Genomic DNA, 144179 nt, shown 5'->3' with positions numbered 1-144179 from the left:
GTCTTAAACTCACCATGTAGCCAAGGCTAGTCTTAAACTCAGTATGTAGCCAAGAATGACCTTGAACGTCTGGGTTTTCTTCCTTCATGTCTTGAATTCTGGGATTTAAATAATGTATTACCATTGGGTTTTCTTCCTCCATGTCTTGAATTCTGGGATTCCAATTATGTATTACCATGGCCAGTTTGATTTAGTGCTGGAAACTAAATCATGTCTTCTTGAATGCTAGGTAAGCATGCTGCTAACTGAGCTGTACTCCTAGTACCAAAATGATGAAGAACATGGATTTTTAAAAAGTGCATTTCAAACCAAAAGCCAACTCTGTATGTGTGTGTGTGTGTGTGTGTGTGTGTGTGTGTGTGTGTGTGTGCGTGTGTGCGCAGTGATGTGGTTGTGTGGGTGTGTCTAAGCATGCAGGCAGAAAAGGCTATCATCTGCTCTCTCTCCCCGTTAATCTCTTGACACAGATTTTCATGTGTCAGCTAAGTCCAAGCAAGCACCAGCAATCCTCTCATCCTCCCCGAGTGCCCTGCTCTCTACTCGCCTTTAACCCTGGAGTTATAGATGTGTGTGGTCATGACTAACTTTCACTGTGTAGACCAGGCTGGTCTTGAACTCACAGCCTGCCTCTGTCCCCGAAGTGCTGACGTCAAAGGTGTGTACCAACTGGCTTTTTTTTGGGGAGGTTGTTTGTTTTTTTTTGGGGGGGGTGCTGAGGATCAAACCTCAGGTTCCCAGACTTGCACAGCCAGAGCCTTTTCCTAGTGAGCCATCTCCTGAGCCCTGGACGGTACATTTATTGGTGAAATAAATGAGTTCTTATCAGTGCCAGCACAAGACACGGATGCTCTCTGTGCCCATCTCTAGGGAGTATGCTGTCATTTTTGTTTCTAGGGAAGATATGGAAAGGGACAACTTTTATTCATCAAAGCCCTGTGAACACAGTATGGGCAGGGTGAATAAAACACCCAGTAAGTCAGGGAGAATTTTTTATAGATCAAGCCAAAGGGGAACCTAACTACACATAACAGATGTTCACGCTCCTCTCTCGGTGGGTTGCTTCTGGGATCCAGCCTGAGAAAACAAACGGCTGAAAACAAAGATGTCTGTGTAAAGCTAAGAAAGTCTGCACCTGCCCTCCACCAGTGACAAGCAGCCTTTCCGAGAAAGAAAAAATAGCTTTGTTTCTCTTCTTTCTCCCATTTCTTTTTTCTCTTTCTCTTTAATTAATCTTTAAATTGTATTATAATTACACTGTGGTGTGTGTGTGTGTGTGTGTGTGTGTGTGTGTGTGTGTGTGCGCGTGTGACTAAACACATGTGGAGATCTCATCTGTGTAACTTGGCTCGGTGATGTGACAAAGGCACCCCTCCCCCATCCCCAGCATCCTTCATGGGACACATCATGTCTTTCTATACTTCCTGGAAATATCTTTCCCCTGGCAGCTCAGTGCAGTGTGGAGAGTGAGCTGGAGGAGACGAATACCTGACAAGAGGCAACCCAAGGAAGCAGGGCTTGTTTTGACTCACAGTCTTGAGGATACAGTCCACCATGGCAGAGAAGGCATGGTGGCAGGCCACTCTCTAAGACCAGGGATATGCATTTGGGGATTCTTGACTAAAGAAGAACGTGTATCTCGCGGCAGCATGGCTCTGTCTATCTATCTATATCTACTATCTACTATCCATAATCTATCTGTCTGTCTGTCTATCTATCTATATCTACTATCTACTATCTACTATCCATAATCTATCTGTCTGTCTGTCTGTCTATCTATTTATCATCATGTTTGTCTGCCTGCCTGTCTATCTAATAAAGCTTTTCTTTTTAACAAACCTCAAAGCTATCTATCTAGAAGTCCAGTCCATGATTGACAAGATCAAGGTCTTCATGTGGTAGAAGTGAAGTTTCTGCCATTTTGCTTTGGGCAGGACAAGCAAGGGCAAGTACTCCCAACAGCCATTAGCTCAGCTGTGACAGCGTGCCTCCCTTGTCTGCAGCGCATGGCACGCTAGCACCTCCTGTGCTAGAGCAACTGTCTTAAGATGAGAATGTCTCTGAGGTGGGGATGCCAGGCATACGTCACGGGCATCTGCACTGACACAGCAAGACCAATAGTTGAAGTGAGCAAGTGTGTTTGGATAACATAATAGAGAAGAAGGGTTCTGAGGACAGAAGCTGAACATGCTAATAATCTGAAAGGCTACGCAAGAGGTGGCCATTCTGAACCTCGGGTTATAGCATGGAATGCCTTGCTTGGGGTTTTCTGGTTCTGCAGTCTGCAGACTCTCATGAATGTCCCGCCTCAATTTCTGACTAGCTCAGCTATACCCTGGCCCCCATGCCTGGCTTAAATGTCGGACTTCTGTTTTGTTCCAATGCTGGGAATTAAACCCTGAGTCTTGTGCTCATTAGGCGAGTGCTCTACCACTGAGTCACAGCCCCACACTCTGTTACACTTTGAAGAGAATTTACACTATTGCTTTAATTCATTTATTATGTGTATGTGTCTTTGTGTGTGCAAATACGCTTATGGCTGCCCAAGGAAGTCAGAAGAGGATGCCAGATCCCCCAGAACTGAAGTTACAGACTGTAGTGAGCCCCCTGATGTGGTTTCTGGAAACCAAACTCAGGTCATCTGTGAGACCAGTAAGGGCTTTCCAACCACAGAGCCGTCGCTCCAACTCCTGACTAGTGCTCTGAAATTCTAGGGTCCTCACCTTGGACATGGGGGTAACTTTAAATTTCATCTCGTTAAGCAGAACACCCACTGTTTAGATCTCGTAGCTGAGTGTCATCCAACCTTTTGCACCAGATCTGGATGGCAACCGGGATGCTGTGTCTTCTTCCCTCTATCTTCAGGAGATAGAAAGAATGTGTTACTTTGAACATTGATCCTAAAAGCTGGGCTTGGTGGCTCCTGCTTGTAATCTCAGGCACCAGGGAGTCTGAGCTCAGAAGATTACTGATAGATAAAGGTCTATGTGGACTTCGCAGTAAACTCAGCCTGGGTTACAGAATGAGACCCTATCTCAAAAAACAAACAAACAAAACCGAAATTAAGCTGAAATGTGCCCTTTTGTTTAAGTCAATGCAGTCTGGGTTTAATCCATCCTCCACAAAACACCTTCAGGAACCTGAGACCTTCTGTTTCCAAAGCCAAACCTGCTCGAGTTTTAGGGGCTCTGTCTCCTGCTTTATCTCCACAAACAGGTTTTCTTTGTAAGAATTTGCTGCCATGAGTCTGGGTAGAAAAAGTAGCAGTTCCTTGTGCCTTTTGTTAATACAGGCTGGGATCATAGTGCCTACTGGAGGGCTCTTTGTGGGGGAAGGGTAGGGACCTCAAAGTGGGTTTGGTGGCCCAACTGCTGGCTGCCTTCAACTGGACACTTTTGCCTTAGGAATTGCTTTTGTTTCCAGGCACTTGCTAGGCTTCTAGAGAAACTCAAAGTCCCCAGGGGTCACAGTCCAACAACCTAAGCTGATCCGGGTTTCCAGGTTACCGGCAACCCCATGCCTTGGGTTACAGGTTGTAGTTGTTCATAAAGGAGTGACTGGGTATTTTTTTTTTTAACATCAGTGAGGATGCCAACAGCAGCAGATAAAGACCTTTTGCTGTCTAGATGAAAGAGCAGCACCAGAATTATGAGCATGTTCGGATTCTCACACAAAGTTTTCGTTCAGTTTCACAATATCGTTACCGTTCCAGGCCTGAAAAATTAATACTACAGATTCTTAGGAAAAACACACACACACACACACACACACACACACACACACAGTAGTAGAGTGTTTGAGAGAGAAAGTATGCTGAAGACTGAACCTAGGGCCTCATTGGAAGCCCTTCAAGGCCTGCTAGAGGCCAGGTCTGTCCCTGACCACCAGGCTCCGCCCACAGAACGCTGTCAGCCCTTCCAGATGAATGTGGCTAAGCTCCACCCTACTGAAGGATTTGAAATCCCACTAATCCGCACACTAAATCTCTACCCCTGAAAGCTACCTGCCCATCCCCAGCCATCCCCGCCCTTACCAAAGAAAACGTTTATAAACCTTCCGGTCTCTGCTGCTTCTCTGCTGAGCAGTTGCAGCCACTCTTCTGGGTTTGCCGGTCTCGATAATTCTCTTCCATGAAGTCTGTTGTGCGATGTGACTTTGTGGTCTTCCTTGGCTTCTGACTGCCAGGATACCTTTCCGTTGGGGAAGCCTTTCCCCCTGAGAGCTGTAACACACACTCTTCAATATCAAGTTCAACGAATGCTCTACTGAGCGACACCCAAGGCTCTGTGGGATATTCTGTGAAGCTTTTTAAAGCCTCGTTTTTTGAAGACTTGTCACTGATATAAGACTGTATATGTCACTACCGGCCTAGGTCCACTCCTGGGGGCCAGCATTAGTGGTGCATGCCGCTTCAGCCCACTGCTTGGGAGGTGGTAAGGAAGGGTCAGGAGTTCCAGGCTAGTTAGTATAGTTCTCCCCCCACCCCGTGTGTGTGTGTGTGTGTGTGTGTGTGTGTGTGTGTGTGTGTTTCACTTTTTTAGTCTCCGAGAGTTTGAAAAAGGAAAGAAAAATTAAAACAGTAGTTTTTTTAAAATAGCATAGACTTTTTAAAGCACCCGATTGCTGCCCTTTTGCCTCGGTTTAACTGAGTGAAAAGCTCAGAACCTCTGAGGTTGGCGTTACACAGGAAAGCATCAAGTTCAAATTTACAGAGCTTAGAAATGCCAATTCTTAAAGATACTTGGCCCAGAGCAAGGAATCTCTAATTCTTAAGAACATGAGATTTCAGGTTTGTGGGAGGCTTGTAGTTTTTTGCTGGTTTTGTCTGTTTTGTTCTATTTTCTTTTTTCTCTTTGTTCTTGGTTCTGGGGATTGAACCTAGGGTCCCGAGCAAGCCTAAGACTCTTAAGTTTCTGCCTTTCCTTTTGTTTTTGGTTTTTTTCTTTTTTCTTTTTTTTTAAGTTTCATATTTGGGTAATTTAAAAAAGCCTCATAAAAATTCATCTGCAGCTAACTTATCAGCCCCAAACCAATGACTTCATACTTGATGATGCAAGTGACAGGGTTTTAAATGCCATCTGGACTTACGTTATTGTAACCTAACCCAAGCACATAGTGCCGAAGGAGGGCTGGAGCAATAAACTACTTCACTTTTCCTGTGGGAATTACAGGGGTGACCACCAAGACAGGCTGATATTTTCACTCTCCAAAAGTAAAGAAATAAAACGAGTTGTTGGATTTTTTTTTTTTTTTTTTTTTAAAGCAAATGCTGAAGAAGAGCCAAACACCACTGCTGGTAATCGCCCCGCCCCCCCGCCCCCCACGCTACCCCGCGTGCCTCTGCGCATGTGCATCACTCCATTTAGGACTGGCCCTTTCTCTCCTTACCTGAGACTCAGCCCTGGGTGGAATTTTTACAGGCGAAGTTGGCAGAGATAAGCAGTGCTGTGTGCTATGTGAGCTCAGAAGTAACATCAGTTCCCCTCCATCTGTTCAAGCCCTTCTTCTGCTTACTCCGGGGGCTTAAAGCACTTATGAACGTAAGGGAAGGTGCTGTTCCGCTTCTCCACTCAGTGGTGGATCACAGTCCAAGAACAGTGGTTCTCAGGTGCGAGCGATCAGGCCAAGGAAAGCTGAACACCCGGGCTGATGATGGTGATGGTGGACACGGCTCTGTTGAGAAAAGCGGTTGCATTCCTCATCGACAAGTAGTGTCTGGTATGTGGATCATTCTGGAAGCCTGATTGGAGCAGGACTGATTATCGCCAGACTAGGACGCTTACTTAGCAAGGCATCCAGCAGACCCAGAGCCACCTTCCACACTGGATGGCCTCTGGTTGTCGCGGACACTGGTCCAGTCCAACGCTGAGGCTCTTCCTCAGCTCATCCAAGGGGCTCTTTCCTTTCTTTTTATTGGGGGAATATACAATGTTGTTTCGTTTTTAAGTGCATTCGTGTGTGCTTGCGCGACTTGATGTGCAAACAGTGTCCTGAAGAATCAGGAAGACAATCCCAGACCCCCGCTGCTGGAGTCATTACTTTTGTAAACTGTCTGCTAAGAGAAGCAAATGCAAGGGCCTCTGAGAGAGCAGTAAGTGCTCCATCCCTCCAGACCCTCTAGTGCTTTCTTAATTTGGTCTGGAGGCGGGGGTACAGTACTATAAATGTTTATCTGAATTCTCCTCTTTACCTACACCACCGGCTTTGAAACTCTGCTGTGCAGATAATGGAATGTTTGGCCTAGAGCCAAGCATGACTCAGATTTGTCTCTGGGCGAAGCTTTTGAGGTACAAGGAAGAAACTCAGTGAAATGTGGTGTGTTTGAAAGGCATGACGATCACACATTTATTCTTTGGCGTTTTCTACAACTACATGTCCTTAGAGAGAATGGAACTGATAGCTTATACTTAGTAACTAAAAACAAAAACAACCCCAAAATCTAAAAATACCTTTAGGAGTAGTCCCTCTAGATTCTATAGGAAAAAATGAAGAAAAACTTGAAAATATTAGAGGTACCATTCTTTTCCTGAATTGGGAGCTGGGAAGGTGAATGTAATGGCCGAGTGTTAACATTTGTGGGTGTTTTCTTTAATCCCAAAGTTCATCACTGGGCTGTCTGAGCAGCAATCATTGGCTGGATTATTTTTTAAAAGATGTATTTATTTATTATGTACATGGTGCTCTGCCTGCATATATGCCTGCATGCCAGAAGAGGGCGCCACAACTTATTAGCGATGGCTGTGAACCACCCTGTGGTTGCTGGGAATTGAACTCAGGGCCTCTGGAAGAGCAGCCAGTGATCTCTCTCAGCCTCTGAGTCATCTCTCCAGCCCCCACTGAATGGATTTTATAAGCAGTTTGCCACTGATATCCTTATTCTTTGACAATTCCGCACATATCTATCATGTATTAAGATTTTCTATTTTTAATTTATTTTTGGCTGTGTGTCACAGCACACTTGTGGAGTAAGATGACAATTTGAGGAGAAAGTCATTTTTCTCCCACTCCTATTCAGGTCCTGGAATCAAACTCAGCTTGTGCAGTTTGGCTGACCCTGTGTAGTGTAGTTTGATCTTATATATACCAATTAATCTCTCTTATCCCCTCCCACTTCTCAATGAGTTCACCTACTTTTTTGTGGGTGTGTTTATGTGTCTCACTGAGTTTTATCAGGGTAGTTTTCTGGAGCATGGGAAACTTACCAATGGTTACACTACTGAAAAAAAGTTACTCTCCCACACCCCACCTCACCCCAGCCATCAACCGTACATTTTTCAAACAAAAAATTATATGTACACAGTTTTTTCTTTTTCCTTTTTGGGTTTTTGCTTTTTGAGACAAGGCCTATCTATGCAGTCCTGCTGTTCTGGAATTTTCTCTGTAGATAGACCAGGCTAGCCTCAAACTCACAGCGATGCTCCTTCTTCTGTCTCCCCACGGCTGGGATAAAGGTATATGCCATCATGCTAGTTTGTACAGCTTTAAAATCTCAGACGATCTTACAGGGTGGTGGTGCATTCCTTTAATACCAGCACTCAGGAGGCAAAGTCAGATGGGTTTCTGAGTTTGAGGCCAGCCTTTTCTACAGAGTGAGTTCCAGGACAGCCAGGGCTACACAGAGAATCCCCGTCTCAAAACAAACAACAACAAAGCCAAGAAAACAAACAAACAAAAAAACCATATCATCTTGTAAGTTATAATTAGAACAATCAAAGTAAAACTACCCCTCTTGAAATCTGCATGCTGACGCATAACCCATGGCCTTCAGCTTTCGTCTCCTAGATCAAGGCTTCATCTGTTCTTGCTCATTCTTTTGATATGTTCAAGCCTTTCAACAATATGTTTATGGCAGTATTATTTGAACTTCCCCTTTTAAGTGCCACCTATTGATTTCACATTGAGAAATTAACACGAATCCTCTCCTATGGTTCTCATATAGTCATACACACACACACACACACACACACACACACACACACACACATCTTTGCTTACATGCACAATTCCCTTATTCTCTAAACAAAGTCACACTGTAATCTTGCTCTAATAGACCCTGGAGTAGCATCTCCAAGAAAAGGGCAACAAACTGTTACTTTTCAAGTAGGAGAGTAAGAAACAAAGAGTCAGTCCACTTTCCTAAACCAGCAGGGGTGATAGGCAGAGGCAGGGCCATCGTTACTTTTCTTTTTATGTTATTAGTTTTATAAGCTGATCTTTCATTCTTTCCATAGTAAAAGTTAAATACACTGTTGCTCAGAATGTGTAATACCCGCCTTTTCCAACATGAGCATTATAGATAAATATTCGGTCATTCGCTACTTTTGTTACCTGCACAGCTTTTTCCATGCTGAATCAGTATACCTTGGAATATTCCCACTTTCTGATGAGATGCCCTATATAGGTGCTTGTGGGGCAGTGGACCGTGCCACCATCCAGAGAAATTGATAAGGTTGTAGCAAGTTTAGAATCCTGATAATGAGTTCCAACTGGCTCCCGACCAGGATCCTGTTCTAGAGCGCGTGACTGTCAAGTACCGAGAAAGTATCATCATTAAAGGTGTTCATCAGCATGCCTGGCCTGGCCTATTTTGTTATTTTAACTTAATTTGGTTTTTATTTATTTGTACGTGCATGTCAGTGTAAATGCATGCTGAATGTGTGTGGATGCCTACAGAGGCCAGAAGAGTTAGTTGGATCTCCTAGGCTGGAGTTATGTGTGGTTGTGTGGGTTCTGGGAACTGACTTCCAGTCCTCAGAAAGATCAGCAAGTGCTCTTAACCACTGAGCCATCTCTTTAGCCTATGATTTATTCTATGATTTTAGCATTGTTCTAATTGGAAACTATTTCCATGTTTTCAAATTCCCTGTATAGACATCACTTCCTGGTTCCACATGATAATTAGGAGTGGATCTGGGCTCTCTCTGCCCCTGGTAAAAATCCTACTGTGTATTCTTAGAAAACTTGTGTATAAACTTATTTCTTCTTGAGACAGGGTCTCCTTGTGTAGCTCATACTAGCCTCAGACTCAAATAACCGTGCCGAGGCTTCCAAACAGCTGGAACTATAAACATACACCAGCATACGCAGCTGTAAAAAGGGTTTGTTGATTTTATACTTTCAAGTGAAATTTAATCTATACATTTGATAAATATTGCTAAATAATGTTTACATTTCTACTTTGGTCTAAATCATAGCGTGGTCAGGAAGAGATGAGAATGACAGTTTCAACCATCAGACTGAACACGGGGACCCCAATGAAGGAGCTAGAGAAAGGACAGGGCATGCAACCCCATGGGAAGAACAAAATTATCAGCTATCCAAACCCACCACAGCTCCCAGGGACCAAAACACCAACCAATGAGTTCGCATGGAAAGACACATGGCCCTAGGTACATATGCAGCAGAGGACAGCATTCTCTCACATCATTTGGAGGAAAGGCCTCTGGTCCGGCAAAGGCTCATTTTCCCCCAATGTAGGGGAATGCCAAGGTGCTGAGGTGGGAGAGGGTTGTTGGGAGAGGGAGCACCTTCATGGAGCCAATGGTGGGGGAGGGGAGATGGGATTGTGGGAAAGGGATAACATCTGAAATGTAAATGCAGAGAATTTGCAATAAAAAAAGAAAAATAAAGAGAACATCAGTTTCAATATAGTGTAACTAAATTGGAATCTTCTGCCTTGTTTCTATGTTTGAAAGTTATGTAACTTTAAATTATTTTTATTTCTAGGAAAACAATGTCAGGTTATAGAGACATAAGCATTCGGCATAAAACACTGAGACTACAAAATGGTGTCTCATGGATTTGTTGTTCTTGTTGTCAAATACAGATAATGTTGATCATCCTTACACATATATTAATTATTAATGCATCTTTTATGAGAACTATTTTTCAAGACCTTTGACTATTTTACGTTTTGGTGCTTTTTTCTTTTCTCTCTCTGTCTCTCTGTCTCTCTGTCTCTCTCTCTCTCTCTCTCTCTGTTTCTCTGTCTCTCTGTCTCTCTCTGTCTCTCTGTCTCTCTGTCTCTCTCTCTCTCTGTTTCTCTGTTGTTTGTGTTTTGCTTTATTTTGGTTTTTTGAGACAAGGTCTCTCTGTGTAGACCTTAGTAGCATACACACAATTCTGGGTCTGTGTTCGGGAACCTGGCAATTGCTTACATCATCACCTGCCACTGACAGGTGTGACAGGTGTGACAGGTGTGTTCAGCTGGATAAAACACTGCCCACCCCACCCCAGTCTCTCTTCCCACGTTCCCTACTGGTCTCTCTCCCCCTTCCTGCCCTCTGTGAGCCCCATCCTCTTCTCTGCCCTCATGGCTCTTTAACTGTTTGTCTACATGTCTACTAGTTTGTCTCTACCCTTCTTCAGGTCCTTACTTTCCTCCCTTCCCCCAAATGAACCCCATTATGGCATTAGACTTCCAGGTACTTCCTTATTATGTTATATTTCATAATAGCCCTGGCTATCCTGGAACTCTGTAGAGCCTTAGACTCAAATATTTGCCTGCCTTTGCCTCCCAAATCCTGAGATTAAAGGTATGTGCCACCACTGCCTGGCTGTTTTTTCTTATTGATCATTTATATATTATAGTTATAGTTCCCCTATCAGATATATAATTTGAAAAAATATATAAGTTTTGTAAAAAAAATAATTTGGGGAGACTAGGGTATACCTTGGTATGTAGAATCATGCCTGGCATTCGTGAAGCTTTGTGTTTGACCATCAACACTAAGTAAAACAGATATCGTGACACACATCTATAATCATAGCATGTGGAGGTGGAGGCAGGAGAATCAGAAGTTCAAGGTCATCCTTAGTTACAAAATAAATTTTTACAAAATTTTACAGAGCCAGGACAGAAAGAAAGAAGCCATTTTGGAGGCAAGTATTAGAATTGAATGCAGAGTCCTTATATATGGTAAGTATATACCATAACTCTGAGCTATACCCCAATTTTCAGGAAATCATTTTTAATCATAACATTTATAAAAATGTAGGCTTCTACAAATATTAGTTACCAAAACCAGCAAACAAAACAAAACAAAACAAAACAAAACAAATTACGTTGTGGAAAAAAAAAATGAAGAGCGGCTCCCGGGCCTGCAGCTTCCAGCCTCCCCACCATGGATCACCGCAAAGTGAACGATCTTCGGGCCTTCGTGAAGATGTGTAGGCAGGACCCGAGCGTCCTGCACAACGAGGAAATGCGCTTCCTGAGGGAGTGGGTGGAGAGCATGGGAGGTAAAGTACCACCTGCTACTCATGAAGCTAAGTCAGAAGAAAATACCAAGGAAGAAAAGAGATACGACAACAGAGGAAAACAGAAACAGAGGAGCCATCGAGTGAGGACAGCGATCTAGAAATTGATAATGAAGGTGTAATTAAACCAGACACTGATGCTCCTCAGGAAATGGGAGATGAAAATGCAGAGGTAACTGAAGAGATGATGGATGAAGCAAATGAAAAGAAAGGGGCCGCCATTGACGCTCTAAATGGTGGTGAACTCCAGAAAGCCATTGACTTGTTCACAGATGCCATCAAGCTGAATCCTCGCTTGGCTATTCTGTATGCTAAGAGAGCCAGTGTCTTCGTCAAATTACAGAAGCCAAATGCTGCCATCAGAGACTGTGACAGAGCTATTGAGATAAACCCTGATTCAGCTCAGCCGTACAAATGGCGAGGGAAAGCGCACAGACTCCTGGGTCACTGGGAAGAAGCAGCTCATGATCTTGCCCTTGCCTGTTCACTGGATTATGACGAGGATGCTAGTGCAATGCTGAAAGAAGTTCAACCTCGGGCTCAAAAAAATTGCTGAACATCGGAGAAAGTATGAGCGAAAACGTGAAGAACGAGAGATAAAAGAACGAATAGAAAGGGCAAACAAAGCTCGAGAAGAACATGAAAGAGCCCAAAGGGAAGAAGAAGCTAGAAGACAATCCGGATCTCAGTATGGCTCTTTCCCAGGTGGTTTTCCTGAGGGAATGCCTGGTAATTTTCCTGGAGGAATGCCTGGAATGGGAGGGGCCATGCCAGGAATGGCAGGAATGGCAGGAATGTCTGGACTCAATGAAATCCTCAGTGATCCAGAGGTTCTTGCAGCCAAGCAGGATCCAGAAGTCATGGTGGCTTTCCAGGATGTGGCTCAGAACCCATCAAATATGTCAAAATATCAGAGCAACCCGAATGTTATGAATCTCATCAGTAAATTGTCAGCCAAGTTTGGAGGTCAATCATAATGTCAAAGCCCTTGCTGAATGAAGAACAGCTTAGCTCACTTACTGGATGTTGCAATAATACAAACCAGTGTACCTCTGACCTCACCAGAGCTGGGGCGCTTCGAAGATAATCCCTACCCTCTGTATCTAATGTGGCTGAGGCATTTTACAGTGGTTTGCCATTAGAGTGTTCATTCAGATAATGTTTTCCTACTAGGAATTACAAACTTAAAACATTTTTCAACCTTAAAAATATTTTTTAAAAATTTAGGGGATGTCATTTCCTACATTTTTCTTTACTAATCTTTTTGGGTTTTTTTTTTTTTTTTCCTTTTGAATTACTGGGTAAGGAAGGTGAATGTGAATGATTTATGGCTCTCATGAATGAAATAAAAATTTGTTAGCAGGAAGCAAATAAAATACATTTAAGTTGATGGAGTTGGACATACGGTTACTGAAGCATCTTGATTTGTCTTTTTTAATGTTTTGTTTCAGAATGATCTATTTCACTAAATCTCTTGGGACCACCAGTATTTGGATCTGGCCTTGGTGGGACTGGAGTATTGGGCAGAGCAGCAGCAGTCTGTTTTTTGACCTGTGTAGTCTGCATTTTAGTCTTAAACTGCTTTGGTGTCCCTTTTGCTAAGTGTTACAGGGGAGTTAGATTACATATCTCTGCTGTTGTCCGTTGTTCAAATAAATGTTCCATAGCATTCTCACCTAGAGAAAAAAAAAAATGAAATTATAAAGACAGGAAATAAAAAGCAAGTAACTGAACAAAGGCCAGATGTGACTATCATATAAGAAAAATAAAAACAAGCTACAATCCAATCTGGAAACAAAACATATCTTTTTTGTTTTCTGGATCACAAAGTGTGAGGCCAGAGCTGAGGAACAGGGAGGAGCAGGCCCAGGACAATAGGGTCAAGGCCTGTCCAAACCCAGGATCCCATCTTGACATTGTCAGGAGTAGGATCACCCATGTGTCCCAGGCCTGCATGTCTTGTCACACATGTATCTGTCCTTAACCAGAGGACACAAAGCCAGGTTAAACTTTGTAGATTTATGTTAAGTTGATACATGATTGGACAATGGAGAGGTAATCAGAGAAAAGATAGGAAAACAGAAGAGGAAAAGAGAGGAACTAAAAAAAAAAGCCCAGGACCTGATGGATTTAGTGCAGAATTCTATCAGACCTTCATAGAAGACCTAATATTAATACTCTCCAAAATATTCCACAAAATAAAAACAGAAGGAACACTATATAACTCACTCTTTGAAGCCACAATTACACTCATTTCTAAACTACATAAAGACCCTACAAAAAAAAAAAAAAAAAAAAGAACTTCAGAAAAATTTTACTCATAAACATTGATGAAAAAAAACTCAATAAAATTCTTGCAAACCGAATCCAAGACAACATCAAAACAATCATTCACCATGTCAAGTAGGCTTCATCCCAGAAATGCAAGGATGTTCAATATATGGAAATACATCAACATAATCCACTATATAAACAAATTCAAAGAAAAATACCTACATGATCATCTCTTTAGATGCTGAGAAAGCATTTGACAAAATTCAACACCCCTTTATGTTAAAAGTCTTGGAAAGATCAGGAATTCAAAGCCCGTACCTAATCATAGTAAAATAAATATACAGCAAACAGTAGCCAACATCAAACTAAATGGTGAGAAACTTGAAGCAATCCCACTAAAATTAGGGACTAGAAAAGGCTGCTCACTCTCTCCCTACATATTTAATATAGCACTGGAAGTACTAGCTAGAGCAATCAGATAGCAAAAAGAGGTCAAAGGGATACACATTGGAAAGGAAGAAGTCAAAATATCACTATTTGCGGATGATACGATAGTAGACCTCCAAAAAGTCCACCAGAGAACTCCTACAGCAAAGTGGCTGGATATAAAATTAACTTGAAAAAATCAGTAGATTTCCTCTACTCAAAAAATAAGCAGGCTGAGAAAGAAATTAGAGACTTGACACCCTTCACAATAGTTACAAAAATTAAAAATACATTGGTGTGACCCTAACCAAGGAAGTGAAAGATCTGTATGACAAGAACCTCAAGTCTCTAAAGAAAAAAATTGAAGAAGATCTCATAAGGTGACAAAAATCTCCCATGCTCATAGATTGGAAGGATCAACATAGTAAACATGGCCATCTTGCCCAAAGTAATCTACAGGTTCAATGCAATCCCAATATGCCCAAAAGAAGTTTCTATATCTAACAAGGACACATGCTCCACCACATTCATAGCAGCCTTATTTATAATAGCCATTAGCTGGAAAGAATAGATGGCCTTCAACAGAGGAAAGGATACAAAAATTGTGGTACATTTACACAATAAAGTACTACTCAGCTATCAGAAACAATGACCTCATGAAATTCCTAGGCAAATGGATGGAACTTGAAGCTATCATCCTGAGGAAGATAACCCAGTTACAGAAGAGCACTCATGGTATGTACTCACTGATAAGCAGATACTAACCCAAAAGACTCTGAATACCCATGAAACAATTCACAGAAATTATAAAGCTCAAACAGAAGAAGGACAGAAGCTGGATGCCTCAGTTCTTCTTAGAAGGGAGAACAAAACACTCATGGGAGGAAATAATGGGACAAATAGAGGAGCAGGGATTGGAGAAAAGATCATTCAGAGACTGCCTCACCTGGGAATCTGTCCCATATGCAGCCACTATACCCAAGCACTATTGCTGATGCCAAGTAGTGCTTACGGGCAAGAACATGATATGGATGCCTCCTCAGTGGCTCTGCCAGCACCATACAGATACAGAGGAGGATGCTTGCAGCCAACCACTGGACTGAGCACAGGAACCCCAATGGAGGAGTTAGGGGAAGGACTGAAGGAGCTGAAGGGATTTGCAACCCCGTAGGAAGAACAATATCAACCACCCAGACTCCCCAGAGCTCCCAGGGACTAAGCCACCAACCAAAGAGTACACATGGAGGGACCCATGTCTCCAGCTGCATATGTATCAGAGGATGGCTTTATCTGGCATCAGTGGGAGGGGAAGCCCTTGGTCCTGTGAAGGCTGGATGCCCCAGCATAGGGTAATGTTATTGTGGTGGGGTGGAAGTGGGTGGTTGTGTAGGGAAGCACTCTTGTGGAGGCAGGAGGGAGAGGGTGGAATGGGGATTTTTGGAGGGAAAACCAGGAAGTGGGATAGCGTATGAAATACAAATAATAAAAAAATTAAAGAAAGAATGTAACTCCTACTTAAGTTTTCATAATTATTTCATATTTGTTTATACTATATGTAATTTATTATTTAGAAAGTGGGATGGAGAGATGTCTCAGCAGTTAAGAGCAATGGTTGTTCTTCCAGAGTTCCTGAGTTCAATTCCCAGCAACCACATGGTCGCTCATAACCATCTCTAATGGGGATCTGATGCCTTCTTCTGATGTGTCTGAAGATAGTGACAGTGTGCTCACACAATGAAATAAATAAATCTAGGGAAAACAAAACAAAATAAAAAGCAAACAACAACAAAACAAACAACAAACAAACAAACAAAAAAAAACAAAGTAAGACAGCGAGCCCTTTTATTTAGACAAAAAGGGAGACATGTTGGGGGTTGTCTGGTGCTGCTTGTATTCACATGCTAAATTCTGTACCCTAAGAAAATTTTCCCTGTACACCAACCATTGTTGTGCAATTCAAAACTATTGGTTAAGTAATACTGGCGACAGCCATTTACTGGGGAGAATAGAGAGAGGTGGAGTTTGAGTTACTGAGCTTGGGGTCATAGGTAGGGACCCTAAGGGAGAAAGAGAGAAGAAAGAGAGAGAGTGAATGAACATGAAGGAGGTGAAGATGGAGAGAACAGAGGTCTCCTTTAGCTCCAAAGGACCAGCAGCATGTGCCTGATTAAAATACTCCCCCAGGACACCACACTGATGGAGCAGAAATAACCCAGGAAGATTCAAACAGCATGTATGTAGGGAGTCCAGTTGAGGAAGTAGCCAGTCTAGGGTTAGATAATTATATTAAGGGTAATTCCCCAGTAACCATACAGAGCCTAATAAATATATCATAGTCAGAGTCTCATTCATTTGAAGCTAGACAGGGATAAACATAATTCATATTAATTACTGCTGACCATAAAATGTTTCATGATATATTTCAGGAACTAATTACAAACTCACAGCATGTACTTTTCTTATAACTACAAAATTCCACTTTTTGTAATCACCTGCTCACTTGCTATATAAAAAGATTTTCCTGCTTTCAGTTTTGGCTGATTCTCTCCTACTTGTAGAAGACTGGAAATTTGGTCCTAACACAAAATAAATTTCACCTTGCAACATTCTGGTGGTTATTTCTGGGATTGACTCCATAACATTGTAAGCCAAACAAACCCTTTCCACCCTAGGTTGCCTTAAGTCATGTTCTTTATCACAACAATAGAAACTCAACTAGGTCAGGCACTAATAATACTAAATGGTATGGTTTACCAAATGACATAAAACCTATAGATATGTATATGCATATTCTATATAGCAAAACATTCCAAGATCAGAAATGACAGCAGGTTCAAAGAGGAGTAGAAACCCTTTTATTAGGAGGTTTTATTTCACATGTCGGGATCTAAGTCAGATTAAGTAGAAATAAAAGGTAAGACAGTTAGGGGTCACAGAGTAGGAAGGGGTGGAGCAAGTGTAGGTAACATAGATTAAGCTGGGTGACACTTCATGTCTCCTTGAAATAAGATTCCAACAGCTGAAAAGTAGACCATTTTAAATGTGGAACAAGGAAAATCGCTTCCATGTAACTGGCATAATGCCTTAGTTGTGTCCCTGTAAAGCACAGATAGAGGGTTCATTCTTCTCTGCTTGCCATAAAATACATTAATCATTTTGAGGGCTTTGCTCCCAAGTTCAGTTGCATTGTTTGGTGAATAACACAGGATTGGTTTTTGGTGTTTTGTTTCTAGCATACATCTCAGGAAGTAAATGTCACTTGGCTTTCTCTACTTGGAATTATTCTTTTCATCTTCTTGTAGTTATTCTTTGAAGATGGTCTTAATCTATATGTATGTGTGTGCATATATACATATACATTATATTAACATTATATATATACAAATACATATACATATAATGTACACACACATCTACTTTGCTTGTACTTGTTTATATTTTGGGGGGCAACTGCCATGTGGTTGCTGGAACTTGAACTCAGGACCTCTGGAAGAGCAATCAGTTCTCTTATCTGCTGAGCCATCTCTCCAGTCCAACCAGGCTTTTCTTAAAGTTAGTGATCTGCTAAGTTCTGGGATTCAAAGAAACATGCCACCATGTTTGGCACTATGTTTTACTAATTTTTAAGGCAGACTTTTGCTATAAACCACCCTGGTTTTAACTCATTAATATCCTGCCACAGACTCTTGAATGCTGGGATTACAGGTGTTGTCTTAGTTTGGGTTTTATTCCTGTGAAGAGACACCATGCCTGCAGCAACTCTTATAAAGGAAAACATTTAATTGAGGTTGCCTTGCAGTTTTAGAGGTTTAATCCATTATCATTATGGTGGGAAGCATGGCAGTGCACAGGCAGACATGGGGCCGGAGAGCCATGAGTTCTACAACTTGATCCTTAGACAGCAGAGACTATATGCTACACTGGGCATAGCTTGTGTATATGAGACTTCAAAGCCTCCACAGTGAGGCTACCCTCCTAATAGTAACACTCCTTATGAGCCAAATATTCAAGTGCTTGAGCCATACCTATTCAAACCATCACAGATGTGTGCTAGCTCATCTTTCTCAAAACCTTGATTTTATACGTTCTATAAAGTTTGTGCTTCTTGTTCCTCATGAGACAGTATAGAATTGTAATTCTTACAACAATAACCTTTGCTTTGAAATATCCATTTTATATCTTTCTGCTTTGCTTCCAAAGCTTCCTATGTCACCAGTACCTTCTATTTTCAGTGCCAAAACATGCTGTCATCTTCTCAACTATATTTTAAAAGGCAGTTAAACTCAACATATACAGAACAAGCAATAAAACCTGTTACTATTGGCATCCAGCCAAAAGGTATTATTAATATCCATTGGGTATTTCTGAATACAATAGAAGAAAATTGTGACTTAGAATCTTGGGCTGAGGATTAATCCTTGTTTGCATGTACTAGATAGAAGGACCAACTTCTGTATGTTGTCCTCTGACAACCATATACCCTCAGCAACACTTGCACGTCCCACACAATGAGCATGTCATGTTTCCATTGTGTAGTGGTTATCAGGCTCTCCTCACACACAATGGTTACTTCTGTGTGACATATACACATACTCATGCACACAAGACAAATAAATAAAACAATAAATAAGTAAAATCTACCGAGGGACCATTGACTTGCATTGAAATGCATTTATTCTGGTGAAGCCTGGAAAGTTTTACAAAGGAGACCATTCAGGTGGACTATCCACTATGCAGATGGTCTGGCATCCCTGCCTCAATCCACAAATGCTCCTGTCATAGCCACCCAGCACTGTGAGAGATAGGTAATATGAGCCCTACACATTTCTGCACACACATGTTAGAAAAAAGCATAAGCCCTTTGACCTTTGACCCTCTTCGTACGGTTATCAACTGGACTAGTCTAATCTCAGATCATAAAATTTGGTGCAGTGTTCACAAACCTTTTCACTCAAGTTTCCTGTGTATTCACTTGGGATTTATCAACAAATACCTGGGGCAGCTGTATTATATCGGAAAGACAACAGATTCTGTTCTTCTCATTCTTGTTCTACACAACTTGCCTCCTGTTAATCTTCTCTAAGAACAATCTACCTTAGCTGGGAGGTGCTGGCTCAGGCCTTTAATCCAAGCATTCAGGAGGCAAAAGCCAGCAGATCTCTGTGTGTTCAAGGTCATCCTGATGATCTACAGAGTTGGTTTCAGACATCCAAGATTACGTAGAAAAACGTTGTCTACAAAACAAAAGCAAAAATAAACAAAACACCAATCTACTTGAAGAAACTATATTAGTGTCACCTTATCTGAAGGATTTTGGAGCATTTGATAAGAAAGATAGGCCTGTTTTTGTTTCATGCTGTAACATTCATGATTAATAAATATCCTATTTTGGATGGAGTAATTGCAGGGAGCTATGTGCTCAGAGAACAAGTGGAGGAACACTTCAGAAGAAAGAAATGAGAAGGTTGCTAATGTGTTAAGAAAAGAACAGGAGGAAATACTGGTTAATTTGGAGCATGACTTGGGTATTTTATTCTTTTCATTCATCATTGTACAAAGTTATATGATCCATATCAGGCCTAGTAACTTTCAAAGCTCTACAGTTAACAAGTTGGTCAACTCTGGCTTATTCATCTAAGGCAGTGAATATGATCTTGTGACATAAAAGTAACTGTTTCTTATTGCCAGTATAACTGTCATCTAGGAGACTTACTGCTGAATAAGCTCACCCTTTCTAATTCTTTCTAAATTCTGGTTAGCTGGTTCAACTCAGATGTTCTGGCTCAAACTCCTCTCCAAGCTGACTGACTTAAACTGGCTTCTCTTAGCATCTCACTGAATTGCTCTACTTGGCCTCAAACTAACTCTGGCAATTTGTTCTTATCTTCTGGCTCCTTTTTATTCTCTGATTTCAACTGCCTCTGCTGACCTCCACTGAACTGTACAAACTCATGAATGAGCTCAACTTTATTGCACTGCTTCCTGAACTGACTGAATAGAACTTGGCCACAGTCCACTCTGAACTACACAAAACTAACTCAACTCCCAACTGATTCTCAACTGACTGACTCTCTCTGAGTACTGTTCTTAGGTAGTCTGTTTTGCCTGTGCTGTTATTGTGAACGTTGAGTGTATCCTATCTCTGATTCATTCTGTCAAACCTTTCTCTGATTCATTACTTTGTCTGCTACTCAATTAGATGTCATTTTCAAATATAGCTGCTTCCTTCTACAAACTAACCTTTAGGGATTAAGGGTATGTGGTAAGGACATGTCTGTATTCCAGCCAGATCATACCGTAATCAAACATATGTCTTCATTCCAGGTGGATCATATAGACCTAGAAATTCTTTGGATGTGATTCCTGTCAAAGTATCTAGGTTGCCAGGTTAAAATTCCTCTACATTGAGATAAAAATCTAGATAAATTACTGATATAATAAATTATGAAAAAAAAAACTCTAGTAATATGATCCTAGACTTACACCCTCACCTTCTTCTTTCCTTTCTCCTGTTTTTTTTTTTTTTTTTTTTTTGTTTGTTTGTTTTTGTTTTTGTTTTTAAATTTTAGCTGCTGGTGGTGGTATATACTTTTAATCCAAACACTTGAGAAGCAGAGGCAGGCAGATCTCTATGATTTCAAGGCCAGCCCAGTTTATATACTGAGTTTCAGAGCAGCCAAAGCTACACAGTAAAACCCTGTCTCAAAAGAATTTTTAATTTTAACTTATGTGCATGTATGTGTACCTGACTTTTTGGATGTGTAATATGTATATGCAGAAGCCTACGGAGGCCATCAGAAGGCATTAGACCTCATGGAACAGGAGTTACAAAATGCCTGATGTGGGTGATAGGTATTGAGCCCAGGTCCTGTGAAAGAGTAACAAGCACTACTGAGATCTCTCCAGCTCTTCCCTTTTCTTTCCCCTTCCTCCTTCTTATCCACCTCTTCATCCCCCCTTCTATTTATTTTGGTGACAATGATTAAATCCAGGAACCCCTGCATGTGAACACATGGGATAATTTAAAAAAATAGGTATATCTACTCTTTATTTATTTATTTATTTATTTATTTATTCTGGGTGTGTATGTTTTTTTTGTGTGTGTATCTGTGTCTGTGCATACATGGTGCACATGTATAGGTTAGAGGACAACTTTTGGAAGTCGGTTCTCTTCTACCATGTGGTTTTCAGAAATAGAACTCATGTCGGAAAGGTTAGCAGAAGAGCTTTAATCTGATGAACTATATCATTGGCCCCACATCAGTGATTTTTAAGAATATAAATTGCTCCAAGCTGGGCATGTTAGCAGGCCAACCACTTAGAAAGGAAGACAAGTACAAGCCTGTCTGTGCCTCCCCTCTCTCCCTCCCTCCCTTTCTCTCTCTCTCTCTCTCTCTCTCTCTCTCTCTCTCTCTCTCTCTCTCTCTAACAATAACAAGCTAGAGAAGCATGCCAGGAATGATAATCACATGCCTGAAATCCCATAAGTTCAAAGACAGGTAGCATTACAAGTTCTTGGCCAGCCTGCAATACTCTGACTCAAAGCTGAAGCAAACCAAACCCAACCCAACTCAAACAACAAAGTACCAAGGGCACTTGAGTCGTAACTCAATGGGACAGCACTTGCTTAAGCATCTCCAACGTTCTGGGTTCAGTCTTCCACAACACACACACACACACAAGTTTGTGAAGCAAAGTCTACTAGTACAGTCTATATAAACTTAGGAGACCTGAAGAGTTCCATGTGAATGTGATTTTTATGAAAAGTGATTTAGAACTGAGTGTCAGACACTGTTTTCTTTTGATCATAGGAGGAACAAATCAAGGCCATAAGAGGCCATTTCTTCATCCCCAACCTGACCAGATGCTTGGTTAATGATAGGCTTATTCACTGGGGGTAAGTTTATATGACAATAAATGAGACTCTGCCACCAAAAATAAAAAGAATATGCCGTGTCCTCATACTGAGTAGCATTGGGCTTTCTTTTTCATGGCTACAGTTAATGGTCTAGTCTGTCATCTATGAAATGCTATGTGTGGAAAATTACAAGGTAGAAGTATCAACTGATGTAATAGTAATGTAGTCATTAAAACATAAGAAAGGTGAAGCCTGGTGTTCCCACCAATTATGTAAATATAGAGATGTATTTTATCTTGGCAGATGTTGGGTTTTTTGTTTTGTTGTTGTTTTGTTAAGACTTAATGTATTTATATGTGTGGATGGGAGCAGAGTAGATAGGGAAAGGAAGGATCTTTTGAAAGAGACAGGACCAGAGTTCCGACCAGCCAGAGCAGGTAATCAAGGCAGAACACCACAATCCTCGGAGGAGAGTTTCAAGTATGTCTGCTTCTTATGGTTCCGCAGGAGCGTCCTGGCTCCTTACCCACCCCAAGAAAGCTAGTCTAGTTGGTTATTTCTCAACAAACTTTAAGGTACCTGCCCAGATCTTGTTGAGGGCTCAGGGACCAATCCTGATGACACCGTGGGGAGTGTCAGGGAGAGCTGCCAGTTGGGTGAAAGTTGACTTTCTACAGCCTGCTTGGGAGGTAGCTCCAGGCCAATGGCTGGCTGCCTGAAGGAACTGGGATACAAAATTCTATTTGCTTCTCTGTTTGGGACGGTGCTGAAAGACTATCCTAGCTTGAGATCCCACCATGGGCCTGAGGCCTCAGCTGCAATGCAGGCCATCTCATATCCACTTGTCTCCCAGCCAAGGATTCCTCTCTTGCTTCTGTGGGCATGTCTCCTGAAGCCACTTGGCAATAAACCTCCTCGATTAGTTTTGTCTCAGAGTTTGTCTTCTACAACTTTCACCTGCAATGTTTGGTACAAATAAATAAATAAAACAAAGGTTCCTCCCACCTTTCTTCTCTAGTGCCCCCATCCCCCAGTTTCTTCCTAATGTCAGTCATGTTTCTCAGCCTATGATACGCCCTTACCACACAGGTATAAACAGATACATATATTCCATTTCTTAATTTTTACCCAAATGATTGTCTAGTTTACAAATCATTTCTGCTTTTTTGCCCCTTTGAATCATATGTTTATTTCTTAACAATACATCTTGCAAAGCTATCTTATTATTTTTAATGGATGTTTATAGTGGTTAGATCATCTTTTATCTAACTATCACTCTATTATTATTGAATTTATATGTGTGTGTAATGTATATGTTTGTTTCCAGCTTTGATATTATATACTGAGCTGACATAAACATCCTGTGTGTATTTGTCTTCTCAGACATATGTGGTTATATCTCCAGAGTACAGATTTAGCACTTGAGTTACCTGTGTTTGTAAAATTATAATGGTAGAGCAACTAGGGTGGGGTGTGCCTAGAATGCTGACTAGCCCCAGGTTCAATCTTCAGGGCCCAAAATAATAATAAGGATGATGACAGATGCTGCCAAATTACTCTCCATAGAAGCTGAAAAATGAGAATACCTCAGCCAATATCCCGAGTGACTAATGTCTTTGATCTTTATCAATCCGATGAGGAAGAAGCTGCCTCATTATAGCTTTATCTTGCCATTGGGGAAACTGAGTGCCTTTATGTTTAAAAAGCATCATAATCATTTCATGTACGTGTATACATGTATGAACTGTCAATTTGTTCCATTGCCTTCAAATCCATTGCCTGTGTTTATAATTGAGAAGTTGCTATTGCTTATTTGTTTATAGCAACTATGTCATTAGCATTACATATTGTAAACTGCGATGCTTTTAAAAGTCTATGGAGGGTTTTGCTATGATTTATATTTTACATGTTATGCAATGTTCTACTGAGAGGCTTGCCCAGTGTTGCCCAGATCATCTTAAACTCATGATCCCTGTCCCACCTCTTGAGCCACTGAGGCTACAAAGCACGTGCCACTCCACCTGGCAATTTGTTGTTCTGTTTTCACTTTTGAGATGAGGACTCACTGTGTAGCTCATGGTGGGTCTCGAACTTCTGATTCGCCTAGTCAGCCGCCCAAGTAGTTGGAACTACAAAAAACGAGAACTCACATGAAGCTTGTCATGATAACATTTAAAGCGAGATTTTTAAATCCTCTGTGCTTTCTAGAATTTGATATATAACAGTATAGAAGCAAAAAACGTTGAGACAAAATTCAAGGACTATGCTAATTAAAACTTTGGGTAAGATTAGAACTGTCTTATCGGGCTGGAGAGATGGCTCAGTGGTTAAGAGCACTGACTGTTCTTCCAGAGGTCCTGAGTTCAAATCCCAGCAATCACATAGTTGCTCACAACCATCTGTAATGGGATCTGATGCCCTCTTCTGGTGTGTTTGAAAACAGCTACAGTGAGTGTACTATATATAATAATATATATGTATTTATACGTAATAAATAAATCTTAAGAAAAAAGAAAAACTGTCATATCATTGGGAACCTAACTTACTCCTGTCTCCTTCTGTCTTGTCTTCTATAAGCTCCTTCTCTCCTAGTTTGTCACATCTTTTCCCCTTTGCTAAAGAGCAACCTCTATTCTTGTAATCCTTGATATTTCCCCCCTCACAACCTATACTCAATGCATAATGGAGTTTTGTTTTGTTTCTGATGTTTGGGTTTGAACCCAGGACCTGTGCACACTCACCGTGTACTATGGACACTCAGCAAGGCCTGTTGCACAGCTCTACCCTTAAAATGTATGTGTAACACAAGTTGGGCAGAAGTGCTGCTCCAATTGTCACCAGACCTCCCCAGGGTAAACTGCCTTTCGATGACCATGGACAGATACGGGGCAGACAGTTAAAAAGAAATAATGTATGTATAACTGGATTTGTTCATGGCATCCTCTTGTGTGGTTTTTCCCAGGGAGACACAAAGAAGCAAGGGCCTAGTCACTGCACATAAGACCCCAACAGTCTTCCTCAGTTACCCAGCCTCTACCCTGACTTGCACTGTTTACTCCCAGTCAGAGAGGCCTCTTGATCAAGGTCATCTAGTCTTCTACTATATATGCTGGCTTACAGCAAAAGTTCAAGTCCTCATAGTGCCATATAGTTAATTCACTGTGCCCCTTCAGCCGAGTTCTTCACCACACACTTCCTTCCTCGCGCTGGTCCCTTGTTACTTGATGTCTGACTATAGCAAACTCCTCTTTCTGGGTCTTTGTGAGATGCTTCCTGGAATGCTCATTGGGAAAGACAAGAGCGTTTGCTCCCTCCTAGCTGGGTTTTGATCAAAGGTCACCCTCACAGTTAAATGTTCTTTATTCATTCTTCGGGTTACACCTCCAGCCCTAACTGGATCTGGCACTCTGGTGGAGCTTCCCTTTGTATGGTTATGGCAGTTGTTTGATCATTTTGTTTTTTGAGTCAAGGTCTCACGTAGCCCCTGGCCTCCAAATCCCAGGTATGACCTTGAACTCTGCTCCCTTCTCTCAGGTGCTGGGATTACAGGCTCGTGCTGATGTGCCTGTTTTACCCACTCTGTATTTCTTATATAAACCAAAGGAAAACCAAAAGCCTTGCTTTCTACACAAAAACAAGCCTGTGATTCAGAGAAGCAGATTATCTGTCCCAGTTCGTGGAAAGTTTTCTTTACTAACTGAATGCTTTCTAAGGTAATTTCTTTAGTTTGTTCATTGTTATTTTAGCAAGTGATTTCTGATAGCCGTAAACCCAACTTTATTGGGACATAGCCATGTCGGCTTATTTATAAAGGAAACAAACCTTCACTCAGCTGATCATTTAATGCTGAATTCATCCTCAGCCCAAGCTGTACATTGGTGACATGATCCTGGCTTAGCGCCTTAATGACTCTGGTGTTGCCAAACAGCCGTTTCCCATCGGACTTCTTGGCTCTCTTTAAGACTTCTCTGAAAGCATAAATCTTTCTCAATTACTTCTTTAATTGAACAGAATATTGAAACTTCCAGACAGCTTACCCCTGGCTGCAAAAGCCAAGACCATTGTGTCTTTGACCCAGCTCCTAATTCTAAAGCCCAATAAGAAAAGATAATGAGTGACCAGAGGTTTTTGTATTACAGAGCAAGTCTGTGTGGCAGTTAGCACGTTCGAGCTTTTTTATTCCTCTTCCTTCTGGCCATTACAAACTGCTTGCAGTTTCTTGGGACAGATTGATTTCAATACAATACAGAATCATGAAACACAGGCAGGCAAGAGATGGGGAGATGGCTTGGTGGATCAAAGCATTAGCTGTGCAAGCCTTGTGGCCTGGGTTTGATTCCTGAACCCATGTAAAAAGCCAAATGCAGGGTTGGAGAGGTGGCTCAGCTGTTAAGAGCACAGAGGTCCTGAGTTCAATTCCCAGCAACCACTTGGTGGCTCACAACCATCTGCAATGGGATCTGATGCTCTTTTCTGGTGTATCTGAAGACAGCGACAGTTTACTCATACAACTAATAAATCTTTACAAAAAAAAAGAAAGCCAGATGCAGAAATGTACATGTGAGAGGCAGAGACGAAAAAACTGGCTAGAAGCTCATGGGCTAGCTGGTCTGGAATACATAGCCCAGCCACAGAAACAAGACACTGCCACAACAGGGTTAAAAGCAAAACTGACTCCCAAAGCTGTCCTTGAACCCACACACACACACACACACACACACACACACACACACACACACATGCCAGAAATAGGTCCCTTGAAGTCATTTATCAACTGATAAAACTGAGGCTAACCAAGATAAAAATTTTTAAATATTTTACTTATTTCATGTATGTAGGTATTTTGTCTAAATGTATGTCTACACACCAGAAGAGGTCATGGGATCCTACAGTACTATGGTTACAGATGGCTGTGAGCCACCAAGGTGGCTGTTTGGAGCTGAACTCAGTAGTTCTGGGAAAAATCTAATGTTCTTAATTGAGCCATCTCTCCAACCAAAAATTAACTTATTGAAACCAGGACCTGGTGAGATTGTTTAGGGGTTAAGAGCTCTTTCAGACGACCTGAGTTTGATTCCCAGCAACCGCAGGGTGGCTCACACCATCTGTAGCTTCAGTTCTGGGGATTCAATGTCCTCTTCTGGCCTCTGAGAGCTCCGGACACATACACGGTGCACATACACACATGCTGACAAACACTCATGCCCATACATTAAAAAGATTTTTTTTTTTTAATTATTTAAACCAGACTCTATAGCCGGCTGATAGGGAAACTAAGACTAGAATCCAGTTCCTCTGACCCATTGACCTTTGACCCGTATTATGTTTACTATAGGGGAATAAAGAGACTGGAGATGTCTCTTTCAACTCAGGCGAAATAATTCCTAAGCCAACGGGTGACTTCTCAGAGGAAGTGTCGCAGAAATACTGTAGCGGAAGGGACCTAGGGAGCACAAGACTGATTCCCTACAACACTGGCAATCCCATTAGAGTTCAAAGGTCAGAGTGGGACCCGTTGCAGGAACGACTCCTGATCTAGTGGCTAAACACAACTGACAGTTATTACTCAGCAGCAAGGATGTTCTTGGTTTATGACAGCCTTCTGCTTAATGATTCAGGAACCCAGGAGCTCCCTATTTCCGACTTCCACAGCCTTACAGACAGGAAGAAGACAGGGAAACAACAGGCACAGAAGATTCCTCAGTCCTCTTGACTCGGGAAAATACAATTAATTTCACACATTTTCACACTCTTCATGTGGCCTCGTCTTGCTGCGAGAGACTGGAAGATGGCAGTCTGTGACTGACCACTGGTTTTGTACGCTTGGGAGCACAAGAGTTCGAGAGCCTTCCCAAAAGCAAGGGGGCTGGACCTACACCCTGGTATCCAATCCGCGGGAAGGAGTGAAGCAACTTTCCGGTTGTATCTGGTTCAGATGGTTCCCCTCAGTCTGAAGCAAGCTCCTTAGGAGGAACATCACATTCCCACATAGCCAACCTGGGAAGATGGTTTAGGGGGACAGTAATAGCATCTGGTCCCGCCAAACATTTGCGCCACTCAGCTCCAATCATTTCCCGCGGTAATGTCACTCCACCTGGCTTCTAATCTGCCAGGGTTCTGACTGGCGCAATCTCCGAGCACTCTTGAGTGGAGAGTTAGTGTTGTAAACATCAACAGCCTGAACCGTTTATTGCAGCTGGGCCTGAACCGAGGATAACCGCAATCATCTCAGGATGAATGCCTGCTTGTTGCTCCTTGAAAGGCTCTCAAGTACTCCAGTTTTTTTTTTTTTTTTTTTTTTTTTTTTTTTTTTTTTTTTTTTTTTGCCTCCACGAGTGGCTGGTTGATTTTCTCAAAGAACTGGAGAGCTCAACACTGCTTTTCCCTACTGGCATTTCCAAACACAGTAGCAGCAAGTAGCTGCCAAACTCATTCACAGATCACAGATCCATGTGCTATTCTGTTCATAAGGCACCAACTGTGTAAGAACTGGTGTGGCCAAAGCCAGAAGCTGAACCGTTTTAGGTGATGTTTCCTTTTAATTTTAAAAATCATTTAAAATATATTTCAAAATAAAAGTTTTTAATCATTATTTTACGTGTTTAGGTGTTCTGCCCGAATTTGTATCTGTATGCCACATATGTGCCTGGTGCCCACAAAGGCTAAAAGAGGCATTGGGTGCCTTGGGATCAGAGTTATACACAGGTAGTTGTGAGCTGCATGTATGTTCTTGGGAATAAACCCAGATCCTCTGGAAGAGCAGCCTGTGTTCTTAACCGCGGAGTCATCTCTCCAGGCTCCTGTTTTTCTGACTCTTGTTTGGGGCCTCATCTGGTGCTCATTAATGGCATTCTAAAAAATTATTACGTTTATTTGTTGGGGAGAGGAGCATGCCATCCGTGGGCATGGAGGTCAGAGGTCAGCTTTCCTATGTCAGTCTTTTCCTTCGCTAGATGGGTCTGGGAGAGGATGGAATTCTAGGACATTTTTTTTTCTTGAGTCAGGCTTTCACGCAGTATCCCTGGCTGTTCTGGAACCCACTATGTCGACTAGGCTGGCCTCAAACTCACAGATATCAGCCTGCCTCTGCCTCCCAAGTGCTAAAGGTGTGTACCATCATGCCCAGTTGAAAGGATTCGTCAGGGTTAACAGCAAGCGTTTTTATCTGCCATGACATCTTGCTGGCCTAGAAGCCCTTCTTGCTCACCACCATGGATCCTTAAACACAGTGATTCTTCCATTCATTCATGATCCCACAGACGGCTCTCTTTCCAGGAACATCACTGGTCAGGCCCATGATCCACGTCTACCCTTTCACCGGGACGTTTCCTCTCCACCCAAAGAGAATATCTAGGAGTCCCGCCTGAAGTTCCAGCCCCAACACTGTTGTGTTCCTTTTTCTTCCAGGGTGAGGGATCTAACTCACACTTCCTAAACAAGAACTCTACCACTGAGCTACACAGTCCCCTTAGCCTTACACTTTTCCCTTAGTGACTGGGGACACAAGGCACACTATTTCCAGAGAGGAGATGTCTCGCCATGTGCCAGAACACTTGGACACTTCCCCAGTGTAGCGGGCAGGTTCCTTCATGTTTTTTAGGGTTATCTTTGATCTGCAGAGTCTGTCTTGACAGCATTCCAGAGAACTGAGCATCTCCTTCTTACCAGGTTCATCTTGATATCAACAGGGTTGACCAATATAAATGTCTATAGAATGTCAACATGATCCTTTTGTGAATTTTGTTGTCTTCATTTTGAGACAGCGTCTTGTTACATGGCCAAGGCTACCCTCCAACTTACAACTCTCTTCCCTTGGCCATCTCAGTATTTGGATCACAGTATACCCCGTTCACCCTGCACTGTGCTTTGCTTCTTTGTTGGTTGGAGCATCTGGGAACTTAGAAAGGAGCCAAAGATATTGGATCACTACGTATCATTCTCTTAGGCACCCAGACCAAACTTTGCCCAGTATAATACTGAGCTGAACATGCCAAAGCACTCATGGCCACTGTCTTTCCATTTTGAACTCTTGGACCTTGCAGTGAGCATCTCTGTGAATGTGCATACCATATTTCCTTTAAAAAAAGGTTTATGTTATGTGTATGAGTGTTTTGCCTGCATGTATGTCTGGGTACCACATGTATGCCTGGTATCCCTGGAGGCCGAACCTAGGTTCTTTGCAAAAGCAAAATCTGTTAACTGCTGAGCCATCTCTCTAAAGTTTACTTTTGAAACTATGATCTCAAACTGAGCATGCTCCAAATATGTATCTTAAATTGAGGAGACTCAGAAACATGCCTGTTCCTAACATGCTTTCCTACATCAATAAGTATAGATTATTTGAATAAATCCCCATGCTTCTTCATCTCAGGGACAGCATTGCTTTGCAGAGCACCTCACCATGACATACATGCTACAATGTTTCAGCTTTGTGCCCATTGAGACAAGACAATGGAGAGTGAACCACTGCATTCAGTCACATGTGACTAAGAGTAGGGCAGTTAACACAGTTTCAAGCCCAAGTCATAAACAGATACAGTGAAAAATAAAAAAATTAAAAATAAATAAAATGCAAGGACTCGACTTTTCCTAGTTATGGTGGAGGGGAAAGATTACTGTAGGTAGAAGGGAGAGCATAGTCAGAGGCAGGGACATCCGGGAGAGTCTAGAGTGGACGTGACCCTGAGCCATGTGAGGAGGGTGGGGAAAGAAAAGATGGGAGAGAAGGGAACCAGATGCACCAGCCAAGAGGGCAAAGGTTAAAAAAGGATGGGTGATCAAAATGGCTTGATTGTATAGAAAGAGCCTCTGAGGAAAGAGCAACCCAGTCCCTGGGCGGGAGAGTTCAGGGTAGGGGACAGGGTATCCCAGCCTTACCCTCTAACAGGTAGGGACTGAGGGATGCTGGGTCTGCTTTGATATGTTAAATAGGCACCGCGTCCACTTGTACCAGGGTTTCAGACTTAATATCAACAGGTATACATCCCTGTGAACAGGAAATATCTGTTATCTAACTGTTTAAGGAGAATTGAAGAGAATAAAATAGCCAGGTGTGATGGTTTGTTTATGCTTGGCCCAGGAAGTGGCACTATTAGGAGGTGTGGCCTTGTTGGAGTAGGTGTGTCACTGTGGGTGTGGGTTTAAGACCCTCACCCTTGCTGCCTGGAAGTCAGAATTTTGCTAACAGCCTTCAGATGAAGATGTAGAACTCTCAGCTCCTCCTGCACCATGCCTGCCTGGACACTGTCATTTTCCTGCCTTGATGATAATGGACTGAACCTTTGAACCTGTAAGTCAGCCCCAATTAAATGCTGTCCTTGTAAAAGTTGCCTTGGTCATGGTGTCTGTTCACAGCAGTAAAGCCCTAAGACATCAGGTATAGTGGTACACTCCTTTAACCTCAGCATGAGAGGCAGAGGCAGGAGGATCTCTGTGAGTTTAAGACTAGCCTAGTCTACAGAGTGAGTTCTGGGACAGCCAGGGCAATAATACAGAGAAACCCTGTGTCAAACAACAATAACAACAGGCAAAAGTGAGAAAGAAGGAAAAGAAGGAAGGAAGGGAGGGAAGGAGGGAAAAGAACAGAATTACAGAATTATCAGGCTAAAGTCTACACTTCTTTCCTGGTAAAGACATTGCTCCTGTCGAAGGAGCCCGTTAGGACTACGAGTTGATTGGCTCTGGTTCTCTGTGCTCTGCCACACTTTCTTTCTCTCTAGAAACCAGGCTGCTTAATTAACTGGATATATGTGGAAATCACTGTCTCTGTATTTCTTAGGCATTGGGAATATCTTACTATCTACCATTCTACCCAGGATACTGCTGGTTATTGCTATTTAGTTGTTTTTAGTTTCAAGTTTATGTCTGGAAATAATCAGAGATTCACAGGAAGTAACATAGTACACTACAAGCAGCCCCATTGTCCCAGCATCTATATATTCCCCCGAGTTTTCAGTGCCAGAGCCAATTCACAATTCAATACAGCTTCTGCCAATCACGTGTCCTTTCAGGGGACCACAGAGGACTTCGTTATTTGCCTTGTTGGTATGATAAAATAACTAATTTAAGGAAAGAAAAAAAAAAGCTTAATGAGGGACAGGTTTATGTTGGCTTGCAGTTCCAAAGGATACAATCCGCCATGTCTGAATAAGACAGCAGGAGGCAGATGCTCATGTTAAATCTTCTGTTGGGAAGCAGAGAGGCATGTATCTAGTTCTCAGCGCACTTTCTCCTTTTTGTTACAGCCCAGGACACCCCCCCAACCCCAATTCATGGAACGGTGCTACTCACTCACAGTTAAAGTGGGTCTTCTCACCTCAAACAATCTAATCTAGATGGCCCTTCCTAGATATGCTCACAGGTTTGTCGCCTGGGTGATTATAAGTCGCCACGTTTGACAGCCAGTATTAGGCAGCACTGATGAGCAAGCATCTTAGCAATTACAGACTTAACAATCGTTCACCCGCCACTGATGATGGGATTCTTATCGCCATCTGGTGGATGAATGATGCAAGCACTTCCATGGCCAACCTCCTAAGTGTGTGTACGGTGGTGAGTGTTCGGTGTAGGCAGAACCTAAAGGTGAGAAAACCGAAGAGATGGCTCAGTAGTCCAAACGCTTCCCAGTAATCACATGGAAACTCACAAGCCTCCATAACTGAAATCCCAGGGGATGCTCTTCTCTGGCTTCCACAGTACCAAACATACATGTGGTGCTCAGACATACATATATAGATGCATGTAAAACACCCATACACATAAAATAAAATGATTATTAAAACTTACACAAGAAAGAACCTTTTTTTTTTTTACTTCTGTGATTCCAGAGGAGAAGCTCTTCACGGAGGTGAAAGGTGAAGAAATCTCGATGTTATCCCCTTTCCTGGCTTCCCCTCCGGAACCCCCCATCCCACCCCCTCTCCCTTGTCATCTTTCATCTGTTAATCTCTGCCATGGTCTCCTCCAGGAGCCAGGCATAGCCTTTTAGACATGTCTCCAGAAGCACTTTCAGGGAGGAGGCTGCTGCCAGGCAGAGACCTGAGTCCTGGTCGTCAGCAGCTCCTCAACTGGAGCGTATGTGGAGTCTGGTGAAGGGGATGTTGCAGGGCAGCCAACAGCATCCCTTCTGCCTCCCAGAGAAGACAAAACTTAATAATAAAAACTGACTGGTGAGAAGGTAGTCATGGCAGTGTCTCAGAGCTGTGCCGGGGCGGGGACACCTTAGCGTGGACAATGTCCATACAGAAAGACAACATGGGCGGAATGTGAAGGAGATGGACAGGGGCCAGGATAGCCTTGTGATGGAGCATGAAGTCGGAGCGGCTGGCTTCCCCTCGGGACACATTGATAAAGTGATTTAGCTCCTACATCAATGAATAATTTATACAGGGAACCACTTCTCTTTAATAATTGGACGAACGAGAGCCACGGTATTAATTTGATGGGCACTAAGACACAGAGAAATTTGAGTTCGTGACCTGGTTGGATTTGTTGTTCTTTCATTAAAATTACTCATCCACACGTCGGCTCATAGCTCATTCTAAATGTATCAGATCTATTGCCGCTCTCATGAATTTTTATGAGATTACAAAGCAAGTCTGCCTCTGACCTTGAGCGGCTATCTGTCCTCTCTTCATTAGGCTGTGCCAGAAAGGGCCATTCCCTAAGGAGAAGGTATTAGTCACACTGAAATGCTCCAACACAAAAGAGCCCCTGACTTGTCACTTCTGACACCAACGTGACCTTCCCCTCCGTGTCACCCCCTGCCTTTGCAGTAGGTGCTTTTTATTCCCACTCGGAGGATACAGTGACTCTAATAGTGTCTTCCTGGCTTATGGCAAACTCTCAGGAGCAGTTCAGCAATTCTAGTGTGGGTCTCGCCAGTCTCCCAGTGACTGAGTGCCCACCACCATGATGAGCTTCATTCCCCGCCACAAACCCTGTCCCCACCCCCCACCCCACCTCCACCCCCACCCTGGTCCTCATCAGAGATCCTCACCTGGTTTTTTTTTTATTGGTTTTGGTTTTGTTAGTTTGTTTTTATTTTGTCTCATGTCCTTTACTTTTCTCTGCAATTCTTCTTTTGGATTACTTCCAGATTACTTTGTGTCAAACTGGGCTCTGTTCATTAACCTTGTCATGTGACCCACAGCAGCCAGCCCTGACTGCTGGTTTGGGAATTTAAAATTCTTTCTAAGAAGACAGGAGTGTGGAGGTCCACACCTGCAGTCTTAGCATTCAGGAAGAGGTCAGAGGATCTTGAGTTCCTGCCTACAAGGGACACTTCGGAAAAACAACAACAAAAGCAGGTAAAGAAAGATTTTTCATGAGCTGATTTTTCCTATCTAGTAATAATGGGGTTTGTTTGTTTGTTTTTATTAAATTTACCTTGTTATTAGTGTATGTATGTGCATGCTCAAAAACACCAGCCAGCAGCATGTATGCAGAGGTCAGAAGGCACCTGTGTAGAGTTGATTCTCGCCGTCCACCTTTACATGGGTTCCCAGGATGGAGCTTGTGCGCTGACCGAGCCACCTGGCCACCTCGCCAACTGTAGTTTTGGGTCATTGAGACTGGGTCTCATCTAGTCCAGCTGACCTTGATATACACCCATGGATCCCATTGAACTTCTGGCTTTCCTGCTTCAGAACCCCTACATTCTGGAGTTACAGGCTGGCACCACCACACAGTGTTCTTGGTTGTTTTTGTTGTTGTTTTGTTTTTTGAGAGCAGTCTTCTATGTAGGTGGTGGGCGCAGGTCTTTCTTCCTGAGTCTGCTGAGTGCTGATATTACACACAAGTGCCACTAAGCACCGTGAACCTCTTTTCTTTCTTTTTTCTTCCTTCCTTCCTTCCTTCCTTCCTTCCTTTCTCTCTCTCTCCTTTCTTTCTTTCTTTTTTTCTTTCTTTCTTTCCTTCTTTCTTCTTTCTCTCTCTTTCTTTCCTTCTTTCTTTCTATTTTTCTTTCTTCTCCCCCTCCCACCTCTTTGGGTTTTTTTCTTGTTTTTTTCCTTTTTTTAAAAATTGGATATATTTTATTTACATTTCAAATGTTATCCCCTTTTCCAGTTTCCCCTTCATAAATCCCCTATCCAATCACCTCTCCCCCTGCTTCTATGAGGGTGCTCCCCCACCCCTCCCGCCTCCCCGCCCTGACATTCCCCTACACTGGAGCATCCAGCCTTGGCAGGATCAAGGGCTTCTCTTCCTATTGATGCCCAACAAGGTCATCCTCTGCTACTACATATGAAGCTGGAGCCATGGGTCCGTCCATGTGTACTCTTTGGATAGTGGTTTAATCTCTGGGAGCTCTGGTTGGTTGGTATTGTTGTTCTTATGGGGTTGCAAACCCCTTCAGCTCCTTCAGTCCTTTCTCTAACTCCTCCATTGCCCTTCCCTCCCTCCGTTGTCAGTTTAATGGTTAACTGTGAGCATCTTCCTCTGTATTCGTCATACTCTGGCAGAGCCTCTCAGGAGACAGCTATATCAGGCTCCTGTCAGCATGCACTTCTTGGTGTCAGCAATATTGTCTGGGTTTGGTGGCTGTATATGGGCTGGATCTCCAGGTGGAGCAGTCTCTGGATGGCCTTTCCTTCAGTCTCCGAGTTTCCTCCTGAGGATATTTTTGCCCTTTGGTTTTTTAAGACAGGGTTTCTCTATGTAGCCTCGGCTGTCCTGGAACTCCCTCACTCTGACCCCCACTTCACAGGAATCCACCTGCCTCTGCCTCTTGAGTGCTGGCATTAAAGGGGAGCACTGCCATCACCCGCTTTTATTTTTTATTTGACGGTTCAGGAAGGTCAGGGATTGAGATAGTGTCTTGACTTGCACTCTCCATGTGCTGAGAAAAATCTGAACCCCCAATTCTCCTGCCTCTGTTTCTAGAGTGCTGGGATTAGAGGGCAGACCAGGAGCCCAGTTTAACACCTGCTTCTATTCTTTCAGGAAACCCAGCTTGGCTGGGATTCTGCTCACCTTCCCAGAGACACACTCCCCTCTCCCCCTTGCCTCTGTCTGCTTCATTCAAAGGTTAAAAAAAAAAAAAAAAAAAAAAAAAAAAAAAAAATACCCGTCCCAGTTCTCAGTGCCTCAAAGCTTGCCTAGCAATTGTGTGGTTTGACTATTCTCTGTAAGGTTAAGGGCTGCTACCCTGGTGTATAGGATAAAATGCTGGCTCAGAGGCTGGAGAAAAAGCACCTTTGCTTTTTATGCTCTCTAAAGGAATGACCACAATCCTTCCTATACTTTCAAAGGATTCTTTGAACTTCCACAATCTTATCCTGACCAAGAAAGAATGCAGTTGTCACTTTAAAGCTATGGTGGCATTGTCACAACTAGCTCCTGGGGGGGGGGGGGTATATGCCTGCAGGCTCACTTGCCCTATCCCTGTTTGTGAGTGTGTGGGTCGGCATCAATTCTAAAGCCTGCTAGATGAACACTCTACTTTATTTTATGTATATGAGTACACCGTCTCGGTCTACTCAGATATACCAGAAAAGATGGTTTCTGCCAACCTTGTGGTTCAGATGGTTGTGAGCCAATGTGTGGTTGCTGGGAATTGAACTCAGAACCTCTGGGAGAGCAGCCAGTGCTCTTAACCACTGAGCTACCTCTCCATGACTCCAGGAGCTCTGGGCACTGTACCTCTGAGTCTCATTCTTAGTCCTGGGAGTGTCAGCCGAGACTACCCTGAGTGAGCACATTTAGAATCTTGTGCTTTCTGCCTCCTGACTTTATCCCATGCACCTTTTCCCGTAAGCCATAGTCTTATGAGCATAGGCTGATCTGTGTGGGATTTTATACTGAATTATAGGACATAAACATAAATCCTTGGGACCTTCGGACATAAAACCAAATGTTCTTCAGTGAGTGAACAAATTGTGGCAAAGCCATATGACAGACTACTGGTCAGGAATAAAGAGCAATGAGTTATTGATACAGGAAACAATTTGGATAGCTCTTAAGAGTGTGAGAAAAGCCTATTTCTCAAGGGTTTGCTTAGCAAAGGGCTGATTTTAGCAAAGATACTGTATATATACACACACTGTCACTCTCTTCAGACACCGCAGAAGAAGGCCTCAGATGCCAATACAGATGGCTGTGAGCCACCATGTGGTTGCTGGGAATTGAACTCAAGATCTCTGCAAGAGCAGTCAGTGCTCTTAACTGCTGAGCCATCTCTCCAGCCCCCATGAGGTTTTTACTGTACAGAAACAAGGAAAGATAAATCAAGACACTTTTCAGCTAAGTTGTTGGAAACATCAGAGAAGGTGGGTTATAGCTAAGTGGGAAGACCTCTGCTGTAGCTTTGGATGCTGTCTAATAATTGTCTGTGTTTGGGCTGCTGGAAGACAGTGGTCTAGGTCAATACATTCCAAAGAAAGTCGAGCGCTCTCTTGTCACTTCAAATGATTGACACACTGCTCACAAAGTTGATAGGCCAGGTACAGAGGAGAACAGTAAACAGCTATTAAGATGGCTAAAGATGAAGCTTGGAGAGCTGGCTCCGTGGTTAAGAGCACTGGTTGGTCTTCCAGAGGACCTCAGGTTTAATTCCCAGCATGCTTAGCAGCTGGTAATCATCAGTACCTCCATTCCTAAAGGACCTAATCTTTGGGTTTGGGTTGATATTAAGATGATACTTGATTGGACGGAAGAGAGGTAGAGGGGGCGGAGGGAGGCTAGGAAAAGGGAAGAGGGGGAGAAGAGGAGAGATTCCGAAAGGAACCGAGATGGAGGCAGATGTGTATGTTTCTCTCCGAGCATCTCTAGCTTGATGAGGTTATTATTCTGCCTAAGGGTTTCTATGGGTCTTTTTTATCTTATATAGAAGGGCGGTTTGTATCTTTGTCCATTGTAAGCCTATTGTGTAGAGGGTTTGAGGATTGAGAATTTAATATATAAATCTGTTTGATAAGCTACTGGGCTTTGGAATAATGTTTGTACTGGGCAGTGGAGGAAAGGAAGATGTTGGGGTGGTCGTATCCACCGGGACAGAAGCAACAGGGCAGGCGCAGTGAATCTCCTGGGAACGGAACCGCGTGGCGAGGGCAGCTTGCGGCCTGTGTGACAGAGTCCGTGTGCTCAGCTCCACACTGGAGCAGCTCCAGCGGAGTGAGACCGCGGGGCCGATAGCAACAGAATTATTTATTAATAGTTACTGCAACACTTGGGCACCAGGCACACACACGGTACATATACATACATGCAGGCAAAACATGTCTATATATATGACAAAGGTAATAAATAAATAGGAGGGAACAAACAGGCTAAAGATGGACCAAGATACTGAGGCTCTGGTCCTGCCACATTCCACCCTCTACAAAATCATTGTTGCTCCTTTCAGCGAATCCTGATGCAGAGGAAGCTTCTTTCTGGGGACTTCCATTTACAGCTCGCCCTGGTAGCCGAGCATCGCATTGTGTGTGTGGGGGGGGGGGCACATACTGTTTATTCAGTAATTAGTGTTCCATGGCAGTCAGAAAGGCTTCCTGGGATCACATGTAATAGAGGCTGAGTCAGGAAAGAAGTCTCCAGGATGGAGGAATAGTTGCCAAAGCCATTAAGGAAGAAACTGGGTCACATTAAACATTATGATCTGGCTCCGATCTTTTAAATGTATTTAATCTTCTGTATTTGACATAATGTGATGCACATTAGGAGTAATCTACTTAAATTAAAATAATATCAATAATACTGTCTGAACACATACGGCAGAGGATACCCTAGCCTGGCCTCAGGGAGAGAAGATGCACCTCAAGAGACTTGAGAACCCAGGGAGTGGGGAGGCCTGGTAGGGTGGGGGTGGGAACATTCTTTTGAAGATGGAGGGGGGGAGGGGAGAGAGGAAGTATGGGATGGGGAGCAGACAGGAGCAGGTCAGACCTGGAGGGAGATGAAATCTGGACTGTAAAAAAGGATTAAAGAATAAAAATAAGAAAAATTTTGAAAAAGAATACTGTCTGAACAGATGAAGGAAATACACATTTTAAACAACCAGAATTTCCATAATTTTAAAAACTAGGTCGACCATTTATTTGAATCTGAAACACAGAATCCATATTTAAGGTATCTTAAGTATTTAAAACTTATAAATACAGGTAAAACACTTTAATAGTCTTGTGTTTTCTTAGCCAATTTAAATACATCCATTTGTTAAGGAATTAAGTCATAACAGCTCCCTTGAGATTGCTTTTATTTTTCTAAAAAGGCATTAAAAGGCATTTATTTCTCATCGAGGGTTTATGAGGCATTGAAAGCCAAATAAAGCTGAGGTATCTTAATTTTATTTCTTTTGAGCCATGTGTTAACCTCTGTGGTAATGAAAGACCAGGATAAATATTGACCCCCTAACAGGTAAAGCAGAAGACCCCTAGCAGGTAGAGTCAAAAATGTAAGATAGCTGGTTCAGTGACTTTTCAGGAACTAACTGACCATAAAAGTTATAGCCGGTTCAGCAACTCTGTTTTAGGAACTGGCTGACCATAAACAGTTAGATTAAAATCTTGTGAACAATCTTGAGAAACCAGGTGTTTCCCTGGTGATTCTTCACTGGTATTTTTTGGCATTTTCCAATGACACCCTGCCTACCCCTTTGGGTTGTGTGTTTTTTTCCTTTAAATACACCTTCTCCCAGCTACTCGGGTTCAAACTCCTCTACCCCTGTGTGGGATATGAGTCTCAACCCCAGTGCACTAATTTTGTTAATAAACCGCATGTAATTGCAGCAAGGATGGTCTCTCGTGAGTTCTTGGGGGTCATGTTATCCTGAGACTTGAGTGAGGGTCTCCCCTCTGCGGTGGTCTTCATTAAGAATGATCATCACTTAACAAGTATTTTTATCTAAACTATTTTATCTTTATTTTACAGTAAAATTATAGTGATGAATAATTATCCTATGTATATTACTATATTCATCATTATTAGTAAGATTACCTGTAAACCTTAAGATATTTTTGTAAGCTTTGACCCAAGTCTTTAACAATGACCATTAAAAAAAAAAAGTTTAGAATTATAATTAACTCAAGCTTCAGTAAGATACTGAACACTAAAAATCCTGTTTTGTTTTGTTTTTAAAAAGCATAGAAATACCTTTAAATTCTTAAAATACACACATATGCACACACACAATCTAAAAGCACTGAGATTAGTTCAGTCATACCTTTTGTAAGGAAAAGATGACGGGGCACCAATGAAAGGAAAAGTCACTGAAAGGAAAGTCACGGGGCACCAATGTTGTGAAAAGATGACCTCCAGGGTTTCAGCACCAATGTTGGGGCATATGGCCCATGGAGGTGCAGCGAGGCCTGGGGTAAAGGGGGATGCCTCTGAGGGGTCCATGTTGGGAATCCCTTCCCCCTAAGGGACCAGCCACACAACAGTATAGTACAGAATAGAGTTTATTCAGGTCATGGGAGAATTAAGAGGGTAGTAGAGGCAGAGAGGGCGAGAGAGTAGAGAGGAGTAGAGGCCGGCCATGAGCACGTGGAGGGAGAGGGGGGAAGGGAAGGGAAGAGGAGGGGTAGGGTGGGAGAGCAAGGCTGCAAGAGCACAAGAGCAAGAGAGAGAGGAGGGGTCAAGCAGCTCCTTTTATAGTGTCAGGTCACTGGGGCGGAGCATACCTGGCCACTGCTGGGTAATTGAGGGGTGGGGTATACCTGGATGTTGCTAGGTAACTGAGGGGTGGGGTTTACAGAATCCCAACACCTTTGTCTTGTTTTTTGTTTTGTTTTGATTATTTTGAGACAGGGTTTCTCTATGTATCTTTTGTCTGTCCTACCAGGCTGGCCTCAAACTCACAGAGGTCTGCCTGCTGCTGCCCCCTACCCCAAGGGCTGGGATTAAAGGCGTGCACCACAACTGTCCGGCTAACCAGCCTTACCGTGTCATTGGAATAAAGAGCTTAGCACATTAAAGGAGTGCAAATATCCTAAAAGAAAATTGTGCCCAGAGCAGAAATAATCTTTTTCTCAAGCAATAGGGGTCGAGTTGCAGAACCAGAGCTGAGACAAAGACCAAGAAGATACCATCTGAACCAGAACTGTATGCTTTTATACATATCTATTTTCTTTTTTAAAAAATTTATTATTTATTATGTATAAGTACACTGTAGCTTTCTTCAGACACACAGAAGAGAGCATCAGATCTCATCACAGATGGTTCTGAGCCACCATGTGGTTGCTGGGATTTGAACTCAGGACCTCTGGAAAAGCAGTCAGTGCTCTTAACCACTGAGCCATCATCTCTCCAGCCCCCTTATTTTCTTTAAAAAAAAAATCTTCTTTTAAATTTAGAAAGCTTATGTTAATTCCAGCCAAGTAGGAGCTACAACTGCCAGCCACCTCCCCTGGTTTCCCCAAAGTGTTCACATTGAGTAGACACCTTCTGTTTGTTCCCTGCTGTCATCCTGTCCCTTCAGCTGGCACACTGGACAGGGGACCAGACTTACTCACCTGGCTGCAGTTGGTACTGACGCTTTTCCACTTGACATTTTAGCTTTACTCTGAGCCGAAAGGAAGCGGAGCCAGTTTAACAGCTTCGGTTTCCACGAGCACCTACAAGCCAGTTTGGTGCTGAGTGGATGCTGTGTGTGGACTGCAGACATAAATAGTCATATCAGTGTTTAAAAAATAAAGCTGAACAGCAGTCGGGTGGGCAGCTACCTTTACTGATAAAAACTGATTTTCAATGTTACTTGGGGCATTTTTTTTTTTTACCATCTTAATTATATTTACCATGCTTGCTTTTGTATCTGAAAGAAAAGGAGAAGAAAAGAAATAAAAGAAGTGTAGATTCTTGGGTCAGGAGTCATCTCCTGGCCCATTTTCAGCCTGGAATATGGCTCCCTTCCTAGATCTGGCTCTTATCTGGATTACACAACACAGGCCGGTCTCCACACGGCCTTTACTCAGCATCTGGCCCTGAACAGTTTTCAGATAACAAGCACCTTCTTCCCTCTGGGCATCCTTAAAACCAGAAGGCCCTTGAATCCAGGAATGTTTCTGTCCAGAGTAAAGTTTAAAGGTCAGGCACACAGAGATACACAGACACACACTCATACACACACACACACACACACACACACACACACACGCACACGCACGCACGCTTTGTAAAACTTCTCATAAAATGAAAAGATAATGAAGTTTAAATTCATCTGTTTTGACCTGTAAAGTTACAGACGTTGGCCTCTTCCTCAGCATGTCCTGGGGAAGGAAGGCTGCAGGATTCCCCGTTTAAGCTATAAGCTTTATATACAGCAGAGGATTCAGGTAGGAGGGAGATGATGGGAGAGCACATTCCAGACCAATGATTAAGAGAAAGCAAAGGCATTCCTAACTTGCTGCTCTGGGGAGTTGTTCTCTTGGAGGCAAGAGATGGCCTTAGACCACCTGGGTAATTGGCTCTTGGGATATCCCCTGGAGAAGCTCTGCTTTACCAGACCCAGGGATGGGGTATTGATAAGGACAGGAGCCTTTTATTTTCGGCGCCAGTGGCACTTAACAGTGGCTACCTGGGTCTCTGGCTAGGAAAACAGAAGCCAAGGAGCCCAAGGAAACATGCAAGCCAGGCAAGCTTTGTAGGGTAGATCAGCCAAGCAGCAAATGGGGTGGGGAGGATAGGGGTTTTTTACTACCAACACTTGAATCTCACCACAAGCCCCCAGAAATGTTACCAGTGAGAGTCTGGAGAAATAGCTTTTATGGCCATCCCTAGGAGCCTGAGGAATTTCCTAAGCTCTAGGGATCTCTATGCAGGCCAGACAAGGATTAGAGACTTCCAGAGGAAAGGGGTGTTAAAGCAAGCTAGTAGAGTAAAGATATGTTAATGATGGTAAGAGAAAAAGAGCTGCTCAGGGAGGGCTAGAAATAGAAGTGTGTAGTTTTCCAAGGGAGAATGGTCTTTACAAATAGGGCTTTTCTTCTTACTTTCTTCCTTCTTAGATTTATTTATTAGTTTTTTTATATGTGTCTTAGTCAAGCAGTTCTATCTGCTGTGAAGAAACACCATGACCAAGGCAACTCTTATACTCTTATACAAAAAAGAAAAAAAAATCGGGGGAGGAGGGTCTGGCTCGGTTTCAGAGGGTCACTCCGTGATCATCATGGCAGTACACATGACATTGGAGCAGTAGCTGAACACAGCATTCTGATCCACACAGGTCCAGAGAGAGAAAGAGAGGTGGGGAGGGGGGCTGGGCGTCTGAAGCTTAAAGCCCACTCATCTTCCTCCAACAAGGCCACACACACACACACCGAGGGGGGGCACAAAGACACTCGGTCACACACACACACACACAGAGATGCACACCAAATTACATACACACGTCACATTATACACAGCTCATTACACACATACACATACATACCATATTATACACATACTACATTACACACACACTACATTATACACATGCCACATTTCACATACATCAATTACATTATACATACATACTACACACATATGCAAATACCTGCCACACATAGAGACACACACAGGCAAACACATATTGCACACACCACACACATATACCTCAAATGCACTCACCCATGCGTGCACACACACACAAGCCCCATACACCTGTTTGCACACAGATAACAGAGTATAAACACATACTGCTGTATAATGATTCTTGATAGTAAGTCTTTAGACCCCAGCTCTATCTGGAAAAAGGAGTGGACTCCCAGCTGCAGAGCTCTTCCCTGCTGCTGGCTATAGGGAGCTAAGAAAACTGACTGTTTAACAATGAATGGAAAACTCACAATTTGGAATTTGGTGGCAAATTTAATGACGAAAGTAGGAAATGTAATATTTATTTAAAACTCAGTTTAATAAAATGTTACTCCAAGGCATGTAAAGGCCAAGATCCAGGGCTTGGATTTATTTGGCCCACCCCAAAATCTATATCATCTGTGAACAGTTGAGGCATGTGAAGGGTAGGTCCTGCTGATCCAAAGCTGCAGGGTCTCCATGACACAGGACAACCACAGGATAACTGGGAGGGTCCCAGTAAGGACCCAATATTGATGATGTCGCAGAAGCCAGAGACCTCAAACCAGATCAATGAGTGAAGATGTGTGGTCAGAGGGATACTTTGGGACACACTATAACACACTGAATTCCATGATGAGATGTTTTCTATGTTTTGTTTTCTTATTTGTGTGTGTGTGTGTGTGTGTGTGTGTGTGCTTGGGTGGGGGTTGTAAGTAGAAGGCAGATATGAGGGGACAGAGAGATGAGCAGGATTGGGGTGCATGAATGTGAAATTCAAAGAGTCAATAAAAAGCTTAAAAAAAAAAAAAAGCCTCCAAACCCTGTCAAATCTCTTGTGAGCCCACTGTGGGGTCGGGCAGTACAAGTTAGTGGTAGTTCAAAGCACTCCCAAGGATCCTGGGTGAACTTAGAGCCTCCTTTCTGTCTTCAAGGAACATTCACTTCAGGACTGCCCTCTGCAAAGCACTATGGTGACGGCAAGGGGAAATACCAGGAGGATTAGGGGATGGCCTCAGTCTCACAAAGAGGAAGACTCGACAGGAATGAATAGTGATATAAAATTCAAATGAACCCAAAGCCCAGAGGCAGGAGAGAGTGCTGGGGACAGGAGTCAGTTTCTTCAGCAGCATAGCCACTCTAAGTTGCCCATGCTCCAGAAAACAGCTCCAGAGCATTGCACACGACCATAATTAGATTAATCAGTTTTTAAAAAAATAAAAAGAAATATTTAAGACGTAAAAATAGTAGGGGGAGGCCTGATGGTAAGAAGGGGTTTCAGAGGAGGCAAGGGATAAGAAAGAGTAATCGGGGTGAATAGGATTAAAACACATTATGTACACGTGTAAAGTTGTGGAAGAACAGTTTTCTCAAAAGGCCAAAAAGTTCTTCGAATTGCATCTTTTTTTTCATTTATTAAAAATGTGCACTTATTTTGTAATCTTTGATAATTTCATGCACATGCACAGCGTATCTTGGTCACGACAGGCACCCTCTTCCTCCCCCTATCCCCCCGTTACCCTCCCCACAGAGTCCCCGTCTGCCTCCAGCTTTGTGCCCTGCTTTCACTAACTCAGTCAGTGCTGCCCACTGGGATGTGCACAACTGATCACTGGCTCCCCCCCCAAAGAAAAGTGATTCTTCCCCCCCATCAGCTGTCATCAGCTGCTATTAGAACCCCTCCTGTGCAAGCCCCTTCCTTCCTATTTTTCCTTCTTTTCTTTTTCAAAATTTTTTGAAAATAGATTCTTCTCTCACACAGTAAATGCATCCCAACTACAGATCCCCTTCCTCCACAGCCCTCCTCCCCCAGTCCCTACCGTCCCTCTCCCCCAGATCCACACCTGTTTCCTCTTTGGAACTCAAATTGCATCTTAGGTGATACAACAGAGCCCCCTTCTGGTCCATGGAAGGAACTATGAGCGCCAAGATGTCAGGAAGGAAAGTTGAGTGTCTAGTTGAGTGTGAAACATGGTCCCAGAAGAGTTGGTTTTGGAACTGTGGCAGCAGGACAGAGGAACAAACACTTTCTACCCGAGGAAGAGCTTCTTCTGTTGATAAAATACATATTTGTAACTTCCTGTACTCCCAGCACTCCCGAGTTCAAGGCTAGCCTGGGCTACAGAGTGATACCCTGCTTCAATCATCATCACCATCACACTCAAAAGGATTAACACTGGGACCATTTTGGTGTTCTGGTTTCCAGTATTGTTTCTAATTGTATAAATTATTATTATTATCATCATCATCATCATCATCATCATCATCATCATCACAATCATCATCATTATTAATTTCTCTCTCACACACACAAAAGAAAAATAAACAAACAAACCACAGGTAAACTGACCTCGTCTCCAGTGTTCTGGCACATAAATGTCCTATGTTCCTTTCAGAATACACAGATCCACTCTTGCCAGAGCCCAGTGGGTGGAGAGAAGTGCACATAAACAGAGCCCAGAGGGTGGACCAACTTTAATTCCAGGCACTGTCTACCTTCTCTACATCTCCCCATCCTCTCCCCTCCCCCCAACGGACTATGCCTGCATAGCTGGCCCTCGAGTTTTCTCAGACAGACAGAAACTAGTTAGTACTGGTTAAGTACAATTGCCAGTCATCTCTATATAGGAGAGCTATTCTCATGGGTAGTTTGAACCTTGGAAGCCCCAAGGATTGCCCAATCACTGGATAGGATCCGCCTAGGCTAAGGTTCGTAGTACATTAGGCTCTATTGGGAGGGAACTCTGTGACCTCAAATTAATTCATAATGGAGAAGGGCAGCCCTGAGAGAAGTAGTGGTGGGTTGAATATGTTTGGCCCATAGGAATTGGCTCTATTAGGAGGTATGGCCTCATTGGAGGAGGTGTGGCCTTGTTAGAAGAGGTGTATCCCTGTGGAGACAGAGTTTTGAGGTCTCATATTTATGCCTCAATTTGGCCAGTGTGAGACAGTCCCCTTCTGCTGCCTGCAGACCAAGATGGAGAACTCTTGGCTCCTCCAGCATCATGTCTGTCTGTATGCCGCCATGCTCTCCGCCATGATGATGATGAAACCTAAGCCAGTCCCAATTAAATGTTTGCCTTTGTAAGAGACTCTTCTGGTTACTACACATATGTGTACAGTTAGAAACATTTTTGGATTTGTTTTTATGTATGTGAGTACACTGTAGCTGTCTTCAGACACACCAGAAGAGGGCATCGGATCCCAGATGGTTGTGAGCCACCATGTGGTTGCTGGGAACTGAACTCAGGACCTCTGGAAGAGCAGTCAGGGCTCTCAACCTCTGAGCTGTCTCTCCAGCTCCAGCTAGAAACATTCTACAAAGAAAAGTTTGAACCGAGTATAGTGATGCTGTCCTTTAATCCCAGCACTTGAGAGGCAGAGGCAGACAGATCTTTGTGAGTTCAAGGCCAACCTGGTCTACAGAGTGAGACTGAGTCTCAGAAAAAGAAAAAGCTTGAGCTGGGGGCATAGCTTAGTGGTCAAGAGCTAGCCCAGCCTGGGTGAAACTCTGTTTGATCTCTAGCACTAAGGAAGAAAGAGAAAGAAAGCTCTTTTATGTAGCTCATAGTCTGAAGGCTGAATGTAAGAAAAGGCAGACCTGCTGGTTTAGCTTCTGGTAAGTGGACTCATAATCTGAATTTAGCCAAGACCGAGATCATATCCTAAGGCAGGCCTACCACCTGGGAGGCTCTGGAGTTGATCCCTGATAGTGAAAGCAACAACATTAACAAAACAGGAAACTGGAGCAATTGAAGGATTCTTACCCTCCTAAGTAACTCAGACATCCCCCCAAATGCTACCTTAATCCCTTCGGGGGTACACACCCAGCTACCCAAGCCTCCCTTTATGCTTCCCCACTTAACACTGACACTGTGGGGAACCAAGCTTCTATGAAAACACATGAACGCTTATGGAGATGAGGCGACCCAAATGACAGTGGATTAGTACCACCAGCTGTGACTCATGTCTTCAGAGGTCTCTGCAAGCAGCCGTTGCTCATTTCAACTCAAGATTTTTCTTCTATCTAGTCTTAGAAATATATGAGATCCTAACCCAGATCAGATCCCAGACTCATGGTATCCTTCCACAGAGGACTTGGGCTCCTTCAGATGTCCTGGAGAGTCCCCCATTCCTCATTTCTGTAAAATTATCTGGGCTTCAGTTATCCCTGAGATCTTTAAACTCCAGGGGCATAAATATAAGACCATATCTAAAGTTGACCCAAAGACCCTGTTTTCCACAATTTCAGCTGAATTTGCTTTTGTGGTCAGATGGCCATGAAAATTCTAGATTGATTCTCAGCAGGGGCAGGAAAGCTTGCTCTTGAGAACTGGGTTAATTGGTTCCAATCTATTTTAGAGTCAAGGTAATACTAAGGGATTATACTTGAAAATCTACTTATACTAAACAGGTTTTAGACACGCAGGGCTACTAACCTCTCATTTCTTAGCTATGTAGTTTATATAAATAAATATAAAGAATATCAAGGAGAGCTAGAAAATGAGTCCTTGGGCTGAAGAGATGACTCAGTAGTTAAGAGCACTGACTGCTTTTCCAGAGGTCCTGAGTTCAATTCCCAGCAACCACATGGTGGCTCACAATCATCTGTAATGGGGATCCAATGCTCTCTTCTGGTCTGGTATCTGAAGACAGCTCATTGTATTCATATACATAAAATAAATACATTTTTTATAAAAGAAAAGAAAATGAGCCCTCTGTGGGAGAACTCCAGTTGTTAAGTTTTGAGTTGATTATAGGACAGAATGACCCACGAGTGTGATATCACATAGAAATGTCCTTGCTTTCCCACAATGATTTATAAAACAATCACAAGCCACACTGGTTTTATCAGCTGCAGCTTGTCAAAAAAAGTTCCAGCTTCCCTTGATAGCAGTGTTAGCAAACACAGGTTCTTTTACTCCACTTTTTAAAAATTAAATTTATTTATTCATTTTACAACCCAATATTAGCCCTTCCTCTCTTCCCAGTAACCCCCTCCTCATGCAAGTCCTCCCCCCACTCCCCTTAGAAGGGGAAGCCCCTCTCTGAGTGTCAATCCCCCATCCCCCTCCTTACAACAAGTTCTTTTATTCAAGTTTTAACAGCTAAGGTTAACTCTAGGTCACACCATAGAAATCACAAAATAAGTCTCTCTCTGTTTATACCTGCCCATCCCACACCCTGTGTGTGTGTGTGTGTGTGCATGTGTGCATGTTCATGTGTGTGTGTGTGCAAGTGTACATTCTCATACACATATATATTATGGAATGGCCTCAGAGAGTTAGAGAGGCTGCACCAGAGTTCCAAAGAGGCCTAACTAAGTGCAGGCAAGCACAAAGATGCTAAGGATGCAGAGGGAATCTTTGGCAGTCACCAACACAGCTGAAGGTCCCCTGGAGGCACAGCTGTGGAGTCACTGAGGCAGGGTCAGAGATGAGCAGAGCCTGAGAGTCAAGTTAACAAAAGTAGAGTGTGAAGATGGGAGAGATGAAGGACAGGACCAGGTCCAGACACATGAATGCAAGGATCATTGTCGGGTCCAGAAGGGCAAATGGAGAGGCCAGCAATCTAAGGAGGCCACATCAGCAGGGAGCCAGACTGTCTGTCCCTTGATGCACACACGAGGTGGTCCTATGATAAGCCAGACCATCACATTGTTAGGTGTTCCCCTCTTTGTGGAGCACAGGTGAGTGTGTTGTACATTTCCTCGGTCTGGTGTGTTTTTATGCCTGGTTTCCTATTATTTAAACACGCCCATGTGCTCATATGGTCCCATCTTTCTTTCTCTTTCTTTCTCTTTCTTTCTCTTTCTTTCTCTTTCTTTCTTCTTTCTTTCTTTCTTTCTTCTTTCTTCTTTCTTTCTTTCTTTCTTTCTTTCTTTCTTTCTTTCTTTTCTTCTTTTAGTATCATTAACAATAAGTCTATTCTCTAGCAGGTCATTTTTCTACTGCTTCAGTATTTTCTTCTCAGAGAACACAAGTTTTAGAACTGGATCACTTGGCTCTTTCTCTTCTTGTCACCTCCCAGTTCAAAATACTTGCATCTCCCGATGGCTAACATTCTTGGATCTTCAGTTGGGCTCAACACACTCTGGCCTGAGCACAATCTTCTTTGTGGTTTTGGCCTTCTTTCGAAAAATCGGTTTTCTCTGCCCACCGTAGGCACCCTACTTCTGATCGAAGCGCTGCTTTCCTTGAGCAGACAGGGAATCCTTGCCCTTCTTATACTGGGTCACTTTGTGAGGCTGATTCTTGCCACATTTCTTACAGAAAGTCCTTTGGGTTTTAGGTTCGTTGACCATCTCTGCAGTAGTAGTTCTGCGATGAAAATGAGAGACCAGCGGCAGAGATGCCCGCCTCAACCGCACATGCCGAACAGGAAAGGGCTGGTCCAACTTTCTAGGGAGGTGTTCCACTTTTTCCTGTAAGTTATTCATCCACCTGTGCCTTGTGGGTGGTGCCAGAAAGATAGAGGTGTGTTCCCACCAAGGCGCTGAGTCCTCCTTTCCTTAGCACTCAAAATAGAGTCAGTCACCTATGAAGTCACCCAGGCCAGGGCACAGCCTGAGAAGTCAGTGTTTGTAAACATGGTGACACTGAGTACCGTGCGACCCGATCTTGGCAGGTACGAAAATTATAGTCCACAGCGTTTCTCTCTTCAGCACTTTTTAAAAAAGATTTATTTATTATTATATTTATATGAGTACACTGTAGCTTTCTTCAGACACTCCAGAAGAGGGCATCAGATCCCATTAGAGATGGTTGTGAACCACCATGTGGTTGCTGGGAACTGAACTCAGGACCTCTGGAAGAGCAGTCAGTGCTCTTAACCTCTGAGCCGTCTCTCCAGCTCTCGAGTACTTTTAAAAATATAATATTTTATTTATTCTTAGAGAATTTCATGCACGAATACAGTACGGTTTTTTTTTGTTTTTTAAAATCATATCCACCCTGCACTGTGCCCCTCAAGTCCTCCCGGGAGCCTCCCTCCCCCAATCATGACATTCTCCCAATGTCTTGTCCTTTTATTGTTTGTAACTTACTGAGTGAGGTTACTGCTTCCCACACGCACAGCTAGAGATGAGGCCTTGAAATGAACCTGCTTCCATCCCTGTTGAAACGCTGACTGGCTTGATCTTGCTCAGGTCTTGTACATGTAACCATGGCAGCTGGTGACAAGCCATGTCATATCCACAGCAGCCTTTCCCAACTTCTGGCTTTACAGGTTTCCTCCTCTTTTTCTGGGATGTTCTGTGGTGTGTGTGTGTGTGTGTGTGTGTGTGTGTGTGTGTGTGTATGATTTGGGCTGAGAATTCCGCAGTGACTTATTTTCTGTACATTGACTATGTGTCTCTGTATTAACCACCATCTGCTGCAAAAAGATGCTTCTTTGATGAGGGATGTGAGCCGTCGTGATCTGAGTATAAAAAAATAAGTATTTAGAAAGTCAGACTAATACTATCCCCATTTAACAAAATAGTAGTACATTTCCCCTGGGTTCTTTGGGCGTGAGTTCTTAGACAGGTCTACAGTATCGTCTATGAGCTCTCCCCTATGAAGGGGGCCTTAAATGTAACCAGAAAGCAGTTCATTGCTCTCTAACATCCATGCCTATTGCACCAATGAGGATAGCTTGCTAAGCTGGGAGTTACTGTAGCTTGTGGGTTTGCAGCTGGGTAAGACTGATTTCTCTCCCCAGCAGCCTTCAAAATGTCTCCTAGGACTACAAAAGAAGTCTGCAGAGAAGAAGGTTCTTATGTCCTGATGCTCAAGTATATGGTGTCCTCAGCATGAGGGTCTTACTGAGATCTGATGGGCAACTAAGAACAATGGCAATCGCCCGTGTTGTTTGGGGTGTGGTCTCTAGGTTGCCCCTGACCAACAACTTGAAGGAGGTACCTGGGCCCTGAGAATTTTGTCTGACAACCTATATCTTTTGAGACGGGACATTATCCCCCATGTAAGCTAACTCCACTCAAACTCTTTTTGTTTAACTTTTAAAAAATATGTACGTATGTATGTGTATGTATGTATGTATGTATGTATGTATTTAAAATGTAGGAGTGCTCTGTCTATACACCTATGTGCCAGAAGAGAGCATCAGATCCCTTTTATACATGGTCGTTGTGAGGCACTATGTGGTTGCTGGGGAAATTGAACTCAGAACCTCTAGAAGAGCAGCCAGTGCTCTTAACCGCTGAGCCACCTCACCACAGCCCCTGGTTTATTATTTTTTTAAAAGTGTATAACAGGCTTTTTCTAGCATCCTTCCTCAGTGTTAGTTATCTCTCTGCCTCTTTCCTCTGTCCTCTCCTCTCCCTCCCCAGCTTAACCTTTCCCTTTCCCCGATTCCCCACTTCCTACACCATCTGTACGTATTCTACAATCCTTTCTACCTGAAGATCCCCCTCTCTACACACACGCACAATTTAAGAATACTAAGTATAAGTCTTCAAAAGCATAAAGGCATATGGTGCGTATGAACTCACAAGAGCGGCCTGCATAGCCATGCACAAGTCTGAGGCAGTGGGCATTCAGTCACAAATAGGGGAGGAAAACAGGGGCCCCAACCCCAGCCCCAGCATAAGGAGCTTTATTGCAGATGAATGCTGCTGGGGGGAGGGGAAATTACTGTCTTAAGTAGCCTTATGCAACTTCGAAGAAGCTACTTAAGTTTCAGTGAGTAGCCCATGAGAGCATCCCTGGTTAAACCCAATGAGTCACAAAGCAAAACCATAAAGCAAGAAGTCCTGCAAGTGGAGTGGGACTTGGCAAGAGGAAGGGAAAGAGGATTGGTGTGGTGGGGAAAAGTGAACCACAATGTATCTGTCACATGTGTGGAACCATCAAAAAAGCTCTTTCTGCAATCTTGGTACCCATGGAAGGAACAGACATCTAGAAAGCAAATACGTCTGGAAGACATGTGAAAGTCTCTCATCACTGACAGTAAGGAGACTTGGAATCAGAGAGACTGCTCTTCCCAACTCTTCCCAAAATTGAAGGTGTTCATGGCTGAGATGAAAACGAATTAATTATACTTAGGCGAGAGGTGTGCTTATGTTTGTAAAGCAAAAGGCAACACTGTTTCCCGGTAGCAAACCAAACAAATCCAGTATAATGTGGGGAAAGGCAACTCAGGCCCCTGGAAGTCTTCATATAGGTGGTGCCAAATTCCAAAGCAGTCTTCCTTTGATGGCTACTGAACAGAGTCTGTGTGTCTCTCAGACTTCAGCTAATGAAACATGAAGAAATAAAAGAGGACATTGTACTCCTGCTTAAAAAGAGAAATGGGAATAACAGTAAAATGTTTTCAATTTAAAAGAGCATAAGGCTCTTAGGTGATAATGTAAGCCTTTCCCTTGATACTAGAGGGAATTTAAGAGAGAAACCATGCAACCTTGGGAGGATACAGAGTAAAAGTAAGTTTTATTTAAAACAAACTAACAAACAACTCTTCTAAGGCTCAGAAGATGTCTGAACCAGAACCTGCTCTTGTCTTCCTTCTTTCCAGTTTATTATGAAATGACAGAAGCTTCGCTCTAGACAGGTTCAGCCAAGGATGCAAAGCTTCCCTTCCTGACTGAGCCCTGGTCAAATGGCTACCTATTGAGGTAAAGCCAGGCCCCACTCTGAGTTACTCTATACTCTGGAAAACTGTGGTTTTTCAGTGTGTTTTGCTCTAGGAGACTCTGTTTACAAGCATTTGGAGGAGGAATGATAGCTGTGCATTTGTGTGTATGTGTACACACCACATTATGCCTGGGACCATTCATGCAGCAGACTCTATCCTATGCACTTATCATGGTGGCCTGAAACTGCAGGTGCACAAGGATGTACTAACATCATCTTAGGGAAGCCAGGCTCACGGACTTAGCAAACACCAGGCCAATGAAAGGATATAATGGGTCCCATAAAGAGATGGACGCCCAACTACTGAGCTGGCAACAGCCCTTCCCTACACCTGTCATCTTGTTAGTCAGCTAGATGGTCATTGGCAGGCTTGGAGGCCATTGAAGATAGACCCTCTTAATCACCCTCTTTAGAGCCTACCTTCTGTTTTTCTGTCTCTCTCTGACTCTGTCTCTCTGTCTCTCTCTCTCTCTGTCCCTCCCCCACCCACCGTGTGTGTGTGTGTGTGTGTGTGTGTGTGTGTGTGTGTGTTTGTGTGTGTGTCCTGACTTGCCTGAGGCTTCAGATAGTCTCGTAGTCTTGTTCCCTATTATTGATGAGGCCTACTTGACTGCCATCGCCAGTCGAACTCCTTGCTTATTCCATTTATCCATCTCCCTGCTCCTGGTCTTCCCCTTCTGCCTCTGCAGCTGGACTCAGCTCTGTATCTCTGCTCACAGGCCCTGGCACGCAGCTGTTGCCCCTTGAGCCTCTTTCCTGAGGTTGGGCTTGGGTTTCTTGTCTTATCAATACAAACCATATTTACCTGTGAGACCTTTTGCTTTAGCTCTTTGTAATCACACCACAACCCATAAAACGCTTCACTATGTGACACATGAGGCACAAGCTGAGGGTTAATATTAGTAATTAAGATTGGAATCCAAGTGTTTGCCTCAGCCAGGTTGCCAAGGAGAAGGAATATCTGCCAAATTATTGCCATTAAAACCTCTATACCTTGCAAATTTATTGTTATTCAATAAATTCTGGCATTGTAGAAAGACATGGGAATTTTTATATATAAGAGTACACTATCATTGTCTCAGACACACCAGAAGAGGGTGTTGGATCTGATTATAGATGGTTGTGAGCCAGGGTTTCTGACAGTGCACTGATGACTTTAACTTTTCAAGAGAAGAAGGATGTCCACCCCCTATACCTGTTTCTCAGCTTCAGACAAGTGACCGAACTCCTTCTTGTAGTTAATTCCAACTCATGGGATGGAAGATGGCTCTTGCATGGAACCCCAGAGAGAACCAGAGCCTCCCCTTCCTTGCTAAAATCTGAAGGTGGTGGTTCTGTGCTTGTGAACTGAGAAAACTGGCAGCTGCCCCCTCCCCCCACACACCCCGTCCTCACCAGCCTGCTCAGTGCTATAAATTAGAGACCAGTATGGCAGTGAGGTGGAAAGGAAGCTGGGACCAACCACCCTTGGGCAGGAGCTTTATTAGGAGAACGTTGTGACCATGAGGGCATTGACTGGGCTTTGGGGTGGCAGAGCGTTAAGGGAGGCAGGTTAAAGTGGAAGAGAAGAAGATGGTCGCCACATACAACACTACAAGGTAACCTGAAAAAGAAAGTGAGAATAGGGAGAGACACACATATATACACACAAAGAGAGACAGTCAGACAGACTGACAGATGGACAGACAGACACAGAGTACCTTTAGAGACATCCCCTGAACTATATTGATGAGATGGTTCACAGGTAAATAAATGTACTTGTTTTGGGTTCTTCAAGCCCTGCGACCTGCATCCGACCTCCAGGATCCACATAGTAGAGGAACAAACTCCCATGAATTGTCCTCAGACCTTGACACTTAAGCTCAGAAATAAACACAGACGTTTTTTAAAAAAGAAATGCCCCAGTAAAGGGGATTTTTCGACTTCTATAAATTTTCAGGATGTGATGAGAAGTTCCACACCAAGTAAATTGAGATGCCAAGGGGCCAGGTCCTACTGGATAAGATCATGAATTTATCCTGCAGTTAAAAGAGGGAGGCCCATGGGCACTTCTGCCTCTCTGCGGCTGCTTTCTCTCACAGCAGGGGCCTGTCAGGCCTGGAGGCAGACCTCTGGGAGAGAGGCAGTTGAAAGTTGTATGGTTTAATACACAAAGCCTACTAAGAGTCTTTAGATTACAGAGCCTCTGGCTGCTCCTTCCCGGTCCCCTCCCTGGCCCCTAAAATCTTGACGTGCCTCCCAGCCATCTGTCAAAGAGCTATGTGTTCCTGCTGAGTGGAAAACTCAAGCCCAGCCCCTCTCCCCACACAGAGAGTTACAACTTTATCAGCACTTCCCTGGTTTCAGGCAAAAGGCCTAGGCCAAGCTAAACCACTTGCAGCAGAACTTGCAGCTATTCCCTAAAATGTTTTTCTTGGGTTGTGATTCTGATGGAATTTTGAAGGTTTCCTACATGTTCTCCCCCAACCCCCACAAGGTCCCACCATGCTGTCTCTAGAATGATGCTGTCTCTCCTAATTACTGTCATTGATAAGGCTGGATCATGTCTCCAAAGCCCCATGACCAGAAGGCTCTCTTTACTAATAAAGCTCATTCTGGCTGGGCAGTGGTGGCACAGACAGGTTCCAGCACTCAGGAGTCAGAGGCAGGAGGATCTCTATGAGTTCTAGGCCAGCCTGTTCTACAAAACAGGTTCTTGGATACTCAGAGATGTTACACAGAGAAACTCTGTCTCAAATAATTAACTTTTAGCTAGGTGTAATGGCACATGCCTTTAATCCCAGCACTCTGGAGACAGAGGCAGATCTCTGAATCTAAGGCCAGACTGGTCTACACAGAGTTTCAGGACCATCAGGCTACAAGGTGAGACTCTTTTTCATAAAACAAACAAGCAATAAAAGCTCATTCTGAAGGGTAATTTTATGTCAACTCCCTTACAGAAATTGCCTCTCCTAATCCCCCACTCCACCCCTGACTCCCCACCCCACCCCCATTTGTAACAAGAGTCTCCTGGAAAGAGTCTCCTGGAAAGAAGTGTTATCTGTTCCATGGGCAGGCTTGGAGGTCATTCCTGAGAGAAGTTGCTAGAAGACAAGTCACTAGGAACCTGCCTCTTTTTGCAAAGGTGTGGAGAGATAGTTAAGCTTTAAGGGATTTTTTTTCCTGTTTTGTTTTGTTTTTTTAAATCATTTATCTGTATTTTATGCACATTGGTATGTTTTTGACTACACATATGTCTGTGTGAGGTTGTCAGATCTTGGAGTTTTGAGCTGCCCTGTGGGTGCTGGGAATTGAACCCGGGTCCTCTGGAAGGGCAGTCAGTATTTTTAACCAACGAGCTATCTCTCCAGCCGCCACTTAAGGACTTTTCAAAAACAAGGCACTCCTGAGGACAATGCCATGGAAGGCCCAGAAGCCCAGGAAGAAGGCTGGTAAGACTATACTGGTAATACTACAGTAGGAAGGCTGTGGGCAAATCCCTGCGGAGTTTCTAAAACATCAAGTGAATACTCAACCTTGCACCTGGATGAGGGAGAAAAGGGTGTCTGGAGATTACAAGTCACTAAAATAACAAGCGAATATTAGCAAGAAGCCCACATGGAGTAGCTGTAAGAAAAAGTGGCATATCATTGCTACATTATATTTTCTTTCATTTATTTTTGAATTTTGAGGCAGGGTCTCACTGTGGAACCCCTGCTGGCTTAGAGCTTGCTATGGACCAGGCTGGTCTGGAACTCACAGAGATCCCACCTGCCTCTGCTTTCCCAGTGCTGACATTAAAGGCATGTGCCACCATGCCCGGCTACAATGTACTTTCTAAAATAACTGTTCCCATCTAGAGCTTATGACACATTACAAGACAAAACAAACAAACAAAAAAAAAAAAAAAAAGGAAAGGACAATGTATACATTAGAAAAAAGGAAGATAATAGAAACTCCCAAACGGGAGCTCCATCAGATCTCTGAGTTCAGGGCCAGCCTGGTCTACCGAGTAACCATAGAGCTAAGATCTAAATAGGACAGCGTGTCGAGTCTCTTCTCCCCAACACTGGAATCAAAGTAGAAGTGGCGGTGGAAAGACTGTAAGGGTCAGAGGATGTCTGCAGCCAAGCTGTATTTGCAGGATATGACAGCTCGCTTCCACCCATGAACTCCCAGTGATAAGGAAGACTGTAGGGCTGGATCCAACCATTGCTACTTATCCACCTGCTGTGAAATCCACTCACCCTAAAAGCCGTGTCCTTCCTCTCCCATATCACCTCAGATAGCCGCAGAACTGATGCATTTCCTAAAGCTCCTAAGAGCTTTATGTACATATAGCTACTGCTTATAATCATTAAACAAATCAAACTTGTAGGCAAAATGCAATAAACATAAGCACCAGAACCAAGGGAAGGCAAGAGACTGAACTACTTTATCTTATTGGTTTTAGTATTAGCGGGGTTCAAACCCCAAGTGCGTTAGGCAAGTGCACCACTACCGAATGACAGCAACTTCCGAGATCCACACATCAGATCAGTCGCCTCCTGAAGCCGTGGGAGATCACCGTGCTCTGGTATCTGGAGAGAGGCGAATGCAGAGGCATGTCGGCAATCTTAATCTCTGGCGGGCCTTTCTTCAGGACAGCTTTTCGATCTTCCCCATGACAAAGCCGCTCGCTGTAACCCCAGAACAGAGAGTCTTCCAAGGGACCAGCATAGATCCCACAGGCTTCTGCTTGCTAAGAGAGGAAACGCTCTGTTGAACAGCAGCACACCAGAACCAGGTTGCCATTTTTATGTTAGGCTTAAAGCAGGTTTTTCTTGTTTCCTCTTCAACACCCACCCTGTGACTATATTAGAATGTATTACTTTTTTTAAAAAACGATTTATTTATTTTATGTATATGAGCACACTGCATCTGCCTTCAGACACACCAGAAGAGGGCATCAGATCCCATTACAGATGGTTGTGAACCACCATGTGGTTGTTGGGAATTGAACTCACGACCTCTGGAAAGGCAGTCAGTGCTCTTAACTGCTGAGCCATCTCTCCAGCCCTAAAATGTATGACTAATGTGGGTGGTGAGAATCGAATGCAGGTCCTCTGCAAGAGCAGCCAGGGCTCTTATCTGTGAGCGAATGCTTTTCAATATCTATGGTTGTGGTCACCCTCAGCCCTAAAATTATTTCCTTGCTACTTCATAACTGAAAATTTGCTACTGTTATGAATAGTAATGTAATTATCTGATATGTGACCCCTGTGAAAGGGCCATTTAACGTCAAAGGGGTCATGACCCACAGGTTGAGAACCATGAAGAAAGTCTTAATAGTAAGCGTGTTGACAGGCAGTGGTTGCACACCTTTAATTCCAGCACTCAGGAGGCAGAGGCAAGTGGATCTCTTTGAGTATGAGGCCAGTGTGGTCTACAAAGTGAGTTTTCCAGGACGTCCAGGCTGATACAGAGAACCCTGTCTCTAGAAAAATCCAATAACTATAACTATAAACATAAACATACACACACACACATAATTAGCATTTGATACCTGAGTTTTAATTTCTTTAGATTTTTGTTTTTCTAACATATTAGGTAAAAATCACATATCTCAGGATAGCATTGTACATGAGCATTTTATAAAGAAATAATGAGCCATATTTTATAATCTATTTTATCCTATAGAAAATAATTTGTAAAACTTCTTCCTGTCTTGCCAAAGCATATTATTCCACATCAACTATTTATTCAATTGAAATTTCCAAATTATTTATACTTTAATGCATTCTAACTTCATTAAAGAAACAACTTACTAGACAGCTATGGTGTCTCATGCCTATAATCCTAGCACTGGGGAAGCTGAGGAAGGAGGATGGCCACAGTTCAAAGCCAGCCAGCTTTATAGCGAGTTCAAGGACAACCTGAGCTCTAGAATTGAGACTTGATGAGAGGGAGAGGGAGAGGGGAGAGGGAGAGTAGAAAAGGGTATATTCTCTGATGACTATTTAGCACAGTCTAAAAATATAGGTCCTGTGCTGTAACTTTACTATTCATGACACTACTGCTGAGCCTCTAACATGGCAAGTGAGTCTGACATGACTTTCTCAGATGCTGTAGTGTAGCCATTTTAAGTTTGTATTTGCATTATTTTGGTTTACACGTATAAGTGAAAATATATAAAATAGTTTTATATAGCTATATATGCCTTAGAGACTATACTAAACTGTTTTTATTATCATGCTTAGTTCGTGTAGTATATATGCATGTGTATGTGAGCACACATGTATGCAGAGGCCAGAGGATAACAGGCAGAATTCAGATTTTTCTTTTCATCCTGTAGGTCACAAGTCAGACTCCAGCTGTCAGGTTTGGTAGAAAACACCTTTACCTCTATCCGTCAAGGGTGGGCTTTAACCCAAATACTTATGAGAAAATACCTTTAGATTCACATTCCTGAACTTCATGTTTTCTTTCCAAGGCATAACGTAACGTGTCGGGATCATCCCTTGCTTTAGTGAGAACCGAGGCAAGTGGATGTCCTCACACCTGAAAATTAGGAAAGGAGACCTTGAGTTAACCTGTGTCCATGTCATTCTAAGTAAGGGGCGCAGTTGTGTCCCTTTTGTGCTACAGGTGTATCTAACTGTGAGCCAACCTTTTAAAGCTCTCAGCAGTCAGCCATCTGAGTGTGGTGGCTCAGGCCTGCTATCCCAACAGTCAGGAAGCAACAGGATTGCTATGGTGACCATCCTAGTCTACTTACTGTGTACAGACAGGGCTAGCTAGGGCTACAGTGAGACCTTCCACAACAGCAACCAACCCAAGGATCAGCAAGACCAAGTTAGGGCTAGGTATGCGGGACTCCAACTACAAATGAACATGTAGCTCAGATTTTTATTTTATTTTTTAAAGATTTATTTATTTTGTGTATGTGAGTACACTGTCGCTGTCTTCAGACATAACAGAAGAGGGCATCAGATCCCATGACAGATGGTTGTGAGCCACCATGTGGTTGCTGGGAATTGAACTCAGGACCTCTAGAAGAGCAGTCGGTGCTCTTAACCGCTGAGTGAGCCATCGCTCCAGCCCCAGCTTTTTACTTTTATTTGGTGTGTGTATATGTGTGGGAAGGTACTTTCCAGAGGCCAGAAGTGGGCATTAGAGTCCCTGGAGCTGGAATTAGAAGCTCTTGTGAGCTGCTCAATGTGGGTGCCAGGAAGTGAACTCTACATCTCTGGAAGAACACCAGGTACTCTTAACTACTGAGCCATCCCTTCAGCACCTAGTTTTTCTTTTTTAAGAATTATTTATTTTATGTATATGAATACAATGTAGCTGTCTTCAGACACACCAGAAGAGGGCATCAGATTCCATTACAGATGGTTGTGAGCCACCATGTGGTTGCTGGGATTTGAACTCAGGACCTCTGGAAGAGCAGTCAGTGCTCTTAACCACTGAGCCATCTCACCAGCCTCTACAATCTAGTTTTAAGCGTGAATATAGTAAAGCATAAGTTGCCTCATATCTTTGAGTTGTCCAAAGGAGATAGTAAGCCAAAGAAAAGAAAGAAAATGAGGCAGGAAAGACTAATTTGGACTAATTCTCTATTCAAGCTCTATATTTTTGTCAGATTCACTATTCCTGCACAAATTTCTCTCTATACGTAACAGTAAGCTTTCTGTATAAACGCCAAAGAGAGGCCTGTTGTGGTCTGAACGAGAATGGCCTCCATAGGTTCATATGTTCATTTAAATACTCAGTCCCCAGTAGTGGAAGTATTTGAAGGTGTGGCCTTGTTGGAGGAGATCTGTCACTGGGGGGTGGGCTTTGAGGTTTCAACAGTCCATGCAAAACTCTCCGCCTTTTGCTTCTTTATGAGATATGAACTCTCAGTTCCAGTACTGTGCCTGCTAGCCTGCTGCTATGCTCCACAACATAGTCATGGACTAACCCTCTGGAATTGGGGCTTCTTATAAACTCTTTTCTAAGTTGTTTTGGCCACAGAGCCTCTTCCCAACAATGGTACAGTAACTAAGATGAAACACAAAGTTACTGTGTATGTAGGTCCCAGACTGCAGATCAAACCAACACCAAAATGGGGAGTTGGACTTGTACACTTCCAATCCCAGCTATGTGAGAAGCTGATGCAGAGGAATCACAAACGCCAGACCAGTGTGGACAACTTAGGAGACAATATCTCAAGAGGGGGACGGGGGAAGCAAGGTTGTAGGAGTCAGAGGGGATGGAAGACTTCAGAACATGGCCCAATCAGCTAAGCAGGGCTTTCATGGGCTCATAGAAACCAAAGCGTCAAGCACAGGGTCTACATGGGTCGTACCAGGTCCTCTGTGTAAATGTTACCACTGTCAGCGTGGGGTTTTTGTGGGACCGCTAACAGTGGAAGTAGGTTTATCTCTGATTTTTTCTTTTTTGCCTGTTCTTTTTCTGAAGAGGAAACAGAAGGGGAGTAAGTAAATCTGGGGGTCAGGGGAGGTGGGGAGGGGGTCGGGAGGAATGGAGGGAGGGAAAACTGGTTGGGATATATTTCATCTGAAAAAAAATTTTTTTCTCAGAATATGAGAATTTATTACTGTTTCCACTGTCAAATTTTAAGATCTTGGTCTTTCCTTCTTGCCTTTGTACAGAGCCGAAGGAGATACACTGGCTATTTTAACAACCTTAAATCAGACGCCAGGAATATTACCCACAGCATGACCTTTTCGACCAAATCCAGCAGCCAGAACTTCATCGTTTTCCTCAATGAAGCAGCCATCACTGGGCACGAAAGCTGTGATCTTCTTGCCTTTCTTACTGAGCTGCACCCGGACACAATTCCTGATGCAGAATTTGGCTGTTTGGCTTCAACTCCTACTTTTTCCAGAACAACTCCCTTTGCACGAGAGGCACCTCCAAACAATTGGCCTTCAGGGCCGTGCCCAAGTGAGCTTTCCTGTACTGTTCATCCTGCCGCTTCTGGTCCCGTCGGTGCCTACGGAGCTTCCGGGCAGTTCGGAGACTAGGGCACTTGCCCATCTTGCCGGCACCACAGGCCAGAGAGGAAAAAACTATTTTCAATCTAAAAACAAGTTAGAGGCTGCTGCAGAGGTGGCTGAGCAGTTAAGAGCACTTGAGTGTTCTCCATGAGGACAGTTTAGTTGCCACTAACCACATTGGGCTGCTCACAACTGCCTCTGGCCCCAAGTCCCCCAGAATGTAACACCTTCTTCTGGCCTCCAAGGACACACTCACAGACGGGGAGTGGGGGGAGGTGGGCATGTCCATAAACTCATGCAGACAAATACATATAAGCATTTTTTTTTTAAGTAAAAAAGGTTAATGATATTAAGGGACAAGGGGTACAGCTTAAGTGGTAGAGAACTTGCCTAACATGCATAAAGCCCAAGTCTAATCTCTAGCACTGCTTAGCGGTGCACATCTAACACTTCTAAACAGAAGACAAAAGAGTCCAAAGTCGAGAGATGCAGGGACGCAGGCCTGGTGAGACTGCGCTGTGAGTAGCCAGGGCGCAGACAGGTTTGGGCTGAGTGCCCGGAAAGCATGCCCCCCCTCCCATTGGTTCAGGAGAGCAGGAACTCTGCCATAGGGACTCGGTTTCCACCTGGAGGGCCCTTGCATGCAGAACAAACGCTCAGGCCATCTGACACCGGGAACAGCAGAGATCCAGGGACACAGGCCAGGTACATGGGAGAGACGGGAACCAATCACTGACAACAAGACCATGTATAATCACAGACAACAAGATGGCAAGAGGAAAGTGAAAGAACATACCCAAGAGAAACCAAGACAAACTGGCAACAGCAGAACCCAGCTCTCCCATCACAGCAAACAGCAGAATGCCAAACACTACAGAAAAAGAAGCCTCAGACCCGAAATCATACCTCAAGATGATGATAGAGATCCTTAAACAAGAACTGGAGGAAAAGCATAAAGAAATAGAAGCTTTTAAAGAAGAAACAAGAAAAACACCCAAAGAAATCAAAGAACTAGAGGAAAACAGAACCAAAGAGATGAAGGAACTGAAGAAGGAATTTGAAATGGAAATGGAAACAATAAAGAAAACACTAAAAGAGACAACCCTGGAGGTAGAAAACCTAAAAAAGAAATCAGAAGTCACAGATGCAAGCATCTCCAACAGACTACAAGAGATGGAAGAGAGAATCTCGGGAGCTGACGACACCATTGAAAACATAGACAAAACAGTCAGAGAAGATGCAAAAGCCAAAAAGCTCCTAACCCAAAATGTCCAGGAGATCCAGGACACAATGAGAAGACCAAACCTAAGGATAATAGGAATAGAAGAGGGTGAAGAATATCAACTAAGAGGCACAGTAAATATCTTCAACAAAATCGTAGAAGAAAACTTCCCTACCCTTAAGAATGAGATGACCATGAGCATAAAAGAAGCCTACAGAACTCCAAATAGAGTGGACCAGAAAAGAAATTCCTCCTGACACATAATATTGAAAATGCCAAGTGCCCAAAGCAAAGAAAGAATACTAAAAGCAGTAAGGGAAAAAGGTCATGTAACATATAAAGGCAGACCAATCAGAATCATAACCGACTTTTCAACAGGGACTATGAAAGCTAGAAGATCCTGGACAGAGCTGCTATACCCAGCAAAACTCTCAGTCACCATAGATGGAGAGACTAAGATATTCCAAGACAAAACTAAATTTACACAATATCTGACTACAAGCCCAGCACTACAATGAATTATAGGTGAAAAACCCAATACAAGGAAGGAAACTACATCATAGCAAAAACAAGAAAATACCTCAGCAAGAAAACCAAAAGAATAAAGACACACAGGCACAATTCTACCTCTAAAAGCAAAAATAGCAGGAAACAGCATCCACTATTCCTTAATATCTGCTAACATAAATGGACCCAATTCCCCAATAAAAAGATTTAGGCTATCAGACTGAATACATAAACAGAATCCAGCATTTTGCTGCATGCAGGAAACTCATTTCAGAGACGAAGACAGACACTGTCTCAGAGTAAAAGGTTGGGTAAAAACCTTCTAAGCAAACGGCCCCAAGAAGCAAGCTGGAGTGGCCATTCTAATATCGAATAAAGTAGGTTTTCAACCAAAAGTTATCAAAAAAGATAAGGAAGGATACTTTTTACTCATTACAGGGGAAATTTGTCAGAAGGAACTCTCAATCCTTAACATATATGCTCCAAATACAAGAGCACCCATATTCATTAAAGAAACCCTACTAAAGCTCAAAAAATACATTGCACCCCACACAATAATAGTGGGAGATCTCAACACCCCACTCTCATCAGTGGACAGATCATGAAAACAGAAACTGAACAAGGACACAGTGAAACTAGCAGAGGTTATGAACCAATTGGAATTAATAGACATTTACAGAACATTTCATCCTAAAACAAAAGAATACACCTTCTTCTCAGCAGCTCACGGCACCTTCCCCAAACAATTGAAACTGAGGAAATTCAAGAAATCATCAGATCCTACTACAAAAGCCTATACTCAACAAAGCTGGAAAAGTTGGAGGAAATGGATGAACGCCTAAACAGATACCAGATACTAAAGTTAAACCAGGACCAGGTAATCCATCTAAATAATCCCATACACCTAAAGAAATAGAAGCAGTCATCAAAAGCCTTCCAACCAAACAACAGCCCAGATCCAGATGGGTTCAGTGCAGAATTCTATTAGACATTTACTGATGACCTAATACCAATACTCTCCAAACTATCCCACAAAGTAGAGTCAGATGGAACACCACCTAACTCATTTTTCGAGGCCACAATAACCCTAGTTCCTAAACCACACAAAGACCCTCCAAGGAAAGAGAACTTAAGACCAATCTTACTTATGAACATTGATGTAAAAATATTCAACAAAATCCTTGCAAACCAAATCCAAGAACACATCAAAACGATCATTAACCATGATCAAGTAGGCTTCATCCCTGGGATGCAGGGATGGTTTAATATACAGAAATCCGTCAACGTAATCCACCATATAAACAAACTAAAAAAAAACCCAAAACAAACAAACAAACAAACAAACAAAAAAACCACATGGTCATCTCACTAGTTGATGAGAAAGCATTTGACAAAATTCAACACCCCTTCATGTTAAAAGTCTTGGAAAGAACAGGAATCCAAGGTGCATACCCAAACATAATAAAAGCAATATACAACAAACCAATAGCCAACATCAAACTTAATGGTGAAAAACTTGAAGCAGTCCCACTAAAATCAGGGACTAGACAAGGCTGCCCACTCTCCCCCTACCTATTCAACATAGTACTGGAAGTCCTAGCCTGATCAATTAGATAGCAAAAGGAAATTAAAGGGATACAAATTGGAAAGGAAGAGGTTAAAACATCACTGTTTGCAGATGACATGATAGTTTATGTAAGTGACCCCAAAAATTTCACCAGGGAACTTCTATAGCTGATAAATAACTTCAGCAAAGTGGCTGGATATAAAATTAACTCAAACAAATCAGTAGCCTTCCTCTACTCAAAGGACAAACATGTGGAGAAAGAAATTAGGGAAAAGATACCCTTCTCAATAGTCACAAATGATATGAAATACCTTGGTGTGACTTTAACTAAGCAAGTGAAGAACCTGTGTGACAAGAACTTCAAATCTCTGAAGAAGGAAACTGAAGAAAATCTCAGAAGATGGAAAGATATCCCATGCTCATAGACTGGAAGGATCAACATTGTAAATGTGGCCATCTTACCAAAAGCAATCTACAGATTCAATGCAATCTCCATCAAAATTCCAACTCAATTCTTCATAGAGTTGGAAAGAGCAATGTGCAATTTAATTTGGAATAACAAAAGACCTAGGATAGCAAAATCCATTCTCAACAAGAAAACATCTGCAGGAATCACTATCCCTAACCTCAAGCTATATTAGAAGGCAATTGTGCTAAAAACTGCATGGTACTGGTACAGAGGTGGGCATGTGGATCAATGGAATATGAATAGAACGTCCAGAAATGAGCCCTCACTTATATGGTCAATTGATTTTTGACAAAGGAGCTATAAACATTCAATGGAAAAAGAACAGCCTCTTCAACAAATGGTGTTGGTCCAACTGGCACTCAGCATGCAGAAGAATAAAAATATCTTATCCCCTTGTACAAAGCTCAAGTACAAGTGGATCAAAGATCTCCACATTAAACCAGGTACACTGAAATTATTAGAAGAGAAAGTAGGGAAAACCTTAGAACACATAGGCACAGGAGAAAATTTCCTGATCAGAACACCAATGGCTCGTGCTCTAAGGTCAAATATCGACAAATGGGACTTAATGAGATTGCAAAGTTTGTGTAAGGCTAAGGACACTGTCAAGAAAACAAAATGGCAGCCAGCAGAATGGAAAAAGATCTTTACCAACTCCACATCAGATAGAGGCCTAATATCCAAGGTATACAAAGAACTCAAAAAGCTAGACACCAGAGAATCAAACAACCCTATTAAAAAATGGGGTACAGAGCTAAACAAAATGTTCTCAATTGAGGAATATGGAATGGCTGAGAAACATCTAAGGAAGTGCTCGACATCCTTAGCCATCAGGGAAATGCAAATCAAAACAACCCTGAGATTCCACCTCACACGAGTCAGATTGGCCAAGATCAAAAATTCAGATGACAGAAGATGCTGGTGAGGATATGGAGAAAGAGGAACACTTCTCCACTGTTGGTGGGGTTGTAAACTGATACAACCACTCTGGAAATCAGTCTGGCGATTCCTCAGAAAATTGGACATAGTACTACCTGAAGATCCAGCTATTCCACTTCTGGGCATTTACCCCAGAGAAGCTCCAACATACAACAAAGACACATGTACCACAATGTTCATAGCAGCCCTATTTATAATAGCCAGAAGCTGGAAAGAACCCAGATGTCCTTCAGTAGATGAATGGATACAAAAATTGTGGTATATTTACACAATGGAGTACTACTCAGCTATCAGAAACAATGACTTTAGGAAATTCTTAAGAAAATGGATGCATCTAGAGAATATCATCCTGAGTGAGGTAACCCAGTCATAAAAGAACAAACATAATATGCAGTCACTGATAATTGGATACTAAACCCAGAAACCTCTGAACACCCCAGAAACTACTCAGAGACTATATGAAGTTCAAGAAAAAAAAAAAAAGAAAAAAAGAAAAAGAAAATGAAAAATCATTATGCTTAATCTTTACACACCAAGAAAACTTTGACTATTTCCAAGTTATATCTTGTTTTACATGTACTTTATGCTCATTATAACTAGTAAGATTCTAATGCATATTATCAAACCTTTAAAAAAATAATCAAGTGCTGACAAAAATGTATTCATATACTTTTATGCAAAAAATGCTTAAAGTCTGTATATTTATCTGTTTTTTTTTTTAAATAAAGTTGCTCAATTTATTTAAAAAAAAAAAAAAAAAGGACAAAGTCATTCTCATCTAGGGAGGTCAAATCCAGCTTGGACTACTTGGGACTCTGCTGGGGGGGTGTCATGTGGAGGTGGCTGATGAAGCTCAAAGGTAGAGTGCTGACCTAACATGTGTGAGACCCTGTTCTGTCTCTAATTCAACACAACAAACCACCAGCCCAGACTCCTGAGGTCTTTACTTATTGGCAGGCTTGTGTTGGGGGTTGTGCAAGAAGAACAGCAAAACAGCTTTAGAATTCATGGAATGTGGCTCACCTGTCAGCCCAACAGTGAGGGGTGTGCCTTAGGAGGGCAGAGCCCTGAGGGCTGTCCGGAGGACTTTCACTTGTCCTCTTGGTCATCACATCCCTCTTAATTATGAGTCTAAGGGGATTTCCAGCCCCTCACTGGGATTAAGAGCTGTGTCATTGACACAAAATCAGTGATTGATCTTTTCCAAACATTGTTATTGGAGCAGATTAATGATTCCCCGCCATCCTTAAGACTTTGGAGATGTAGATTGTTAATAAAGTTAGATAAAGATGCTCTTGTTAGTGGCCTCGATGTAGAAAATCTTGGGGAATAATTTAAAGTCTAGAAAGGCATATTTGCTGAGTGAGGAACTTTTGAGGTCAGGGAACAAGAATAGTGGCAGCCTTACTAGTACCTGCTAGGACGTGCCTTTATCGTTAAAGCTGGGCTGGTGGTCAAGGTGCTGATTAATTTTTTACCCATCTTTTGCCTTCATCCTTTTGATATCACTTAATAAAAAATGTTAACGAGTGGGTATGCATCCTGAGGATTTAAAATAGAAATGATAGATGCTGGAGAGATGGCTCAGTAGTTAGGAGCACTGACTGCTCTTTCAGGGGTTCTGAGTTCAATTCCCAGCAATGGAATCTGATGCCCTCTTCTGGTGTGTCTGAAGACAGCAAGTTACTCATATATAAAATAAATAAATCTTTAAAAAAATAAAATAGAAATGACTTTCTTATAAGTTTCTTTTAAGGTTTTTTTTTTTAATGTTTATTTATTATATGTAAGTACACTATAACTGTCTTCAGACACACCAGAAGAGGGCATCAGATCCCATTACAGATGGTTGTGAGCCACCATGTGATTGCTGGAAATTGAACTCAGGACCTCTGGAAGAGCAGTCAGTGCTTTTAACCACTGAGCCATCTCTCTAGCCCTAAGGTTTTTTATATGATAAATAAAAGATATTGATTCTTTCCTTGTAACTAGAAGTCACAGCCAGCCAATTTAAAAAAAAAAAAAAAAACTGACAAAAACATCTTGCTTGCTTATGCTTTGTTAATCTATAACAACTTGCTTAGACATGAATGTGTGTAGGTTTTTGGAAATATTTTTTTATCTGTAAAACATTTACTCATGTAAAGGTATTGGGAACATACTGTTTTGTTTTTTTAAATAATCACTCACTAGAAGGAAAGTAGAATGTAGTCATAGTGTTAATTTTACACTGCTGGGAGGTGTAAGCTGTGGGAGGAGGTTGGAGCTTGTTGGTGTCTTGCTTCCTCCGCCAGGTGTGCGAGAGTGCTCCCTTACCCTCCTCACTGGCCCCGAAGAATCAGGATTTCCTCCCTCAGAAGTCTGCCTCCCCGCCCCTCCTGTTTACCTGACCTGTCGAGGCTGGTCTTCAACAGGCTTGGAAGTGTTCTCTGCTGTTTGGTTGTTGTCGAGTTTGGGTAAGGCAGAACCGGCATCTTTTTCTGAAGCCATCACTGGCAGCAATGACAGAATTCTCAACTAGAACCTCCCAGTCTGATTCTGATGTAACAATCGTCTTGTTAGCATCGCAGCAGCTCCCGGGAGAAGAGTGTGCACATCTCTTCATGGAGAACATTAGGAATGGTTTAACAATGAGAGTGTATGTGGAGACCATGTAAATTTGACAAACATAGGAGAAATACATTGGGCCACAGCCTGGGGGATGTAGTTCAGCTGGTGGTACTTGCTCTGCATGACTGAACTGTAGGTTTGATCTTTAACACTGTACAAACCAAGTATGGTTGTACACAACTGTACTCTTAGGAGCAGGACTAGATGTTTAAGGCCATCATTGGCTACACAGGGAATTTGAGGCCAGCCTGATCTACACAGTGCATTCTAGGAGCCAGAGCTACATATGGAACCCTGTCTCAAAAAGGAAAACAAAGCTTCTGATACAATTTTCTTTTGATAAACAGTACAGATTTAGTTTTTGTCTGTAAGATTGGGGGCTCAATAGATAAAGGTGTTTGAGGTGCAGGGCCCTGCAACCTAGAAACCACTCAAAGGGAACAGACCACATTCATGACCCCCATACCTCCGCTCTCATGCACACAGCAATAAATTAACTTTAAAAAGAATGCCAGAGTAGCAGACAGGGTGGGCAGCTCGAATTCCAGCCCTGCTTACGCCTAGGCAGGACGGGTCAGCCCACATCGAGACCTGCCCATTACTGAATGTAACAGCTGAACAATTTACACAGATTACAGGAAATTTTAATGGAATGTGTTAAAACCAAAGCATAGTTCACCACAAAGATAAATCAGAAAACCAAAGTGTCTTAATGGCATGAGCCAGTGAGCTGGACAGAGGTCACAGCTCCACCTCGACTAATAGTCAGCACATGCAGCAGAATGAGAAATGAACCCGTACTGTACACCAGTCAGACACAGCCACCCTTCCACACTGCTGCCCATGGCACCCGACCCCCACAGACAGCACTACTTCACAGGAACAGAAACAGCTCTCCTTTCTCCAGTTTCAGTGCACAGTAAAGCAACCTCAGTAGAAATGGTAACTTCTTTTTTAACAAAGGTTTATTCTTCAAAATGTCCAAAATGTGCTTAAAAGATGTCCAGATCCTGAGGACGGTCTACCTCGATGGCATCCTCGGCATCCAGCTTGGTTTCCGCAGGTCCTTCCTGGGCTTCATCGAGAGAGGCCAGGGCCTCATTAGTGTCACTTGCAAACGTTTCTCGGGATGTGTCATCCTCCTCCTGGAAATTCAGACTTTTAATAGCTTCTTTCATTTTCTTCCCCAATAGTTGTGTTCTTCTTTTTCTAGCAGCTTTTTTATTTTCATATTCCTTTTGATTTTCAATGTAGAAAATATCCTGAAATAAAAAACTTTGGTTAAAAAAAAAGCAAACAAGAAAGCACCCCATATTATTTGTTACAAGTGAACTACGAGGCAGGCCTTTACAGTCCAGTCATCTATCCTCACAATCAACTCCTAGATACCGCTTCAGTAGAACACAGTTCAGGATATAAGTGCCGGCTGCTGGATTCAAACACAGTCTGCTACCAAGTAGGCTGTGCTCAATCTACCTTGACACATTACCCCACATACCTGTTTGCCACCACAGGGAAATCTTGTTTAAATAAGCTATAACCGATCACTCACACATACACACACACACACCACACGAAAAATAAGAGTAAAGGTATAAAACTTGAAGTGTCTTCACTCTGGATGTATATATGCATGATTGCCTGTGCTAAGAAATTAAACCAGTGTCTGTGTGCCCAAGAACATGGCACATGCAAAATGAAATAATTCCATCTCTAAAAAATATTAATGCAGAGGCTAGAAAATGGCAGTTAAGAGCATTTACTGGTTTTCTAGAAGACCTGGATTTAGTTTATAACACCAACACATAATACCTGTAACTTCAATTTTAGGGGATCCGACACTCTCCTCTGCCTCTGATACCACTGCACACGAGATACATGTATATACATATATGCAAAGACTCATAAACTTAAAATAACCATAAATATGGAAGAGAACAGTATTTAACACTGGTACTACTGAATTCCAGGCAGGACACGCAGTACTTACGACTTGTAGTATATGGCTACCCCATCCCAAGGAGCAACAGTCAAAGTGTATTGTGAGGAGCAAAACCAATGTAAATAAATATATACTTGTTAGAAGACAGTCTCTCTACACTGCCATGACTGGCCTAGAAATCACCATGAAAACCAGGCTGCTTTCTGCCTCATATTTGCTGGGATTATAGGTGTCACTACATCCTGTTTTTAAAAGGAACGATGCATTTCTATTTTATGTACAAACACATTTCAATTTATTAGGTATCTTGATCTTAAGAAGACAAGCTCTCACTAGTAATGTCTGGCAATGCAGGAAATGGTTATAACATTCCTTTCCCACCAAACACTTTAAGTCTTATCAAAACAAATTAGCAAGTGGGGCACAGTGCACACCTTTAATCCCGAGCACCCAGGAAGCAGAGGCAGACAGATCTGTTTGAAGCAAGCTACGGTTGCACAGTGAGACACTATCTCAAAAACAAAAGTCAACAAACCCTTGCTTTTTCCCCTCAAACACAAACATATATATTATTTCCGACTGTCCTCTTCCCCACCCCCCCCCACCCCTAGAGCTGTAGCCATTTTGTTCCAGGTCTGCCAGCCAGTGACACAGAGAAGTGACTTGGCTCGGGGCAAGGACATGCTGACCACATACCCTGTTTTGTTCTGTAGGTTCTGAATGTTCTGCATGAGGCTTGCTAATCTTAAGAAATTCCACAAGATTACAAAAGCCCATCAAATCAAAGGTCAATATGAACTGTATGTCTAAAATGTCTTGAGTCGGCTGACTGCCAGGCAGCTCTTCCCACGCCTGCATGTAAACAGTGTGGTTTATGAGTGTTTTGCCTGCATTTATGTACATGCATCACATGTATAACTGCTGTCCACTACAGGTCAGAAGAGGGTATTAGAACTCCTGAAATAAGAGTTACAATTTTGAGTCACTGTAGATGTTGGGAATTGAACCCAGTGCTCTTAACTGCGAACAGCCCTGCCAACATAGTTACACCCAAGCTCCACCCAAGTTTGAGAGGGGGTATCTAGGCTGACTGGAGCTTGCTATAGAGCCCAAGATGACCCTGAACTTCTGATCCTGTCTCTGCCTATTCTCACAGGCTGGGGTTATGGGCAGAGACAGGATCAGAACACCTGGTTTATGTGGTGCTGAGGCTTGAACCCAGGGTTTTCTGTATGCTAGGCAAGCAGCCTACCAAGCACCCTGAATTCTGCAGCCCCAATCCCTATTGCTTACTGACAATGTGCAAACCTGCTCACAACAACAGCTATCCAGATGTTTACCATGTAAGAAGCTAATTCTAAAACATGGTCATAAATGCTAACTGTAAATCACATTCCCTAATTATCAAATGAAAGGCCATCAGGAGTTGGGTGTGGCAGCAGACGTCCGTAATTACAGCCCTTCTGTAAAGCCAGCACTCAGGTGCTAAGCAGCGCTGTGAATTGCCAACCTGGACTATACAGTGAGGCTCTTGCCTCCAGAGAGTAAGACCTGAGGCAGCTGAGCAGGTAAAGGTGCTTGCCAAGCCCAATGACCTGAGCTAATCCCTGGAGCCCACGTGGTGGAAGAAGGTAATAACTCTGACCTTTATATTGCAGGAATATGGCACAAATGTGCATACAGACACCACAAGTGTAACCAAAAAAAAAAAAAATTTAAGAAAAACTGAGTTGCAAAATAATCAATGCTGTACAGTAAGCTGGACAAGACTGAGCCAGTCAAAACTGCAGCACAGACAGCGTGACGGCCTTACCTCAGCTGAGGCTGGACAAGGCTTTGCCTTGTCTTCAATCCCAACGGTCAGAAAGCAGAGACGGATCTCTGTGAGTTCCAGGCTAGCTAGGGCTATGTAGTGAGACTGCTTCTTGAAAACAAACCAATGACTAGTTGGAGAGACGGGTTCAGTGGCTCCTGCAGAAAATGTGAATTTGGTTCCTAGCACCCACATGGTGGCTGCAACTCCAGTTTCAGGGTATTTGATGCCTTCTCTGGCTTCCATAGGCACACGTTGCATACATGCAGGTAAAACACTCAGCAGACAAATAAAAAAAAAAATCTAAAACAAGCAAAACCTCCTAGCTGAGGATCACTGGGAATTTATGACTCTGTTGGTGGAGTCCTTTTCTCTGGGATCATGGCTACTGATAGGCTGCCCACAATACAGCAGATGGGCCACAGGGAGCACTAACTAGCCCCAGTGGATTACTTAAAAAAAAAAAAAAAAAAAGACATGAAGCTAGGAGGGAGACATGATAGAAGATCTGGAAGGAGTTGGATGGGAATACATTGTATGCATATGTCAAATTCTCAAATAAAAAACTGTACTTAGAAAATGTAAGTACATCAAAAAGTGTTTGTTGAAATAAGCAGAACTGAACACCATCCAGTCTATTTCCAAAAAAAAAACCAGGAACAAATGTAAATTAAAAAAGTCACCACTAATGAATCTAAGTCAAAAATATATACTCATATATATTATAATTATAAAACATGTATTTTATATCTCCATTGAATGTTTAAAACTGAGCATTAATAAAGTCTTTACTTTAAAATGTTCATTAATAAGGAAAAACAACCACAAAAAAAAAAAAAAAAAAATGTAAGAAAGGCTGACCTTGGCTCTTAAAGGGAAGAAAATTTAACAAAACACATAGGCTTTACTTGCTGAAGAAAAGCAATATGGATCCATTTAATAAAGTATTGAAGATTTGCATCTTTTTTTCACCTCTTTTTGAGACAGAATCACATGGAGCTCTGGGTGGCCTCACATTCACAGACCCACCTGCCCCTGTTGGGATTAAAGGCATTTTCCACCATGGTTGGCTTTCCTCCATCTTTTGAAATAGAATCTTTCCTGAAATGTGTAGCCATCTTCCTGCCCCAGCTTCTGGTGTTGGGATTACAAGTGTGGGCCCTAAATCTGGCTTTCTAATGCATCATACAGCCAAGGACAGTCATCATCATTACCTTAACCTGTTCTTCGCTGATGCTGGGCGTGTTCTTCAGGAGATTCAGGAAAACCCCACCCGGTGTTCTTCTTCGGCTACCATTCTAGGAAAAGGAATAAAGAGTAATCCAGACACTTCCACAGGCAGCTTGAGAATATTTTAAACTTATTCTTCAACAACTTCACATATGAAGACTGAGTACTTATTTAACAGTGTTGAGAGAGAAGTCAGGGCCTCTGCCATGCTAGGAAAGTACCCAGTCACTGTGCTACAAACCCAGCTCCCAAAGCACAGGCTCCAGAATGACCCGGGCATCTCTGAACAGAAGCACACTTATGGAGGCAGCCAGTATGAGATCTGAAACCCAGGCTTGCTTCTGCCCCCTTTCTTTTAAAAAAAAAAAAATGTTTTATTTTTATTTTATGAACATTGGTGATTTGACTGCATGTATATGAAGATGTCAGATCCCTGGAACTGGTATCATAGAGTTGTGAGCTGCCATGTTGGTGCTAAGAACTGAACAGAGGCAGGTAGGTTATGAATTCAAGGCCAACCAGGACTACACAAGAAAGATTTAGATTTACTGTGCGCGCAAAGCTAATGCCTTATGTGGACCACCTCATCTAATTCTTACAGCATTGGATTCATCTTTTCTACATGAAGAGACTGAACACGAGGAACCAAATAATTTAGCTAAATCACAGTAGAAGTTGTACTTCAACATGAGACCCTTCAAACTTGAGTTTTCTATTTCTATTCCTTCCAGACAGATGTCTTAAAACGATACCTGTAAGAGGCATAATGACACACGCCTGCCATGTCAGCACTGATGAGGCAGTCCAAGTCTGTATCGTTGGAGCTGTGCACACAGTGAGTGAACCCTGTGTGTGTGTGTGTGTGTGTGTGTGTGTGTGTGGAGGGGGGGCACACGTGAGCAGTGGGCACAGAGGCAAGTTCATTTTGCTAAAAACAGCCACCAGTAGATAATTCAAAAGCAGAAAGAGTGAAGCAGCCTTACCATTATGAAAAGACCCCCATTTTGCTCAACTTCAGCTGTTTCCATCAGAAGTTCAATGGCCTTTTTGTTCCCAAGTATCCTTACCACTCGGGCTATCAGGTCCTTCTTCGGTTCCTGTAACCTGAAGAGAAAGAACACAAAGCACATTTACTACCTGCTGAAATTTACCTCCACTGCAGTTCTCCACTAGAACCCCTTCCCAACTCTGCATTCATCACCGCCATGGGAACCACCTCATTTTCAGTCACACAACAGGACATTAACCTCAGGTCACATTAACTATTAAAGTAAGGCTCTTCATTTGCCTTGCTGGATTATGGCAATTCTGAAAATAAATGAACACGCAAAGCAAGGTGAATGAATCCAACTCTAAATGTAGGATAGCTTCATGTACACACACACACACATTCTTATTTATTATTAATGTTCCAATATCTACACATGGTTTCCTAAATAGTCAGTTCTTTCAGATGTTAGACGCCTATTATTTTCATTTCACTCTTTAGCATGGTGGCCCATGCCTTTAATCCCAGCACTCAGGAGGAAGTAGGAGGCAAGTTTCTGTGAATTCAAAGTAAGCCTGCCCTACAGACAGAGTTCTAGGACAGCCTAGGCTACACAGTGAAACCCTGTCTTAAAAAACAAAACAGCAACAATATTAAAAAACAACCAACAAAAAACATGAAACAAAACAAACTACAGGCAGTTTGAGTAACTCTTCTAATGGTGTCAGACAAAGCCATGGTCCCCAGAGATGAAGGAAAACAGTGCAGAGACTCTCCTGTTTCCAATCAGACCCAAGACTTTGGTTTCTCCTCACACGAGACAATGCAATACTGTGGGGGAAAAATCAGACCAAGAAAGCAAAGGACCAAGGGTTCAGCCTCAGATCTGACAGAAAGTCAGCAACCTTGTGCAAGGCAGATAATTACTGGCCTTAAGGTCCCTTTCTCTAAGGAAGACTTTGGCTTTTAATTCTATTTATCTTTTCAAAATACAAATTCTAAACTTGTATTTAACATTTTTATGCATATATGTGTATTGACTGCATGTATGTCTCATGCCTGATGCCCAGGAGGGCACCAGATCCTTTGTAACTGGACCTGAAACCCAGACCTGATTTTTTTACATTTGTATTGCTGGGTAGTGATGGCACACGCCTTTAATCTTTGCTTGAGGCCAGCCTGATCTACAGATGGGATGCTAGGGCAGCCAGGGATACACAGAGAAACCCTGACTCAAAAAACAAAACAAAAACCAAGCAAACAGAAACAGAAAGATTTTTATGTGTATGAGTGTTTAGCCTGTGTATGCAGTGAATCACATGCAAGCAGTGCCCACAAAGCCCAAAAGAGGAGTTGGATTGCCTAGGACAACAGGGGTTACAGATGGCTGAGAGCTGCCATGTGGGTGCTGAGAATCAAAGCTGGTCCTCTAAAAGAACAGCCAGTGCTTAACTAGTGAACCATTTTCCAGCCCCAAACCACCTTGACTATTAAAAACAAAACCCAAAATAAACCAGTACTGGTGTGCCTGAAAAGTAAGCACTTGTTTCCCTAACACTGATGCCTACTTTCTGGTATGTCACAGTGAATTAGAGCTAATAAAACTTAATGCGACTCTGAACCTGCGAAAAAGGCATAATTGCCAATTTAGTACCTGCCAAAAATTTCTATTTACCCAAAAGAAATAAAAATATATGATCAAGGACTTGCAAGCAAAGGTTCATTAATAGCCTTATTAATAAATAAACGTAAATTGTCCCTCCAGTCTGGAGATCCGCATCTACACACATGCAATAAAACAGTCAGTATGGTGGTGCATACGTGTGATTCCAGCCCTTGGAAGGCAGAAGCAGAAGGACCAGAGTTCAAGATCTGCCTTGTTACATAGCTTGTTTGAAGCTAGCCTGGGCTATGGGAAACCTTTCCAAAACTCCCAAATCACACAAAAAGCAACACTCCTCACATAAATGAAAAAAACTAAGTAGGCATACTGGGTGGTGCGCACCTTCAATTCCAGCACTTGGGAAGCAGAGGCAAGCAGGTACCTTGTGAGCTTGAGGCCAGTCTGGTCTACATATGTAGCTCAGTGGTTCCCTCAAAAATACAACAATTTACACTGATTCCAGGTGCCAGTGAAAGGAGGAGATTAGGTATCAATTAGTTCCTGCTACAATGTAAGCTGATACAAATGAAGAAACTAGCAGGCATGGTGGTGCAGGCCTTCACTCCCTGCACTTGGAAAGCAGGGGCAGGTAGCTCTCTGAGTTCAAGGCTAGCCTGCTACACAGAGAAACCTATGTTAAAAAAAGAAAAAAATTGCATAAAAATGCACAGTGCTAATGTGTACGGAGAACTTACAAGACGCTTGTCTGGAAAGGAGAGCAGGGATACTAACAGTGAATAGATACATGGACACTAAGGATTTATTGGGTGATGGAGAGAGAAGGTTTTAAAAGCAACAGCTGCTAAAAACAAAAAGTAAGACTGAATTCAATATGTCTCCACGGGGCAGGACACCTGAAAAATGAACAGCTCTCATGTTAATATGAGTGATTATCACATCAACGTATCAGCCATTTTATTTTTCACCTTGAAATATAATATTGAAAAATTACATCCATCTCTCTCTCCCTTCCTTTCTTGGTTTTTCTTTTTTGTTTTTTTTTTTTTTTTGGTAGGGGAGCTGTGCCGGGGCACAGATGTGGAGATCAGAAGACAACTTGCAGTAGTCCCTTTTCTACTTCCACGACACACCAAGGATCAAAGTGACACCAGGCCGGGCAGCAAGTGCCTTTACCAGCTGAGCCACCTTGCCAGTCCCATCATTTTTTTTTTCTTCTCTTTTGAGACAATGTGCCATCTAGCCTAGGCTAGCATCAAACTCGCTGTGTACTTGAGAATGATCCTGAACTTCTGACCTTCCATCTCCTTGGTACTGGGATTATAGGCACGTAACACGGTTCTGAGGGGCTAAGGATGAACGTGGAGTCTCACACATGTTAGGCAAGCACTGTACCGACTGAGCTAAATCTTCAGCTCAAAAGTTATCTTTCCAACCAACCGACAAACCAAAAGCAAACCCCTCAGCCAGCTGTGGCACACACCTTTAGTCTCAGCTCTGGGAGGCAGAGGCAGGTGGGTCTTTGAGAGTGTGAGGCAGCCTTGCCTAACAAGCTCCAGGACAGGAAATACAGAGACCCTGTCTCAACAAAACCTCAGAAAGTAATACATTTTATCTCCTATTCATGTCAGATATACGCTCAAGTGCTCACCTGAAGGCGATCTCATCAGCCACTTTCTCAGGAGAGTCCTCTTCTGTGATCTCGTAGCGGCCTTTGTAGTTCATCTCTATTCTGTTACCCAGTCTGTCTCTGACAGGCCGCTTCCGTTTGAGATGACCTTGCCCATTCTCCTCTTCCTTTGACCCTGGTTTTTTGTCTCCGTGCATATATTCATCTAGATCTTTGTCTAATTCTTTTGTATACTCTTGAGATTCCTTCTTAGCAAGTTTCTTAGCAAGCAAATAATTATAGGTCTCAGACTGCCTGCTTCTGTCGAGGGTGCCTTCCATTCCCAAGATGCCAAGCTCAGTGGCCACCGCATCTTGATTCTGTTCCTGGAGCACAGCACCCCAAATGTTGTTTACCTTCTTCCCACCGTTGAGAGCTGTTTTCTGGCCACTCGGTCCAAATGGGAAAGGCTCCGGTTTGGGAGGAGGATTATGACATTTCTGTCGCTTCCGTTTCCAAAGAGAGCAATCGTCATCGGAATCTAGACTCTCCTCACTGGAGTCCACGTGTTTAACAGTCCGGTAATGAGACACTGGTGCGCATGCCGCACTGCCCCCACCTGGTCCTTTCTGTAAGTGAAAGACGTGACAGTCAGTTCCACAGAACATTAATTCCACCTACCACTGACTGTTTTTCACAATGACCGAGGCACTGTGCATGCCCATGGTCCAGAGGCTAAGGCAGGAGGATCAGGATAACTTAGGTCACACATCGGGTTCAGGCCCCTGGCTCAGCTTCGCAAGGAGAAAAGGGAGGGAGAGTGAGTGTGGTAGATTCAACTGGAGCATCAAAAACAATCAAAGACAACTAAATTAACGTGGCTTTGAAGAATCTCCTGAAAACTTACTAAACCTTTTACTTCTCATCTTCAAAGACAAGGATCCGTGAGAATGACATACACAGTAACTGTGACTGGCAGTTAAGATAAATGGTGTTGGGGCTGGAGGGTTAGCTCAGCGGTTAAGAGCTCTGACTGTGCTCTTCCAGAGTCCTGAGTTCAATTCCCAGCAACTACATCGTGGCTCACAACCATCTATAACTGGATCCCATACCCTCTTTTGGTGTGTCTGAAGACAGAGACAGTGTACTCACATACATAAATACTAAAAACAAAACTACCTTTCTCTCCAAAAATATTATTTTCTAGTTGGCTATATCAACTTCTTTTATATGGTTTTGTGGCTACTCCTTTAATATATGATGGCACAGCAGGGTTTGGCTTAAATCTCAGTACTCTAGGGAAGCAGAGGCAGGATCTCTGTGAGTTCAAGACCAGCCAGAGCTACATAGTCCTTGGGTCACCCAAGGCTATATGGTGTACACCCCTTGCCTGTCCCTATTACAAAAAAATAAATAAGTAAAATCTGATGGTAAGCTCCTACTAGGAAGACTCCCAGGCATATTAATTTTAGTCACAGGTTTCACCTGTTGTAGCGCAGGCCTGTAATCATCGCTCAGGAGGCTGAGGCAGAAAGATCTTGAGGTCACTGTGGGCCATGAAGAGACCTCACCTCAAAACAAACCCTGAAAATCCAAATTTCAAAGTATCATGTTAACAAAATTATTAATGTAAAAGAATTCAAAGGACTTTAATTTCCTAAGGCATCTACATGTGAAGGTAATCACTTAAAAAAATTGCCACATAGTAACTACCCAACTTTATTAGGTATGACGATGCCTCAATGCATGTATATATTTCATAATAATCAAATCAGGGCTATTAGAATATCCATCACTTTAAACATTGTAACTCTGTCCTCAACCTTTGCTTTTTTATACTATACACATCACCAAGCGTTTGAAATCCTCCGGTAATAATTGCTACCACTGGCCAGGCCTTACATCGCGCGCTAAGTGTTGTGTACGCATCATTTCCTTACAGCCCCCCAGCGGTGCCATGCCGGCTCCACCTGAACACCACAACATGGCAGTTGAATAGTTTGGCAGACAGCGACGGTGCCTAGGTTTAAGTGCAGGTGGACTGGCAGGAAAGCCTTCCGAGGGAACAACAGGAACCTCAACAAAGTCTCCGAAAATTAGGACGCTGCCTTAGAGTCACGGTGCTGCACGGCTGTGATCTCCCAACACTGCTCAAGCGCCAGGGCGGCCTGGGCTACACAGCGAGATGCCATCTACAACACAGCGGAAACAAAGCCTGGTGCCTCCATGTGGCTCGTGAAAGCTGACTGAGCTTCAAGGTGGCTGAGGGGGGCACCGAAGACCCGGCCCCGAGTACGCCATGAGCTCCTTTTATCCGCTAAGGCAAAAGGGAGCAGTTTCATGGCTCCGTCCCCACGTTCTACCTCTGGACAAAAATCTGTCTCCTGGGGCGGCTGTGCAGGAGCGGGGACCTGTGGAGAAGGAGGAGCCGCCAGAGAAGGATGCTCGCCTGCTCCGGGATGCCGGGAAACCGCCCGGCGGGGGCCCCGCGGCCTCCAAGTCGAGGCCGCCCGCGCCTCTCACCCCGGGCCGCGCTCCCCCGGCGCTCATCCCCATCTCCCGCCACCCCCTCGCTCACCGCCATTTGCAGAGGCCTGTCGCTGGGGACGACCGTCATGTCGGAATCCGAGTCCGAGAGCTGCCCCTCTTCCATGTCGCCAGCTTCCAGCGCCATCTTCCCGCGGCGCGCAGGGTCAGGGGAGCGCTTCCGGCGGGCGGAGGGAAGGCCCTAGGGCGGTGCTGCGGCGCCCCCGTGCGGACGGGCCCGCGGCGCCTCCGCCAGCCCGGGCGAGCGTCGCCATAGCAAAACCCACCGCTGGGAGGCGAGTTCCGCGCGCAGCGCGCACCCCAGCGGTGTGGGTCAGGTAGCGCTCCGGGTTCCGCCCTGACCTCGCGCCTCTCACCCGGATGCTCTGGCAGGCCTTCCGGCTGCTTTTGTTGTTGTTGTTGTTGTTGTTGTTGTTGAATTCTATTTTTTTCTGCTTCCACCTCAACTCACCGCCAAGCTCCGCTCTCCCCGGTGGCGCGCCTGGATGTGCATTTTGGTCACTGGCCCGTTTGTGTTCTTGGGCAGTCTTTGCTCCGGCTGCTTTTCCTGAGTAACCCTTAGGCTAAAGTATCTAAGCCCTTATTCCAGAGACCGTTAAAATGGCCCATCGTGCCCCGGGGTTAAGATATTATTAAAGTGCTGTTAAGTACAGGCCTTTAGTGTAAGCACTCCTTTTAATGTCTATATTTTCCCTTTAACCCAAGCCGGTGGAGGCCAGGCAATTTGACCCTCATTTTGCAAGAAATAAATATGTTACATACTGCCATGCCTCTACACCATGAGCTTTGACCCTCTCGAACCTATTAAATGCATGCATACATACACATACATGATGTTCCATTTTCAATTTGAGAAGGTTTAGCGCTCAGTTACAGGTCAACAACTACCCTACCATCACCCTCCCCCTCCTCATCCCCCCCTTCCCCCTCTTCCCTTAGCTAGCCTCTGGTGCCTGCCTGTCTAGGTAATCTCAGTTTATCCTAGGTTTAAAAGTTACAGGCACCCTCCCATGTGACTGAACCCATGATCGGAAAAAGGAGGGAGGGAATCCTAAGACCCAGGATATACAATAGATAAGGCTTTGTGTCCTGAACCCATAGGTTGGGGGGTTTAGGGAGGGTGAGAGCAAAGGTTGTGAGCTACACAGTGTACAGAATTGCAAAATAAAACCTTTGTAACTTTCCCTAGCCTCTTGATTTTGTGATTACAAAGTGAAGGGTCTTGTTTCTCACAAAACTGACAGGTCTTAGTCCTTCTCCTGGTGACATAAGTAAAGGACCATCAGCTAAGCAACTTCATGTCAGCCCACGAGTTTAAAACACTCCATAGTCACACAGCCACATGATGGGGTGCCCTAAGGACTGTTCAGGCTCATGTTGCCGAGAAGAGGAAGGGCCTCCGTGAGACCCAGTGGTAAGGCATTTTTTCAACTAGTGATCAAAGGGGAAGGGCCCAACCCATTGTGGGTGGTGCCATCCCTGGGCTGGTAGACCTGGGTTCTATAAGAAAGCAGGCTGAGCAAGCCAAGGGAAGAAAGCCAGTAAGTGACATCCCTCCATGGCCTCTGCATCAGCTCCTGCTTCCTGACATGCTTGGGTTCCGGTCCTGACTTCCTTTGGTGATGAACAGCGATGTGGAAGTGTAAGCTGAATAAACCCCTTTCTGCCCAACTTGCTTCATGGTCATGATGTTTGTGCAGAAATAGAAACCCTGACTAAGACAATGTGAAAAAGAAAAAAAGAAAAGAGAAGAAGAAATGCTTAGGAGTCAATAAGCCTGACTTTTAAAAAAATGCACCAATTCAACAGACTGTTGTTTTAGGTCTGTCTTTTGCTCCAGCTTGGGTCCATTTTCTTTCTCAGGATTATGGAACGAAGCATCAACTGAGCAGAAAAATGAGACTTAGTTTTGGCTAATAGCAAGAGAAATGGAGGATAAAGTTTCAAATCAGGTTTGCAATTCTTGGACATTGAGAAGTACCAGATATAGAGCACATAATCGAGGAAGAGGTATAGGCCTAGAACCAGGGAGGAATATTCTTTTTTTTTTTTTTTTTTTTTTTTTTTTTTTTTTTTTTCAGATATTGGCTAGTGAGCGTTTTGGAGTTCAGGTACCACTTCTTTCTCTCTCTCCTTTTTTTCCCTCCCTTCCCCCCTTTCTCTTTGTGACCATTGCCATGGTAACTGTTAAATGTCACCACTCTGCTGGTGGGACATAGGCCAGCAGAGCTTCCCCATAGCCTTAGGGATCTCCCCAGTTAAAGTTAAAACCTTGACTGCACCGTGGAAAAGAATGTCAGGACTAGGCAGAGAAAAGCAAAGCTAACAAGCTCGGTAAGATGAGGGGTGGTGTATACTTCAGACTGAGTGCTGGCCACTGAGACAGGGAGGAGGACAGTCCCCAATCAAAATGGGCATGAGCTCAACAGAGAGTTGTGCTTTTCTATCTGCACAGTGGATCATGAAATTGCAACTTTGTTACATTACTTAAAGAAAAGTAATTTACAGCAGGCTCTAAAGATACAACAAAGATTAAGAAGGAAATTGAAACATTTGCTCCTACTTGACCTACATTAAAGACTTCCTTTTTGTAAAGGAAAGTTTTCTTTTTGTAAAGGGATTTTTACCAGGTACATTGTTTGTGTTTAGAGATGGGAGAGGAGCACTAACCTAGTAAAACGCAAACTCACAAACATTCTGACGCTAAACTGCTTACTTCATTTGTTTTGACTGTCCTTCCTTGTCTTTGGGAAAATGAACTTTATCTCTATAGTCCATCTGTTCCTGCTTTTTGGTTGGTTTTGTTCTTTTTTTTTTCTCAGTAGTGTTGAAATTTTTTGATGCCCAGTTAGCAGGAAATATAAACTGGATTCTAGGGTGAGGGCTTAAATAACAAAGTTTTAATGTTATCTTTTGGGCAAAGTCTAAGTTCTTTCCCTGAATTTTTACACTTTGCAATCTCTCTGCTTTTTTTTTTTTTTTTTTTTTTTTTGGAGACAGGGTTTCTTTGTGTAGCCCTGCTAGCTTAGAACTTTCTCTGTAGACCACATTGGCCTCAACCTCAGAGATCTGCTTGCCTCTGCCTCTGAGTGCTGGGATTAAGGGCGAGCCCTGCCATACCCAGTTACAACTGACTTTTCAGGAAGGGACATGACCAGAAAAGTGTGGTCATCTGCTCACACCCTCCTGCCCACAGTAAAATATGTGACCTGCGAGGAGGCATGTGTCCTGAGTTTGTTATTAAATCACCCCAAAAGCTCATGTGTTGGAAGGTTGGTTCCCAAATGGTGTGATTATTGAGACGTGGCAGATTATAAGAGAGCTAATCTCATCAGCCTATTGATGAGCTAATAGCTAAATGAACTCTTAGGAAGAGGTGGAGCTTTCCTGAGACACATGGATTACTGGGAGTCTACCTTTAAGGGGACTCATTTATCCCTGCTCTCCTTCCTGTCCCCATAAGGTAAACAGTTTTTCTCTTTCATGGTCTTTTATTTTGTCTTTCCATGCGCCTACAGCTAGTCCTGGGCCGCAACCTCTAAAATTGTGAGCCAAAAGGAATCTTCTTTCTTTCTTTCTTTTTTCTTAAAATTTATTTATTTTATACATATGTAGTTATCTTCAGACACTCCAGAGAGGGCATCAGATTTCATTACAGATGGTTGTGAGCCATCACGTGGTTTCTCGGAGCTGCACTCAGGACCTTTGGAAGAGCAGTTGATGCCTTTATCCACTAAGCCATCTCTCCAGCACCAAAATCTTTCTTCTTTAAAGCCATTTTTCTCTGGTGTGGTTTCACTGTCAGAACTGACTGGCTTACCGAATGTTCAATTAACAATCTCACCTCTCCTTCCTATACATTCTGCTTCCAACTGGCAAGGGAGCCTATAGCTTCCACCCTTCTGGTAATCAATCAGCTGTGCACTAAAACCTTTGCTGTAGTGTTTAGCAAAACACCTAGAGACTTTCGGGTGCATTCCTGTGACCTGCAGAGCTCTTTTTGTAAAACCTGGAGGTTGAAAATCTGCTGATTATGATGGCCTTGTAAATCTTGAAAATACATTAGCTACTCATACCTTGGTGTCCACCAGCTTCAAATAAACACTCCTTAACTGCTTGCTATGTTGGAGTGTGGAGTGGAGCAGGAAGAGTGTGACCTAAAATGCCAAAACAGTATAGGAGACATATAGGAAATGAAGGCAGAGGTGTAAGGACTTCCTACTGTTTTCAGTGACCCTGAAGATGGCTACAGGCCCAAGTGAAGAGTCAATGCTTTGGGGAATAGCAGCTTCAGAGTCCCTATGGTATTTCTAACTGTGGCAATGTATGGAGTCTGTGGATAGCTAAGGATATCTATAACTAAACACTTTGTCATAGCAAAGATTTTTTAAAAAATGTTTTCTCTAAGAGTTTTAGCTCTTACTTTTAGCTCTTAGTATTTTGAATTAGTTGCATATGATGGGAATAAGAGTGTTAGCCCTAGGCATGGCAGGCACTTTTAGGGGACAAGATTACAAGCTTACCAGGAAAAAGGCTGCTGTCCCTTACAAGACAGGTAATGTGATTGCAATTTTATTTTTATTTTTAGTGCGTGCGTGTGTGTGTGTGTGTGTGTGTGTGTGTGTGCCTTTAAAGGCTAGAGGTCAGATCCCTTGGAGCAGGAGTTACAGCCACTGGAGTGTGGGTATTCACACTCCATTAGCTGCCCAGTGTGGGTGCTGGAAATCAAACTCAAGTCTTCTGCAAGAGCACCAAGTGCTCCTGACTGCTGAGCCATGCTTCTAGCCCCAAATCTCCTTCCTGATGTTCATTATTGTCTGTTTGTTTCTAATTATTAAAAATTAAAGACATTTATTTGTTTATTTAGTGTGTGTGGGCAAGTGTGTGCAGAAGTACATGCCATAACCCATGTGTACAGGTCAGAGGACAACTTGCTGGAGTCATTTCTCTCCTTCTGTCATGTGGTACTGGGGACTGAACTTGGGTCATTGGGTTTGGCTTCAAATGCCTAAACCCTTTGAACCATTTATTTGTCATTTTAATTGGCTTACCAAGGACAGTTTGACCTTCTAGTGTTATGACTGTTGGGGGTGGTGTGAGCTGGGGTGGGGGTGATGGTGGTTGTGGTGGTGGTTGTTCTGACTTCACAACTCCTTGTAATAAACCAATCCACATGCCCAGGTCATTCAGGTGCATTTCTTGAGGTGATTTGGAGTACATTTTGCTTATTATAATAAAAATTCTCGACTCACAGGAGTTAAGTGCTTGCCATCTTCTTTAAAAAGTATAGTATTTATGTATCCTTAAAATATATGCTTCATATATTCTTTAAGAATATTACATCTATTTATATATATAAAATATATTTTATATCAATCCTACCGGCTCCTCTAAGCCATCTTTTTAAAATATATGTTTAAAAATCTTCATGTATTTTCTTTCTTTTTAAATAATTTATTTAATTTTAATAAAATTTTAAATACATTTTAAAAAATTATTTATTTTGGTGATTTTTGCCTGCATGTATGTTCGTGTGAGGGTGACAGGTCTCCTGGAACTAGAGTTACAGACAGACAGTTGTGAGCCACCATGTGGGTGCTGGGAATTGAACCCTGGGTCCTCTGGAAGAACAGCCAGTGTTCTCCACTGCAGAGCCATTTCTCCAGCCCCAGTGCATTTTCACTGCAGAAACCACTCTCAGTATAACATTCTCATGCGTGGATGCCATGTAGCTTGACTTGGCTCATATTTATCTCCTTCCTTCCTTCTATTGGTCACCTTCTAAACTGTCTCTCTTCTGCCTTGTGGTTTTTATACCTAGCTTTGTTATGCTGTGCTGGAAATGGAACCTATTATTATTATTATCATTACTGCTATGGCCAATGCACTTGTTTTCCTTTTCTTCAGCATGTTTGTTATTGCTACAGAGAGAAGACAATAGATTAGTCAGGTAGCTTCATTGCTAGACTTATTTGCCCAGCATGCATGAAGCCCTGGATTTCTTAGCAGTGTAGAGTCAGGTACATTTGCCCCTGCCTATAATATCAGCATTCAGGTGGGAGAGGCAGGAGCTAAGATCATCCTCATGGTGAGCAGGAGGCTAGTCTGGGCTGTGTAAGACTTTGTCTAAAAAAAAAAAAAAAAAAAAAAAAAAAGAGTCCAATATTTTCTATTGATTTTTATATCTGCTTTGCTAAAGGGTTAACAGATCATAGACACATCTAGTATAGTCTTCAGAGATTTTTTAAAGGGTCATATCATGTGCAAGTAAGTATAGTTTGACTTTGTTTTTTCCTTTCTTATTTGTATCCTTTTGTGACTTTGGCTGCAGGGTAGAAATCAATCGAAGCATATTGAAAACATAGGCGAGGAATCATTGAGAAACCCAACGTGGCCTGGGAATAGCAAAATGAGTTAACAGGCTGGAGTTCATGGAGGCACCTACTTAATTTGAATGCATGTGGCTAGTGCTGATGGGATGCTAGGATTTCCCCATAAAGAGGCCTGGTTATTGAGGAATGACGGAGTTATCCGTGAGGGGCAAGGACATTGCAGAAAAAAGACAAAGAGAGCGAAGTACATTGATTAAAACGGTGTTCTTTAAAAATAAGAATGTACCGAGGCAGCATATTTAGAAGGCGGTGCAATCATGTGATACTTTTCATTTATTAAGAAATTTTGTAATTTACCAAAGCAGCGAAAATAACCTTTCTTCAAACCTCCATACGCTGGAAAAACCTTACTGGGCTATAACGAAGATCAGCTACGTCATCGCTTCTGGAGTGCTGAGTAGAGTTACTGAGATTTTCAGCCCAGACCCACGGAATGAGCATGCCCAGAATACCTGAGCCCTGAGTTTAGGACCGCCCCGGAGCGAGCGGTGGTTTGAAAGCTCCGCTCGATCCCAGTGGACTTCAGAAGCAGCGGGTGGCGCAGTCCCCGCCCCCTCGGCCTCGTCCCCGCCCCAGACCCTGAGGCAGCCACAGCACCCAGAGTCCGGACGACCCCAGCGGGAGCGGATGGGGAGTGGGCAGGGGGCGTGTCAAGGGGGTGGGGGAGCGAGGCTGCCCAATGGGATCTCTGGGGGAGGGGTCTGCCCAATGAGCGCTCGCAGAAGGGGGCTGGGGGACGGCGTCCCCAGGAACCGGGCAGGGGGCGGGGCCAGCCAAGTGGACTCTCTGAGACTGGGGGCGGGGCTGTTTTTTCCGGACGGCCCTGCGGTGGGGGCTTCTAGCGTGCTGAGCTCACTATGTGGCGTCTGGCTCGCAGGCTCTGCGTGCAGACTGTGAAGGCCCACAAGCTTTCCCGCCCTTGGAGCAGGCCCGCCGCCCTCATGTCCACTCTGCTGATCCATCATCCCCAGTATGCCTGGCTGCAAGACCTGGGGCTCCGCGAGGATAACGAGGGCGTGTTTAATGGAAGCTGGGGTGGCCGGGGAGAGGTATGCGAGCGAGCGTCCGGGGAAAATTGTAGCCGAGGTTTGCCCTGGAGGCCGCAAGGCGGGCGCCTCCTTTCCTACCTCCCAACTGGAGCTGAGGGAGGATAGACCTGCTTAGGAAGTTCTAAAGTTGTGCAGCAGAAGTTTTCTCGTGGAGAAAGGCAAGAAGAATCGATTGATTTTAGTGCTGTGAGGAATCGACGGCGTTTTGGAGCTGTTAGGGAGGCTAAATTTCAGTGCTTACTTAAACCGTATGGCAGTCTTGCTTGGGAATCTGTAACAAGCTCGTCCTGGCTGAGATTTTGTGAACTTTCTCCCCTTGAAGACTTGGTTTTTAGTATTTATTGCCAGACTGAGCACCGAGATAAAACATGCAGCGTGGAAACAGGGAAGGTTCTAGTTGCCCCAAACTTAGGAGAGTGTCTCATACTTTCAAGGGAAATAAAACTTTTTCAGAAATATGACATTTAACTCTACTAGAACCTGCTTTGTTACAGGAAAAGCAACTTTTGGCTATCCTTGGCAGTAGGAGATACAGGTGATTTTAACTGTTACCATGAAATTGGGAGCTTCTCTCCGCTCCGTTGTCTCTTTTTGGGGGGTGGGGTGGGGTGGGGTGGACTTGAACCTAGGGCCATGTGCACCCGAGGCAAGCACTCTATCACTGACCTGAGCCCGCCTGCTTCTCTTGTGACATCATCTAGTTATTAGTATCTTTTGATAAAGCCTAATCCTTTAGGTGCTCTTTAGTTTTGTCTTTTTTTTTTTTTCTCCTGGAGACTCTCCGGTTTCATTAACACAGGCCTTTTCATAGTTTGGACTTAGGCGTTCTGTTTCCAGACCAGAGCATAGGAAAAGCAGTATGCTAAACCTGTCGGCTGAATATCTGGCTACATTGAGGGCTAGGTGTGTTGTGTATATGTAGTATTTAGATGTCCAATCCATGGATCTTACAGAAAGTTCCTAAAGAATAGGTGAGAAACCCAAGACTGTTCTGAAGAGTGGGTTAGTTGGAACAGAAGTTAGTCTGAAGGCACCAACTTTGCTTTTATTTTTCTATTTTGGGAATGATTATAATTTCTATGTATGATTGTTAATTTTTGTTTGTTTCAAGGTAATTACGACCTATTGTCCTGCTAACAATGAGCCAATTGCAAGAGTCCGACAGGTAAGCTGTTCCGGGGGACTGCGCTGGTGTTCTTTAGAGGTAAACAAAGATCACAAGCAGCACACACGTGGAGAACCACGCTGTTCTTTTTCACTCTGAGACCATCTGGAGAGACCACCCACTCTTGCTCTGTGGAATTAGCTAGAAAAGGTGAATCAGGATTAGGCAAAAGGTCTTTTTATTGTTGTTTGCATATAAGATCTCACGTAGCCCAGGCTAGTGCTGAGCCTGTTGTTTAGGACTTTGAACTGACCTAGAGGCATGCAGGACTGTACTAGGTTTGTGCTGGGGCTTGAACCCAGCCAGAGCTACATACATGCTAGGCAAGTTGGACTGCTTTCCTAGTCTCCCTCTGGGTATTGCTTCTCAGTCAACCCCAGAGGGTATTATTTTAGAATGAAGGTTCTGATTCTTCAAATCTGAGTTGGAGCCCAAGTCTGAACTTTCTTAAATGGGTCAGATGTTGTATCTAGATGAGGCTAGACCTCCATTTAAAAAGCAAGGCTTTACAGTACGGCTGGGTTATCTTTTCTTTTATTAGATTTCTAGTTTTCAACAGTTTATGCTTTAGTTTAATTTAATACACATTCCCTACTCCCCGTGCTTGGAATTGAATTCCAGGGCTTCATCAGTGCTAGGAATAAGCTTTGCCTCTGGGCCACTACCCCAGCTTTATAAATAGACTTTAGGATTGTAGGCTGTTGAAATCATTATCATCTGTGAGTCTTAGGGACAATAAGAAAGTTTCCACTTCTTTTGCAGAAATATTTGCATATTCTAGAAGGCGAGTATCCTGTAGTCAGTGCAGGAAAACCATAGCCCTCACCTTAAAGGGAACAGGAAATAGCTTATTCTGGAGTCAAATTTGAGTGCTCATCATGCCTGGGAAATGCAGGTTGTTTCCCCAGGGAAGCTGTCCCATAGAGTTTTATAGTTGCAGAAAAATAAAGTCATATACCTAAGCAATTTAACAGTACATTGGTGGTACCTCAGAGGGGTGGTTACAGCAATGGGGACACCGTCTGTTGTCCCCATTTAGTTAGCTTTTGGGTTGGTGGAAACTAGTGATCTGCTAAGCTGATAGATTCCCAGAGGTTTTTATTGGTTAGTCACAGGATTTTCTTCAGTCACTGCATGCTAGTTCTGAAAGACACCAGGGTGGGCAAGGAATGGATTATTCAGGGGGGTGAAAACTAGCCCAGAATAAGGTGATTAGGTTCTGGATTTGCAACATTCCAACCTCTTTGCATTGATTAATTAATTGATTGGTTAATTTTGGTTTCTTGAGACAGGCTTTCACTGTGTAGCCCTGGCTGTCCTAGAACTCACTCCATAGGCCGGGCTGGTCTCAAACTCAGAGAGATCCACCTGCCTTTGCTTCCTGACTGCCAGGATCAAAGGTGTGCAGCCAGTCAGTATCTGCAGACACAGCTTCTTTTCTTTCTCACTTACACTTTTCTCTCACTCCCATTCTTAACTTAGGCCAGCATGAAAGACTATGAAGAAACCATAGGGAAAGCCAAGAAAGCTTGGAACATCTGGGCAGATGTAAGTACGGCGTTTATGGTCTCCACCGCAGAACAGGTCACCTGATGTACTCGTGAAAGACAGATGAGCATGGGAAAGTGCTGAAATGTGCATTCTTGGGGCCTGTGCTGATTTTCTCCTGGGTATTCTAAAACCAGTGTCCTTTCCGTTTGGGATTAGAAGAATGGGTAACTTCAAAATAGATGAAAACTTCTGTGGGACAGTGTCAACTGGAGCCGTGAATATTCTCCCCCAAACCTCTAATTGAGCAAAGAAGGGGAGCTCTTTGTTCTCTGTTTCTCCCGCCTCTCCTCTGAGACTGACCAGGGACAGAGTGTCTTCACAGCATGCCTGGCTCCAGAGCATTTTCCCAGGCCTAAGGAGTCCCTGTTGGCTAGGAGGCAAAATGTGCCTCCTTCATCTCTGAAAAGCATGCATCATGGGTTAACAGAGCCAGAGTGAGAATTGTGAGGGCCTCTAGGTGGGTGTGAAGTGTGATGTGAAGGAGAGAATCTCTTTTAAAAAGAGATTTATTTATTTTATGCGTACCAGAGTTTTGCTTGAATATATGTTGTGTGTCACATGCAGTGCTTTCAGAAGTCAGAAGAGGGCTCTGGAGTGAGCTGCTACTTGGGTGTTAGAAACTGAATTTGGGTCCTCTGCAAGAGCAACAAGTGCTCTTAATTGCTGTGACATCACTCCAGCCCTGACCTACCTACATTTCTTCCCTGTTTGCTTTCTTTTTGTTTTTCCTGCCTCGGCTTCCCAAATGCTGGAATCATTCACATGTCTTTTAAACAGAAACATTTATGCCCACGGTTGCTTACTTAGAGTAAATAAAAATATGTTTGAGATTAGTTTGTGTAGTTTCAGCGTTACTCTTCCTAAGCTGATTTTAAAACCTATTGATTATTATGATAAAGAAGGTAGTGATGTGTGTATGCCTGCTTCATGATGTGCATATGGAGGTCCGAGGTCAGCTTTGTTCAGTTGGTTCCTTCCTTCCATCTTATGTGGGTTCTGGGGCTCAAACTCAGGTCACCAGGCTTGAGCAGCAAGCACCTCTACCTGCGGAGCCATCTCGTTCCCCTCCTTAGCTGACCTTTAAGTCTGTGTCCTTGATGCAGTGGTCCCTGTCATGCTCATCTTCCCAGGATATTGTGTTATGTTGTTTTGTTGCTGTTTTTGAATCTCCGTTGGGACTCCACAGTGGCAGATTGTATTCAGCATTTCTTCAGCAGCTCTTGCCGTTTTGAGCTCCAGAAGGAATTGCTGAATAAGTCAGGAAGGTCATTAGGGATCAACTTGTTGGGCTTGGAGTTGAGTAATCGAGTTCAAAGATTAGTGCAGATACAGCTTTCTCTAACAGTCCTCTTGGGCTCTGGTCAGTGTGGCAGTGACTGAGAGAAGGCATAGATGGGCCTCCGACGAAAACATCAGAACAGGCTGTCCTGGTCTACAGCCTCTCTGAAGGACTCTTCCCATGAGGCTTTCTGCTGTCCTCTTTCCTTCTGTTGGCTTTCCCTACATCACAACAGAACACTGTTTCGTTTCACTCCCACTTAGACATTTCAAAGGGAACATTTTTCCTTAAGGGAGATAAAAACAAGGTATAATTAAGGGAATAGTTGCAGAGCCCTACAGCTGAATATTGGAGCTCAGGCAGTCCTTCACGGGAGGGGGAGGAAGGATTGGCAGAGCCAGAGGGGTCTGTTGCTATAACTAAATATTAGGAACAGGGTAATTTATAAAGACATAAATGGTTTTATGGTGCTGGGGACTGGGCAGTTCACCTATCCCCAAGGCCCTGCCTGCAAACCCCACTGGCACCTGACATCTCTCCTGGAACCACTGCGAACCAAAGCATTCTTTATTATCTCTCCAGTCACTTTCTACAGCTGGACCTGGAGCAATATATTACGTGTATTTTGATGATTTTTCTCCTTTTTGAAATCTCCTGTGATCCATGTCATTTGTTAGATCTGTGACCCTTGGCCATGTGGCTCCTTTTCTTCTCTTGCCACTCCGAGCTGGTTTGCTCTTCAAAACGACTTATATTCTCTCTGCCTTTGGCCTTCGCACACGCCCTGCACTTCTCTCTGATGTGTCAATCTTTTTACTTGGCGGAGAACAGTCATGCTTAAAGTCGTTGCTCTACACTTTGAAAGGCCTTCCGCCCCCCTCCCTCAGTAACACTGAGTGACAAGTCCTCCCCTTTATGTAGTCTGCTTCCCCTCTCTGCCGCTGTGCTTAGTTGTAAGAATCATAGCTACCTGGTTTACAGTGTTGTCCCAAGCAGTTGTATAGTAGCCACGAGACTGTCTGGAGTAAATTAAATGTGCACCACATAGGACCGGAGAGATGACTCCGTGCTTAAGAGCATTTACTTTGCAGAAGATCGGTTCAGTTCTCAGCACCCACATGGCAGCCCAGTTTCAGGAGGTCAGAGGCCCTCTGCTGACTTCTGTGGGCTTCTGCATTCATATAGTGCACATGCATACACTGAGGCACACACCTATACATAAAATAAGTCATAATTATTTTTTTTTAAATGTCTGATGTGTGGAAGGTAGAGGACACATATACTTGATGTCAGCTGATGCTCATCAGCGTGGCTTGACTTAAAGCTGTGTCAGCTGAATTCATAAGAAACATGACAACACCTCTGTTCTTCTGGGAAGGATGGGATCTGTGCTAGTTCAGTTAAGGTTACAAGCAGGACATGTATCCTAAAGATGACTGACTTGGCCTGGCGGGATGACTCAGTAGGCTTAAGCAGCTGCTGCCAAGCCCGGCAACCCAAGATCTCTCCCCAAGACATACATGGTGGAAGGGGAGAACCAACTACCCCAAGTTTGCAAGTTGTCCTCTGACCTTCTCCCCCTATCATCCTCACAACCCCAGAAAATCTAAATAAGTACATATTTTGGTGCTGGAGGGATGGCTTAATGGTTGAATGTTTGCTGCCCTTATTAGACTAGAGTATGGTTCCCAGCATCTATGTTAGGCAGCTCTTAGAGACATATAACATTAACTACAAGGGATCTGATGCCATCTTCTGGTTTCCACAGGTACCCATATGCATGAGAATACCCCCCAAAGATACATATAAAAATAAGATTAATTTTTTTTTTGGAAAAGTAAACTTTGCAGTTATATAAAATATGCTAAGTAGGAGTGGAGGGAATGCTCAGTGGTAACGATTGTGGACTCCTCTTGCAGGGGAACTGAGTCTGGTTTCCAGCATGTACGTGGTGGCTCACAACCATCTATAAAGATTGGACACTCTCTTTTGGTTTCTGAGGGCACTGGGCATACCTGTAGTGTACAGGCATACATGTAGTTAAAACATCCATCCATATGTATGTATGTGTGTATATATATATCTATCCATATGTATGTATGTGTATATATATATATAAGTGAACATCAGCTCTAATTCTAAGGAATTGCCACTGCTGACAGTTTGGTGCAGAGTCCAAGTTGAAGCAAAGAGTTGCTTACTATAAGTGTGTTGTAGTAAATATTAAAAAGATACTTAACCTTTTATCCCATGCTTTGCCTGCTCCTGCTCGAGGTCATCTGGCACTACAAGGATCTCTAACTTGGCAGTCTTATGCTTCCTCTATGAACTCTGATGCCATTCAATTCGGGTGGATAGGACCGCTCCCAGCATGTTCCTTTCCTCCACTGCCCAGTACAAACATGACTCCACAGCCTGGTAGCTGTATATCAAACAGGTTATATATTTAGGTCTCAATCCACAAACCCTCTACACAACAAGCTTACAACCAGTAGACAAAGATATAAACCGTCCTTCTATATGAGATAAAAAGACCCATAGAAACCCTTAGAATTAATAATGACAACCTCATCAAGCTAGAGATGTGACGAGAGAAACATAAACATCTGTCTCCATCTTTGTTCCTCTCAGACTTCTCTCAATCTCTGACTACTGCTTCCTTTTCTGCTCCTAGACCTTTTCCGGCCTATCTCTCTTCTGTCCAATCATGTATTGCCTTAACATAAACCTACATAGGCCTACTGTCTTGTACTTAGTGTTATACCATTGAAACTCTTCCATGCTTTTCTTACATGCCCATCCATTCATTTTAAATTCATGTTTCTTTTAAATGCCTGTTACATAGTTCATAGGTCACATTCTGATGGGTTATCTCTGTTAGAAAAAGTTTACAGTGGTTGCTGTTCTGTCTGTTTGTTTCAACACACTTATAAGCTCAGTTGCTAGATTTGGAGCTGCCTGCTCCAAGAGTAAGAGTGTTTCCAACATGATACATTCCCACACCGCCTTCCACAAAACTTGATCTAAGAAGTGCAGGTGCTTGGGGAAAGGGAGCCAAGTGGAGTCTGCAGCTTGCAGCTCAGCGAGGCTCTGGAGGATGGAATGGGAGGCTTGTTAAGAGGCAGGGTGGGGAGAGGGGTTCCAGCCTATGATCCACAGGAGGTGCTTTCTTTCCTCATTTATTTGTGCATGCTGAGATTGCAGGTGTGTGCATGCAGATGAAGTTTCCTGTAGCTACCTTTGAAAGAGAGGCGTGGGATAGCTAAAGGGGTTGCAGTCATGACTGGGGACGTTGTGTCACTGTGTCACAGGCCATATTAACATTGCCTATATTCATTCTCAACTACAAACCCTGCCCTTTTCCTCAGTTGTCTGTGTACTTAGCTTTTCTTTGTCTTTTTTCCAAAGAAGTATTCATTTTTAGTTGGTTAGTTTGTGTGTGCGTGTGTTTGTAGCATGTGTGTGGAAATTAAAGGTCAACTTTCAGGAGTAGGTTCTTCCCATGAAGTGGATCCTGGGAATTGTTGTCAACCTTGGCAGCAGGAGTCCTGATCTCCTCAGCTACCATGACAGCCCCATACCCAGCTTTTCTTTCTATTATTATTATTATTATTATTATTATTATTATTATTATTATTTTGTGATGGCATTTCTCTGTGAAGCCCTTACTGCTTGGGAAACTGCTGTTTGACCAACTTAACCTCAAAATTAGGGGTCCACCTACTTCTGCATTAACTGCTATAGTAGCTTTCAAGGAAGAGACCTGAGAGAGTCATTCTTGTCCATTTTCCTTATTCCCCCTTCTGTTCTGTTAGTGTGCCTGTCAGTTCTTCTTTCCAAACAGATCGATGGTCGTTTCCTGTCCCCTTGTCCCACTGCAGTGCTAAGACCAAGCTTCCTGGCTCTCTCAACTTTTATTTTTAAAGTCACATCTCATGAAGCTAGGGCTGGCCTAGAACTAGCTTTGTAGCTAAGGATGACCTTGAACTTTATGCTGTGTTTCCCCAGGTGCTGGGATGACATTGTACAGCATCACACCCAGATTTGCAGTGTTCTGGTCGGGGGAACCAAGGACTTTGTGAATGCTAGAATGCTATGCAACTCTGTTTTAAATTGAGCTCTCTGGTTCCACTCTCCAGCAAACAGAGATGTTGAAAGATAGAGCAAAGCACTTTGTCCTGTGCTTAAGACATAAAAGGTTTCACTTGCCCCCGGGGTGAGATTCTCCACCCAATCCCAGCTCTGGGGGGTGGGTTGAGGCACAATCTGAGTTTGTAACTTTGGCAGGCCTGGGGCTTCCTATATATACCAGGCTGGTCTTGAACTCAGGAATCAGCCTGTGCCTGCCTCTTGAGTACTGGGATCAAAGGCTTGCACCACCATGCCCAGTTGAGATTCCCTCTCTTTAAAGCCTCTAGCTGTGGAGGTACTGGCCTTGCCAACTAGCCCGTTTACTCTGCACAATTATTTCTGTATTTCTTGGCCAGCTCTTTCCATCTTTCCAGATTCAGCATGGGTCTGAGCTTAGATTTATTCCCCCTGTATCTGTTTCCTTTTCTCTCTTTTAATGTTTGTCTTTAGGTCTTTGATGATTCATAACTGTTCATTGCTGTTTTTGTCTGTGCTTCCCAGAAGACGTAGCTCCAGGGATGTTAGCCGTTTCACAGCGACCCAAAAAGCCTCTTGCAGTGTAGATCCAGTCTGTTCTTCTGCGGTTCACTTCTGACACTGGTAGATATGGACATAGGGTTTGACATCAAAATTCCACTCTTTTCTTAGATTCCTGCCCCAAAGCGAGGAGAAATAGTCAGAAAGATTGGAGATGCCTTGCGGGAGAAGATCCAATTACTGGGAAGACTGGTAAAGTATTTCTGAAGTCTTTTAGTGATGTGTTGAAGATCAGTCAAGAATAGTCTGTCAAGAGTTCACATACATGCATTTTGTTTTGTTTGAGACTGAGGTTTCTGCTGTGTTGTCTAACCTTGGCTCAAGTGATCCCTCTGCCTCAGACTCCTAACTGCTGGAGTTCTGTGTGTTTCCTTGCCCTACTACGTTGAATCAGATTTAAAAAGATTAACGTTATAGGTGTGTCCTAAGATTCTGATTTTTAAGAAAAACAATTCTTTAAAGGTTTATTTGTTTTATGTGTATGAGTGGTTTATCTGCATGTATACTCGTGTGCTAGAAGATGGCATCAGATTTCACAATAGATGGTTGCTGGGAATTGCAGTCAGTGCTCTTAGCCATCTGCCGAGCCAAGAAAAATAAATTTTGAAATTCATTTCTTTTAGAGGAATGATAGAAAAGTAAAAAAAAAAAAAAAAAGTACCTAGTTTAAAAGTCATCAAAGCATGGTGGATTATATGCATGAATGAAATTATCAAAGAATTAATAAAAAACAATATATTAAAAATAAGACAGGGCTGGAGAGATGGCTCAGTGGTTAAGAGCACTGACTGCTTTCCCAGAGGTCCTGAGTTCGAATCCCAGCAACCACATGGTGACTCACAACCATCTGCAATGAGATCTGATCCCTTTTCTGGTGTGTCTGAGGACAGCTACAGTGTACTTATATATAATAAATAAATTAAAAAAAATAAGACAAAAAAGCAAGTAAAAAATTCAGAAGAAAAGATTTTCTTAGTTTATTACCTACATGAAACATTTTATTTTTGTCCTCAGCTTAATGTTTAATATACAAATTCTGCTTGGGAAATTCTGCTTGGATTTTTATATTTTTAGGTGTCTTTGGAAATGGGGAAAATCTTAGTGGAAGGAATAGGAGAGGTTCAGGAGTACGTGGACGTCTGCGACTATGCTGCTGGCTTGTCGAGGATGATCGGGGGACCCACCTTGCCTTCTGAAAGTAAGCCTGGAGTCGGTGAAGCTAAGTGCTTGGTGCCATGATACAGAGCTTCAAGCACTCTTCTGTGGGCCCAGCGAGATGGCCTAGCAGGATGCTGGCGGACAACTTTAGTTTTATTCCTGGGACCCACAGAGTGGAAGAAGAGAACCGAGTTTTGTGGCCCTCTGGCCACATTATGATTTAGGATCGAGGGCAGTGTCAGAGATTGGTAGCTATGATAGAGCATGCCAATTAGAGGAAAGGACTGTAAATGTGTAGGGGACATTCTGTCCCAGGTATGCCCTCCCTGGGAAGTACCCCAGGCCTTGAAGGACAGTGGTAGAATCCTTTGAGTGGGGAAGAGGCCTGCATGAAGTTGAGGATGGGAGAACCATGCAGGGACCACAGACCCCTGTTGTGAGAGACTTTGTTCCAGCGGGAGTTGGGATGCTGGTTACTGGTCCCACGTCCAGTGTGAGTGATGACAAGTGTCACTTTCCTGTGTGTGACAGTATGTATGTTTGACCAGGTCTGTGAACGCTTCTTGGCTCTGATTTTCACAACCCGGCCAGTTGTCGATTAAAACAAGCCTTTGTGGGATTAGCTTTAAAGTTTGCAATAAAATATGAGTTTTGGGGTTTTGTTTGTTTTTTATATATGGTGTCTCATCTATTCCAGGCTGGGCTGGAAGTTGCCATAGAGCTGAGAAAAACCCCCAGTTGATCTTTCTGCTTCCACCTCCTGAATGTTGGGATTACAGGCATGAGCCGCCATACCTAGCTTATGCTGTGCTAGGGATCTGAACCAGGTCTTTGTATATGCCTGGCAAGCAGTCTGCCAAATGAACCACATCTGCCAAAATATAAACATTTCTACTCGTACTTTTCATTTCCTTACAGTGAATGACGTTTTTGTAATCCATCCAACATGAGCCTGTAACATGAGCTTTCTTGTCTTGAGGTTAGAGAGGTCAAGCGACAACATGAAGATCACGGACCTGAGAATCACGTGTCTGTGTCCTGTTTATATGTTACCCTCTGTGTTCACATCTCTTGGGGGAAACCTCCTACTCTTTCATGACATGTCTCTATCTTCCAAATGGGATCCATAATGCCCTTACCTCTGCAGCTCCTGAGGTATGAGGTAAAGTGTAGTAATGAACACATTACATTATACAATATGTTCTTAATTCTTTGGCTCTGTGAGGTAATCCTTGGAAGCATCAGGAATATTCTTTGGTCTGAAGAGAAACGGCTTAGGATTTTATTCATAACAAATACCAAGTGAATATTTATACTCCTTAGGACCTGGTCATGCTCTCATCGAACAGTGGAATCCGTTAGGCCTGGTGGGAATCATCACTGCCTTCAATTTCCCCGTGGCTGTGTTTGGCTGGAACAATGCCATAGCTCTGATCACAGGGAATGTCTGCCTTTGGTAAGTTGTCATTCTCCGGTCTCATTGTAAGGAGGTGATTAAATAGCCAGAGCCATTGCTCTGCCCTGTGAAAGGGCTTTAGATGCTTTGAAGTGTCTTCCAAACTCTAATGAATACATTAAGTCACGTGTGCACATTGGACTTGTTTTTAATTTGTATTTGACCATTGGCAACATGTTTGGATGTAGTAGTGGCTCCTTCCCCTGCCAGCTGTTCTTACTTTAAGTTGTACCTTCGTTCTGACACTTGAGAACCTGGTGGTAGGTTCCATAGGCTAATGGCTCAGTTGTCCATAGAACTGCCCCCAGTTCAGATGGATTGATTGATTCTTTCTCCCTCTGCCCCTCTTTCTTTTTTAGAAGAACACTTTGAACTCTTGCTTCTACCTTTTAAGGACTGGTATTACAGGCATGGGCTACCATCTCCAGGCTTTTATTGATTGATTGAGACAGGATCTGACTCTTGTAGCTCACACCATATTACTACCTCACCCCTCTGAGCGCAGGGATTACATGTGCCCAGCAGTGTGCCCAGCCAAATTTATTAGTGTTAAGTAATGCCCTCAATAGAATATAAAACACAGTGTACTTTGAAGGCTTAATGATTTGGTACCATTTTGCCAAAGGAACCTGTGCATTCTGTCTGCACTTACTCATTGCTATGACCAACTGCCTGATAAGAAGCAACTTAAGGGAAGAAGGTGTATTCTGGGTTACAGGAGGAGATGGGGAGCATGGATTCCATCATGGCGGAGCCAGTGTGGTGGTGGGACCAACTTGTTCATATCCGTTCAGTCAGAAGAAGAAACCACTGTTGTTCATCTGGCTTCCGTTTCTCCTTTTATTCAGTCCAGGAGTCCAGCCATGGGATGGTGCTCCCCACATTTGGAGTGGGTCTTCCCCTTTAGTTAATCATCTCTGGAAGCCCTTTCTTAACCACACTTAATTTCTAGTGCTATGTGTCTCAGCACTGTCCAAGGCCGTGCTTAGTCCCATGAAGTTGACAATCCTAATTAACGATCACCCAGCGCTGAAACCCCGTATGTTAGTTATGTAGTCAACAGTGCCCCTCCCTTCCGTAACAGTTCCTCTGGTCCTGCAGCAGCTGCGCTCAGCATCATTTGGAGCAGGGTTACTATGTGAGGTTTCCTCATCCCTGAGACACCTCCTGAAGGATAGGTTTCCATTTCAGTTACTAGTGTCATTTGTTGTCTAATTAGAAGCTTTCTCTATAACTTTTTTTTTTTTGTTTGTTTTTCTTTGAAATAAAAGGTACTTGCCTCTCCTCAAGTTAATTCTCTCTCTCTCTGTCTCTCCTAAATGTCTCTAGGAAAGGAGCACCAACAACTTCCCTCGTTAGTATAGCTGTCACAAAGTAAGTATGTGTGTATACAGGCTTTATTTTTCCTGGTATAACATATCTTGCCAGGGATGATTGACAGGCACTGGTGTATGTGTATGTGTGCTTGAATGCTTTTGTTTTTCCTTCCAGACGGGGTTCCTCTGTGTCCTGGAACTTTCTCTGTAGACCAAACTGGGCTCAAACTCACAAAGATCACCTGCCTCTATCTCCCGAGTGCTGGGATTAAAAGTTTGCATAACCACCATCAGGCAGGAGTTTTTTTTTTTTTGTTTTTTGTTTGTTTTTTGTTTTTAATGGTGGGGAAGTGTGTTTGCATAGTGAGCAGGAACTTTTTTCTTTGGCAGTAAGACTTTAGTATCTTGGCAGGCAGTTTGTGTAGCTCCCTTTTTCTTTCTTTTAATTTAGTTATTATATATGAGTACACTATAGCTGTCTTCAGACACACCAGAAGAGGGCATCAGATCCCATTACAGATGGTTGTGAGCCATCATGTGGTTGTTGGAAATTGAACTCAGTGTTCTTAACCACTGAGTCATCTCTCCAGCCTGATGTAGTTCTTTCTGAGCCATGTAATTTCATTTACCTGCTTGGAAGGATGCCAGCTATTGGCATCTTATCACTTGAAAAATAAAAACATCTGCAGTAGAAAAGAAATAGGGATTGTATTTATTTCATAATTGTCCAACAAGTGTATGGCTGAGAAACCCTCTACCCCTGGTGAATTTAGGACCTTACATATGCTAGGCAAGGGCTCTACCGTGGAGATCTTAACTGTCAGGTGAGCAGACCACTAACAAAGCAGTGAGAACTGATTAGTACACGTGCCATGCCTGGCTAGTTCAGCCATTTTTCACAGTTCACAGCCAGAGTTAGGCAGTGTGTAACCTCGGTCTCATTTAACTGCAGCCCTTCGATTGAAGGAGAAAGTATTTTCATGTGCACAGGCCTTTTGGGCATGTAAGATATTGCTGTTTTCTGACTGAAGCCAGCAGACACAAGCCCTGTACTACTTCAGGGTTATATAAGTCAGTACATCTCCATGGTAACATCCTGGGCTTCAGAGACTTCTTCCCCTCCCCACTCCATCCATTTTTGCTTCAGTTTTGTGTTTTGAGACAGGTCCTCCTATATCCAGACTGACCTCACATTTCTTACACACTGAATATGACCACAAGCTCTGCATCCTCCTGCCTCCGCCTCCAAAGTGCATGTGCCACCATGTCTGGCTTCCTTTCATCCATTATCGCTTCCTTTTCCAGGGAAAGGGAGGTGGGAGAACACGGTCCCTTGTGGTCCAGGCCAGCCTTGAACTTGCTTGAAGTTCTGATCCTTCCTTCTCTACCTCCAAAGTACTAGGATTTCGGGCATGCTCCTGCACTCCTGGTTTATGCAGTACTAGAGATTGAGCCCAGGGCTTCACTAGGCAAATACTGTCAACCGAGCTAAACAGCCCTGCTTCCCTTTGCTGCCTCTGTGTGTGAGCAGATGCGAGGGCGTAGTCAAACACCTTGTTTGTTTGTGCAGTCTCTTTACATTTCCTCATCTTTTGCATCTTATTCCTTTTGAATTTCCTTACTGTTGTAATGGTTGTGTGGTTAGGGACACAAGAAGAAAAAGCAAGGCTTCATCCATGTACTTCACTGAGGAGTATGCCCCAGCCTTCAATCTGTCATACTGACTCAGATGTGTCTTCATAGTTAAATGCTTTTTTAACCACCCAAGCAATGCTTTTATATCTCCTAATGATGTTCTATACATTTTTTCCCTTTAACACTCTATTTTAAATGCAGGCTTCTGCTTGTGTCTGTAAACCTTATTTGTAATCCGTGAGGAAAAACCCAGGTTTGAGTGCTTGAAGAGTCAGTTGAAAAGGGAAGTCCTGTGATAAGGAATTATTTCTCATTTATAAAGATGTGGAGTGGCTGAGCAGATCTGCTGTTTCCTTTCTAGGATCATAGCCAAGGTTTTGGAGGACAACCTGCTGCCTGGAGCCATTTGTTCCCTGACTTGTGGTGGAGCAGATATCGGGTAGGTAAATGGATGAAGAGCATCCTCTTGTTGAAGGGCCCTGGGTTGATTGGTGGGAATCTTCTACCACAGTAACCAAACCCAGTGCAGCTAAGGAGGCGAGGCTGCCTCTGTGGCCATTAATAATGTAGACCTGCTGGGCACTTGCTAGTGCGTAAGCTTCCTAAGGAATACTTGGGTTTTAGTTACTGACCTAACCAAATTATCAGTGTTTATATTTTGGGTGAATAATTTCCTGATACTTGATTTATCCAGAGACCCATAAAGCAAAGCTGTGACATCACACCCCTTGCCTAAGAACCTAGCCTATTGTCTCTTCCTTAGCTGACTGTAAGGTGGGGCTGGGGATGCAGTCCAGGAAATGGAGGGTCTAGCACACTTGAAATTCTGGGTTCAGTTCCCATCACTGAATATACCAGGTGTGGTGACACATGTCTATAATCTCAGAACGCTGGAGGTGGGAGCAGAAAGACCAGAGTTCAAGGCCATTCTCAGCTCAGCAAGTTTGACACCATAGCTAGGAAGCATTGTTTTAACTACCGGAAGATTCATAAAAACCTTTGAAACTGTACCACTTGGATTTTTGTTCCAAGCATTGTATATGCTATCTAGGTAAGGGTTCTCCCACCGAGTTATGCCCTCAGCTCCTGTTGAGTAGCTTTTAGAACATTCATTTTTATCCTGTAATTTGAGACCCTTTCACAGTGGTCACATATCAGATATGCTGCATATCAGATACTTGTATACGATTCATGACATTCATAAAATTACAGTTATGAAGTAGAAAAAAAATATGGTCACCACAACATGAGGAACTGTATTAAAGGGTCACAGCATTAGGAGGGTTGGGGACCACAGTTCTAGAATATTCAGTGCGCTGTAACTATTGCTGTCTTATTCCAGGATGTTTAGATCGTGCTGGAAAGAAACTGCACACACCACCCACATCCATTTCCAATTGGTTCGGATGGGAAATCGTCCTCAATCACTAATGTCCTTTTTGTCTTTATGAATTTTCTTTGGAGGCCACTTTATGTAAATGGAATCATAGAATATTAGGTTTTTTTTTTTTTGTGACTCTTTTACTTCAAGAGGTTACAGCGTCTTGAATCTGGAACTGGCTAAAATTTCTCTGGATCATCATGAAAGATTTTTTTAAACCAGCTTGGACTTTGACCAGTTAGGTTCCCTAGGTGTCAAGTCTGTCACCATGATGGTCTAAAATCTTAGGCTCTTCTGTCTTTGTTCCTATAATGAGGATATTAGACAACCTATCTTCTTCCCTCTCTACTCGCCAAACCCCATATTCCCCGCTGAAGTGTTTTAAGATGTCACTGAAACATGAGTGTTGTATTGTTTGGCTTACACTTGTTCTTGAACTCTGGGCATCCTTGTGCTGGCCTTGTCACAGCTCAGCAGCATATGTAGACCCTTGCTAAGCACAGCTGCCTGTCATGCGGACCCTCAAGACTGTGGGTTGAACCTGAGGAGCTTTATCTGAGGGGTTAGATCAAGCTGTCCAGTCTGCAGGTCAGTGCAGGGCTGTCCTGCTGCTCGCCCTGAACAGAAGCACAAACAGCTGCAAACACAGAAGTTCAAACGCATAGTCCCTGAGCTACGCTTCTCAGAACCAGCTAGAAAGCCTAGAGAGCTTTTAATTTTTAAAGGATTGTGTATTTTGTGGGGCACGGGGAGAGTTTTATGGATAAGAAAACGAAGTTAAAGGGAGGGACTGGTTGTGGAAAATTCCAGGTCGCAGGTGACTTGAACTTTTGATGCTCCTGCCTTCACAGCTCAGCTTCTAGAACTATGGCATAGCCCGCCACACCTGAATGCGATGAAGCAAGCTACCTCCCTAGCTTCAAGGACAGTGCATCTTGTCTGGGTTCCTGGGGCGGTCGGAAGTAATCATGAGGATTTTGATTTTGAGGTCATGCCTTTCTGAGTTGTCCCCAAGGCTTGGAACTCATTCTGTAGTCCAGACATGTCTCAAATGTGTGATTTTCCTACCTCAGTCTCCCAAGTAGCTGGGATTACAGGCTTGTGCCATTAGGGCTGCTTGTTCTTTTCATTTAAGTAAAAGATTTATTTTTATGTTTATGAGTGTTTTGCCTGCATATATACTACTTGCATGCCTAGAAGAGTGTCAGGTCCTCTGGAACCAAGTTATAGAGGGCTGTAAGCTACTGAGTGGGGTCTGGGAATTAAACCTGGGTCCTTTGGAAGAGCAGCTGATCCCCCCCAGGTCTGGCTGTTCTTTTTTTTAAGATTTAATTTATATATGAGTATTTTATAGCTGTCTTCAGACACACCAGAAGAGGGCATCAGATCTCATTTACAGATGGTTGTTAGCCACCATGTTGTTGCTGGGAATTGAACTCAGGACCTCTAGAAGAGCAGTCAGTGCTCTTAACCACTGAGCCACCTCTCTAGCCTGGTCTGGCTATTCTTAAAGTAATTGTATTACAGATAATGAGTGTGAAAGCACCTGGTGTTCCTCAACACTAGGGACATATTATTTTGGTTCCTTCTCAGTACAGGAAGAACCTTCTTCATGAACTAAGGAGGCTTCCTAAAGGGCTGTCACATAGCTCACAGAACAGGTCAGCCAGCTTTCTGCGTGGCTGGCTCTGCTTGCAAAGAGTTTGTTTCATTACCTCGTGCTCTTGGGATAGACTTCCGTGTAACTTTGACTGTCCTGCCAAGAGCTCATAGCACGCTTCTTGCTGATACTGTCAGGTACCATGGTTTCTAGGTGTTTTTGCTTGGGTGACCCTTTCTGTTCCCTGCAGCACAGCAATGGCCAGAGATGAGCGCGTGAACCTGCTGTCCTTCACTGGGAGCACTCAGGTGGGGAAGCAGGTGGCCCTCATGGTGCAGGAGAGGTTTGGTAAGTGCTGGCTTTATGCTGAGGATTGGAATCAGTGTACAATAGCTGGAAGGGTTTTTGCAGGGTCTGGTGGTATACTCTTTTAATCCTAGCTCTTGAGAGTAAGAGGCAGGTGGACCTCCGAATTCAAGGCCAGCATGGTCTATGTAGTGAGTTCCAGACCAGCCAGGACTAGTGACCCTGTCACAAACAAACAAACCCCAACACTAACACACAACAAATCAAACAAAAACTCAACAAGATAAATAGTAATGTCAGTAAGGTTATAGAATGGGGGGTTAACTTTACAAAATTACATTTCTGTCTGTAGCAAATGAAAATGAAATTTAGAAAATTCTGCTTATGGTGATATCAAAAGGATAAAATGTTGACACTTAAATTTGAAGGAGAGTTAGTCTTTTGTGATAGGTACCTATGTAAGACATTAGGACCTAAGTAAACGAAAAGATGATGCCAGTTGTTCCCAGGTGACCTATGACCTCAGCGTAATTGCTGTCAACATCAGCCATCAGGGAAATCCCAATGGCAATGCAAAGAACCCTGAGTATCTGAATCAGTTTTGAAAAAGATCAGTCATGTTTTCTGTTTTTACAATTACTACAGAGTTACAGATCAGGGGGAACCTACACAGTTATTGCTAGTGGGTGCTTTTGTTTTGTTTTCCTTAGCAAAGTTGCTAGACATTTTCAGTGTATAAGAGCAGTCTCCTGACAGATAGTGCTTGTACAATTAGATAGCCACATGAATTAGTATGGAATTTGTCTTTGTCTTACTTTAAACCCCAAACATAACTAAAAGTAGATCAAAAGGCCTCAGTGTGGGGGCTGGAGAGATGGTTCAGCAGCAAAGAGCACTGAGTTCCGGAGCTCCTGAGTTCAATTCCCAGCAACCACATGGTGGCTCACATCCATCTGTGAGGAGATTCAGTGATCTCTTGTGTGTCTGAAAACAGCTACAGTGTGCTCATATACACAAAGTAAGTAAATCTTTAAAAATAACCAAACCAACCAAACAAGACCTAAATGTAAGTAAGAGCCAAGACTAAATTTTTGGAAACCTAGGAAATAAGACTTTGTTACCTTGGGTTGGGCAGTGGTTTCTTAAATGATGCCCAAGACACAAATAGAACTAGTAACAAGAGTTAAATTAAACTTCATCAAAAAACTTTCTGTGCTTCACAATAGAGCAGAGAAAGAAAGGGAAAAGAACAGCCCACAGAAGGGCCCAGGATGTTTGCGAGTCAGTTCTTGGATATGGAACATGTGTCTAGAATAGAAAGTTCTTTCTTCAGATAGCATGTCATTATGTGACTGTACTTGCTATGTAGACCAGGCTAGCTTTGAACTCATAGAGATGCACCTGCCTCTGCTTCCTACAGGGATTAAAGGTGTGCATGGACTATAGAAACTCCTAAAAGCTCAACAGTGTAAAGACAAATGCTGTAAGGTTTGTATGGGACAAGTGCTCCGACACTGAGCTCCATTCCAGCCACATGTAATGCAATTCAGAAATGGGCAGTGTGGACTGGCAAGATGGTTCAGGAGGGAAAATCATTTACCATGCAACCCTGATAACTGAGTTTAATTCCTGGAAGCCATGTAAAGAAGCTGGTGGCTTGCAGCTGTTGTCCCAGCATTCCCACTGTGAGATGGGAGAGAGACAGGAGAATCACCTGGAGCTCACTTATATATCTCAGTGGCTGAAATAACGGGGGACTCTACCTCATGAACAAGGAAGAAGGAAAGAGCAAACTCCCCAAAGTTATCCCCTCTGACATCCATATGCATGCTGTGATGTGTGCTCTTGTGCAGTTCTTTCTCTCTCTCTCTCTCTCTTTCTCTCTCTCTCTCTCTCTCTCTCTCTCTCTCTCTCTCTCTCTCTCTCCTCTCTCTTCTCTCTCTCCCTCCCTCCTCTCTCTCTCTTTCTCTTCTCTCTCTTCTCTCTCTCCCTCTCCCCCCCCCCACACACACACATCTATACACACACACACGTACACACTAAATTAAGAGAAACAATAACTGAGAAATGGCTAGTAGGTTTCAATAAACACGTCATGTGTACAATAACTCAGAGAATTGATTCTCATCTTCATCCATGCCTCTTCACGGTGGGGGGCAGTTTAATGCCCCCTCACCATCCCCTTACACAGAACAGGACTTTGTTCTTGTGTAAGTGTCGGAGTAGAATTGTAAACTCCTGAATGCATTTGGCTCTCCTAAGTGATAGGCGCTTTTGTTTTGGAGGGGGCTGCGGATTGTCAGGAGGGAGATTAGAGCAGTTACTGGGAGTGTGCACAGGCTGTCTCCCTTTAGCTAAATATCACTTTCGTCCAGGAAAGAGAAAGTGCTGTCTTCTGGACGGCAGAATCTTCTGTTTCTTCTTAGCACCTAGTGTACTGCTGTGCTGTGGGCAGTGAGCTGTCAGTAAGTCAGTTCCTGCCCCAGAAGCTGGAGCTGGTGTCGTCTCAGAGGCTTTGCAGATAGCAGCCATAGCTTTCGTATTTCCTGACCACTGGATGCTCAGCTGCTTCAGAGCCCTGGTGCTGAGAATGTGCTCTCCTGTGTCAGGGTCCTGATACTTCATGTAAGTGACCTTGGAGGAAACACATTCAAAAGAGCAGAACAAAACACATAGCCATAAAAGTGAGGCGGATCTTCTGCATACAGGGAGATGGAGATGAGCCATGCTCAGAGTTCTGTGATAACTCTGGAATGGGAGGGAGTTGGTATCATGAGTCAAGAGCCCTGCTGGTCACACCTTTTAACATGACATGAGTAGATAGTGAAATAAAACTGATAACTAATAATTAATATATTCAACACTGAATGATTAAATAATCGTGGTGTGTTACAGTAAATATTAAAAATGGAAAGGCTTATCTCTTTATTGGCCACCGTGGTCTCACTCCAAGGACACCGCTCTAGCGTGGAGCCAGACTGTCACTCGGTTCACAAGCTACACTCTCTCCATGAGACTCCCTTCCCAGACGGTTCACTCCACCTGCCCTGGTGCTTCTGCCCCGGCGTGTTTCTTTACCCCTCTGCCCAGCACAAACACGACTCTCAGGCCTGATAGCTTTTCATACAGGTTTATATATTAAATTCTCAATTCACAAGCCCTCTACACAGTGAGATTACATCCAATAGACAAAGATACAAACCACCCTTCTATAAGAGATAAAAGACCTATAAAATCCCTTTAAAATAGTCAATTCTGCCTAATGCCAATTATGGCCACCAGGATCCAGGTCTGCTTTCCCCATCTCCTCTTCCGTTTTCCTACCTTTTCTCCATCTACCTCTCCGCTGTCCAATCAGGTATCACCTTAACACCAATCCACAGTGGTGGACTCACATGCAGGGATTACCCACCCATTGTTTTCTCTGTGTCTCCTACATTTGCACCTTCCCTCTCCTAACTAGCCTCCTTCCTTCATTGATGTCTCGTGTGTGTGTGAGCGAGACCCGCTGAGTACCTTTAGAAAAACTTTGTCAGGTTTTATAACATGCATGCATCAGTGTGTGTGTGTGTGTGTGTGTGTGTGTGTGTGTGTGTATTGCACATGTAGAGGTGAAAAGATAGTTAGCAGGAGTCAGTTCTTTCCTACCACGTGGGTCTTGGGGATTGAATTTAGGCTTGGCTGCAGGCTCCTTTATTTGCTGGACTATCTTGGCGGGCCCCTAGTGAATTAATTTCATTAAGGTTGCTTAAAGGATTGAGAGTGAGGGTTTGCTTACAGGCGTACAGATGCTGTACCAGTCGCTATACCTCTGAAGAAAATATCTCCTTTCTCCATCAACCATTAACTATGTATAAAGTCCTCAGGAAGCCCAAGGACCCCATGAGTTCCCTCTTTTCCATGATCATTGCTTCTCAGTGCTTTGACCAGTTATGAGTCTCAACAGTCACAGCCGAACCCCACAGAAGGCAGTGTCTCTGACCAAAGCCGCCAGCAGCAGCTGTTTGCGTAATGTTCCCACATGTAGAAAGTGTGTGTGATTCATGTCCACTTTCAGGGTGGTTCCCAAGAATAATTTCTCTTACATAGCCACGGTACAGTGATGTAATTGCCATCAATATCATTGCCAAGCTGCTTTATTAATCAGAAGTAAACGAAAAGATAACTGGGCTGGCCCTACTGTGAGATAGTATACCCTGAGCACCGAGTGGGGATTAACCATGTCTCTTTTCTTTTAAAGGGAAAAGCTTGTTGGAACTTGGAGGAAACAATGCCATTATTGGTAAGGCTACCCTATTTGGCTTTGCTTTCTGCAGGCATTGAACATCTAGTACCTGCATAGGAGCTCACCCTTCGCATGCTCTCTGCCTGGGACCCAGTTCCCATCTTTAGGACATGAGCTTGTCTGAAAGGAAGATGGAGCTGGGAAGAAGCCAGGCTGGTGTTGGGAAAATGTTACCTGGGCCCTTGAATGTGGGCATGAGACTTGTGTTGTCTCTAACATGGAATTACTTCTTTATGCTTTTTCTTCTCTTGTTTTCTAGAAACGGGTTATGTCTTTTTCTAGAACAATCAATTGTTTTCCAAGTGACTTGCTGATTTCTTTAGGTTTCAGATACACAAAGTTGACATTTAGTTGCATACTGGGGGCTTTCTTGTTTGGAAGGGACAACTTTCTTTTTTGCTTTTTGAGATTTTGTGTGTGTGTGTGTGTGTGTGTGTGTGTGTGTAGGTGATTGTGGGTACCTGAGCAACCAGAAGAGAACATAGGATTCCCTGGAGATGGAGTTAGGTGGTTGTGTGGTGCCTGACAGGGTTGCTGGGGACCAGATTCGGGTCTTCTTCCAGGGCAGCACATGCCCTTATACTGCAGAGCTAATTCCCTAACTGCTATGCAGCTTCTAGAGCCATAGTGTCTTCATCTGCAGCACAGCATGATGATGCCTTCTGTCTCAAAGGATGGAAGGAAGGGCTTAGAGAGAGCACTGTGCTCTGAGACCTGGCGAGGCCACAGCACAAAGCCTCAGAAGTGCACACCCTGGATTTGGTCCCCAGAACCGGGAGGAAGTAAATAGTGGAATTAAAGAGTCACAAAAATGGGGCTGGAGAGATGGCTTAGTGGTTAAGAGCACTGACTGCTCTTCCAGAGGTTCTGAGTTCAAATCCCAGCAACCACATAGTGGCTCACAACCATCTGTAATGGGATCCAAAACCCTTTTCTGGTGTGTCTGAAGACAGATACAGTGTACTTATATATAATAAATAAATAAATCTTTAAAAAAAAGTCACGGAAATGGATAGAAAGTCTAGTGTGTGTGTGTGTGTGTGTGTGTGTGTGTGATGCATTCTTTTCCATCCTCCTAGTTGGAGGATGCTCAGGTTAGACAGGTGATGGCTCAGGTGGAAAAGTAGCTGTAAGACTCTAGAAGGCAAGGAGGATAAGTAATAAACCACCCCTGTAAAGGTTAGCCATACAAAGACTGTCCCTTTCTCCTTCTGAGGCTAGCTTTGGGGGCCGGCTGTCTCATGTAGCAACCCCTAGCTTTGTAGCGGTGCGGGGTGGACTAGAACAAAGGAGCACTCAGATGGTGGCAGAGCTTGTGGGTCTTCATGAAGGAAGTAGCAAGGGGTCTCCAAAACAGATAGAAGGTACGGCTGATCCTCAGTTTCCCCCATGTGTCTGGGTAGAGTTCGGAACCCCCCTTGCTCTGTCATATACTCTTCTCTAGAGATAAAGTGTGGATTTCCCTTCAGATGTGTATCCGTACTATGAGTCTTCAGTTTTGAGACGATCCTTTCGATATCTCTGTATTTCCTAAAGCACAGTTTTCTACTGCTTAGAAATGCCTTGCCTACTGCACACTGATGGCACACATTTGTACTTTGTTAAGCATTCGAGGACGCAGACCTCACCTTGGTTCTTCCATCGGCTCTGTTTGCCGCCGTGGGAACAGCTGGCCAAAGGTGTACGACGGTGAGGCGACTGGTGAGTGTGTCCACACGCATGCCTAAGATCGCCCTTTCTCTTTCCTTGTAGGTGTGTGTGTGTCTGTTGCATGCTCTGTGTGTTGTGGGCAGGTGCCCTCGGAGGCCAAGGGGCATCGGGTCTCTTGGGGCTGGCGTCACAGGCAGTTGTGAACAGCCCAGTGTAGGCTCTGGCGACCAAACTTGGGTCTTCTGAAAGAGCAGCAAGAGCCCTTTAACTGATGAATGACCTCTTCTGCTTTTAAACTTCAGTTTAATGAATTTTCTTGGTAGGAGTCATAGAAGTGTTATTCCTTAAATATGAGTGGCAAATGTGTAGGTTTCCTTTACTTCTGTGGTGGTGGCAGATGTTAACCCACCCTTAGCTGCAGTGGGCTTGCAACCAGTTTACAGAAGCTGGATTCAGAGCTGGTACAAACTTTGAGTCAGACTTCATGGTGCATATGACCAATGTCTTCTAGGGGATGAGACAAGCTAAATACTAAACAATAGCGTTGCTTTTTTGTGAACATTTCAAGCATTTTGTTTTCGTCTCAAGTTTCAGATTTGACTTAATGTTATATGGCTTATTGAAAATCAGATGCTCTTATGAATATGTATAGTTTGAGCAGAGGTGGTAACATGCACCTGTAATCCTAGAACTTGGGAAGTTGAGGTCTGAGAGTCCTTTGAGCTCAGGAGTTTGAGTCTAGCCTGGGCAATGTCTTTAACATACACATTACATGTATTATCATACCATACCCTCCACCCCTGTCTTAGTCACGGTTTTTATTCTTGCACAAAACATCATGACCAAGAAGCAAGTTGGGGAGGAAAGGGTTTATTCAGCTTACACTTCCACATTGCTGTTCATCACCAAAGAAAGTCAGGACTGGAACTCAAACAGGTCAGGAAGCAGGAGCTGATGCAGCGGCCATGGATGGTTGTTTGTTACTGGCTTGCTTCCCCTGGCTTGCTCAGCTTGCTTTCTTATAGAACCCAGGTCTACCAGCCCAGGGATGGCACCACATGCAATGGGCAGGGTCCTCCCACCTTGATCACTAGTTGAGAAAATGCCTTACAGCTGGATCTCATGGAGGCATTTCCTCAAGAGAGGCTCCTTGATTATTTATTTATTAGTTAATGCTACTACGAAATACTAGAACTAAATAAGTTTTAGGTACAGAACCTGACTTCCTTTACATTAAAGAACTGCAATTGAATTATGAGGCACCAGTTTTGTGTTTATTTTCTTTTATTCACAATTATTGTGAACAGATGTTATGTAAGATTGATTTCTAAATCAGACCAGAGTGGATAATAAATGACAATGTGACCTTAAGAATAATTTATTTTTATGCATGTGTATGTATGTATGTATGCATGTACATCTCATGTGTGCTTGGTACCCACAGAAGTTAGAAGAGGAGTTACAGTTATGAGCTGCCATGTTGGTGCTGGGAACTGAACCCAGTCCTCTGGAAGAGTAGCTGGAGCTCTTACCCTCTAGTCCATCTCTCCAGGCTGATGTACAGTCTTGACCTTTCTTATCCTTTTTATATTGTTTCCTGAATAAAAAATTTCATATGATAGAAATTTATATTTTAACTTACATATACATTAAATTGCAGGAAACATCCAAGCCAAGAAAGAGACAAGGATTATTAGAAGTGATTATATCTTGTAGCAGCTCATTCCTGTAATCCTACCACTGGGAAGGCTTTGGCAAAAGCATCATAAGTGTGGGCTACATAATGAAACCATGTCTCAAAAATGAGATAATTGCATGGGAGAATGTAAAATTCTGTAAAGCTAGCCATTGCTCTGCTCGACCCACTTTTTAGTCTTTGAGAAAATATCTATAGCTATGCTGTGTATTAATGTTAAGTATTAAGGAATACAATTAATCATTGCCTAGATTGACTTCCATGGTGACAGGGATTAATATGGGAAAAAATTTACAGCATTCATCATCCTTTCCATCACTATCTCCCAAAATAACTGTTCACTTGTTACGGGGAGACTAACCCAGACAGTGGGAGATTGGGTAGGTAAGTCAGCCTCTCTCTCTATTCTCTACATTTATTCTAAACATACATACATACATACATACATACATACATACATACATATTCTACACACACTCGCGCACACAGCAGTATATAGAATATATACTGTTTTTCATCTATATATAAATAAAGAAGTATAGCTTGAAATATATTGGTATCCTACTCTACTGCTGGCTGGAGCCCTAAAAACCTGAGACTCAGTATTGTTGGTGACTCATCTGAGGTTGTCCTGATTCAACTATGAGTCCCACATTTACTGAGACTCACAGTTGCAGTGTGGGACAGATATTCCCAAGTTAATATACTATACAAAAATAGGAAAAATGGGTTTGTGTAGCTTAGCAGGTCTTAGAAGCTTGGTACAGACATGGCTTATGGTACTCTGTTTTTTTGTTTTGTTTTGTTTTGTTTTGGTGCCTTTTGTTTGTTTGAGACAGGGTCTTATGTATTCCAGGCTAGCCTCAAGTTTACTGTGTAGCTGAGGATAGCCTTGAACTTCTGATTTTCCTGCCTCTACCTTTCAATACTGGGCTTACAGGCATTAGTACACCTAATCTATGTGGTGAGGGTCAAACCCAGAGTTTCTTGAATGCTAAATGAGCTTATGACCAACTAACCTGCATCCCCAGCTATGGTTTATGGTTTTATTTCAACATGTACCTAGAAGAAATAATTATTTATATGTAGTTAATATTAAAATTAGAGAATATATAATTAAAAGCATAATTTTAGCTTGCTTTCAGAGACTGTATTATTTTAGTTGTTACTAATCAGTACTGTTGAGGATTTTAGTCACTCTCTTGAGACTTGTATATTTATTTATTTTGCTATTTTCTTGAATGTTTTTCTTCACATAGTTTTTGCATGAAAGCATCCATGATGAAGTTGTAGACAGACTGAAGAATGCCTATTCACAGATCCGTGTTGGGAACCCCTGGGACCGTAAGTGGCTCGTTGTTTTTTTGTTTTAAAGTTACTCCCCTTTGACAGCTGGCGTTACATTTATTTCTGACTTTCTGAGTTGGAGGTGGTGGCGGTGCCCTTTCCTGAGATGATACGTGTTCTTGGGTTAGGATCTCATACTTGACATATGGAAGAGTTGAGGTCCAGGTTGGATGGGATCCTGGTTGGATCAGGTCATAGCCGAGTTCATTTTCTTTTTACTGCTGCTATCCTTTCCAAGTTCCCATCGTCCTCAGGGAAAGTGTATGAGTCCCCGGGCTTCCACTGCCTTCCATAGCAACCAGAGTGGCTTGTAAGATGTGATATGAGCCTTTAAGCTGTCACTCAGGAGGAGGAAGAGGCAGAACCAGCTGGTCACTGTGAGTTTGAGGCTAGCCTGGTCTATATAGTAAGTAGCCGTATTGTAGACCATGTACTTGATACAAGCTAAGCATCTTGTCCTTCACAGGGAAAAATGACTGATTGCTGCTCTCAACTGAGGATATAGGATGGAGGGTTAGCCTGTTGATTTGGAAAGCCACTGAGATGATAAAATGATGTTGCTGAAGGCAAAACAAAGAGCATCCCTTTTCTCTCCCCAGCCAATATTCTCTACGGACCGCTCCATACCAAACAGGCAGTGAGCATGTTTGTGCAAGCCGTGGAAGAAGCAAAGAAGCAGGGAGGCACAGTGGTCTATGGGGGCAAGGTAATGAGAGCGTGGGTAGGTTAATAGCCTTGTTTCTTTCTTCCTCTTGAGCACAAGCATCACTGAAAAAAACTGGCGAAGTGTCCAGATAGCTGCTTTTCTTCTCCCCATCGCTCTTACAAGGGGAAAAGGGCTTTGAGGAATGGAGGCAGAATATGCATGAGACACAGGAGGAATCAGTCCCGGTTGCCTCTGTTGGTCCCTAGGACTCTGTATGGAAGGGATCTTGGTGTGCTGTAGCGTCACTATTAGACTAGTTATACCAAGTAGGAAGCTGCTTCGGAGAAGTAATTTACCTGTAAGTGCTGTTTTGTTTTCTCCTGGTAAATGTAGGCGAGGATGAAATGAAAATCTATTCATTCTTTTTACTTCATCTTTCTACTTAAGGTCATGGATCACCCTGGCAATTACGTGGAACCCACCATTGTGACCGGTCTTGCCCATGATGCGCCCATTGTTCACAAGGAGACTTTCGCCCCAGTTCTCTATGTCTTCAAATTCAAGGTTAAAAAAAAAAAAAAAAAAAAAAAAAAAGACCCAAACCATGACAGAAGCAGATTTAGGCAGTGTTAACCCTTGGCTTTCTTCTGTGTACCAAAACCATGTTTTATGAAATGGTCTTTGACCTGATCACAGTAAGGCCAGCAGCACTGACAGCTCCTGGTCTTCTCTCCCTGTCTAGAATGAAGAAGAGGTCTTTGACTGGAACAATGAAGTAAAACAGGGACTTTCAAGTAGCATCTTTACCAAGGATTTGGGCAGAATCTTCCGCTGGCTTGGGTATGACTTAGTCTGTTGAACATGTGTGTAAGTCTGACGTGGTGAATGATCGTGTTCACAGTGTGAGCCCGAGTGTCTGTGCTTTGATCTGTTCTGGTTTTATTTCCTGTGTGTTCTCATTGATCCTTTCCTCACACACACAGACCTAAAGGTTCAGACTGTGGCATTGTGAACGTCAATATTCCTACCAGTGGGGCTGAGATCGGCGGTGCGTTTGGTATGTAGAGACTCATTTCTCCTTCTTAAAAGATGCCTTTATGTTTGGTTCTAGGGACTGAATCTGGGTGTCATGGATGGTAGGCCAATACCTTCCCATTAGAGCCCCTGCCCTCATTGCTTCTTTTCTGCATGGTGCAGGAAAGGAAGAGTAGCGTTCGTCTTTAGAAATTTGTCAAGAAATGGAATCACAAGGTGGGAGGTGGAATCACGCGCCTTTAATTCCAGCAGAGCACTTGGGAGTCAGAGAAGGTAGATCTCAGATTTTTGAGGCTAACTTGGTCTACAGAGTGAGTCCCTGGACATCCAGAAACCCTGTCTTGAAAAACAGAGAGAGAGAGACAGACAGACACACACAATTTAGTACAACTTATTTTTTATAATAACCTGTAATCAAGCATGCCTGAAAGAGCATTCACCCTAACTCAAGTTCCCAGCAGGGTCCTCATCTTTTGCTTAGGTTGGATCAGGGCCTGTAGCCCAAGATATATTAACCTGGAAATTCAGTATTTTTTTCTAGGCAGAAGATCCCAGACCCAGAATGGTTAAAAACCAATACTTCAAATCAAAGCCAGGAAACAGTACATTGCATAGTGGGCTTAGGAATTGACCTCAGTGATGGGGGCGGGGAGTGGTGAGGATGATGAAGAAACAGCAAGGGGGCTGGAGAGATGGCTCAGCATTTAAGAGTACTGACTGCTCTTCCAGAGGTCCTGAGTTCAATTCCCAGCAACCACATGGTGACTCACAACCATCTGTAATGGGATCTAATGTGTGTCTGAAGAGAGTGCACTCACATACATAAAATAAGTAAATAAGTCTTAAAGAAAGGAAGGAAGAAAGGAAGGAAGAGAGGAAGGAAGGAAGAGCAGGCAAACTTACAGAAACGCTGAGGTCTGGTGGCCCTTGCAGTCTGAAGGAGATACACCAGCAGCAGCCTGGAAACTGAGTGTATTTATTACCTGTAGTGACAGGAGGAGGCGGCAGGTTAGCTAATCTCCACAGGAAGGTGCTGTGGGAGGGAGTCTCAGGTTGCAGTTCTCAGGCTGAGGGAACTATGGTTGAAATGTTCTGCACACACAAGTTTTACCTAAAGGACAACAACTGTTGGTGGGCAAGCATACTTGGACCGGGGAAGGCCTTGCCACTGGGTCCTTGGACTGTCTCTGCTCATGGGAACAACAGGCATCCACTCAGGTCCTTATCTGCTCCTCACATTGTATCTTCAGCATCTTACCTCCATGAGATGAAATACTCAGTCTTATTCTTCACCGAGCCCTATTCATCTCCTCTCTTAATAAGCCACGAGTTACTGATGCTCAGTGGAATTTTTTTGGTTTGTTTGATTGTTTTTTTGAGGGGTGCATATATTAAGTTCTGCTTGTTCAAAATTATTCATAGTAGGGCCAGCAAGATGGCCTAGAGGGTAAGGGTTCTTACATCAGACCTGAGAATCTGAGTTTAATCTCCACATGGTAGAAGGAAAGAACCAATTCCTCCTGAAGGTTGCCTTCTGGTCTCTACACTCAAGCTGTGGCATGAACACTCATAAACACATATGCACATGGACACAGACAGACAGACAGACACACACACACAATCAATGTAATTCAAAAATTAAAAAACAGTTTTTGGTAGGCTGAGGCAGAAGGATTGCTATAAATTTGAAGCTGGCCCAGACTGTCTACCAGGCCAGTAAGATGTAGACTGAAAAAAGAAAACAACAAAATCCCAAACAAAACACAAACTATTGAAAACTTAAATTTCCTACCAGAGCCTTCCCACCTTCCTACCACCTAAGTTTATGTTCTCTCCCTCTCTCTTTAAAACACACACATGAAAATCAAACAAGCAGAAGGCCAACAAGACAAAAAAAACGCCCAAACTAAATAAAATCCTGAAAGCCCCGTGGAGCTCACTTTGTTTTGGCCAACTACTTCTGAGCACCGCATTGATGAAGATGCTATTGAAGAAGATGGGTTTTTTCTTTGTCACCCGCTATCACAATTAATTAATGTCTTGATTGGGGTGGGGCCTGGTCTTCATTTCCCTGCTTTGGAGCTGGGATCCCTTCTGCTTTGAACCTGTAGAGGTTTTGTGTGTGTTGCTGGTCTCTGTGTTCATATGTGAGTTGGTTCTGTTGTGTTTGGAAGACACTTTGCTTGGGATCACCCACACCCTCTGGTTCATAAAATTTCCCTGCTTCCTCTTCAGCATAGATTTCTGTACCTTGAGGGAAGGGGCTTGGTGACATCCTTTTATTTGGTGGGTCCCCACCCCCCACCACCCAAAGGTTTCTCTGAAGCTTTGCCTGTCCTGGAACTTAGTCTGTAGACCAGGCTGGGCTGTAACTCAGAGAGCCTCCTGCCTCTGATGACATCCCTTTTGATGTTGAGTACTCCATTAGTCTTTGCATTGTTTAGTTATGGCTCTCTGTGTTGATTTCCTTCTATCTTTTTTTTTCTTGTCTAAACATTTTTAAAGATTTGTTGATTTTTATGTCTGTGTTTGCATGTATGTATGTATGTATGTATGTATGTATGTATGTACGTATGTATGTACGTATGTATGTACATACTTACATACCTGGTGCCTGCAGGGGCTAAAAAGAGGGCACCATGTGCCCTGGAACTGGAGTTACAGTGGTTGTGAGTTGCTCTGTAGGTGCCGGGAACTGAACCTGGGTCCTAAGCAGGAGCAGCCAGTGTTCCTAAGCAGCAAGCATCTCTCCAGCTGCTGCTGCCAACAGCCTCTTCCATCGTCTCTTCCTTTTTCATTTTTCCTTTTTTCTTTTTGTGGGGAATAAACACTTCAGCATACATATCCCAGGCTGATCTTGAACTCATAATCTTCCTACCTCAGTCTCTGAGGGGTAGGATTATAGGCGTGTATTGCCCTGTGCTGTGGCCTGTCTCACTCTGACAGTGCTGGTGAGAGATGACTTTGATGTTGTAGGAGGGGAGAAGCACACTGGCGGCGGCCGGGAGTCTGGCAGCGATGCCTGGAAGCAGTACATGCGGAGGTCCACATGGTAAGGAAAGGCTCTGGGGAGGAGGGTCTGCTTTGGGAATGGGCAGCTGCTCTCCGGGCTTCCGGTTTATCTCTGCTCAGTTTCTCTTGACTTTACTTTTCTAGACTGCACCTACCTTCTTTTTGGCGTGTGTGCTACACTACAGGTTAAGGATCACTAATACTCCCAAACCTGAAAAAACGGTATTGGCACGGCATAACGTGGGACATGTCCACAGCTGGTCATGGGATGAGTGGAGGGATGTCACAGTGGAGGGGTCACTGGGAATGTGTGCAGTTGAGGCCGTGTACAGAGGCACAGGAGACAGAAATGGACCTCATGGTGGGACTCATCCCATCCACCGGATATTCAGAAAAAAGTCCAAAAAGTGACTCCCACACATTTCCAGTGAAAGATGGACCTTCCAGTCTTCTTGTCTAGCATAGCAACTGACTATGAAATTCCTTGTTGGGTTCTATCCCAGAGGTGGGGTAGGAAGGAGCAGGACTCTGGGTCACTCAGCATGAAGAGAAGGAGCTGTCCTTTCTGTGATGGAGTTTTCTAGTGAAGCAAGAGAGGAGCTTGGGGGTCCGGCCTACAAGCTTAGTGGGGGAGAGGGAACCAGCTTAGAAGTATGAGCAGGACTCGAGGCCAAGGATGTTTACATGGTGACCGAGGAAGCCACCTTCTGGAGATGCTGTCCGGGACTTGTTTTACCTTTATGGCGTTCTCTCAGCTTGTTGGCTGAGAATACTTTTCCTCTCAGGAGAAGTTCCAGTTGCATCATGGTAACTAGTTGGGAAAAGAAAAAAAAAAAAAAAAAACTAAAAATTACTATATTCTTATCAAAAGGAGAATATTTTATTTTCCTTGATAATGGAACATAAGTTTCATCATCCATGTTCTTATATTATGACCAGAAGAAAAACTATACAGGGGACATGTGTGTTCCAGCCGCTCATGCTTGACTTTCTGCATCTTAAGGACTCGAACTGACGTTGTTTTGTATACTGTTTACATATTGTTTATTTGTTTTACCACCTAGTAAGTTGTTAGTGTAAAGCACCGATGTTTTTAGTGTTATGAAAGGATTGTATATTTTGTGTACACTGCCATTGCTTCCTTCTCTTCTTCCCCAGCACCATCAACTACAGCAGGTCCCTTCCTCTGGCTCAAGGTATCAAGTTCCAGTGACACTGCATGGGTTTGCCTTCACTGAGCCACTCCTGCGGCTGCTCTGAAGAAGCCTAAGAGGACCGTGATTTGCCCTGGATAAACGATCACTTTGAGAACAGCAGTGACTAATCTCCGGTGATCCCAGACCCCTGACTAAATCAAGATACTCATTTATCAAAATTTCAAAATTAAATATTCACAACCTAGCTACATTTAGCAAAAGATAGGTTTGTGAGTGTTTATGTCACTAATTACTTTTTATTACAGCTAATCACTTCTTAGTGAAGTACATGCCATCATAGGCTGGGGACATGGAAACCGGAATAGAGAGGAAGAAGTCTTTGCAGTAGAGACACGAAGGCTGTCTTCTAAGCAGTGCTGAATACTCATGGTCCCTTGCTGGCAGGGATTGAAGGGGCGAGGCACCCCTCATGCTGGAGACCATAGCACAGTTTCATGTTCATGATTTGTAATGTTCCAAATGGCAGTGGGTCATTGTTGGCTGAGGTGAGGGATTTAACACAGTTGTGAATGGTTGCTGGGCATGTGTGAAGTCCTGGGTTCAAATCATAGCAACGCAACAACAAAAATAATGCTCTGATGATAAAGAAAAATGCAGGTGTAGATAGACTTGCTGTGATCTTTGGAACTGAAGTTGCTCATGGAAGCACATCTGGATGCCTTGAGTCACCTCAGACTATGGGCCAGAGCTACAGGCCTCTGCAGCTGCTCATGGGTTTCTCCTCAGTGCTCACCGGGCACTCAGGGAAGGTCACTGCTGAGAGTCTAAAGTCTCACTGGGAAACTGTGCTGGGCCCAGAGGTACCTGTGGTGCTGTTGCTCTAGACTCCTGCATAGTGGTCACCACTGCGCCTGCTCCTGTCTCATCGAAGGCAACATGGTCAAGTGTGTGGAAAGATTTGGACAGCAGTCAGGGATCTGGGGGGCTGACTTAGGAGAGGAAGCAGGCGGAACATTAATGTTACTATATTAGTTAATATAGCAATACACATTTATAATTTGCAGTAGAATTGACTAACAAAGGGGCTGTGAACTTAGCTCGGTTGTTAGGTAGACTGCTTGCCACTCAGTGCCTGGGGTTCCATCTCCAGCACTACATTGATGCAAAGATACAGAAATACAAGTCAAGCCAGGTACTGGTGGTAGACCTGAGCACAGAACAAGGACAGGGAGGGCAGGGAACAGTTCATTTCTTAGGAAAAATGGACAGTGCTGCCAGTTACTAAGTAAGAGGCCGGCGAGGCTTGCTGAGGTCTGGAGGCAGGCTCTGAATCATCGCTGCGGCCACGAGGTCAGATTGCTCCTCTTCATAGCCCACACAGAACACACTGAGCTAGCCGGTGTCTAATGCCTGCGTTACAACTAGTTCTTTTTTTGTTTGTTTGTTTTTGTTTTGTTTTTTTCCTGAGGCAGGCTTCTGGTTTTGGTGATGGAGAGCCTGGGTTTATAGGCGGGTGTCACCACCCAGCTTTATTTAAAGCAAGAGAGCATGTAATTTTGAAAAAAGCTAAAGAGGAAAATGAAGTTGGAGAATCAGGAACAGGAGTATGGAGTGGCCTTCATATCAGATAATTGGGCACAGGATCATGGGTTCGAGCCCATTCTTTGAAAGAAACATAGATACAATCGGGATCGTGCTGTAACTCTGGCTGGCCGTAACTCCACCTCTGCGGTACCACCCAGTGCTGGCATTGGGAGTCTGCACCACTGCATTTGGTCACTGCTCATTTTGCTCAAATAAGCTTCACTCTTTCAGTTAACTGTTTAAGGAGCTATGATGATGTGGCCACACATGACAGTGACATTTACACCGTGTTCTGAAGGTGACAAGGAGCTAGAATCTTGGCTAAAACTGATTCTGAAAGTTCCCTTTGAAATTTCCTAAGTTTTATGCATTTCTATCACAAGGGCTCTGTCTTTGTCATAATGGTTTTATTAAAACTTTTGCTTCTAAGTTGTCTTTTTTTTCTGGCTTAAGAATTAAAGATTATTTACTTGCATGTAAATGTGTGTGTGTGTGTGTGTGTGTGTGTGTGTGTGTGTGTCCATGTGTGTCCATGTGTCCATGCACGTGTGCATGGGTAACGTGATGGTTGTCCACTTTACATATTGAGGCTGAGCTGATTTAACTATCCTTTATAGCCACCTGTAAATCCTCCATCTGTCTCTGCCTCATGAGCTGTTGGATTTCAAGCAGTTGCCATGCCTACCAGGGGTCTGTGACTGTTGGGGCTTCAGACTCACTCGAAGCTGTTGTGGCAGTGCTTGACCCACTGAGCCATCTTCCTAGCCCTGCCTGTTAATATACTTTTATGAGTACGGGCCTTTTGCCTAGTTGTATGTCTGCACCAGCCAGAAGAATGTGTTGGAACCTCGGGACTGGAGTCAGAGCTCTGTGCAGATGAGCAGGTGCTGGGGATTGAACCTGGATCCTCAGGAAGAGCAGCAAGTGCCCTTACCTGCTGAGCAAGCTCTCTACCCCCATTTAAATGCAGGTCCGGGCTGGCCTTGAACTCACTGTGGCTGAGAATGGCCTTGATCAGATCATGCTGTCACCTCTCCAGTGCTGGGATTACAGCTCTACACCACCATGCCAGTTTAATGCAGTGCTGGAAGATGGAAACCATTTCCAGACCCTCAGTTCTCTTTGTAGTGGTGGCCTGTAGGTGTCGCTGTTGCTCGTGCCATATTAGAGCAGGTGTGTTGAGCCGACTGGATTCTAGGGGTCATTCTGGAAGTTTCTAGTCAGCAGCATGTACAGAGCTCACTGCTCCACTTCTGTCAGCTTCCTTACCGGCCAGCACACTTCTGTTAGCTGCACACATCGCTTGAGCTTCCATAGGATAAGCCCCAGATACCAAAGCGTTTCTACCCTTTAAGATGATCAAGGAGATAGGTGTTTCAGAGGACCCAGGTTGGGTTCCCAGCACCTATGTGGTGGCTCACAACTGCCTCGGCTCCAGCTCCAAAAAAATCTGATGGCCTCTTCTGCTCTCCACAGGCTCCTGAACATGTATATGGATAGCAACTCATGCAGACAGACAGACATACACATAAATCTCTTAGGAAAGAAGTGTGAGTAGATTTTCCTGTCCCTCTCCTCTTCATGGTGATTGTGAGTGAGGTTAACGATCTGAACAGCTGTTTGACATTTATCAGCGTCCAGGCAATTCTCAAAACACTAAAAGTTACCTATGTAGTTTTCTAGGAAACAATGTATGAAGAGGCTACCATATCTTCTGGAACTGCAGCTAAACAAGTCAGTTATCTGTTATTTGGGTGTTGGGAATAGAATTTGGGGCACCTGGAAGAGCTGCCAGTGCTGTTAACCACTGGGCTATATTTCCAGGACTTATCCCTACACCTTCCTTAGAATGTTTATATTTTATTTTATACTTAGACTTAGTCAACAGACAGGTAGGTGGGTTTTGTACTTTTTTAAAAATTACTTTTATTTTTCATGTGCACATATGTCAGTGCACATGTAAAAAAGGTCAGAGAACAACTTTCAGGAATGTGTTTCCTATAAATAATGACAATTTCCTGTGAGATTATACAGCCATCAAGACTGGGAAATTAGTACATTACTGCTGTGGTTTGAATGAAATTGGTCCCCATAGACTCAGGGAGCACCCTTACTAGAGAGAGGTATAGCCTTGTTAGAGTAGGTGTGTCTTTATTGGAAGAAAAGTGCCTTTGGGGACAAGCTTTGAGATTTCAGAAGCTCAAGCCAGGTGCAGTGGCTCACTGTCTCTTCCTGCTGCTTGCTGATTCAGATAAAGAACTCTTTTTTTTCATTCTCAGCACCATGGCTGCCTGCTTGCTACCACGCTTCTTGCCATGATGATAATGCACTAAGCCTCTAAACTGTGAGCCAGTCCCCATTAAATATTTTCTTCAGAAGAGCTTCTGTGGTCATGGTGGCATAGTGTCTCTTCACAGCAATAGAAACAGCTAAGACAACTGCCAGTGTGTTAGATCTAGTCTTTTGATGCTATTAAATGTTGGTATGATCTGGTAACACCTCTCTCCTGTGGCCTTTTGTCTTGGTATTATGGCTCTGATTTGGAAGTCACAGGTGACTTTCAGCATTGCTGCTTTGTACCATTGCCAGGTTGCCCTGTTCCTCATAGTATCTGGGGCTCAAACTCAGGACCTCATGCTTGCAAGGCAAGGCCATTACTGACGGAGCAATCTCTGGCCCCATTGGTACATACTTAAAAATTGATGTCTGGTATCAGTAAGCTTGTTACTGTGAGAGCGCTCTGCCCTGGGTCCTCATCTTGGGCAGACATGGACATTGGTATTTATTCCTAACCCTTTTTATATTGGCAATTGTGAGCTTACACCCACATTTTCAGGTCTAGTCCAGCACCAGAGGGGTCATTTTAGCTCCATCCTGCTCAGTATCTACAGCTCTTATTTCTGATATAAGCCTAACTTCCATAACCCCTGAGTAATTTTTTTTCCATTGATCATACCGTATCCAACCATCTGTACCTCCCAGAGTTCCCTCCTTATGTCACTCTGGTTCTGACAGCTGGGCATGTCCTCAACACTTGCCCTCCACCCCAAATTCATGTTCTGACACTTTATGCTCACTTCCCCTACTCAGCTTGCCTTCGAAACTTCCAGTGGAGGTCTGTGTGACTATGTTGTCCGGTAAAAGAGATGGATCCAGAATGACTGGGATTTCCTTATATGCAGATTTTTTCCTCATTTTATTTGAGACAGGGTTTCTCTGTCTTGGCTGTCCTGGAACTTGATCTGTAGACCAGGCTAGTCTTGAACTTAGATCTTCTCACCTCTGCCTCCTGGATGTTGAAATTGAAGGAGCCCACCAGTACATAAGACATCGGCAGATTTTTTTTTTTTTTTTTTTTTTTTTTTTGAGTCAGACTCAAAATAGTGCCAGATTGTCCTTTGTCTGCTATGACAGTGGGTGAGATGTGCTTGTAACTTCAGTCAGAAGAGGGGGCCAGATGGTAGTGGGCACAAGTTCTTGATGAGACACCCATGTTTCAGGTACAGTTGCTTCAAGGGGGCTGGATTATTTTAGAGAAATAATCTCAGTTTATAGCTGGGTGTGATGGTATGTGCCTTTAATTTTAGAATTTGGGGGGAAGAGGCAGGTATATCTTTGTGAGTTCAAGGCTAGTCAAATCTACATAGTGAGTTACAGGACATCCAGGGCTATGTAGAGACTCTGTCTCAAGTATACAAATACCCGCCCCCTTATAAAGCCCAATCATAAGCGTTATCACTATCATCATCTCACTGTTCTCATTGTAATCCAGGTGAGCTAGTCCACTTGTGACATCACAATGGGGCTGAAATCAGCCATGTGCAAAAGTCATGCCAAACATGCCTGATGACCTATTTAGTCCTTGGAATCCATGTCACGGTGGAAGGGGAGAACCAACGTCATAAGGTTGTTTTCTGACCTTTGTACATATGCCAAAGTTCACTGTATCCTCGCTGATATATCATACGCACAACAATAATAAAATGTAACAAGTCACCCTTCAGCTTCTGTGGGTAGAGCCCATGTCTCACATTTCGGGCGGCTGGGTCTAGTTGCACGTGTTTCTTTTGTCCAGGCCAGGTGACATTTGAGTCTCTTCCAGGCCAACAGTTCAGGGGGCTGTATTCTTCAGGCACTGTTGAGCCAAGCATGCCTCCTGCTATGACTTAGACACTGTCTAGGAGAATGAAACAGGCTGTGTACTTCTAGGCAGAGTCTGTATTATAGAGATGTATTTTAGTTGCACCCACAGACCAGAGAAATAAATGGGAAACAGGATTGCTCCCTCTTAACTAGCCCAGGTGGAAGCCACTGGTGGAAGCCACTGGTGGAAGCCTGTGCCAGGCCTCTGGCTTCTAGTTGCCGTCGCGCATAGCTGAGGGTGACTCACTGCCCTGTATGGGTTACAGTGTGTCAGTGGGGCAGAACACAGCCTTTCTGTCTCAGAGTGTAGTCAAGGTGGCCCGTGTTCCTTCTACTCACTCTGTGTTGGCAGATGTTAGTCACAGAGCAGGTACAGCCTCATGAACCCAACTCATGGAAGATGGTCATTAGACAAGAACTCCATTCTGTGTGTTGAGAGGGTAGGCTGAGAGAGGGTAGACCTCTCTGTGGGCTGGGAGTATATTCCTCATGCTGTCCTTCTGTCTGCCCACTGAGGATTTACTTAGATTCTTCCCTCATCTCCCAGGACAGCGAGCTATGTGCTTACAGAAGCATCCTATTATGGAAAACACAAGGTTGATTAGGAGAGGGGGAAAGGAAAAGAGGATTGTGGACAAGCAGGCAGCTGAGGTTAGGGCTGGCAGAGCTGGAAACCCTGCAGTGGCCACTGGGTAGACCAGAAAGCCTGGCTACCTGGAAAAGACTGATAGAAGAGGATACCCCAAAACAACAGGGTCATGCCAGTGCTGAGTTTATAGTGTGCTATGATTCCAACATACATACATACATACATACATACATACATACATATGCCAGGAAACCATCTCTCATCTAAGGTGAAATATCCTCTTCTACAGATGGTGATGGTCTTATCCACCACACGTCTTTAGGATGTTTCAGCAGACATTTGACACTGAGCACGAGAACATTGTGTCTGAAGTGTAGCAGGAAGACAGACAGTAGGACTGAAGGACAGGCCCCCATACCATTCTGTGGGGAGCTAGGCTTGGGCTATAGCACCCCAGAGATGCTCATTTAATCAAGAGAGGCTGGGCAGTATACACAGATGCAGTCACCCCTGACTCAAGGGTCTAGTGGAGACTTCATCATTTGGGGTTAGATCCAGAACTGTATAACTAGGACTTGGGCCATCAGAGCCAAGTCTTATTGGAGAGAAAGCATGGGTGGGTGTGTTAGGTACATGGGTCATTGGAATAATAGCAGCAGCCAGCGATCTGTCTCTGATGACTGTGGTATCCCTTTTAGGAAGTCCTAGGAAAAGAGACTTTCTGTTTCCTGATGCCCTTCTAGGTTCTCTCACCGGGGCTCTTTAAATTCAATCACCCATACAGTCAGATTAGTAGCAGAGAAACACAACAGAATTCTATTAACTTGTGTATCTTGATGACCCGAGGCAACAGTCATTGGTGAGTGACTCCACTGTCATAGTCTAGTATCTTAGTGAAGGGAAAACTTTTAAAATGTGAATGATAAGGTAAAAGGATCCGACGTCTCTGGGACAGCAGAGAACTGGGAAGTGATTGGTAGATTAAAAAATAGCGACGTTGTGATGTAGCTTCTTGGTGGGGTCTCCTGGCTGGGAAGGGTCAGTACTAACTTTTGTCCTTTGTAGTAGAGATGGGGGAGAGAGGTTTTCGGAGCATTGTGTTCTGCTTTGCAGCGAAGATAGGAAGGACGGCAGCTCAGCTTTTCTCCAGTGTGTTCCTTGATTGACCCCACACTTCAGAATAGTCCTTTGGTGCACTTGGAGGCTGTAGGAACCTGATTGGTTTTGGGTTATCATGAGCCAAGCAGCTATGCCGTGAACTCACAGTGCTCGCTGAATTGTTTGATGTTCACAGTGCAGATCCAAGTGGAAAGAAATATTGTGTTTCTCCTCATAATAGATAAGGGCCTTAGGCTGGAAGGTGTGGAGGCCATGTGAAAAAGTAGGAGGAGGGCTGGAGAGATGGCTCAGTGGTTAAGGGCACTGACCGCTCTTCCAGGGGTCCTGAGTTCAATTCCCAGCAACCACATGGCAGCTCACAACCATCTGTAATGGGATCTGATGCCCTCTTCTGGTGTGTCTGAAGATAGTGACAGTGTACTCACATACATACAATAAATAAATCTTAAAAAAAAAAAAAAAAAAAAAAAAAAAGAGAAAAAGTAGGAGGAATCCTTACTTGTGAGGACTTTAAGGCACATGGTGTCAGCTCTGGCCTGCCTGCCCCAAAGCTCTTCAGACCCAAGATGACCTTCAGTTTGTTTCAGTTGTGGTTTTCACACTCTTTATTGATTGCACTGAGGGTCAGTGTAACAGCAGTGCATGTTGCATTTATTTATTTAATTTATAGACAGAGGTTCACTATGTAGCCCTGGCTAGTCTGTAATTCTGTGTAGACCATGCTGGCCTTGAACTTACAGAGGTTCACCTGCCTTTGACTCCCAAGGACAGAGTTTCAAGGTGTTTACTTTCACACTTCAGCTCTTTCTTACATTTTAAGATTGAATCTCATGCTACCCAGGCCGGTCTCAGATTCACTGTGTGGCTGAGAGTGACCTGACTTGATCTTCCTGCCTCCACCTCTCAAGTGATGGACTATAGGTGTGTACCACTCCCCCACCTTAGGAGGTGCTGGGGACAGAGAGCAGAGCCTATGCACTCTATTGACCAAGCCACACCCTTTGTAGGGGTGATGGCAGTGGGTGGTTGTGGGTGATATGTGTACAGTAGGGGAGAGGTTGGTCTGTGAGCTATCCCATAAATAAATGGCTTTCGTAGCCTCAACTTAATGGGAAAAGTCTTTTTTTTTTTTTAAAGTGAATAATACATTTTTCCTCTATTAGAACACCCATTAAGCACAATCATATAATTGTGAGTTTTATCAATCTCGTTGTTGTAGATCATTAAAATAAAAAACCAAAACATTTCCCCCTGAATGACCCTGGACCCTAGAGACAAAAGGTTGAGTTATTTGGAGTCAGACTTTGTGTCCCAACCAACACGCTGTAAACTGGGAACAAGCTGCCACGTCCCTAAATGTCTGGAAGTAGTCCTTTGGGATTGAGTAAAAACCCATAAATAAGGCCTTTTAATTAGAGGAAGAGATTATTTTCTTGTTATTGTTGCTGGCTGTCCTGTCACAGAAGACAAAACTCTAATCTGTACCTAATGCTAATATAATCAATGAAATTATAATACCTTAAAAGCACAATAAGGGTCTATTCTTGTTTAATAACTTGCTGCCTTTAGGATGTCATATACCTTCATTTTTAGCCAGAACAGGAGTCTAGTCTACACACTGGTGTGAATGTGCCTTTCTGTCTTGCAGTTGGTAGATAGGGACATGGTGGGGGGGGCTTGTTTAGCCTCACTTTCTGGGTAAGCCAGAGGCATGGAACAGGGGGATGCTCGCTTCGCCCCACACCACTGCTTTCTTTTGGTCACAGTTTCCAACTGACTCCTGTGTGACCTCAGGGCCACTATGTGTGCCAACCAGTGCTGGGATGTGGCTACTGTTTTCACATTGACAGTCACCACAGCAGTCCTGCCAGGTCAGATTCCGTAGGCCCAAGACAAAAAATAATCAGTCAAACAGAAACCATTGTACGGTTTTGAGAGACAAGCTTGGCATGTTTAGTGGCAGGTTATTACCTAAGACAAGCTGGGGCTGATTAACTCATTTATGCCACTGCGCAGAGTTTACAGGAATCTTAGCGAAGATGAGTGATTTTTCAGGTTGGTTTACTGGAAGCCTTTCTCTGAGGAAAGCCTGGCTCTCGACTCCAGCCAGGCTGGAATTCCCCACCTTTTCATGTCTTAGATCCAGCTACAGTCCCATGAGCCTAGAAGAATTATGATATACGTATGCACGTGTGTGCATCTGTGCACGTGTGAGCATTCGTGTGTGCCTGTGGTAGTGGCCATACAATTCTGTGCAAAACCAGGCCTGTCTAAGATGTAAAGGTTTGGGACTATTACACTTGGCAATTGTTTTATTAAGTGATTATAAGAAAAAAAGTATCTAGAGCTGTGGAGACAGCTCAGTGAGGAACGGCCAGTGTGCAAGAGGCAGCTGGGTTTAATTTCTTTCCTTTTAAAAAATTTTGTATTTTATTTAATTAATTAGTTAATTAATTTTTGTGTGCCAGGGTCTTATGTAGCCCTAACTGGCCTGAGACTCTCAATGTAGACCCAGTTGGCCTTAAACTCATAGAGATTCATAAACCTCTGCCTCTCCTAGTTCTGGGATTAAAGGTATGTATTATCCCTCTGGGTAAGAAATGTTCTTGAAGAGTAGCTAGTGTAAGAACATCCTATAGCAATGGTTCTCAATCTTTATAATGCTTTGGACCTTTAATATAGTTCTTCATGTTGTGGTGACCCCCCCCCCAACCATAAAATTATTTTCATTGCTACTTTATAACTGTAATTTTGCTACTGTTATGAATCATTATATAAATATCTGATATACAGAGTATCTGATATGCTACCCCAAGGGGCTTTGACCCACAGGTTGAGAACCGCTACCTTAGTGAGTAAAGCTTGGCTCACATTCCCGGGTCAGCAGCAACAGCAGCCTTGGGCATGGGATGATACCTGTACGGTATCACTGTGGTCAGTATCTTATAGAATTTCCTTCAAGTCTTCAGAAGTGTGTCATTCTCCCCATTACAATGGACACAATAAATACTTAACAAGACAGAAACCTCCAAATCTTACCATTAGCAACTCAAAGAAGAGAACTTTGAAGCTTGTAGGCTTAGATTTTTCTAATACTACTTTATTTAGTTTTTAAAAAAGATTTGTTTATTTTACGTATGTGAGTACACAGTTGCTATCTTCATCCTATTACAGATGGTTGTGAGCCACCATGTGGTTGCTGGGAATTGAACTCAGGGCCTCTGAAAGAGCAGTCAGTGCTCTTACCCACTGAGCCATCTCTCCAGCCCCCTATTTAGGGTTCTTAATGCTCCAACCTCACTTCTAGCTCAACGACCAAGGTAGGAGAGAAATATGGCTACTAGGACAAGGCAGTTGTGGACCTGTTTAGAAGTAATTCTTGGGCACTATTAGGAGGTGTGGCCTTGGAGTAGAGGTGTCATTGTGGGTACGGGCTTTAATATTGTAGTCCTAGTCCCCTGGAAGCCAGTCTTCTTCTAGTAGCCTTTAGAAGGCGATAGAGAACTCTCAGCTTTTCCTGCATAATCCCTGCCTGGATGCTGCCATGCTTCTGCCTTGATGATAATGGACTAAACCTCCTGTAAGCAGCTCGAATTAAATGTTATCCTTACAAGAGTTGCCGTCACCACGGTGTCTGTTTACAGCAGTAAAACCCTAACCGAGACGCCAACCATGAAGCAAACATGGAACCATTCTCATCCAAACCACTGTGGGTACCATGTTTACTATTGCTACTCAATGCCAAAATAAATAAATAAATAAACAAATAATCTACCGAACACTAAACAATGGAATCTTTGGGAGACATTATATAGTTCATAAAAACCAAATTCACAACATACATGGTTTGAATGTAAATGTTCCTCCACAGACTCATGTATTGGCTGTTTTGTCCCCAGTGGGTGGGGGTAGTTTAGGTTCCCGGATGAATGCCTTTGAGGCTTACGCCTGGTTGACAGTCACTTTTCTCTTGGCTGTGAGGTGGACAGCCTCCGGCACATGCTCTTACCACCATGACGTTCTGCATTAAGTGTACGGGGCCAGGAAACCATGGACTAGACCCTGTGCAGTGCTGAGCCAAGTTAATTGTTCCTTGTGTAAGATGTTGTCTCAGGTACATTGTTCTGACACAGGGAAGAAGACAAAGGCTGTGCCTGTTCATCTTATGGCCAGGATTTGAACAGGATAGCTATGCATGAGGACTAACTGACATCTGTACAAGGAGATGCTCCAGACTTGAAAGGAAGCAGGATGGTCTGGCGTTAGGTCCTGTCAGCTGATCCTGGCTGCTTGGTTTCCTTTCTAACTCAGGCACTGTTTATTTTTATTTAACTTCCTAGTTTTTATTTTCACATGTCTGGGTATTTTGCCTGGCAAATATCTGAGCACACGGCATGCCTGTTACCCAAGAAGGCCAGAAGAGGGCGTCAGATCTCCTGGAACTGGAGTTACAGATGGTTTGTAACAGGAATCAAATCCAGGGTGTCTGAGAGAGCAGTTCTTGACCACTGAGCCATCTCTCCACCCCTCCACCACTGTTTATGACTCTGGAAGCAGAGGATGGGGGTGGCATACTTTGTCCTTTATAAATGTCATGGTCTGATTCATGTTTACCCAAATGTCAGGAAGTGGTTCACACGTAGAAATCCCAAAAGTGCCAGAACAAAAGATTATAAAAACATTGATTTAGAAATAGAAAACCTCATTTTTTTTTCAGGAAGAGAATGTATCTGGTTTTACACATCTACTGAAATAGCAGGTGTGACCATGTACAGATATTTACCTGGCTGAGAACCAGGAGGAAAGCGGAGAGCTTTTCGGCCATTGCTCTCGGAGAGCAGTGGTGCATACAGTTTTCCCAAATACCCACCATAGCCAAGCTCAATACCCGGTTTGCTGTGGCTGTCATCTTCACTGCCTCTCACCAGGACAGAATTTGGAACATTGAACCATTTCCATAGCGAAGTGGAAGGTTTCAGTTCTCCAGCCATGGTCTTTCCTTCTTTGTCTCTATCAGGCGAGGGGATATTTCCATGACCTTTCTTCTTGAGGCTGTAGCTGATATAGAAATGGGATTCCCACCAACTATTACATGGTCCCTGGGAAAGGGGAATTTGTTTTTCATGTGACCTGTCCCAAGTGACTACCAAATTCTTACGTGTGAACTCACTTTCAAATCTTATTTAATTTTTGTATGTGTTCACGAGTATGTATTTGTTTGTGTGCACACAGTTGTATCTCTGTGTGTAGTGTGGTGTGTAGAGGCTAGAGGTGAGTATTGAGTATCTTTCTTATTATTGAGATGGGCCTCTCACTGAGTCTGGAGCTCACTGATTCATCTAGACTGGCTAGCAGGCACCAGGGATCCAGCCTTATTATCATGTAGGTGCTAATGTTGATTCAATTTAGGTCCTAGTGTTGTGAGGCAGCCAGTTGCTGACCAGGCCATCTTCCCAACCCCACATTTATTTGTTTAAATTAATAATTATTGCTGATACACAAGTACAAAGAGGATGAACAGTTGAGCGACTCAAGCCCTTCGAGATTTTATATATATGTCACTTATTTTCAATTTTTAAGAAATTATATTCTTTGTGTGCATTGGTGTTTTGTTTGCATGTATGTGTGAGTGTTGGATTCTCTGGAACTAGAGTTGCAGTCAGTTGTGAGCTGCCTTGTGAATTCTAGGAATAGAACCAGGGTCCTCGGGAACAGCAGCCAATGCTCTTAACCTCTGAACCATCTCTCCAGCTCCCGATGATAGCCCATCAGGTAAAGGTGCCTACAGCCATAGCTTCTGCGGACCCAAGATTACTCCCTGGTACTCACATGGTAAAGAGAGAAATGATGCCCACACATATTGTTCTCTGACCTCTGCACACTTGCCATGGTATATGTGTGTCTACACACACACACACACACACACACACACACACACACACACACACACACAAATACACACAAACATACACACGCTAAATAATATAATTTTAAAAACTTCACATGGAGACATGCATGCACACTAAATAAAATGTAATTTTTAAAACTCCACTCAAAAATCCATTTAGCCGGGCTGGAGAGATGGCTCAGCAGTTAAGAGCACTGAAGACTCTTTCAGTGACCTGGGTTCAAATCTCAGCACGCAACTGTCTGTAACTCCAAGGTCTGACACCCTCACACAGACAGCCAGGCAAGACACTAATGCACATAAAATAAAGATAATAAATAAAACGGATGTGGGAGTTACACACTCACAATCCCACACTCTGGAGATGGAAGCAGGAAGATCAGGTGTTTGAGGTCAGTCTGAGCCAGCCTGTCTCAAGAACACAAGTCTATTTGGGCAAAGGCAGGGAAGACCTGCCTGAGCTTAGTTCCATGGGGCAGGGTTAGAGAAGGTGGAGCATCAGAATCCTGTCCCTCTTCCTGAGGCACAGAGGGGTACAAATTGCCAGCGACAGTAGCTTTAGAGGTTTCCCATGACCCAGAAGGCTGTGTGTGCTAAGTTGCATGCACGCCTCCCATCAAGTGTGCTAAGAGGATTCTGGTCACAGGGCAGCATCTGAGATTACACAGGGATCAAATGACTGGACTTAGCACACTGATTTAAGACTGCATATTCTGTGTGGGTGATGGCCGGATGAAGTAGTTCAGACACCGATGGTGAGAATGTATAATTGGGACAATAGCCTATAGTTTTGTTCTTTTTATTTTTACATTTAAATTTAAGTGTGTGTGTGTGTGTGTGTGTGTGTGTGTGTGTGTTTACAGGTACCCAAGAAGGCCAGAGGGCATTAGATACCCTGAAGTTATAGGTGGTTGTAGGCTACCTGACACAGGTGCTGTCAAGGTAACTTACAAACAGTATGTGTGGGCTGGAGAGATGGCTCAGTGGTTAAGAGCACTGATTGTTCTTCTAGAGGTCCTGAGTTCAAATCCCAGCAACCACATAGTGGCTCACAACCATCTGTAATGAGATCTGATGCCCTCTTCTGGTGTGTCTGAAGACAGCTACAGTGTGTACGTATATATAATAAATAAATAAATCTTAAAAAAAAAAACAAAGGAAAAATAGTATGTGTTCGTAACCATGGACCTACCTCTCCTCTTCTATAGTTTTTTAAAAAGTTAACTATATACTTGCCATGAGATGCAGCATTTCAGTTCTTAGCTGTTTTTCGGGACAAGTGTAAATACACACCCATACAGACTTGTACTAGAATGGTTATAGTAGTTGTGTTTACTTTTCAGAGATTAATTTTATTGTTATTCCACGTGTATGAGTGTTTGCGTGCCTGTATCTATATGCACTACATGGTTACAGAGCCGTGGAAGCCAGACGAGGGAGTTGCATCCCCTGGACCTGGAGTTACAGTTGTAACTCCATATGTTGGCTGTCATGTGGACACTGGGAACCAAATTTGAGTCCTTTGCTCCTTTTCTGTTGTTATTTTGAGACAGGGTTTCTCTGTGTAGTCCTGGCTTTCTGGAACTCCCTCTGTAGAAAAGGCTGGCTGTAAACTCAGAGATTCACTTGCCTCTGCCTCCCAAGTGCTGGGATCAAAGGCCCGTGTCACCATACCGGGCTACTGTGTTTACCCCTTAGCTATGCAGCCACCTCTCCAGAGCCAGTACTTTTATTTACCGTGAACTAGGGTAAAGACCCAGATGTCTACCACAGGAGAACAGTTAACAGTTTGTGATAGACACAGGCAAATACTACAGGGTAACAAAAAAGGAGTAAAATACTGAAATATTAAAAAGTTAGACCAATATTGAATAATTATGCTAAATACAAGATTCTAGGAGATGGCTCAGTGGGAATGGGAGCCTGCCACCAAGCCTGAAGTGACTCGAGTTCAAGGCCATCCAGACACTGAGTGGCTTCACTTACACGAACTGCCAGAATACAATATAGAATGAAAATCAGTAGTTATTGGGCTAGGAGCACTGGGAAGGGCACAAGAACCCACTGTTAAGGGCTTTTTTTTTTTTTTAAGGGGGCAGTGATATTTGACCATCTTGATTCTGTTCAGTTCACAAGCATATGCTTACATCAAAATGTATCAGATTGTACATTCTAAATGTGTAGAACTACTCTCTGCAAGTCATACATCAATAGTTTTATGTAATTTAGCTTTGTGTAAAATAGTAAATCATAAATCAACACAAATCAGAATGTTGTTAGGATGACGGTGGGTAAACCAAACTACAGAAATATTCCCTTTGGTGTTTTCCAAACGGACATCCGATCAGCGCTATGGCCTCAGACATCTGATCAGGATCTCTTACCAGGGGCAAGTGGTTTCTTGGAGGTTTATTTTCTTCTTTATTCCTTTCTTCTGGGATGTATATATACATAGATGGGAGAACATAGAGTTCACTGTCATAATGCTCAAATAAAGGCACAAAGGCAATTCCTTTAGGACCAGAGTCTGAGAGTGCAGGATGCAGGGAGCCTAAAAATGCTCAAGGTCAACACTTCTTAGTCACTCCATGCGCGTATGACAGCAGGAAGCAGGTGTTCCTACACTAACGTAAGTTGAGGGACATCCAGAAACTGACAAAGCAACACTCTCGGGGCATGTTTGTAGCGTTCCGTGACAGGAGGAAGACACTTCTGTCTACAAGATGCTTAAAATAGGTAGAAGGGGCTAGAGAGACAGCTCAGTAGTCAAGAGCACTTGCTGCTCTTACAGAGGCCCTGGATTTGGTTTCCAGTACCCCATGTTGGTTCACAGTCATCGGTAACTACAATTCCAGGGAATCTGATGCTGTCTTGGTCTCCGCAGGCACCAGGCATACACATATTTAGGTAAAATGACTCATACAAAATAGGATTTAGATATCTTTTAAAGGTTAGGTTGAGGTTCTAAGGGCTCTGCCACCATTACGCAGCTAGGCTTCGAACCTCGGTTAGAGCGCCAGAGGATGAAGAAGAAAGGTTTTTGTCCCCCAGGAAAGAACTTGGCAGCCATCTTCCAAGCCGAGAGCCCTTAAGTGCTTGAGACATCGGGACAGTGCCTGCTCTCAATGGCCGAAGCAAAGCGCCCAGAAAAGATCATCATTAGTGAGCTTAGTAAATAACTCAAAGAGAAAACCTTTAGAGCCCTGTTTATGAAATACAGGCAAACAGTGGATTTCATTTTGAGCCGAGATCATGATACCTACAAACCACAAAGAAGATGCAATAATGACGCAGTCTTTGAGAAGCCCTCGGGTGATAAGGGTGTGGGAGCATGGCAAGCTCTTTGATGGAAAAGCTAGAGTGGAACAAGGGGAAGCCAACAGAGCGGAACATGCCATCATCACAGCGTTAGCGGGTGGTAGACTTGGACCACCTCCTCCTCCCAGAGGTGGAAGAAGAGGAAGAGGCAGAAATAGAGGAAGCAGGAGGCTTCCCACACGGGCGGCTGATGGCAGGTCTTCCACAAAAATAATAAGATGAGTTCTTTCAAGGGGGCAGTTTCCAGTAAAAAGAGCCACCACTGTGAGGTTGGGGTTCACCTAAGAGATCAGTGCCCTCTATAGCACCTTGGAAGAGATAGTGTGGAAGCACAATGCCTAGTAACCCACTATATTACAGAGACTTTTGTTTGGTGACAGTTGACTGTAGTCTATCAAAGACTTCTGGTCAGTGATCACCCAAGTTCAAGTGATACAAGAGATTATATGCTGTCACTAAAAGATTATACTGTCATTCTTCATTGTCTGGGTTTACATGGTGATGACTGCCCATCAAGAGGTTACAGTGATAGATAAGGACTTGTTTGCAGTGGTGACTTCTTAGATCATCTCAGGGTGGGTTTCCTACAGTTCTGTGAGACACAATGAAGATGGCCTGAAAAGTCTGGAAACCAAACGTGCTGCATTAAGCTATGTATGGTGCTTATGCCTGAGGCTCCTGAACCAGGGAAGCTGTGCTGGGGATAAATGTGATGGCCTGGGCTATGTCAGTTAATCCTCCAGAGCAGGCTTAAAAGCAGCACCCGAAGGACGGCCAAGATGGCTCAGAGGGAAAAGGTGCTTGCTGCAAAAACTAATAACCTGGAATCATTCTGAGACTCATCTGTTGAAAGAACCAACTTCTGCAAGTTGTCACCCGATCTCCACGCGTCATGCATCTTCACATATGGTTTATGTGCTGTGTGCTTCTGATCCCAGTGCTTGGAAGGCAGAGGCATGCAGATCTCCGTGAGTTAGAGGATGGCCTGGTCTAGCAAGTTCCAGCAAGAGCTGGAACAGTAAGACCCTGTCTCAAAAAACTATCCTTCCACACACAAACAGATTTTAATAGGATTGCTTTGATGGATCACTAGATGGCAGAGCATTAACAGCAGGGCTGGTGAGGTCCTCCTGGGTAAGAATGCTTGCCAAGCATGCCGGGCAGCCATGGAACCAATGCCCGAAAGCACGCACCCACACACTCAAATGCATACATAAAATTTTAAAAATAATCACAGGCTAGGTGGTGGTGGTGCACACCTTAATCCCAGCACTTGAGAGGCAGAGGCAGGTGGACCTGTGAGCTTGAGGCCAGCCTGGTCTACAGAGTGAGTTCTAGAAAGCCAAGGCTACACAGAGAAACCCTGTCTGAAACTGCCCCCCATCCCAAAATTTCCCACAAATTATCTGTTATGAGGAAAACTACGTGCCAATCAAAGCTGTGTGCTTTAGAGGGTCCGCCATCTTCACACTGGCATTTTTTTTCCTTTGGCATTTTCAGCCTCATTAATAAAAGTGGTAAGAGGATGGAAAAACAATTATGTCTGATGTCGAACACCTCTTAAAATCTCAATCAAACCCAGGAATCAAACATTTGCCTACTAATTTCAAAGCTCATTTTCTTTCCTTGATACCATTATAACTAAAAAAAAGAAGCCCTTAAATTTTCTTTTGACTTATGAAATAAATACTCCTTGGTGGTGGTGGTGGATGTGGCAGTGGTGTTGGTGGTGGTGGTGGATGTGACAGTGGTGGTGGTGGTGGATGTGGCAGTGGTGGTGGATGTGGCAGCGGTGTTGGTGGTGGTGGTGGATGTGGCAGTGGTGGTGGATGTGGCAGTGGTGGTGGTGGTGGTTGTGACAGTGGTGGTGTTGGTGGTGGTGGTGGTCGTGACAGTGGTGGTGGTGGTGGTGGATGTGGCAGTGGTGGTGGATGTGGCAGTGGTGGTGGTGGTGGTTGTGACAGTGGTGGTGTTGGTGGTGGTGGTGGTTGTGACAGTGGTGGTGTTGGTGGTGGTGGTGGTTGTGACAGTGGTGGTGGTGGTGGTGGATGTGGCAGTGGTGGTGGATGTGGCAGTGGTGGTGGTGGTGGTTGTGACAGTGGTGGTGTTGGTGGTGGTGGTGGTTGTGACAGTGGTGGTGTTGGTGGTGGTGGTGGTTGTGACAGTGGTGGTGGTGGTGGTGGATGTGGCAGTGGTGGTGGATGTGGCAGTGGTGGTGGTGGTGGTTGTGACAGTGGTGGTGTTGGTGGTGGTGGTGGTTGTGACAGTGGTGGTGGTGGTGGTGGATGTGGCAGTGGTGGTGTTGGTTGTGGTGGTGGATGTGGCAGCGGTGTTGGTGGTGGTGGTGGTTGTGACAGTGGTGGTGGTGGTGGTGGTGGTGGTGGATGTGGCAGTGGTGGTGGTGGTGGTGGATGTGGCAGTGGTGGTGGTGGTGGTGGTGGTGGTGGATGTGGCAGTGGTGGTGGTGGTGGTGGTGGTTGTGACAGTGGTTGTGTTGGTTGTGGTGGTGGATGTGGCAGCTGCTGTAAGAAGCTGAAAGATGTAGTGTGACGGTGGGGAGACTTAAAAACCATGACAAGCCTTCGGTAAGGGAATTTACAAATGCAGGAAACAGCGTTCACTAGAGTGCCTTAGGCAATGAGTATTTATTAAAAGCTGGTGCACCAGGCACAGTTACCCAGTATGCAGACAAATATACATGACGTAACCAATCCGCTTATTAGCTTATCTGATTAAACAAAATACATTTCATAGAAATGATTATAAAATGCATTACAGATAGAATGTTTTATACTTACAGATCTTATGGTACCCTAAGTAATTATTAATAAAAACCAGCCAACCCATACTGTAAGTAAAGTTAGCAGACCACCACTTATTGCTTTATTGTAGGAGAAAGGCAACCAATTACCATGCTGAAATGGACTTGAGAGTCCACCACAGACATCCTGTTTCAGAGTTGCTACTGCAGTTCACTTACACCAGTAGAAACGGGGCTTTCCATCCCATATGAAATCCCTATGACAACTTTCGGCTAAAAGGTTAGTTTTGGTTTCAGAGTGAATCTGATTTACCATTTCAGTGTCACACCTCAAAGATTCCCGATGGGAGCTTGGGGAGAATCACCCTTAAATTAAACAAGACAGCACAGCACAGATGGGACATTTAATTCACTTTACCGGGCATGCTCAGGAAACTGAATTGGAAAATTAAAAGGCATAGATGAAAAGAAATCAGAACATTAGAGTAGAAGGAAAAACAAAAAAACATAACCACAAAAATGCAGGTGTTTGAAGCAAGCCTGTTCATCAGGAGATAATTCACCACCTTGTTGGAGGCTCGTGGCTAATTTTTTAAAGGACCATTCTGAGTTTGTTGGTATATGGTATATACCCCTTAGGTCTGAAGGCTGACTGGGATCAGTGAAGGCAGCAAAGGCGGAGAAAGGGCTGAAAAACATGGAGTGCTGTGTTTACTGAGTTACCATAACCCGAGCGCCTCAGGTGTCCTTCAGGACCTTGCTCACCTCCCGAGATGGGTCTGCTATCTTGAGGCAGCAGCAGAGACAAGGTCAGCTTTTATTGCACGAAAGAAAACTCATTCCCCTTCCTCCCCCTCCTGAGCTGGAGACCTCCAAGCACAAACACATCTGGATTCTCAGCATCTTGCGCCTCTGTCCAGCAGGGGGTGCACAACAGATTCTCGAGAAGCACCTTCTTCAAGGGAGAATGTGAGGTATTATGTTGGCCCCAGCAGCTGGTCCCTCAGTCCCCATTCTCAAGCAGCTTTTGTAAGTTGTTTTGTATCTTGAAACAATAAAAAGAGATGGTGTTATTATTAATAATATGTATCTTAAGAGTGTGTTTGCTATGGCCTGAAAGTGCTGGACATTATTCTATTTAGAATAAGAAGCTACACGGAGGTTAAATTTAAATGAAGCTGGGCAGTCTTCACAGTGAGTTCCAGGACAGCCAGGGTTACAGAGAGAGAAAAACCCTGTCTCAAGACAAAACCAAAACCAAACCCAACAACAACAACAAAAAAAAAACCAAACCAAACAAAAACCCAAACCCCACAATACCCAAAGAACACACTTTTTATCTATGGTCTGGTATTTGTATCCCCACCATAAAACAGAACCCCCAAAGTCCTATGCCGGTGATCCTTTGAGGTGGGGCTTTATTCACAATTGCATCAGCCATTTGATAAGCACAGCTATGCAGAGAAGCGAGCTTGCTGCCTCATCTCGGAATTCCCATCGGCAGGAAGTCCTTCCCTAGGTACGGTGTCCCAACTTTAGACCTCCTGGCCTCCAGACTGAGAGCTCAGTATTCCCGTTTTCTTTACAAATTACCCAACTTGTGAGCATTAAGTTATAGTGCAACATAGCAAACTAAGACACTGCTTGGAGGAAGCCTGTGACAGCCTACAGCCATGCTCAGGGTAAGCAAAAACTAAGGGGGCCCTAACCGGCCCGTGTAGGTCTTCCATACTCTAGCCTTAGCTACACCACCCCATACAAAGGCAGGGTCTCCATTTGTAATGAAGGACAAGGGAGCTAAGCACAGGACCAGGTACTCAGGTAGCAGGTGACAGAGCAAGAATAAAAACAAAAATAAGACTCTAAAAATGTATGTTCTTCCTACCGCATCATTCCATCATTGATCCCACTTCTATTCCTCAGAGAACAGTGACTTCTTTACCCATTAAAAACACTGCTGGGAAGATGGGCTGCTGGAGAGATGGCTCAGCAGGTAAGAGAACTCCCTGCCCTTGCAGAGGACCCTGGTTTGGTTCCCAGCACCACATGTGGTGGCTTACTGTCTGTAAGTCCAGTTCCAGGTAATCTAATGACCTCTTCTACCCTCAAGGGGCACCTGTATGCATGTGGAGTACACATACACACTCGGGCACACACGCATACACTAAAAATAAATACAAATAACTTGGAAAACATTCTGAGCTGGTGGGGTGGGTCAGTAGTTGCTATAACTAGATTTATGTTCATCTTGTCAGGAACCTGGAGACACCTGGGTAAAGGGCACCTAGGGTGAGGCGCTGCGTCCATCACACTGGATTGTGGATGTCTGTGAGGCACCTTCATACTTGGTAACTGATGTAGGGAGGCCCAGTTCAGAGGGCAATGCCGTTTGCAGGCAGGTGGGCCTGGGCGTGTAAGAGAAGTAACGAAGACCATTGTTCCCAGCACCCAGATGCTAGCTCACAGATGTCTGTAACGCCAACCTTGCACAGGGATGGGGGTGTGGGGGCGTGGGAGGGTCCAACTCCCTCTTCTGATCTTACATATACTGCATACATGTGGGCATATACATACATGAAGTCAAAACACTCATCCATAAGATACATAGATAGATAGATAGATAGATAGATAGATAAATAAATGGGGGGCTGGTGAGATGGCTCAGTGGTTAAGACCACTGGCTGCTCTTCCAGAGGTCCTGAGTTCAGTTCCCAGCATCACATGGTGGCTCCCAACCCTCTATGGGGGGATCGGATGTATGTGCCGCAGAGCACTCATGCATTACATTAAAGGAGAATTTAAAAAAAAAGTTTAAAAATTAAAGAAAAATTGGTGTGGGGAGAGATGGGTTAGTGGGTTAGAGCACTTGCTGATTTTGCAGAGGCTCTGGTGTCAGTTTCTGGCACCCATATAGTGGCTCACAACTGTCTATTACTCCAGTTCCAGGGGATCTGATACTCCAGTCTGTCTTCCCTGGGCACCAGGTTCTAGAGTACACATGGTGCACATGCAGGCAAAATACTCACATAAAAGAAGTCCTCAAAAAATAGAAGGAAGAAGGGAAGGTAGGTAGGAGGGAGGGAGAAAAGACAGAGGGAGGGAGGGAGGGAGGGAGGGAGGGAGGGAGGGAGGCGTCTGAGTGAGCCAGTAAGCAACAGTCCTTCTTCCATGGTCTCTGCTTCAGCTCCTGCCTTGGCTTCCCCGGCAGGCAGTTCCTTGTAAACTATATTAAGCCCATTCCAACCCTCCCCATCATAGCAATTTGCTTCTGGCCAGTGTATTTTTTTCACAGAAGCAAAGAAGGAATCGAGGGCACTGACCAGCACCATTTTACCCATGAAGATCACACAGGCCATGTAGTAATTCTCAACTCTAGGTTAGATGGTGAGGGGCCAGTCCTGGCTGCCCAGCCTGACCACCCGATTCTGATCCTTGGAACCCACAATGACTCCCACAGATTATCCTCTGACTCACACATGCATGCACACACATGCAAACACATGCACACACACACATAAACACACACACACACACACACACACAAATACACACCACCACCACCACCAACAACAACAAAATCCAAACAAACTTAAAGGCCTTGTCTTTCCTGACCCCCATTTCTGCTTCTTACCTGCCCTGCCTGCCTCTCAGGAAAAAGGTTAGGTGGAAAAATCAGGAGCAGAAGGGTGAAAAGGAACGGAAGAAAAATACCAATATCAAAATATGTAAACATACCTATAAAGACAAACAAGCCAAAAAGCAAAACCTAAACAAACGAGATAAGTAAACAACTGATCACCGAAACCCCAGCGGTCAGTAAATACACGGAATGTTGACTTTTCAGGATCTTGGGAAAACACAAATAGAGCCACGGAGATGGTGGTGGGTGAAGATGCTTACAGGGCAAGCTTACTGACTTCAGTTCTGTTCCTGGAACCCAATGAAGAAGGAACTGACTCCCCACAGTTGTTCAGGGGCACGTGTATACTCTTATACTGCTCACACCCC

At 43.6% G+C, this 144179-nt stretch overlaps 5 protein-coding genes and 2 pseudogenes across 7 annotated transcripts in view; 2 read left to right on the top strand and 5 right to left on the bottom strand.

The window, feature by feature from the left end:
• Positions 1 to 11120: 11120 nt before the first annotated feature.
• Positions 11121 to 12541, top strand: LOC308423675 (hsc70-interacting protein-like; the record flags this gene model as incomplete). Its single annotated transcript, XM_080920487.1, is given in 3 exon segments — positions 11121 to 11310; positions 11313 to 11800; positions 11802 to 12541. Coding segments are annotated over 3 exon segments (1110 nt in total). The 3' UTR covers positions 12234 to 12541.
• Positions 12542 to 49288: 36747 nt separating this feature from the next.
• On the bottom strand, positions 49289 to 49607 carry LOC308423679 (large ribosomal subunit protein eL42-like; annotated as a pseudogene). Its single transcript has one exon. The product of its transcript is annotated as a large ribosomal subunit protein eL42-like (transcript).
• A 7838-nt stretch (positions 49608 to 57445) lies between these two features.
• SPMIP10 (sperm microtubule inner protein 10) lies at positions 57446 to 69095 on the bottom strand (the record flags this gene model as incomplete). The annotated part of the gene is made up of 3 exons (XM_080920489.1): positions 57446 to 57655; positions 59346 to 59454; positions 68992 to 69095. The coding sequence occupies 3 exons, from the start codon at positions 69093 to 69095 to the stop codon at positions 57446 to 57448; spliced, it is 423 nt and encodes a 140-aa protein (XP_080776615.1).
• On the bottom strand, positions 61518 to 61941 carry LOC308423677 (small ribosomal subunit protein uS12-like; annotated as a pseudogene). Its single transcript has one exon. The product of its transcript is annotated as a small ribosomal subunit protein uS12-like (transcript).
• A 745-nt stretch (positions 69096 to 69840) lies between the features above and the next one.
• Positions 69841 to 81094, bottom strand: PHAX (phosphorylated adaptor for RNA export). Its single transcript, XM_080920486.1, has 5 exons — positions 80997 to 81094; positions 78461 to 79047; positions 75184 to 75304; positions 74185 to 74268; positions 69841 to 70477 (listed from the first exon to the last, which is right to left on the bottom strand). Exons 1-5 carry the CDS (start codon positions 81090 to 81092, stop codon positions 70208 to 70210), a joined length of 1158 nt encoding a protein of 385 aa, XP_080776612.1. The 5' UTR covers positions 81093 to 81094; the 3' UTR covers positions 69841 to 70207.
• Positions 81095 to 88178: 7084 nt separating this feature from the next.
• ALDH7A1 (aldehyde dehydrogenase 7 family member A1) lies at positions 88179 to 122637 on the top strand. The gene is made up of 18 exons (XM_080920484.1): positions 88179 to 88406; positions 89518 to 89571; positions 91054 to 91119; positions 97181 to 97261; positions 98144 to 98267; positions 99551 to 99683; positions 101013 to 101057; positions 102996 to 103073; positions 105866 to 105963; positions 110162 to 110203; positions 111813 to 111907; positions 114812 to 114896; positions 115499 to 115605; positions 115993 to 116109; positions 116288 to 116385; positions 116529 to 116602; positions 119557 to 119632; positions 120751 to 122637. The coding sequence occupies exons 1-18, from the start codon at positions 88215 to 88217 to the stop codon at positions 120803 to 120805; spliced, it is 1620 nt and encodes a 539-aa protein (XP_080776610.1). The 5' UTR covers positions 88179 to 88214; the 3' UTR covers positions 120806 to 122637.
• Positions 122638 to 141045: 18408 nt separating this feature from the next.
• GRAMD2B (GRAM domain containing 2B) overlaps positions 141046 to 144179 on the bottom strand; it is a 63216-nt gene continuing 60082 nt past the window's right edge. Inside the window, exon 14 of the mRNA XM_080920485.1 lies at positions 141046 to 141216. Coding sequence (XP_080776611.1) covers positions 141175 to 141216 — 42 coding nt within the window. The 3' untranslated portion in view covers positions 141046 to 141174. The remainder of the gene's footprint in view (positions 141217 to 144179) is intronic.

The sequence above is a fragment of the Micromys minutus genome (assembly GCF_963924665.1).
Source record: "Micromys minutus genome assembly, chromosome: 8".
NCBI lineage: Eukaryota > Metazoa > Chordata > Mammalia > Rodentia > Muridae > Micromys > Micromys minutus.
Note: the sequence above shows the minus strand (reverse complement) of the source record. Positions and strands in the feature narration are given on the sequence as shown.

What these genes read in the sequence shown, in the direction of transcription:
- PHAX (XM_080920486.1), bottom strand. Translation starts at nt 81,092, where the DNA reads ATGGCGCTGGAAGCTGGCGACATGGAAGAGGGGCAGCTCTCGGACTCG. An exon ending in GCTGATGAGATCGCCTTCAG is followed by an intron (nt 75,305 to 78,460) that starts GTGAGCACTTGA and finishes CTTTCTCTTCAG; the next exon opens with GTTACAGGAACCGAAGAAGG. An exon ending in TCAGCGAAGAACAGGTTAAG is followed by an intron (nt 70,478 to 74,184) that starts GTAATGATGATG and finishes TTTTTATTTCAG; the next exon opens with GATATTTTCTACATTGAAAA.
- ALDH7A1 (XM_080920484.1), top strand. Translation starts at nt 88,215, where the DNA reads ATGTGGCGTCTGGCTCGCAGGCTCTGCGTGCAGACTGTGAAGGCCCAC. An exon ending in GTTAGTATAGCTGTCACAAA is followed by an intron (nt 101,058 to 102,995) that starts GTAAGTATGTGT and finishes TTTCCTTTCTAG; the next exon opens with GATCATAGCCAAGGTTTTGG. An exon ending in TCTATGTCTTCAAATTCAAG is followed by an intron (nt 116,110 to 116,287) that starts GTTAAAAAAAAA and finishes CTCCCTGTCTAG; the next exon opens with AATGAAGAAGAGGTCTTTGA.